Raw genomic sequence first — 144179 nt, 5'->3', positions numbered from 1 at the left:
GAGCACATGGGCTCCTACATTTTTAAAGGCACTACATGTATGTACCATTGGGAGCAGTGATTTAAAAAATGTGTGAATTATCACATTTGATGTATATGTGTCTGTCAGTTGTATCACAAATCATCCTACCATGTAAAATTTTTGCAATCAAGGCTAAAATATCAGGAGATATCACTGTTTTTCTCAGTAAACCATGGCTGCATATGGTTTATTCTAGAAACAATTTTATCATAACTATTGTTCACATTTTGTATTTGATTATTACCTAACATCGATTATTCTGATTAACATTCTGACATTGGTTGTTTCCACCTTCACATTTTAGAACTATTTTGAAGCACTAAAGCTGGGTTTTTATTTCATGTGCAAATGGTAAATGATGCCTTTAATAATTGCCATCAAACTTGACACTTCTACTACATGACAGGCAAAAATGCTGCCTTTATTCCTCTGTTCTCATTGTCAAGTAAGCCACACAAGACAACTTGGCCCGAATTCACGAAGGTGGTACAAATGAAACCATGGTTTAAACCATGGACAAAATCCATGGATCGCCAAGTGTCGCACGGAATGTTTCGTTACGAAATTGGTCATTTCGTCGACAAAATGACCGTTTCGTTAACGAAATTATCATTTCGTGGACGAAATGTTCATTTAGTTACAAAATGTTGTCATTTCGTGACAAAATAACCATTTCATCGACGAAATGACTGATTTCGTAACGAAATATTTCATGCGACACTTGGCGCTCCATGATTTTTGTCCATGGTTTAAACCATGGTTTCATTTGTACCACCTTCGTGAATTCGGGCCCTTGTGTTCAAAACACACCAAGACTACTGTGGCTGTTGCTGCCCTCTGGTGTTAGGACTAAACAGTGTTGACACTCCTCTCTTTGCCCCAACTCCTGCACCGTGTCATCTTACAGCTGCTATGAATAGCAAAAATGGGACACAAGATTGGACTTTCCCTTGAACTTCATCCGACCCCCAGGCACTCATATATCACCTAATTGACAGTTCAGCTAGAAGAGTTCTTTGGCATCTTGGTGTAAAGGTCACAAGGTCTTGAAGGAAACGAGAAGCAGCTTTTAATGACAGCGAAACTTTAAAATGGAGTCTAATTGTCTTTCCTCCCTGCACTTGTCAGAGAGCCAATTGAGACTCTGAACATTTCCTTTTAGAGGCATCAACATTTCCTTCCTTATCCTATACCGTGTGTATTGTTATGTGGCACCATACGGTCTGGTAAATCCCCCAGCATGGTCAAAGTCCTGCACAAGTCTTACTCTTAGGCACAATTCCAGCTCTCAGATTGACAATATGATATCTATTGTTAAATGTTTCTTGATAACATATGTGGGATTTGAAAATATTTTTGCTGCACTAGGCTTCTGTGCTTTATTCTCCTAACTCATAAAATTTTCTTCTGGGATTAGAGAGGTCAGAATAGCCATACTCAACCTATTGTGGATGGTTGAAGGAGAATGACTTTTATCAACTCAGAGTTGGCATTAAAGTTGTGAGAAATGTGTGGTATATGCAAGTAATAACATAATGATATGTCCCAGCTGTTAATTTACCTTTAGCAGCAGTTCATGCAAACATGTTACTCTGAGTACAGAGCATGCATCATTTGGTGTGTGTATTTTTTTTTTTTATATAGATTGATAATTTAGTTTATGCCAATCTGGCTCAAATACTTTAATGCCTATAAAGATAGCTCAGACTTAATTGGTATTCGTTAATCCTGTGATATGACGGCCTTCTTCCTTTGTGGTATAGATTTTTTGCTGGCACACAAAGAAAACTTCTAAAACAGATTTGTTACTGTTGTTTAGCTTTTTTTCTTGTTTGGTGTTAAATGTTTTTAGAATGATAATAATGAATGATGATTGTGATGTTAATGTTGTTGATGATGATGATGATGATATATAATAATGATAATAATAATAATAATGAAGATTATAATGATAATGATAATAATAATAATAATAATAATGATAATAATAACAATGATAATAATAATAATAATGAAGATTATAATGATAATGATAATGATAATAATGATAATAATAATAGTAATAATAATGATAATGATAATAATAATAATAATGATAATAATAATAGTAAGGCAGCAGTAGCAGTAGCATAATTGTTATTGTTATTATTGTTGTGATGTTATTGCTGTTGTAATCATGATTTGTGTCATTAATGCCAATTATATATTCCTCCTCCCCTTCTATTTTCAGTATCAAGGAGATTCCATCTTCACTATTCATGAACCTGACTGACCTGATCTACATCAATTTCAGTGACAACAAACTAGGTAGGAATCTGCTAAGAATTACATCTGACCAAACATCCAGTATTTTGTGAAATAAGAGTATAAAACTTAGTATAGATTAACTTTTTGCAATGTCCTTTTAGCTCCCCTTATATATGTCAGTAAGTTTTGGGCAAGAGGTGCACATAATTGGTTCTAAGGAAGACTTATACATTGTGCAGAGTATGGCATCTCCTTTTTCGTTGATGAATGGACATCTTATTTTAGAATATAAAGGTTTACATGCCCTTCATGTAATGGAAGAGATACAGCTGTTATATCATGGTGCCCTTTCTATTTTGAGTACTCCCTATGACAATAATGTTCTTTAAAAAAGATACTTGAGGATGAGTGCTTGAAGAAATATTTGGATATATACCAGGTACATGTAGTTTATTATAGATGCCACTGCCCAGGATGAGTGGTAGACTAGTTAGGTCCTTTTTGCCAGTTTTTGTGACAAAGTCATATGGTTTAGTTTAGGGCTGCCATATCTAGGAAAAGTGACTACCCCACCGGCAATACCATCACTGACTAGTCAGTGTTTATAGCACTGATATTTTCATTCGATTTTCTGCGGAAGAATGGTGGTTATGTGAAAACTGTCAATGATCATGTTTTTTATTTCAACCCATTTTCCAGAAATGATGTCATGTTTTGTGTGAAACTTAGTGTGGTTTGAAAAAAAGCACATGCTCTAATATGAAAGAAAAGCAAGTTGTGTTAAAGTTTCAGTGGCAAGGTATCTTCACCTGTTTAAGACTAGTCCCGAGTGTACTCGGGCAGGTGTCTATGGGAAATGGGATTATTGCAATATCAGCCTGTCCTCAACAGGTTAAAATTGAGAATGGGGACCAGGGGGTGTTTCATCAATCTAGTCAGTGCTAACAAAGTGTGATTCTCTGACAATTTCAGCAAAATCCTTGATTTTGATTGGCTGAGATGCTCCAGATGGTCACTGACTGTTACTATGGTGATTGTCAGAGACTGACAACTTGTCAGGGCTGACAACTTTCATGAAAAGGTCCCCAGATGAATAAGTAATTTCTTTTTCTTTTTCTTAAAAAAAAAAGAAGAGAGTATAGTTGTAAAGGTTTTCATTTTGCTGTTGCTCTCCATAAGTAAGAGAGTGTGTCGATATGTGTTATCTGTAAAGATCATTGTGTCACTACCATGAACTGACTTCAGCTCAGTGGTATTGTCGCTGCGTGGTAATCATTAGGTGAGGGGGTTCAAATCCTAGGCTAGTTCCTTCTTATTCATTTTGTGTTTATGATGATTTAGATTAAAAACAAGATCTCACTTACAGAGGGTAATAGCAAAAGAGGGAACCAGATGAATACTTATTTGGAAACAAGATTTCAATATCTAGATTTATAATTTTATGATGTGATACTCCTGGTATTAGGATGCAGTGATGTATTCATCAATTTTGACTTCTAGGCAATCTATAAAGGGTTATATGCCTTCATGGTGAAATTTAAGAGAACCGGACGAATTTGTTATTTTGAGCATCAAAAATTGTGATATATTTCCGACAAAAATCTAACACAGACCACTGCCGATAGCACTTGTCATACATTATGAACTGATGAGAAGATGATTGATAAGGGGGCTCCATAGAATGTCATAACCTTTTGAATGACAACAACGACAAAAAAAAAAAACCAACATATTTCTGCTTCAAGTGCAATTTGAGCTTTCTATTTACTCTCTGCTGTTTTCATGATTCTTCACAATCTTTAAAGCTTAAATCACATGTTCGCAGTACTTGTAAGAGCTCTTTATCGTAGATGTTATATGCTTCCTGATTTCCTCTTATGTCATTTTAAGATAGCACTTGATCACATTACATAAACAAATGTCCAATTATAGCTGACATGAAGTTCAAATTTACTTTCAGTTTCGATTTTACATTATGTTGTAACACATTAAGAAGAGTTTTGTAGTTTAGATGAATGATAATGACACTTTTTTATTTTAAACAGACAGATCTCACAAGACTGCTGTGGTTGAAACTGTTGATATATAATATACTATTCCAATGCTTGCCATCTTGCAGGACTGTGAGCGTGTGTCTGGGTGTTGCCCCCTGTGATACTTTGCAAAATATGCTCGTGTCACGACCCTTTCTTTAGTAACAAAGAAAATGAGAGTAGATTTCAATGCACCCTTTAATAGTTGGAGAGTGAAATTTAACTTTCAGTGAGGAAATTGTTTGGGAAAATCTGTTGGCTGCTTGCCAAGAACCGCTGAGAGCCAGTGGGAAGTGCATCTTGTTTTGTTTGTTTCTTTTTCTGTGTTTTTGTTTTTGGTGGTCTGATCCAAATGATATTTCAACAAGGAAGTCCATGTCACTTCCAGCACATGTGTAGTTCACATTGCACATAACCGGTCAGTCGAATGTATGTTGCCGTGCTCCGTGTGTCAGTGGTGCCAAGTGTGCGTGTTATGTGCACCGGTAGGAGCATTGCTCTAGCCATAAAGTTCATACAGTGCATACCTGGGGTCATTTAAGGTAAAGGGTCATGCTTGTGCTACTTTGAGGATAGCAACGGTGTGTTCACTTTCACTCCCCAATTCTCTTGTATTGTTTCACAAAGTAGTTTTTCTCTTTTCTTGCTCTCTTGTTATTGTATCTGAGGTGAGAGTGGATGTCTTAAATATGACAATATTTGTATTTCCTTTTTTTTTAGCTGCTGAAATCTTGATTTCTTGTAAATGTTGCATATTGGTATATTATAAATAAGAATTGAATAGTGTAAGACATGTATCTTATTTACCAATGATAAGGATTTTAAGCTGAAATGGTTTTTTCTTTCAGATGTGTACATTGCATTTGAACAAGTGCTACAACATTTGTAACAGTTTGTATTGGTTATAATCTGTATGTTCTTTTTGTACTACTAAAGACTTGAAAGTACACTTCTCTTTCATGCAGAATGTTTAAATGGGAAAACAAAACAACAATGACATCATTGTTGCATATTAGTAATACTTGCTGTATGACATCTTATTTTTTGTTTCAATGTCATGCATTCATTCATTTTGTTTTTCCCACTCCCCAGAAATAATTCCTCCCCAGCTCCGCAGGCTGACTAACATTCAGACTCTCATTTTGAACAATAACCCGCTTCTCCATGCTCAGCTGAGGTGAGTGTCTTGCATTGACTTTAACTTTGCGGCTGTTGAGCAAAATGATAAGATACAGTGTAAAATAATCTAAAATTTGAAGCTGGGCCATGATATTACAAATGAAGGCGTCATAAAACATTAATGAAAGTCAAGTGTCTTTACCCCACCCACCCCTCTGGATTAAAAAAGCAAACGAACACATGGGTTTTGATACCAAGAAGCCAAATTAGAACAAAGGGGAATATAATCTCGTCTCTTACTTGTGAAGTGATATGTCACAAGGAAGCAAATTGCTGCAATCTTCAGGCTATACAAATGATCACAAGAAAATAAATTGCTTTGATTTGAATGCTCTCAAGCCATCTTCACTCCTCAAATGATCTTTAAGAATACAATGCTTTGATTGTACTGTCAACTGATCTACCTGGTACTTTGCCTCTCAAAGAATCTTTACGGATGCAATGCATTGATTGAACTGCCATCTAACTTTACGTCATTTCTCAAATGACTTGTAGGCAGCTGACCTCGATGACCCAACTCCAAACCCTGCATCTCCGCAACACACAGCGCACCCTGAGCAACATCCCGCCGCAGCTTGACGCCCTGGTCAACCTCGCCGACGTCGATCTCTCCTACAACGACCTGACCAGTGTGCCCGACGCCTTCTACACGCTGTCGTCGCTGAAGCGACTGAATCTGAGCAACAATGCTGTTACGGAGCTGTCAGTTCTTGGTATGGCATCACTTTTGATGATGTAACGTTGGATTACCCAAACATTACGTAGAAAAACATTGGGTTGGTTTTCATTGTTGCATTGCATTGAGCGGTTTAGGGGAACTAGAACTTGTTTTTGAATCTTCTTGTTATTGATCCATGTACAGTCGTGGGGCTGGTAGAATAACAAATCTGTCACTCTACTTGGGAAAATGCCGTGATATGGAAGTTCAATTGATTTCATCAGTCTTATCAGAAGGCGTATTTGAGAGCGATAGGTTCCTTGTAATGTTGAAATGTTATGCAGCAGTAACCAAGGCCCTAATCTGACATACTAACGTCTAGTAAGCATGAAAATCCACCATCAAAGCTAATGGCCAATTTCCTACGCCTTTACGACTTATTCTGCACCAGACTCCTGGACGCGTCTTGAGACGCTGAATTTGGCGCGCAACAAGCTGACCGCTCTGCCGCCCTCGCTCTGTAAACTCATCAGCCTCAAGCGCCTCATCATCAGCGGCAACACCATCAACTTTGACGGCCTCCCCACGGGGATCAGCAAGCTCGTTTGCCTGGAGCAGTTCATTGCTGCCGACAACCACTTGGAGTCGGTGCCGGAGGGCCTGTGCCGCTGCCCAAAGATCAAGAAATTGATCCTGGTCAAGAATCGGCTGGTCACCCTGCCCGAGGCCATCCACTTCATCACAGATCTTGAGGTAGGCTAAACTTGTGTTCCCTTTTACTTGACTTACCGTATCACATCTTAAACATTGTTTAGGGATCCAGAGCAGGAGTTTGCTCATAGTAGCTTGCCATTGATTAATTGATTAATTAATTAATTAATTCATTCATTCATTCATTCATTCATTCAGTCAGTCAGTCAGTCAGTCAGTCAGTCAGTCAGTCAGTCAGTCAGTCAGTCAGTCAGTCAGTCAGTCAGTCAGTCAGTCAGTCAGTCAGTCAGTCAGTCAGTCAGTCAGTCAGTCAGTCAGTCAGTCAGTCAGTCAGTCAGTCAGTCAGTCAGTTGTTCATTCATTCAATCAATCATATAGTATGGCAGCTTGTCATGGCAAATCATGAAGGAAACTTATAAATGCAGCATGTACATTATTGTTGGCGTACGTCTTAGGTGGGTCCATGTTGCCTTGCAGATCCCATTGCAACAATGGATATTCTTTTTCTTGCCTTGTTTAGAAAGTCTCAGTTAGAGTATCTACTATCATCAGTATATAATGCCATTTTGTGCTGCTAATAGCTCCATGAAAATCATTTGAGGAAGAGTCACTGCAGTTGAAAGAAATGAGTCTGCTGGGACAACATTTTGAATGCTATAAAATAACGTCACATATGGTGAATGCACTCTGATGTTTTTTTTTTTTTTTAGGCATGGCAATGCTATTATGCATATCTACTCTTAAGGACATAAGGTTAATAACATAACCTGTCCTTCACAACAGAAATAGCAGTGTGTTGTGTTGTGCTTACCGGTATGTCTGTCCTCTGTGTGATACTGTGACTGAGGCATGGATTTTCAGTTTGCAGCCTATATGTTGCAATTCTGGATTTTGTTTGGCACAGCACTTCAGCTCCCATCAATGATGTATAATAATTGCTTTATTTGCTAGTTCCTTAGCTACATTCTTGTATTGACCATGCCACCAAAATCTGGCCAGTTTATTGATAGATAAAAGACCAAGTTGGTACTCTTATAATTCCATCTGAAGGTCTAGTTTGTGATACAGTAGGATTTTCAGTATTAGCTACGTTTGTAGATATTGGTTATTACAACTGTGAGCAAGTACACCGTGCAATGCATGTTAGGAGTGACTTTAAAACCGACTTGACATTCTACTAACTACAACTAATAGATTTCACTTGATATGTGTATGCCACCTACCCTGCTCTAGAATTCTACAAAATATTGTTTACATTTCTTCTTTCAAAACATATTGTTATGACAGTCTCCTAGATACAGTGTACATATTAAACTGTTTTTGTTGGCACATTTTGTTTTTTCACGGTTGCTATGCATTAACCACACTCCCTATATTAGCGGCCTTCCTGTTGGCAAAAAAAGTGCAGATACTACACCAGTGCCTACGGTACGTCGGTAAACAGAAACGAGTTAGCTAGTTTATCCTCTTGCCATGGTAACACTATCATTATCAAGGTGAAAGTGATGATAACTTGGCCACGGCAGGCATTGACAGCATCCACTTTTCATGCGATTGCACAAATGCAACCTTGATGTTTGAAATGTGGGAGGAAATGGCACTTTGTGTTTACAATACATGCGGCAAACTCTGTACCCATTAAATTCATTATTTACCATTTGCAGATGAAACAAAATACAGCTTTAGTACTTCAAAATAGTTCTGAAATGTGAGTTAGGGATAGAAACAATCAATGTAAAGATGTTAATCAGTATAATCAATGTTAAGTATTATTAAATATACAAAATGCGAACAATACTTACAATAAAATTGTTTCTAGAATAAACTATTATGGTTTATTTAGAAAAACACTGATACCTCTTTAAATTCTAGGCTTTATTGCAAAATATTTATATGGTAGGATGTTTTGTGATAAACTGACCTACATGTACACATATGCATCAAATGTGGAAACTTAGCATTTTGTAAGTCACTGCTCCAAATGGTAAATGGTACCTTTAATGCATGCCTAGAGGGAATTTCTATCCACGAGAAAAGGAGGATATTGCAATGTAGATCACTTCCTTCCCTTAGGAAATCACTCTTCTGATCAAATCCCGTCTAGATACTTGTCAGAGCTCTGCTAACCATAGAAATCATATAATTCTTGTTTGTTTGATTTTTTTCTGAAACCAACGTAAGAAAAAATATGATGTATGACAATTATGTCACAAGGAGAATGTAACTATTGTAAAGATCTTCAAGTAGATTTCCTTGACAGAAAATAGTAAAACTGAGGGTCTGTTTTCTTTTCTATTTACTATGCTGTAATTAGTGTGACCTTGATATTTGTATAAAATGAGTGGAATGCTTTGTTGTTTAAACTGTGATTCCAAGATTGATTGCCTTCAGAGAAATTGATAATTGTGCTGAAACATCCCATGAACAATCTTGAATAAAAGAAATTTGCCTTTTCTGGATTTCTTCATTTCATAGAATGTTGCAACAAACTTTGACATAGTTTATGTGGAAAATAATGTAAGGTAATAGAAAAACAAATCCAATTGCTGTCACATAAAAACAGTTATTTCATCCATACGGGGTGCAAGATGCTGGCCTTCACTGCACGTCAGTGAATATGAGAGTTTTCATGCAATGTCGACGACACAAAATATGTTTCTTGTTGTAGTATTTCTGAATGAAATTTTGCCACATGCCACAACAGGATATCCATTGGTCAGTAACTAGCTGCCAATAGGTTTTGAAACCATTGTCCGAAAAAGCTGTATAGCCAAATGTGCTCGAGCCCGTTCAAAATATTTCTGTCTTATTTTGTAGTGTGGTCAGTATTCCTCCATTTGTGGTTGAAAGTAATGTCAGACAGATATCACTTCCTGTGTAGCACTGTCGAAAGAATTCTTTTTTTTTTCTGCTTTATTTGGAAGCGTTTTTAGAAGTTTTCATGCCTGTTTGGTGGGGTTTCCCCCTTTTGCACCATATCGATGCCAATGTGTGGAAATGCCCGACACAGACCGAAACACTTGTTTTGTTGATGCTGCAATGTTGCTTATGACGTGTTGCCATTTGGGATGTATTGTCAGTTGGTGATGCTTGTGAAGCCATTCTGTGCATGTTTGCTGAAGAGCTCATAACTCCCCTTTGGTGCTAGTCGTGTAAATGCTTGGCTGTTGCTCTATTCTGCCCCAAAAGCAAGAAGAATACCAGGTAAGGCAAGAGAGATGTCAAGTGTTTCTTACATGTAGAAATGTTGTCTTCCTGCCTGCAATGTTATTACATAGGGAGTTGTTTTCCGGGTATCGCATTAGAATGTGCGTTGCATTTTTGACATGGATGTATGAGGGGTATCTTGTGTAGCTGTGTGCTGCAGAGAACTATTCATAATTTTCTACAAAACATTTATGCACTGCCTGAAATGTTTATTTCTAGTCAAAAACATGTAAGTACTTTTTTCGTATGACCATTTAAATTTCAGTATAAGTTCATAAAAACCATGTTTGCAAGTGTTTTAATTGAGTAGTAGTATTACTAGTGACACAGTGAAAATGATGATGATGATGATGGTGATGATAATGGTGATATCATCAAAAATTATTGCAGTGGTCATAATGATAATGATTACTGCTTTCCACATGGGAAAGCAATTTTTTGGCATTGTTGTTGCAAGTATTGCTACTGTATAGTTGTAGGTTGTGTTTGTGGTGATGATGTTGTCACCATCTTCATCACTGTTATCATCATCTTCATTGTCATCGTTATCACCATCATCATCATCAGCATCATCATTATCAGCATTATGAGCATCAGCATCATCAGCATCAGCATTATCACCATCATCATTATGATCATCATCACCATCATCATCACCATCATCAGAATCAGCATCATCATTGTCAGCATCATCATCACCATCATCCTTATCATCATCATCAGCAGCAGCAGCATCATCATAATCAGCATCATCATTGTCAGCATCATCATTGTCACCATCATCCTTATCATCATCATCATCACCACCATCATTATCACCATCATCGTTACCATTGCTATTGCAATCATATTTTGATGTTTTTCCTCTTCCCTTGACGTCCACAGACCCTTGACGTCAGGGATAACCCTGACCTTGTTATGCCCCCAAAGCCCATCCCTCAGCAGAGAGGAAGCGGGGCTGAGTACTACAACATCGACTTCTCCCTCAGCCACCAGCTGAGACTAGTGGGCGTGGTTCCCCCCTCCCAGGCTGGTAGCTCCTCAGGTGAGACTTGCATCATCCATTTGGAACTTCAGCTAGAAATGTTCAGTGATGATGTGAGGTTGTGGATGAGATTAAAAATCAATTGACAGGTATTGGCATGAACATAATGGTTGTGGTATATCAAAGGGCAAAGTCAAAGGTTTATGTATTATTGAATATACAAAATGTGAACAATGGTGATGATGAATGTGTTTCTAGACTAAACCATCCACAGTTATGGTTTGTTAAAAAAAAAAAATAGTTATATATCCTTATATTTTAGACTTTATTGAGAAATTTTTATATGGTAGGATATTTTGTGATACAACTGACATACACATACATCAAATGTGATAACTCGAACATTTTTACAATCACTGCTCCCAATGGTAAACAATACCTTTAAGGGGTACACTGTGTACACAAACATTTTCCAAGTTTATTCAACATTATCCAACATTATTTTAAGTATCTATCATATATGCCAATACAATGAGAACTTTATGTGTATAGTTTATCACAACATTCTTGTACATGTTTAGACTATCTCATTGTGTGCATTCACAATTGTAAAAGTGGCATGATGAGGAGCACCTCACACAATGCAACCTCTGTGTACCGAGAGTGCACTCGAGCCATTGTCGTGAGCATGCAACTCTCATAGAACGGTATCACTTTCCATTTGGCATTGTCTCATAGCATGCCCCATGGCAATTTTTGAAGCTGAAATCCGCTCCATGTTGCAAGTCATCTTTTGATAAGTGAAGCCAAATCCTAGCACACAATTTTTATCAGTGTTCGGATGAAGAAGAGGAAAGGTATACAAATTTACAGTGTCACATGTTTCCAGTGATATCAGTCACAGTGACATGTATGCAAATTAGGTGAGTTGATGATGTCATGACCTCCAAAATCTCCCATTCGCTTGCATCCATATCTTAATAAATTCCCTTTTCTGTGCGATGTTGAGAAGAAATAATGTCTTTCACAAGTAACTGTTTTTGAGATGTAACGATGTAGTGATAATGACTTTGTGAATGGGAATGATGATGTAATTTGTTGACTTACTGACAAAAAGAATCATGTGTCAACATTTCTATGTACACATCACGGGATGCTGTGAGTCAATGATGTCATTTCCTTGTCTAACGTTTGTATACATACGGAATTGTCACCAATATTATTGTTTTGCCAAAATCTATCATGATTCTGATACATTCTCATTTCTTTCATAAGTTTAGTGAAAACATGAACTTTTTCACGCTGCCAACTTTAACATTATAATCACACTGACCACTGCTTGGAGTTCTCCCTTTAAGGTATTGACTTCTCTACACAATGATCCTTGCAGACTATAAAAAAGCCAATGTATACCTAGTTGTATATTGTGATATGGAGCCATTGAAACTAACTAACTATTCTAGGTTGCCTGATCCCGGCACTAGTTGAGTACCGGCATACATATTTCTTATGGCTTATGTTCACAAAGAGTATACGACCATTCACTGCAAGTTGTGGCCGTTGGTACTCTGGGAGCATGTCCTCCATCTTTCAATGTTTTCTGTCCCTCTCTTCATATTATCCAGCATCAGGCCTGTCAAATCATTGATGTCTTCTTGTTTCGTTACTTGGCCACAAAATGTAGGTGTGTTTTGCCCCTTAATCTGTTGTGTGCTTTGAGTGCTGACTGGCACGGAAACCCCCAGAGCATTGTACACACTGTCCAAAGTCAGTGGCACCGAAAGGGTTAAATGAGCTTATATCTTGCTCTAGTGAGCCCGTGTTGGACAACATTATGAAGTATCAGTGCACCCGTTACAGAGCAAGCATGGAAGGATTACTCAGTAATTGATTTAAGCTCGGATTCATCCAGGTAATAGCATCAAGGATCGCATGTGAAACTGTTCACAGAATTCAACAGTTAAATCTAGATGCAGTGATTTAATTTTTGTGCCTTCATTGAAGGATTACCAAACTTTTTTTTGACTTTTTTTTTGCTACCCTTGCAGCAAGCAAGGACCCATTGGCACGCAAGAAGCGCATCAGGCAGAAGAGAATCGAGATGCAGTCGGCCAAGGCGGAGGCCGCCAAGGCTGAACAGGCCAAGCAGGAGAAAGTCTTAAAGGTAAGTCCGACCAGAGAGAGGCATGGTAATCCTTTGTTGGAGCTCATTTAGGAGGTGGGACAGTTTTGTGGTGAAGCTTGGGGTAGTGTTTTGGTCTTTGCTTGAGCATCAGGAGATGTGATGGTCTGTGGATGGAAGCTTATGAGGTGTGGTTGTATGTATAGATGCAACATCTTGAGGTGTGGTTACTAGGGGGCAAGCGTCTAGGGGTGTGATGGTTTAGTGATGCAGCAAAGGGAAATGTGGGGGTCTGGGGTTGAAAAGTGTGGAAAATGTGGTAGTTGCAAAATTATTCTGTTAGGGGAACAAATATGACCCCATACTCCTTCTACCTGAACCTGTTGCAGACTAGTACCAAGTATACTCTGGGAGATGTCTTTAGGAAATGGGTGTTTGAGCAAAATCAGCTTGTCCTCACTGAGTTTAAGGATTTGTAGAACCAAAGGAAGAGAATCTGAGAGGAAAGTGCAAGCTATGGTTGAACAGAAAATTCCAAAGGTGACTGTTTGTGCCATGGTGAATGGACATGGGATTTTCCTTCATTTATTATTTTTTTCCTCAGGGAATGAGTGACCTGGCCAAAGAGAAGAGTGAGGGTGTTTCAGCAGATGGAGAGGATTCAGAAGTCAAGTTAGTATGATATTCTATTCTTTCCAACAAATATTCCCCATATCTCTTTCATTTCCATATTCTGTCTTCAGGTGAAAATGCAGTCTCTTCTTCAGGACTATATCATCTTTCTTCTTCTCTGTTCTGTCTGTGTGTGTCTATCTATCCAATGTTCTACCTATATATCCCATCTATTCTATCAGTCTATGGCTTTATCTATCCATATATCTATCTATACATCTGTCTTTCCATACATGCACACACATGCATACACATTAATTTATGTCTGAAGATAAACTGCTATTTTCATCCTTGAACATAGTATTGCACTGTTCTAAAGATCTTTCATGTTACAGTATTATTATGTAGAATATTTCAAGAGATTTTATTTGCTCAGATTTTGTGAGTGAGGTAAAAAATCAACTCTGACCCTGACATGAATGTGACGAGCACGCGTACATTTTTCCATTCAGTTCTGTACTCCGCAATCACAAATTCAAAGGGATGGTACAGTATTGGTGGAGATGAGAATTGGGCTTTTAACTTTTTGCGAGATACCAAGAAAACACTTATGAAAGAGTATAGAGCGTATCATTTTACGGGGAATTCAAAGTTTATTTGATGAAAATCGGGTTTGGAATGACTGAAACATTGAAAAACAAAGTAAAACAAAGCGATCGTAATGAACGGTGGGTCCCACACTTTATTAGAATTGCTCTGTTTTTGGATATCTCAGCCATTTCAAAACCAATTTTCATCAAATAAACGTTGAATTTCTCATGGAATTACATGCTCTTTCATATTTCATAAGAGGTTTCTCATTATCTCACAAAAAAATGTTAGAAACCTGAAATTAGGTCTCAACCAAGACTATACGATCCCTTTAACAACTCACGAAATTGTTAAGAAGTCCTGATTCGCAAAAAGTTAGACTCGCTAAATATATGGCATATACAGTATCTGTTTATAATTATGTGTGTTACAACCATTCTCTTTCACACTCTATGCTTCCTTTCTCCCCTCACTCTCCATCACTAACACATACATCAAGATTCCTCTATCTCCCTTTTCTTGTTCTCTCTGTCTTTCCCTCTCTCTCTCTCACTTTCTGTCCTCATAATGTGGAGTTTTCAATTTGCTTTCATGCAACCTCACTTATAACGCAGTCCGCCATTATTTCATTCATCTCCAACATCAATGAGTCCAGTGTGTGAAAGTCCAAACCATATACCTGGTAATCAATAATTATCAACACTAGGCTATAGAAACCAAGATATAAACACATGTGAAACCTACCAGGATATCATAATCTCAGTGTGAGAGAAACACTTGAGAAGAAGTGAATAGCTATAAAATAGTTTTTATCTTTCAGCTGTACATGTAGACACAGGAGAGAATGCAAGTGACTGTCATACAGTAATTGGAGAACAATATGTAACTCAACCATTTTGATGAGTGACATGTCACATTAAACAGATCCATGACCAAGGGTATTCACAAAATGATCATCCTTAAGTTTGGCCTTGAGGTATCCAAAAATTGGATAGTCTCTGAGTGGTTTTACATCTACAAGACTGCCAAATCTCTCACCTAAAAATCAGGCAGATTCCAAAAAGCCGTCAGAGAGGTGCATGTATGTTACAAGCATTTTAATGGGTAAATGATGTGATCCGAAAATTACGGAGGCTTTGTATGTCAGGACATGAAAATGTGTTTAATTGTGTCAGGGAGCCTCTTGCAGATGTTGTAGATTCACAGAGCTTTGGCAACTGTATCTATTTTTCAAGTTAAAGGAGACCTTTGGATGATTTGCAAATTTTTACATTTGAACAACTATAGATCAGTTATACTGAGGACAGAGTTTCAGAATTTATGATAATTGGGATGAAGAATAAAAATATTTTCGAAATTTATAACAAAGTGCAACAAACAAGGATGATGACATGGCAGGGTCGTCATAAGAATGCACGAGTTGGGGATCGAGGAAGCAGAACAAAAGAAGAAGGCATGCATAGATTATACACAGGTGAACCCCCAAGCAAGCGGTATTGTAATGGAATTACACTGCTACATTTCTGAAATATGTGAGCCTCATACAATGTATGTCATCATCCTTGTTCAGTGTAATTTATTTAAGGTTTTTCAAAGTATTGCTTCTCTGCTCAAGAACCACAATAAATTCCACAAATCTATACATGGTGCTGTTGATATATGTACTACATTATATGAAATTATGAAAATCGTCTGGAATGCCCCTTTAACTTGTCCACATGTGGTAGAGACTGGGTGTATGACCCCGTTTACAGTGCGAGGCTCGGCCGCGGCTCGGCCGCGGCCGAGCCCAGCCCCGCTTCAGTGTAAACGCGCAAAAGGCCAAATGCGAGGCCAAAATTGGCCTTGCATTTGGCCTCGCTCTGGAGGTGGTCTCGGCCGCGGCCGAGCCCGGCCATTTCTCAGTGCAAACGCAAACTAGGCCAAATGCGCGGCCAGTTTTAGTCTGGCTTCCAAATCCTCTGCCTGTGCTATTTTGCTGTTCAGGATATAACCCCCTCAACGTCGAAACCTAGTATAGTATAAGGTGGTTTTGTCCTGCAAAGGATTTTTTTCCTTCGGCAAAGGCCTTTGCCCGAAAGTCGACTTCGTTGCCACGGAATTCATTTGGCAAAGGGTCTGAAAACCAGACAATACCAGATTGCGTATGCTCACAAGCAGAGCGCCACTACAACAAAATATTGAAAGGTTTGAATCAAAAGCGCGGCCGAGCCCAGCAGTGTAAACGGACAAAATTGCGAGGCTCGGCCGCGGCCGAGCCGCGGCCGAGCCCGACCCTGCACTGTAAACGGGGTCTAAGAATGACTTTGCCAAATTGTTATTCCAAATCAACATCAATCAAATCACATTGGTACTGCGTTCATTCGTCATGTCTGATATCACCCATATTCTCCTTCATTGCTTTGCCACTCTTCAATCTCTAACCAATTGATATGCCTGCAAATGTTCAGGCTGCGAAGGAAGAGTGTAAACTACGTCCCGTTCCGAAGGTAAATGTGTTGTCAACTGTGTTCGGTGTCGCTTCTGGTCGTTTAAGATTAGAGAGTGTTCATGCCAAGCTAGAGATTGGCATTTAACACTCATCTGATTCTAGACTGATGATAGCTGTTTTTATGGTATCTGCACAGTGGAATTACGTATGTGTACTTAAATGCTCTCTGCAATGCTGTCGTTTTTCCGTTGAATATATTTTCTTTTATGTTTTTGCATGTTTTCTCTACAGTTTCAAATTTAATGCTGTTGCAAAAATTTGAGGGATCAGTAATGGCTAGAAGATCTTCACTGAGTGGGATGCCAAAAAAATTTAGTAGCGATTGCTACTTTCTTCAGAAGTGGGAGTGTACTTCATTGACTTCTTGTGCAACTGTTTTCATTGATCTGTACGAGTTAAATGTCATTTAAAAGTGACAGAATTTCTAAATACTGTAAAAAGATACTCTGAATGACGTAATAGCTCTACTCTGCCATGGGGTTCCATTGTGAAGCAGGTGTGTGTTGGTTATCAGAGAGAAAAAAAAATAGGAAAGTCTCATCAAGTATTCATGGGTGTGAAATATTAAGTTGGTGAAGTTTTTAAAGGTGTTAATGACACAAACCAGCAGCACGCCAGCCAGTCAAAATAGTTTTAATTGTATAGTTATGTAGGTATCTATGTTAAATAGTCCAACATGATACCTCTATGATCCCTCGCATTTGTGATTGTCTTGTTCGTGTTCATGGCCCAGCATTTGTGAAAGTGAAAGAGCAGCACATGTAAACAGTGTTTGCTGTCAATGGTTCACTCAACATTTGTTATTGCCACTTAAGGCGATGGTATTTATGGTGGAAAGAATGAGAGGTTGTGTTAATTTGAAATGTAAATGAAACCTGTCTATCAATTATATCAGTGACTGTATGAAATGTTGCACATAGTTTGTTCATTGCAATGTTTAGTCTAGTTGTAATTTCCTTTCCTGCCCTCCCTACACACCTGCCTAATCCCCCACCCAACCCCTAACTTTGCACCCCACCCCATCCCCATTCTACAGAGAGCCAGTACTCTCCAAAATAAGCCATTTGCCTCTCTGCAATGGCACTAATTCACACCCAAATGACATAAAAAGTTTGTGCTTTCATAATGTGGCATTTTTAATTTAATTATGTTTGCAGCATACATGAAATGCAGTTTTAAGTGGATACATGTTGATGTGACATGTTAATAAATGGCCAGTGATGCAGATTTCAATACATGCTTCTTTATGTTCAAGTCATACTATGGTGTACTCATGTGCATTTCATGTCTTTATCTTGTATATTGGAATGTCCTGCTTACCTCAAAATGTACCTCCCTAATTGCTTGTTTGTGTGCTAGTGCCAAATGAGTTATTATCGTTTGAAAATTTTAAAGCACAGCTTGTTTACCTGTGTGGGAAACAGTTATAGTATCAAACTGGAGCTTCTTTTTTAATCAGAAGAGTGAGGGAGTGTGGGTACTTGTTTTCAAATTCAAAATAAAAAAGTCTGGATTTTGTGGGAATTGTACCTTTAGGTGGCAGCTCTCAAATCCATTAATACCGATTCCCCTTACGTTACATAGCATGGCCAGCAGGCTTTTGCTTTGATTATTCACTCTCTATTTTTGCGCTGACTGGTTCAGACGTCCTGTGATGTTTGATTAATTCAGTCAAACTTTGCTCAAGGTAGCACAGATAGTTAACGACCTCACAAGTTTCTGAAGTCAAGAGTTCTCACTGATGTCATAAAATGATGATATGACAGGTCGTCAAAGTACTCACTACTGTCTTACCTGTACACTTCCCTTGAACCATGAAACTAAACTTTAGCTTTCTGGAACTCCACCCAGCCTGTAAATGCAGGGGTAAAATTGGGTTGAACAGCGTAGTGACGGCACAGATGTTTGTAATATTCAGTGTCGTTTTACCATTAAGATTTTGTCACAACTTTCTTACAGACCAAAGAGTTGGATGGATGCGTTAGAGCGCCCGCAGTTGGACTACACAGACTTCTTCACCAGCGAGTGTGGGACGGAGCCGGGGCTCATCATCTGGCAAATAGAGAACTTCATCCCGATTCAGGTGGAGGAAGGTCTGTATCACATCTTGATAGCAGAGAAGCAGGACTACTTACATAAAGATGTCACCTAAATAAAGATGTCACCTAATTGCAGATGTCTCTTAAATAAAGATGTCACTTGAATAAAGATGTCACCTAAATAAAGATGTCACTTAGATGAAGATGTCACCTAAATAAAGATGTCACCTTAATAAAGATGTCACCTAAATAAAGATGTCACCTACATATGTAGATAAAGATGTCACTTAAATAAAGATGTCACCTTAATAAAGATGTCACCTAAATAAAGATGTCACCTACATATGTAGATAAAGATGTCACCTAAATAAAGATGTCACCTTAATAAAGATGTCACCTAAATAAAGATGTCACCTACATATGTAGATAAAGATGTCACCTAAATAAAGATGTCACCTTAATAAAGATGTCACCTAAATAAAGATGTCACCTACATATGTAGATAAAGATGTCACCTAAATAAAGATGTCACCTGAATAAAGATGTCACATAAATACAGCTGTAAATATGTCAATTAAAGATCCAGTAGTGTGGGGCTACCATGGAGTGAGAATGCTGGCCTGGCTTTAATGTAGTAGAGAATCCCCATAAGGAATTGTGTACAGCTTTATCTCTGCTCTCTATAAAGTACACACAACAGCTGAAGAATCTCAGCTGGAGTTCACCGTTACTGATGAGTGTAGGATTTGATGCATATATTTGCTGCCAGGAGCTACATGTATTCATGGTTTTTTCAAATGTACCCCAGTGGGCAGGGAATGAAGATCAATTCAAATGGGCCATCCATGCTTCCCTGCACTATTGGGTCTTTCAATACAGGTGTTGCCTTAACCCGTTGAAGATGAGTCCCGAGTATACTCGGGCAGGTGTCTATGGGAAATGCGTGTGGTAGCAATATCAGCCCGTCCTCAATAGTTCAATAAAGATAGTGGAGTGAAACACATTGGCAACATGGTGGCAAATTTTTGCTGAAGGTTTTATGTTTTCTGTGTACATGTTTGTGTGTGTTTTTAAGGGGAAAAAATTTTTGTCTCAGTTCATGTGTTCTTATGAACAGGAACATAAGAATCGTAACTCAATTGAAGTTGATATAGTGCATGTTATATGTATGAGGTAACATATATTTAGATATATGTTTGTTTTGCTGTTTGATCCACATAACCAGAAAATGGAGATGTTTCAGTTATGATTTTTGTGGTCTGATATTTCTCATTTGCCTCACTTTTTGTTCTGTTTGCCAACTCAGCTCTGTATGGCAAGTTCTATGAGGCGGATTGCTACATCATTCTCCAAACGTATCTGGATTCTTCCCAGAACCTTAACTGGCAGATATACTACTGGATAGGGCAGTCGTCTTCGGTGAGTTATGCCACCGTATATTGCAGTGTTGTCATTGTTTTTGTAGTCCTAATCTTACACATTCTCGTAAACTAGGCATCTAACTTTAACTTCAGAACAGACATGAATACTGTGAGCAAAGTAACATCCTTTCGGCAATCATCAATTATTTGTAAGCATAATACATAACAAAACAACTTCTGTACCTTTTTTTTCTGTTCTACTGTATGTCACTTGAAGCATTATTATCACAAGTTTGTTTGAGACATTTTTTTTTTTTTTTGCACTATGGTTTAATGCTGTTTAGGTCATGTTTATAGACATTGAACCAATATTCTCAGAGTCCTTCCTCCTATAGAGCAAATGATGGGTAAATGTCTGTCTAGTTTGTGTCATTGAGGGAATAGTTTGGTCTTTTTTTCATGTCTAAATGAATCGTCCTAAAAAACATTTATGATAAAGAGTGCTAACTGAGTAGTGTGATGCACCACATTTACAGTGTGATATCAGTGATTATTAATTCAAATGAAAAATCATTGCTGGTCACATGGTAAAATCACTGATCACAAACTCCTCAAATTGGCAGCTTGACAAGAAGGCCTGCTCGGCCATGCACGCTGTCAACCTGCGCAACATGCTCGGCGCCAGGACCCGCACGATACGCGAGGAGATGAGCGATGAGAGTGATGAGTTCATGGAACTGTTTGACCATGATGTTGCCTACATTGAAGGTGGCACCGCCAGTGGTTTCTATACGGTGGAGGAGAACCAATATACGGCGCGAATGTACCGGGCGTCGGGCACACAGAACATGCACCTTGAAGCTGTGAGTATCTTGTTCTTATTTTTGCATCTTTCTATTTTTATCTTACTTTGTTGTGAAATTGTCTGTTTTCTCTTCAGTGATAGTCATGATGATGATGATGATGATGATGATGATGATGATGATGATGGTAATTAGGATGATAATGACATGGTGGTGGTGGATGAATTTGCTTTTTTGTTTGTAGTAGTGATAGTAGTTATCAGAAGTATCATTATCATTAGAGTCTCTGTGAAGTTTTCTGACTGAAGCTGGTAAATACAATTTGCTCCAGATTTGGAGACCACCATAATCTCAATTACTTCTCTGCTTATTCCTTATTTGGTATTCTGACCATCGTTATTGTTACCTTCCCCATCCCCTGATCCGTCCCCCTTTCTGATGGCAGGTCACAATGGAGCCACAGTCACTGGATCCAAAGTTCGTCTTCGTGCTGGACCTCGGGATGGAGATCTACGTGTGGTACGGGGCGAGGTCAAATCCCATCACAAGGTCAAAAGCAAGGTCAGTGCAGGTCATGTGACAGATCCCACTGGAACCACTGGGATATCATTGACATCATACACCAGCAGGTCGCCAGGTGCAGTGGATGAGCTATGTACCACCTTCCACATCTATAACACATCCTTATGTGTGACGTGTGATTACTTTGCTTTTATGCATTTCTGTACATATCTCTGATAAGCAAGTGTCCAGTCTATTTCCTATATTTCTTAAAGCGAAAGTTACTTAAACTGAAGGTTTTTGACTAGCTATTATATATATTTCATTCTAAAGGCATATCAACAGGTTGGTATAGTAATGACAACTGATGGTAGTGAGCATTAATTTACATGGCATACATCACTGCCAAAGTCCCTGTGTACTGATGTGGGATATAAAAGTGACAGAATGTGAGTACTTATTACATTTAGGAATCTCAGAGAAAGATACAAGCTCAAATCTCTGACATAATTTATGTAACCAAGTGACTAGAGAACATGAAGTTATATTTGTTAAGAACTTCCTTGAAATACTATGTGTTTGTTTTTTTTCTAAATTCCTTTTTATTCTATGTGGTACATGTTTTGTTGGCTTTGTTTGGACAGACTGATGTGTGAGAAAATCAACAAGATGGAGCGAAAGAACAACGCTAAGATCTTCATGATGCACCAGGGCAGTGAGTTGGAGAAATTCTGGGATCCACTCGGGGGTTACCAAGAGGACTTCACCCCACAGGTAAGAAAGATTCTCCATAAGTAGCATCACCTATACGCACTCATCCTCTTCCCTCTACCTCTTGTTTTTCCTCTTCCCTTTTCTTTCCTTGTCCTATCTTTCCTCCTCCTCCTCCTCTTCTACTTCTTCTTTTTCCTCCCCCTCCTCCTCCTCCTCCTCCTCCTCTTCCTCCTCCTCCTCTTCCTCCGCCTCCTCCTTCTCCTCCTCTTCTTCTTTCTCTTCCTCCTCTTTTCTCTCCTCCTCCTCCTCTTCCTCCTCTTTCTGTGTGTTGTCTCTTTCCCTGTTTCCTCTTCCTTTTTTTCTGCCTCTGCCTCTTGTTCCCCATTGTCCTCTTTTTCCTTCTTTTCCTTTTCTTCCCTTCTCACTCCTTTCCTACATCCTCTGACTTTCTCATCATTATTCTCCCATACGCTTTCTCCTCCTCCCCTTTTATTTTCACTTTCCTTCCATTCTTCCTCCTCAGAATGTTCTATTCTTTGTCTCTTTCTCTTCGTTCTCTTTACTTCTGTTTGCCTCCTCTCCCTACCCCTCTTTCTTTTCATCTTTCTTCTCTTCCTTCCTTGTCATTATGTCATTATTTTCCATGACATGTCCCTATTTTACCTCCTTCAAAATACCCTTATCTTATCTTTGCGGTAATTACCATTGTACTGACTTGTTTACATCACTCAATGCACCACTGTAGCATAGTTTACTGTAAAGCAAGATATTTTCGCGGCATGAAATTTTTATGAATTGGAGCCTATGACCTTTCTCACAGCATGAAATGTTCATGAATTGCCACTGGCATTCAATGCATGTACATGTAGTATACTAGTAGACAAGAACTTTTGCGTGCATTTTAATTTTGTGAATCTTGGCTCTCGCGAAATTTGCACAATTAAACATTTCTGGTTTTACAGTACTTCATGTCTGTAAATAGACAAATGGGTAGATATATAGTTATGAGAGAAAATGAAAGAGATAGAGAAAGATAGAGAAAGACTGGTGTGTAGAGAGAGTGGAGCAGAATGTTAAACAAAAATGAAATGTTTGCATGTTACTTTCCATCTTTTCTGATTTGCTAGGATTGGCTGACTTCCTTTGTGCCTGATAAGCCAAGGCTATACAGAGTCGGTCTGGGCACGGGATATCTGGAACTCCCACAAGGTGAGATCACCATACAGAAATTAGTTCTATTCATAGTACAATGCTATTTGCTTACTTGGAAGGGGTTGGATGGCAAATTTTTGTTTGCTGATTTCTTTTCTATTATGAGTACTTTGTTAAACCTTTTATTCTGAAAGTCTTTTTGCTTGCAGTCATACCAAGAGCTGCTTTTTTTTCTTTTACTTTTCCATTGGCAGAACAGTTTGAATCTTTTGCAACCTTTTTAATTCAAAGATATTTTTGATCTGTTCATCTTTCAACAAGAATGAAAAATGATTTAAGAATGTGATCAGTGATCAGAAGATAGGAGACTCTGTATATGGGAGGGTTCTCAGTTCGTAGAGCCTCCTCCAAAAGTTCAAAAACTTTTTATTTCTTACCAATTTCCTTGAAAATCTGACCATGGGTTTTCAAGGAGAAGATGAGTACATACAGAAAGCTTGCAGAAGAGGAATGAAAGAAGATAAGCAAATAATCTGCCTCCCCCCCCCCCCCCCAAAAAAAAAAAAAAGAAGAAGAAGAAAATATCAAGAATTTGAAGAGTTTCAAAGGCTTAATTAATGTAAGTAATTACAACAAAGCTTCAGAAAGACTATAATTACAAAAAGGCACTGCCAAATGGAATGGTAAAAAAAAACAGGGGCTCTGAAAAAAATGGGAGGAAGATGAATTTTGTCAAAAGGAAAGCTTATTCATTTTTATTTTTTTGCTATCAAGGCTGAATCTCTGAATGTGTGCTTTTGTAATAAAATAGCTCACTGTATTTGATGTATGCATTTTCTATCCATTTAGTTGAACTCCCCAAGGGCAAGCTGACTCAGACGCTCCTTGAGACAAAGAATGTCTACATCCTGGACTGCAATGCAGACGTCTTTATATGGTAAGGGGACAAGACCAAGTTTGGGTGATTGCATGATCGCTGTGTGGACTCTACGGAGAAGAAATCCTTGTGAAATAATAAATAACTGACATTCAATAATGTCTCATCAGGATGTAAGAAGAAAATACTGTTTAAGATCTGTGCTTGATACACTGCCGTGGTCATTATTGTTTTTTGTCAAGCATGGTTGTCACACAAAATAAAATTGTGACTGTATTGTGTGATCACAGTGAACGAAATGTCACCAATAGGTGTATGTGTGTGCTACAGTGGACTCCCGTTATAACGAAGTTCTCGGGACCAGCAGTATTCTTTTGTTATATCGAAATTTTGTTGTATGCGAAAAAATAGATAATAAAAAACATCTATCCGATAATATTGTAACCTGCATTTTTATTTTGTTGTAACTGGAGTTTGTTATAACCGTGTTTGTTATAACAGGAGTGCACTGTATTAGTTTTGTCCCCAGAGAAGGTTAAGTCATTGCTGATATTTCAGGTGCAAGGACACTTCATGCGCAAATTGATGAAATGAAGTGAAATAAAGCAGAATTGTCATATTTCCATCCCATACAGGTGTTTCTTCCACACCATCTGGGTAGAAAATGGAAGAAAAAAGAAATAAATTGAACCCCCAAATTTGTGTTTCATAAAAAAAGGACTGTGAAAAAAAGAAACAACACCTGGTGATTTTAACATTCAAATACTGATCGGGGTAGGCTTACTCTTTAAAAAAGATATTGAAACTTGGAAGCAGCACATGTTGATTAAAATGCAGCTTTTTAGATCTTCTGGAAGATACAAGCTCCATGATATTCAATTGGTTTCGTAAACCATTGTCATAGTTATACTTTTAAAGGTGTTCAGTCTCCTCTAACTTGCACACATTGCTTCTTGTCCACAGGATCGGGCGCAAGTCGAGTCGCTTGTGGCGAGCAGCTGCGCTGAAGTTGTCCCAAGAGCTATGCTCCATGCTGATGAGACCGGATAATGCTACCGTCATACGGGTGCTAGAAGGGTAGGTCTTTCCTCTTGGTGCAATTTTACATCAGAACAGGGTGCATTATTTGGTATTGCTAGCTTGTCTTCCTCAACATTGAGAAAGAAGATGATTGATACTTTGTTGGCTATGATATCCACGGATCCACTTTCATTTTTTCCCCTCAAACATTCTCTGTGTTTCATTTTGTTTTGTTGTTTTTTTTCTCCACAGTGTTTACACCAAGGAGTGGTTAATTAACATGCTTTCTATGCATACTAATGATGTTAGTACACTGCACACTTGTCTGTCCGCCTTTGTTGCTATTTATTTACATATATTTAGGTGAGGAGCTGAATCAGTGTTTCATTGAATATGTTGTTCAATGTCTTGCATTCCCTGAAGTGCTTACAGTGTACCACAGCCATCCCTGGAAACTGGATTGATCCTGGAAGATCTTGTTTTGTGTGCTCACATGATAGATGTTCCACTACATCACTTTTGGCTCATGTGTTGCAGTAGCCAACATAGTAAAAAAAAAAAATATATATATATATATATCATGCTCATTCACTTCAGTTTTCTCATTCCTTTGCTATTTAGTGTGCTACCTCTGCTATCATTTATTTTGATCACATCTTTCCCTCTTCTTGACTTTTCCTGAATCACCTTTTCATTTGTCAATCCTCCTCTTCCCCTTGTTCATTTTGTATATCCATCTGTCTGTCATTTGTCTTTCTGTCTGTCTGTCTGTCTGTCTGTCTGTCTGGCTCAATTTCTTTCCCTCACTATCTTTCTCTTACCTCAAACACTTTCTTATGTGTGTGCGATCTCATTTTGATATGTTTGCTCTGTTTCTGAAAGGACTATTAAATATTTCTAGCGTGCAGAAAAACAGGATTATGAATAAGATGGGCTCTATTAATTGCCACTTAAATTGGTTGCCAACACTATATTCATTCAGTGTACTAGTATGTATTATCCTGTTTTTTTATTGTTTTTTTTTAATAGTTCTGTGGTTAATTCATTACTTTTCGTGGTTGCTTTTTATTTTGTTATGCGATGCAGATATCAGTAGGTACTGCATGAATGTTTGAAAAACATATAAAGTACTTAACCCTAATCCCACCGGGTTTTTTTGAGGGACTTGAAACCACGGGGGGGCCTTCAGATCTCGGTCTTGGATCGCACGATCTTCACGAAATTTTGCACTAAGGTAGAGGCCAATGTAATCTACTAGAGTGTATAGTTAGATTTTTCAAATTTTATTTAATGTATTTTATATCAATTAATTTATGCTAATTTATGCAAAAATAATTTTTTGCCTATAAATAAAAAGATAAAGCTCCAAGACTTCTAATTTTTGGTGAACATATTCTTTTCAATATCCTCAGCAATAATATTGAAGCAAAAATTTGGCTTCATAACTATTTCTTATGTATTTCATTGTTTATTGAATTTCTTATGTATTTCCTTGTTTTTTACTTTTTGTTTTTGTTGTTTTTTTCGTCAAAATTTTTCACAGAAACTTTTTAAAGCATAATCCGGCTAAAATAAATCATTTTCAGCCGTTGAAAGTATAAATATTTATTTTTATATGAATTAATTGCAAAAACACAATTTACATTGGATTTTTACACAAAATCATGTTTTTGAGCAATTTTTGGGTCAACAAATTTTTTTCAAAGGGGCGTGGCTTCAAAACGGTATGCCCGAGACCGACAAATTTGGTCTCAAAAGTTGCACGTTACTTGAAAGAAAAAAGTCACAAAATGTTGCGGCGAGAGCATCACGCGTTGCGGAATAATCATATGAAACGTCGAGAGGGAGGGGCCAAAATGGCCCCCCCCCCGCCCCGGTGGGAATAGGCTTAACTACCCTATGTCCTGATATTTCAAATTTTAGGACTTATGAAACAGCTCATGAGTGGTCAAATTTATGGGAATGAGAAGTACTATCTCTCTCCATGAAACAAAGTTACTTATGACCATTTACAACTGTGGAATCGATATGTGTAGAATTTCTGTCACGGGAGACAATTTTGTTGGTTTTGTAAATTTCATGGAAATCAGTCAACTCGTGATACATGTATCATCACAAATAAAAGTTATTGTTAAATATTACAGTATCATGCTCAAAATGATTGTGAGTTGGAGATTTTGTGACAGGTATTTCAAGCTGAGAGTGATGTCGAATGATCAGAAAAAAAGTGGTATAGGATCATACCATAAATCAAGTAGATTGTTTGTAATAATGACTCTTGGTCAAAAGGGAGAGTTATTAAAATTAACTTTTGCACTGGGAGCTTCAGAATCATAAAGGCATTAAATAACAAATTAAATGTAGAAATTTTAAGCAAACTATGCATTAATGTATAGTTTGTTATATTTAATTTGTTAACACCTTTAATTTTGCTAGATTTCTCTCAGACACTATTTGCAAGGTGTTTTGCACATTTCACTTTCTGTGCTGAAGACTTGGAACGAAATGAGTGTCGTGCTGTGAAGCTTAAACTCCTGTTTTAAATCAAATGGCCTGCCTTTGTTTTGATATCAGCTTGTCTGAATAATAAGTCTTGAATATAATCTGATTTACAATGTCTTGCACTTTCTCTTCAAGTATGCTGTATTTCACAAGTTGAAGTTCACCAAATACACATTGATGACCGAGTGTCGTTGTATTTGTGTCACACTGCTTTGCTATAAGATTTAGAAGAGAACATCTATGAAAGAAAATTGCAAATTACTTTGTTTGATTAGGCCAATACTTTTTGTATGTCACCATGTGTCTCCTTGATATTGTATGTGAAGAGATGCAGTGTTTGATTAAGAAGGGTGACACAATATTCATTGTTCTAGGTATCAGTTTATGAGGGCTTTTCTGAGGGGAAGGAAAGTGTTAAGAGATTTATAACAAGTTCTATAGTGATTGACGCTTACACTTTATTTTTCTTTCTCTTTGCAAGAAAACCCTTTTTTTTCATTACAGTCTCATTTCCTCATGAAACCTGTATTTTTCCCTAACGAATGTCGTCTCACTGACAAATAACCATAACTAGTTACGAGCCCCAGATGTTCAAGCAGCATTTTGAGTCGTGGGACGAGATTCTCGCCGTGGACTACACGCGGACAGCTGAAGTGGTCATCAGCCGTATGATCAAGCAGTACGGTCAGCAGGGTCCGGGATCACGCCACGGGTCTCGACAGGGCTCGCCCTGCAGGGCGGGTGGTGCGGGGTAAGGCGGGGCCACGGACAGTCACAAGATTATAAGGGTTTGGGGTTGGGAAGTGGAGGGGTGAAGGGTGCCTGAGCCCTTCCCAGAGATGCATCCATTGTGTGACAGGTTGCCTTGGAGATGCGTCTGCTGCCCCCCTGGTCAGTGCCTGAAATCATCTGCCTGAGCTTCTCGCATGTGTCAAAGTTTATCTCTGACTACTTCTGCATCTTTCTCTTGTCAGAGGTCGTCATCTTGTCTTTGTGTGTTTATGTGGTCTTTTGAAGTAAAAAAAAAGGAAAGAGGATATGTTGTAAAGCTGATTATTTTCACAGATCTCAGGCTTCAAATTCTCTTGCTATTTTTGGGTATGCTTTTATACTAGTTGCAGAATTCCAATATCCTTAACTTGTATTTTCGTTTTCGATAGATGCTTATAGACTTTGGATCCATTAAAATCAAACAAGTATGTTGGCAGTGGTTCCGTGTATTCAAATTTATGGTGGATGTTGTTAAATCAAACTGAGTGACTTAATACTTCACAAAGGTGAAATTTTGTACGTGTCATAGAAATTGAGATAATGAAAGTCTCCATTTTGACATGCTTGCCAATCAGCAAACTGCTCTCCCCTTTGTGGCTGTAATGTTTACTGGCCAGTTTACTGTCCATTCTAGTTTATTGTCCTGTACAGCATATCGTTTGTCCTGGTTTGTTTGTCCGTTTTGGTATTGTGATATAAGTATTTCATATTCTCTTCATCTCTCTTTTAGTGTTTATCTGTCTATCTTCAATGAATCTTACATAACACACATACGATGTGTATTATATTTATAGGTCTTTGCACCTTCCTCCCTTTGTGTCTACCTGTGTTCATATGTTTTTTCTGTCAATAACCCTATCTCCCCCTTTCTACTTCCTTCTACTTCCTGTTCATTTGATGTGTCTCTTTTTTTAATCCATCTCTCTCTGTCTGTCATTTTGTTCATCTGTCTTCCCCCGGCTCATTTTGTCAATGTTAATCCTCTAATTGTATGGCATCTGTCAAAGGAATTGTGATTAAATCTATTCATCTTGTAGATATTGGGTAATAAACAAATTGAGGAATCATATATTATCACTCCATCATTCCTTTCATAGTTAATTATGAATAGTTGTTCTTCTATTCCCATGGCTGTGGTATCTTAAAATCACATCAAACCAAGCTCAACTGTTTCCTTTGCATTCTCTATTCTACTGTTCAAATTTCTGTGTGAGACACTTAGTATTAAAAGAATAACAACTTAAGATGAATAAATTGCTGTCATGTTGGTAAACAAATGACTGGCAATATACACTGTATCTATCTACAATGTATCTATCTGTCTGTCTATCTATCTATCTATCTATCTATCTTATCTATTTGTCTGTTTATCTGTGTATATACATTTATGTATCTATTCATTCATTTATTTATCCTTTTCTCTCTCACGATATGTATCTTAATGTTAGTTCTTATATCACAATATCCTCAGATATATGAGACTTTTCGTTGTAAATCTTAGAGAAAAAAAATGGCGTTCTAACTAACCTGAATCATATCTGCTTATAGAATATAGCAGTGTGATATAGTGTATTGAAACAGGAAAAGAGAATATCATTTCATCATTCATGTATGTATCATGCATTATCTAATGGTCAGTGTTGTGTTGTGATTCATCTAACCCAGTAACTGGAGTGTGCATACATTATTGTCGAAAGTCATTTGCAAGAATTCTTGGTGATGCGAACATTGTCAAACAACTGTAAAAGAGCACACATTTGAGAAGTGTTGTAAATCTGTAAGTCGAAACTTGATTCTATCAGGGACTTTACTTCACTGTCACAAAGCACGTCAGAGATGTGTTCATGTTTACCTGGTGATCCATTTTTTGTCAGAGAATGAGATTATATAGCAATGAAAATGTAGTGTAACTGTAAAAGTGGATATTTTTGGGCTCAGCCGGGTTAGAAGAGTTTTGCATGTTTTTAAATCCACAGAATCAAGACATCAAATACTGGAATTTATGGCAAGCAAAAATATTTGTGTGCTTTTGTTTTCGCGTAGTTTGTGATCGCGAAAATTTCAACACCGTGAAAATTTCCACTTTTACAGTATTCCAATAGATTGATCTCAGCCAGTAGATCTCTCGCTCTGGCCACCAATCATGTTTTTGCAGCTTTTACAGTTGGTTGCTTCTCATTTGATCTTGTAAACATTGAATGTATTGCTGTGGTTTTTGTCCCATTCTTTGCCTCCAGTGCGCTGACCACCAAACCTTTAGATGGATCTTAACATGATTGGAAATATCTATGAATGTACTCATGATCAAATGTATAACAACTGTGTGCGTGTGTGTGTGTGTGTATGCTGTAACTAACATTGAATGCATTTGTTTCTGTTGTGCCATAGGTGATTTGGTCTCCATTGCATCAGACGTGTGTTCACACTAGCATTCACATGTCACCTGATCACCTGTAGAATTATTCTCCTGCCAGTGCAGTGCAAAATGTCAATAGAAATGTGCTCATCAGTGTTGGAATTTCAAATGGATTGATAACTTGCCATGCAGGCTTCCAGATGTATATACATTTATGTATTTTTTTTTCTTTCTTTTTTCCAATTTGAATTATGTAAATTGGCTTGTTTTATTCTGGGCAGATTCAGTTCTTACTCCTCCCAGCAGAAAGTATGAATGTCTGTAAGAGTGGTTACAGCCACAATTGGCATTACTGTTCTAAGTTTATATGCCATCTACAGATTATTATGTAATGGATATTGGGAAACCCGTATAGAAGTGAAAAACATGGATAGGTTTAGTTAATTATGTAACATATGGTGTGATTCAACTCATTTAATCTTCTGTAAATATTGTTGCAGCTGTTTAATAATTACCTGTTATTTGTTACACCCATTCACTGGTCAGGCTAGAATGTGATGAATGATAGTGAGCTGAAATTTTGCTCAGAGTGTGTGTACATAGAAAAATTCAAAGTAAAGTCAAAAGGACTACCATATCCATCATGGTTACACAGAAGAACTAAACCAAACTATAGGAGATGCAAAGGATTCCTCCCATCATCGTGTAAGGGTTATAAATTTTCACTGAAATCAATGTTACACATGTTTTTTCAGACAAAATTCAGTCATTTTTACCCTTAACTCTTTGCATGTTCCTTAATTCTCTATTGTCTTCAGGAATGAGAGCCAAGTATTCAAGTCCAAATTCCCCGGCTGGGATGACGTACTGGCGGTGGACTACACCCGCAGTGCGGATCAAGTTCTAAGGAAGCCTGTAGTGCAAAAGGTAGGATGTTGTTACTACTGTAGTTGTGACCATAAAATGTACTGCTGTTTGTGTGTAATTCACCTGACTCTATTGAGAACTTGGAGAACTGAATATTATCTTTCTTTTTTTTTTCTCTGTGAAAGAAAACATGATATAAAACATTGCATAGATCTTTGTTGCTTACATATTGACATTAATCAAGAAATAGTGTATAATATTAATGTAGGATATTGGTGAGAAAAGAAAAGCACAATTGTGCTGCATAAGTAAAGACAGAAATCTTATGCAAGTCCCATGTGCACATATCTGTGATTGAATATGTTACTTCACGTAGAGTATACACAATCTGCATGTTGTTGTAAGTTTGGTACAAAGTCGCTCATGAATTACATGTAACTCCATCACAAAATGTGCATAATGGCATATAATACTGGACAAACTATAGCCTGGCTCTCTTGGAAAAAAAGCTTTTGGGTTTTTTTCCCCCCTATTTGTAGACAGAGCATTACTATGACCTTACCCTGCCAGTATGATTTAGTTATCAGTCTGGTTTTATCATTGCTGTATATTTGTGTCCGATGCCAAATTTATTCACTTAACTCCATTATTGCTTTTCATAGTGCAAAATATTGGATTTTGTTTTTTTCATCCTTTCTGGTTCATTAGGAACATGCAAATTGACTTATGATATAATGTGTACTAGGAACTGATTATCATTATTATTGAAACATTTGAAAATAATCATCACATGTAGACATGTCTAATCTAAGCTCTAGGGTGTGTGTTTCATCTTGTGTGTAATCACACACTGGTACTACACTTCGTCGCTGAAAATGTTGTTCCATTTGCTCTTCATTGCAGGACGCTCAAGAAAAAGATGAGTTGAAGACTGATCTCTCAGCTCTCTTCATGCCACGCCAGCCTGCCATGTCACTGAATGAAGCTGTAAGTACACCTTCTGGATTCTGTTTTTTTTTTTCCCTTTTTAAATGAGATCTCATTAGCTGCCAAGTCAATGTGGAAGAGAAATGAACTGCCGAGTGTGTGCAAACCAAAGAGGTTACAAGCTAGTTAGTACTAGAGTGCTGACTTGCAACACACCTTGTACAATTGATCTGTGAGTGAGGGGAGCAAGGTCTGCCATTACTATAGAGGGCACAGTCCCAGAAAATTTAGTACATATTATTTGCTAGAGGGTGGAGTATTTTCACTGCAGTATTCAGTATTCTCTGCTTATACAGCTGGCAATCTCTAGTACGTGAAGGAGGTTATGGGTACTTTGCGTCACATCAATCTTGCCCAATTATCATGCCTCTTCTGGTAATGGTGGACAGCGCTTACTCCTTGTGATCACAGAAGTTTCATTTTCCCTTTATGCATGACAGCAATATACGGTTTAAACGAAACGTAATTCAATTGTATTAAGAAAGTTGTGTGTTTCAAAGATACTACGATGTACAAAGATATTACAGCTCATTCAAGAGAGCTGTTTGCATTAACTCTTTAATCGCCACAGTGTAAGGGCCCTGAGTGCCACATTATTCTGAGACAGCAAAGTACACCGTGTAGGCATGCTTACGGGCAAAAAAACATTTTTTTCAAATCTATGTAACTTTTATAGATTTTTGTAACCCTGGACATGTAATAAGCAATAATACAGAGAAAATGAACTGAAATGATGTGTTTCACACAATACTGAACGATCCTGACCCCAAGAAGTTTGGAACTGGACACTTGTAATACTAGTGGCAGTGAGCAAACATGATCAGCCAGAAATCTATGTACCATGCCAGAAAAAGAAAAAGCCTATAAGTTATGTAGATGTATGTACTGTCGATATCTTTACAATCAACTTCTGTAGACACTGAGATTTTTGTTGTGCTTTTATTTAGCTAATTTCATGAATAGGCTGTGTATTTAAAAAATAACAGTGTGGCACCATATATGGATAAAAATTGAAACAAAAATTTGCGTGCACACACTGTCCAAGGCCGGCACATTAGCATTGCAACATCGAGTGCCCAGAGACTCCAACCCAAAGCACCTTCTGATCTGGAGATTCTCCCGCCTGAAACCCCTAGCAAACGGGAGACTCCAAGTTGATGTGTGCGAGGCACAAAGTTCCTAGGGTTCTAGATGCTTTCTGGTGCTATCTAAGGCTTTTTTTTTCCCAACATACAATAGCAATAAGTAAGAAATCTTTTCCAACAGGAGACACAGCGCCAGGGCGGGAGAAATTAAATCTCAAGCGGGAGAACGGGAGATTTTGCGAAAGTTGGTTTTCAGCGGGAGATCTCCTGGCGAAAACGTGAGATCTCCCGAGTCTCTGAGTGCCTACTATTACCATTACATTTTCTGAGAGATGTGGTCTCATTTCAAGCAATGTTTTCACAGAACATTTCTTTTTCTTTTTAATGAATGCTTGTCTTATTTTTTTTCAGTTATGATAATGAGGAAACTGCAAAGCTTGGAACCAATAACTTACAAAAATATTTGATCAACTACCATATGCTTAAATATCAATACTCTAAAATATCAGTGTTTACAATCTGAATATGTTACCCAGTCACGTCATTAGTTTATGCAAGATATTGTAGGGGATGGTTCCATGACATTTGCTCCTGCGACAATTGATTACATGAAATATCTGTATGTTAAGCCAAACATAAATTCTACCCCCAAGCATAACCATAATCCTAGCCCTAATCCTCACATCAAACTAAACCTAAAACCCTATCACAACCCCAACCCTTCGACCTTAGAGAAAAATATGACCGGAGCAATTGTCACAGGAGCAAATGTCATGTTACCTTGGAGAATATTATAAGTCATCCTTGCATTTGTTTGTCTTCTCAGGACCAACTGATGGAGGAGTGGAATGAGGATCTGGATGGGATGGAGGCGTTTGTCTTGGAGGGGCGGAAGTTTGCCCGTCTGCCTGATTCGGAGACCGGTAGGCTGAAAATACATAGATACATAGATAAATCACGCTTTGTGCAAGCACCTCTTTAACAATCTCCCAACCCTCTTCCTCTCTCTGTGAATGAGGTTTTTTGTAAGATTTCTTTTTTTTTAATGTCTTTTTTTGGGGATGGTGTCTCAAGCTTTTACGAACCAGTGGGAGAAGTATATGCATGGTAGATTTCACTTGCCCTTTGAAGGTGACTCCTGTTCACACAATTGGTGTTGCACTGCTTTTTTGAATGTCTCTCGTATGATTGCCACGAACATGTGAAACTATGTGTAGCTGCACTGCTCATATCCTGTCTGTATGTAGGTTGGGAAAAGATAAAGAAGGGTAAGGAATTTGGTACCGTATTCATTATTAGTGACCGACTTGCAGGCTTTTTTCTTGAAAACTGATATATCTCCTGTCTCAAGACAATACAAATTCATCCCTGATATTGGAAATATACAGCATACTGGTATGCATGTATCTCACACAAGTTTATGTCAGACTGCTTTCTTGAACGTTCCTGATTTTGACTTTGAATGCTGCCAGCCCTGAGTGTTTTTGAGAACTGCTACTGTGATATAGTGCAAACAAACATTGGGAGTTAACCTTGATCAAGAATACCGTAAAAGCAGGTGTTTTGCCTTCGAGCAATTTTTCGTGCTTGGCAGGGTAAGATGAATTTCTCATGTTTGGATTTGGCGAATAGTCAGAGCACTTCAGACAGCTCACTACTGCAGCAGCAGTTCAGGGCTTTGGCAGCACAATCCATACTACTGTAGAAGCTTTTATTTTCGGGTAAAGATATTTTCACGAATGAGGTCACAGACATTTTTGCGAGATGTTGATTTCGCAAATTTGACACAGACGCTATCATACGTGTACTAATGCCTGTCAGTTCGAGATATATTCATGTGTTGTTAACTTCGTGGTCCAACGGTGATTTGCAAAATTTGCAAATATAATAGCTTATACAGTATTGTATAGGGTATGTGGTCAGTATAGCAACAGAACATTCACTCATGCTACAGGATATTCCGTTAGACAAGCAAAAATTCAGTGCACTTTTATTTTTGTGCAAGTTTCATGTTCCACAAAATATTTCCACTTTTACTATAGACAGCATGAAAATGTTAATCCATGCTCTTTATCCTTCTTTGCCCGCACCCTGCCCCAGGTCACTTCTACAGTGGGGACTGCTACGTCTTCCTCTGCCGCTACTGGGTGCCCCGGGATCTCCCGGAGGACGGGGATGGGGAGGAGAACGGGAAGGAGGGAGCGGAGGAGGAGAAGGATGATGAGGATGAGGACGACGAGGTGGCGGCCGAGGAGGACTTCCAGTGCACCGTCTACTTCTGGCAGGGCCGCGAGGCCAGCAACATGGGATGGCTCACCTTCACCTTCAGCCTGCAGAAGAAGTTTGAGTCGCTCTTCGGCGACAAGTTGGAGGTCGTCCGACTCTGCCAGGTACGTGTGTGTAGCAGGAAAAGAAATCACTCCAATTCATGATTTTACTATAGACCAAGGCACATATGTAACTATGTGTGCAGCTTCAGCAGGGATAGAAATTAGTACAATTCATTTCACTGTAGTCCTAAGGACACAAATGTATACATGTGTGCAGTCTTGAGCAAAGATGGCAATTTATGATTTTGCTATAGACCCCTACTCGACCCCATTTTCAAAACATGCCAGCAAGATGAGGGGGTCTCAACAAACAAACAAAAAGTAGCATGATATGAAAGGATGTATTTTTAAAAATGTTACATCATGAGATATTTCAGTAATCATGGTTATTGGTTCTTCTTATCAATTCAGCAAGATTATAGACAAGCAGTGATGTTGATGTTGATAATGTCAGGACAAAAATTTTTGTAACAGATACTGGTATATGTTGTCATTTGTAAAAAAAAAAATAGATGACACTGTTAGCATTTGTCAGAAGTGTTGATAATATGTAGAAAAAAGGGAATGCTGAAAATCTATTAGAGAACTACAACGCTATATGACAAATATGACAGATATGTAGCAGAAAAATTTGATATAAAACTTTGTACAGCATGAAACATAGCATAAACCATCACAAACACATTCAATTGTGTTTTTTTTTTCTCTCTCCTTCCCTACAGCAACAAGAGAACCTCAAGTTCCTCTCACACTTCAAGAAGAAGTTTGTCATCCATCGCGGCAGACGCCCGCTCCCCAACGCTCAGTCAGAGGACACGCCCAAGGACCTTAACCCCAAGCTGTACCACATCAGGGCCAACGGAGGACCCCTGTGCACCCGCTGCATCCAAGTCCACCCCACGGCCCAGTGGCTCAACCCTGAGTTCTGGTGAGGAGATGGTGTCATTACAGAGTTCTGCTCTTGAAGTTTGCGTCAAATGTCCAACCCAGATTTATGACATAATCTTTTTTATAATGAATCGTCACATAATTTGTGTATGAATTATAGTATCACTTTACTTTGTCAGAGTAAAAGTATCCAATCATGAAATGAAATTCAGTACTACCTGTGACAATATCACTCTATGCTCTAAACAAGGATTCATCTTTTTTGACAAGATGATTGCTGACTATAGCTCTAGACATAGAGATAACATAACATAACTATGTTATGTTATAACATAATATAACATAACATAGAGATAACATAACATAACTATAGCTCTAGACATAGACATAACTATTGTTAGACATACTAGAGCCCCCAGTTATGGCTGAAATGGACATCAATATAAAACAAAAGCACCCAAACTGAACAGGTCTATATTGCAAGCCTGTGGTGCAGAAAGAAGAATTCTCAATGATATATCATGCAGCATTGCTTGAAGGCATGTATATCTCTGCATGCTAGAGTATCTCTTCAACGCAGTGTAGTTTGGTATGATATGCTCTTACATGAAATCACTCGACTTCATATGAGATTGATGTGGCAACTGTGCATGGCCTCATTTTAAAAAAAAAAGTCATTTCATTGTTACTCATTTACAATTTGTGTTTCCTTTTCAGCTACATCCTCGAAGTTCCATTTGACAGTCAAGACAGTAAAGGAATTGTCTACACATGGATTGGATCCAAGGCTAATCAAGACATGTCACGGATAGCAGAAGAGATGGCATACGAGATGTTTGATGTAAGTCTTCGGCTCAGACACCCCGCAGTTATAGTGCTTCTGTTGTGTCTAGACATGATAGTGCATTCACTGTTATGTAACCTCATACCACATGCCTGTTGATGTAGATACCATGCACTAGTTCATTGTCGTGAGGCATATGCTTTCAAGAATTTGTACAGAACAGGTTGGGAAAATTCTGCAATGCGATTTGTCGAGAGCTGTGCATTGATTTTACTGGCCTTGTGTTCGATATCAAATGATAATTACAATCTCTGACTTCATTACTATCACTCTGTCTACCTATCTTTCTGTCTATCTATCTATCTATCTATCAATCAGTCTATCCATCCATATATCTATTTATATATCTATCTATCCATCTTTCAACTTAGCATCTGAGTATAACTGTCAAATATCAAATAATTGCGATCATTCCCTTCATAAATCATCTGTCTACTTATCTTTTTGTCTATTTATCTATCTATGTACCTATCTTTCTATCTGTCTGTCTATCTATCTATGTATATTTCTATCTTTCAACTTAGCATCTGAGTATAACTGTCAAATATCAATTGATAATTACGATCATTGACTTCACAAACTATCAATATGCCTATTATCTATGTGTTGTATCTACCTATCGATCTATCTATCTATCTATCTATCTATCTATCTGTCTATCTGTCCTTCTGTCCGTCCGTCCATCCATTCCATTTATCCATACATACGCCTATCTATGTATCTATCAACGTTAATAGCATTTGAGTATAACTGTCAAGTAATGTTGCCTGTTTCCAGGACATGTACAGCCACCAGCTCCTGGCTGAAGGAGAGGAGCCGGAGAACTTCTGGTGGGTCGCCCTCGGCAGCAGGCGAAACTATGACAAGGATGCCGAGTACATGAGGAAATCACGCCTCTTCCGCTGCTCCAACGAGAAGGGCTTCTTCACCGTGTCTGAGAAGTGCTCCGATTTCTGTCAGGTATAGCAGAGTGTGACATTTCTGTTGTATTGGATGGCTATGAATGGGATACCAGGGACTATTGGCCCTAACGAGTGCAATATTCCTTGATATTCCATGAATTAAAGCCATCCAATATAATTATCATCATCTGTAATCATTATGTAGAGAAGGCATAAACTGTACTGTACTGTACTTCTACTCGTCTTTTAAGTTAACTCGGCAGTGAAAGAGGAGTAGGCCTATGAAGCAACTAGAAAGATGTTTATGCGCTTGTAAATTGTATCAAGAGTTCACGCACTAGTAGCAAGCGTTCACGCAGTCAGCAAGCACTCGCGCATCAGACGAGACAAAATATGGTGTATTATTGCACTGCCACTAACAATGTTAGCCTATGGGGGGATTAATACATTGGCCTATGTGTTTCGTTCAATACGCTCTCTTATTGCACAATGAAAATCGAATGGTTGAGAATACGCATTTACAATGAGCCGCTAAAACATCCTGTATAGATGATGATGACCTGCATTGTTTACTAATACAGAAAAATACTATTAGTGCTATAACAAGGTCGCTGGGACTACCAGTTTTACCTTGTTATGACCAATACTGTAAAAGTTTAATATCTTTGCCTGAGTAATTTTTTTCACACTCAGGTAAAATTAATTTCATGTTTGTACTTTCATGGAATCAAAGAGATAATATATCTTACTATTACAAGCAGGAGCAGTCGCTTTCTCTTATTTTTGACCCTGTTTCATATTGCACAAAATGTGTCAAAATTTCCACACTGCAAAAGTTTCCACTTTCATTATTTTATTATTTCATTAAATTATTGTTGATAATCTTTTTATACTGCATTGTTCGTCCATTATGAAATTATGATATAACGAAAGAGAACTGCTAGTCTTTAGATTTTTGTTATAATGGGAGCTAACTGCATTGTTAACTATTCCCCCCCCCCCCCCCCCCCCCACCCACCCCAGGATGACCTGGCTGATGATGATGTAATGATTCTGGACACGGGTAATGAGGTCTACCTGTGGCTGGGACCGGACAGCAGCGATGTGGAGAAGAAGCTGGCCTACAAGAGTTCTCAGGTCAGTTGGAGGTTTTACTTCCTGTAGAATCTCATTCTCCTGGTATCACCTGATGCATCTAAGTCTCATAGTACTGCTGAGTCATTTTAATTTGCCACTTAAAGACATGAAGAACAGTATCGTGATGATGTCATATAAATCTATGTTGTTGTTTTTTCAAGTTTCAAGTTTTCAAGTTTCAAGTTTATTTCATATTTCCACTTTCTCAGTGATGGGATTACTAAATGATTGACAATAAAACAAAAGTACAAAATATATACAACCATATCTCATGTTTGAAAAAAAAAAGACAAACCAACATTAAACACAAATATAAATGGTCATTATCATCTGAGGATATCACAAATCAATGTCAGAAATATGATGGGGCCTACATAAAAGTAATGATGCTTGTAGAAACTGTAGGTTCCCGAATTTGTAGGCGTGAAATTATACAGAGAACGGACATGAGACAGGCAATAATTTGAACTGAAACAAGGTGTAAAGTATGAGACCTGATAAAATAACTGCATTCAAATAAAGTAAGGTTTGTGTATGTTGTTAAGAATCAAAGAAAATAATTGTTTTTTTTTTTAAGTCAGCATGATAATGTCACTTGGGTATTTCATTTGGAATGCTTAAAGCAATGCAACCAATTAGAAATATTGTGCTGTAGGGAAGAACTTTATTTCATGGAATAAAAAAAAAGGCGACTGTCTCTTCCTAGAGAAGGAAGAGCAAAATGGAGGAAAGTGACGCAGACAGTAACTTCTGTCATTACTGTTTCTCTGACCATCTGACCACAGGTCTACGTGCAACACATGAAGAACAAGGAGCCGGACAACCCGAGGAAGTTTGCCGTGGTTAAAAAGGGCAAGGAGACGTGGAAGTTCATCCGCTGCTTCCACGGCTGGGGGCTCTTCAAGTCAGCACCCAAGTAGACTAGATGGAGTCAAAGGGTTAAGGTCTATTTTTCAGACCATGCAAAAATAGTGTAAAGGAGACAGTGGAACAACACATTTATGGAGTGATTGTGAAGGGACGCCATCATTTGACGAGAACAACAGGGCAAGGATGTGTGGATTGGGATCAGAAAGAGTCCTGAGAAGGGTTAGTGCACTGGTCTCCCAGATGGAGCTTGGCACGTGTGAGCTGTTCACCAGTCTCCATTGAGACGCCTTCAGCCTTTATACGATCTTAGCCGATCCCATCCCTATAGATTATCCCGCAGCAGGAGCAAGTGGTACAGTATTGGGACACGTTTGGCCTGTTTTGGCTTAAGCAACACCAAACATATGTACATCTCAACAACATGCGACCCTGAAAGGTTTTCTGTGAGAAACTTGGAAACGAAAAATAGAATATCTCCTGTGACCCTAGTGATGTATGATGTCAGAATGTTGCAACAGGTTTAAGATGGGTCAATATTACTCTGCATTCATGCCTGTATCACCATGGAAAGGTGGAGATCATACAGAGTTGCCAAACTGTTACTTTCTTGCAGTATTTTGTGCTGTTTTGTTTTTTTGCCAAAAATACAGCATGTTTCATGGAAAATGCTGTTTTTCCCAAATTGTTCCTACTCATATTTATTGCAGGAAAGGTGAAAATACTGTTTTCCTTAAAAGATATGCCTTTTCAGCCCTCCGAATAATGCAATGATATGTACAAGGTTGGCATCCCAGATCATACTGTGCATGATGCCAAATGAGTTGACCACTTGAGTACCATGTTCAAAGAACTCCAAGTTCCTCCTTTCATTGTATATTGCTGAAGATTGCTGATTGCAGAAGAATGCAGATTGGAGAGTTCATCCTTGAGCTAATGAACTCAGAGAGTCTAAGGTTGACCAGAGAGATGTCCACGACGTAATGAGTGTTTTATGCACTAACATGACGAATAAGCAGATGTAGTCAGTCCCGCATTGGGGATTACCTGTCTGCAAAGAACCACCTCTCTGTGAGACCACTCTTTCCGTGTCCTTTATAAACAGATAGTCCTTATAGACAGGTTGACTTTATAAACAGTTTTCTCTGTCATGTAATGTACTATGACTATAGTTGGGTATGAAAGCTCGGACATTGATTTACTCTGTAAGGGATGACAGTGTGATTTTATTTCTGTATTACTCCCTGTATGATGGTCAGAAAATGATTATGTACATGTATGCCTGTGATTACAAAGGTATAAAACTCCTTAGCACTTCCTGAACAGCCTGTACGGCAAGCATTCATGGTTTGCTACAAGTTTATACCATGTAAACCTCCCCCTCCCCCTTTTCCCAGAGGAAAAAAATACCCGAGGCTTTTGACTCATCTAGACTGCAAAAGACAGTTTACACCACTAATACTACACTCTGTACTTTTTTGACATACGTTGCAATACCAAAATTACTTTTACTGAAAATTTCACATAGATATGTAGCAAACAAATTCCTTCTCTCTAAAAATGTGCATGTGTGACCCATACCTACGAGGTGTATCAAGTATACCGTTACGCTTATTATTTAGAATGAACTGGTACTGAGACATGCAGCCACATAGATATCATATGAAATTAATGATATCAATCATGATATAGACATATGCTCAGTGAAAGTGTGGTGATAATCAGTGCAGTTTTGAAACAGGATATACTGTGCAGGAATTAGCCAGTTGCATGAGATATCTAATCCCCTTGAGTACAGACTAAGAGCTTACTGTAAAGAGCAGAAATATAGTGAATGTATGTGTAACATGCACCAAGTAATACTTTCAAATTCATAAACAAGAAACATAAGGAAAGTGGCTGTGTACAACAGGACCATGTTATGTAGAACATTATTTTAATAATAGACCTTATGAGGTTTCTAAACTAGTATATGAATATCATAAAATCTGTATTTTGCTGAAATAGGCTAATTGATTTTTACATGAATCGACTTTGTCAGAGGAATTAACCTAGCATGTAATCACTCAATGAAAGGTTTGTTTAATTCTTTATTTGAATGCCCCTACATTTTTCAGTTTTAGTCAAGGATGAGGCCAAACTTCTGTTCGTGTTCAGCTATTTTAGTAAACTGAATGTACCAATATCATATAATTTCTGTGAGTTACTGTAGACGCCACATATTTCCCCAGAGGTTTGATTTTGCAAAGTTTGCAAATTAACTGATACCATGTATCTGGGCTATTAACAGCACACCAAAATGTTGCTTCTCATATCAGAAACGTAAATTATTTGTTCCTTATTGTGGGAAATTTGCCAGCTTAGCTTCTCAAAAAGGAATAATGGAACTCACTTCTCATTCCATTGAGTCTGTTTTTTTATCGCAAATATAACTACGGTACTTGTGAAATAGGCCTACAAGTCCCATTTCACATACTTTGTGGCACCTGCAGTAACCTAATCACATCAACCCAAGTGGGGAAATGTGGGAGTCTGTGTTCATGGTGGATGTGTGAAAGGAAACTGGGTTCTGGATGGGGCCAGATACTCACAAAAAATGGCAGCTAGAGTCTTGAGGTTTGCCAGTCGATATTCAAACCTTGTTTCTACTTCTGCTGATAACAGTACCTTTTTTGTGTGTGTGGGTAGATGTTAAAAAGAAAAAAAGTGACATATATTTATTGTTGGCTTGTATAGCCAGGGCTAGACATTGGTGGTGGCCCGAGGCCACTAAAAATTGATGTCGTGCCACCAAACTTTCAAAAAGTACATCTTCTTGTGGCCTGATCAGACAACTGAGATTCAAAATAGATTACTATGTTTCCTGTAATTTAGCGCCACTACACTTCTATTTCGGGCCACAAACTTTTGCAAATTTAATGATTTTAGTTGTCTAAATGGGCCGCCAGAGGAAAAAACATCAATGTCTAGCCCTGGTAGCTGTGTATGGAGTCACTGAAGGAGTGAAGTAAGGACTACAGTCAATCTTGCTTAAAGGGAATCTCTCCCCTAAAATTTAAATTTGAGAGGTGGGAGAGCATGTCCTAAGAACTGTAGAGAAAATTCTATCCCATCACAAAAAAAAAAATGCCCAAAACTGTGAAATATTAATTTTAATAAATCAGCACGCACTAGTGCGGGCTGCAATAGTAGCCAGATCTGAAAGTAGTAGCTGCGCGTAGACAGTCGGTGTGTGCACGTTTCCTTCGTTTGCCTCCGTCTGCACACAGCTATATCGAATACTGTCTATCGGTATCGCCTCATTGAGCCATATACATTCATGAGTAGATGCTGCCGCGGCTGCCTAGTCAGTGGCCCGGCACGGTGCAGCGTGGCAGTTCATCCTAGCTGCGTACGTGGACATTTGCGTGCGTTTGCGTGTTTTGAGAGTATCGTAGTACACTGATCGTACAGAAAATTATCGAACTACGCAATCGAATGCAGTCGATAAGGCCAGAAGACTACTCTTAAATCAAGGCGCATGTAATTTTTGGCATTTTAGAGATTGCTCTATGTCTCTTTATATATTGCTATATCTCTGTATGTGAGTAACATTGCACTCTTATATTTCATAGGGATATTGCCAATACAATAACCTACAATGTCAGAAAACTTAATTTCTGTGTACAGATACACTTTAAGTCGACCTCGCATAAGTGGAATAATTCCCTACGTCAAAGGTCTATTGAAGTCCTCTTCTCTGTATATTCTATTGACTTTAATTCCTCATAAGTCAAATTTTTTCTAAGTTGAAGTTATTTCTCCAGTCCAAATGGATTCGACTTAGGCAAGGTTGACTGTATATGATGTAGATGCAATGAGGAATTTGCATCTGAGGAATTGAGTAGTTCTAATAATGTGTTGTTCACTAACTTGTATAGGTGCAATAAGACTTTAAATAGAAACATTTCTATACTTATAGAATTAGTGAGAATGATTTTTTTAAAACAATAAATTAGCCTCTTCCAGTACTTTTCATTGCTTACTTCTAGAGCTTTATCCCAAAGCCTGTGGCTCGCAACAGTGGAGTTTCCTGCACAAAATCCAGGAGATTTAGTCAAATTGAATATATACGTAAGTTGTTATTGCAATCTTGTTTGGACAAGTCAGTATTCTTGTATGCAATGTTTTTTTTTTTTATTCTTTTATTTTTCACCTCCACCAAAGCATTTTTAAAAACTTTTCAGTATGCTAAAACTATGATCATGTTTGCTACTATGTCTGAACTGCTAATTTTGCTGTGATTCTCAGATTCACAGCACTTGTCATGATGAGTTGTTTTCATCTACCCTTTGTATTCTCCTTCTCTTTGCTGTGTTTCTGGGATTATTCAAGCCAAGTATTTATTTTCAGCAACTCATTTCCAGTTTTGCATTGACTGTGAAACGTGATATGGCTTCTTGGGTGCTCCAGAATCATTATTATTGTTGTTATTATTGCCATTTTCTTCCGTTCCCATCTTGAGTCACAATATTAAAGTATACAAGACATTCTGGAACTTCCATATGCTTCTTTTCTTGTCATTATGTATGAATAAAATGTCTCGCATTGACAAATATGGGTTGTATTATCTATTTGTCATGTGGAATGAAAATTGTGTGTGTGTGCGCGCATGTGAGGTTGAATAATCTGAACTTTTGTAGCATCAAACAAGTTTGTTGATACATTCATTCCTCTTGGATGAGGCTAAACCAAACACAAGGAGAGAATTGTTTTGAAGTAAGAGTGAAGCTTAGCAGCAGAAGATAACAGCAGCAAGTGGATATCTTCTAAGTGATAAGAAAGTAATGGATTGTATTGTTAGTAAATTTGTTAACATTAAACAAGGTTTATAAAACAAAAACCCCAAAATCTCTGTACTTCTAGGTTCAAAGTTAATTTGTCATCATTTACCAGTAATTGAGATGTTAGATAAAAAGAGATAATCTAACTTTTCAATTAATTGACTGACATCCAATACAGATTATAAAGCTAATGGTTCAATATTTATGTAAATGTGTTTGTATGAATATGTTCTTATAAATTCATGATACATCATTATGATATTCCACTCTTGAAGTATTTATTCACTTGTGCCCATTCATGTCAGTAGAAGAAAGAAATTGCAAGATTACAGATAACATTCATTTATATATATATATATATATATATATATATATATATATATATATATATACATACATACATATGTATATATATATATATATATATATATATATATATATATATATATATATATATATATATACTGTATATATGTATATATATATATATGAATTAGCGAAAATATCCTTGCAGTATGGATTGATTGTTCGGGTCATGTGAGATTTATATTAATTAGTTGAGCAATCAATCCATTGATCACCATAAGGTTAATTAAATGTGTGGACGATTCACTTGATTGAATATAATTTCAAGTGATTATGAAGTCATAAATATATGTTATGGATCGATCAAAGACGAATGGGTGGATTGATTAATTGCGTAGTTGTACTCGAGTATAAATGGTATTAGAATGAATGATGGACACAAGATGCCTACAACAAGCAAATGGAACAGAGCAATAATGTTCCACATCTCACTGAAGCGGCGCCCCTGCACACTTAACTTTGGCCCATTATCCCTTTGCACAGATATCAGCACTTGTGTGATACAACCACAACAGGAGGAAGTGATGCAACTAAAAAAGGGCATGTAGTTGTCTTTGTTTTATTTTATGTGGAAGCAAAAGGCATGAGAGGAGAAGGAAGGAAATATTACTCACTTCATTGTTTATATTAGGGCCTAAGGTAGGAGTGATGGTACATTTTTAGCAATTTCACAAATGTAGAGAATATAATGTACCGGTACCGGTAGGCATCTCAGGTGAAGTTTAAAAAAAAAAAAAAAAAAAAAAAAAAAAAAAAAAAAAACCTGCTTGCAGTCAATATTTCCTTGGCGTGGTGGATAATCAATCTGGAAATTGATTCTCGAGTACAAGACTATTTACAACGTTAGCCTTATCAGATATCATTATAGCTTTTATAGATACTATTCTAGGCCCATACACACAGCGAGCTACATATCCAGGGAGCAGGTGGCCACCTCCAACTCCCTACGATCGTAGCCTGCACCGATACCAATGCTGCGCTTCCGTGTATTGTGTGCACGCCGCTCTTCGGTTTCCGCGAAACAACACGGCGAGCGGTACTGAAGCTGCGCGCTATAGGGCGTAGTAGCGGCGCGCGCGCAGGGCGTTGTGTGTGTAAAAAAAAATAGATCTCACCGGGAAAAATTCGTGTAGACTGACCAGAGTCCACGAATTTAACGCTTAGTAATTTCTTTCATCGAAGAAATTGCCATCATCCGTAAGTAAATCTGAGAAATTTATTTCCATCAGTTGAATTTTACCTCTGTATTAACCATCCACAGGTTAGGTTAAATGTGAATTTCAGTGATACTTCCGGGTGCATCTTCAAGGGTTGGGTTGTCTCATGGTCCCATTCGTTGCATATTCTGTATGGTGGATGATCAGTATTGTTGAACAAACTGAAAAAAGGAAGCGGTTGACTGTTAGACTTTTACAGTTATTTGTTGCAAAATCAGTTTATTTTGATGCATCTCTTGCCACTGGAAGTACGTCATCAGCGCTTTTGTTAGGTATTTCATATGACCATCTGTAATTTATTCTAATTTAAGTTTACTCCTAACCGTGGAAGGCGTTAGCTCCTGAATGGGGAAGATATTTCGACGCTTGCCTTGAGTTAAAGGGAAGGTAAACCCAAAGAACAATGTGGAGTGAGTGAAAGCAGCAACATTAGTAGAACACATCAGTGAAAGTTTGAGGAAAATCGGACAATCGATGCAAAAGTTATGAATTTTTAAAGTTTTGGTGTTGGAACCGCTGGATGAGGAGACTACTAGAGGATATGACGTATGAGTGGACAACAATACATAGAAAATATAAAGGAAATTCAACAAAAATTCACTTTTCTAGAATTATGAAAGAGCAATGGACCAACCGCTTTCAGAAAGCAGGAAGAATAATTGCTACCCTTAACATATGTCAATATCAAGTTGATGGAATTTGTAATTTTCATGAAAAATGGATTTTAAATGCAGAATTTTCTTTATATTTTCTTGGTATTGTTGTCCACTCATACGTCATAACCTCTGGTAGTCTCCTCATCCAGCAGTTCCAACATCAAAACTTTAAAAATTCATAACTTTTGCATCGATTGTCCGATTTTCCTCAAACTTTCACTGATGTGTTCTACTAATGCTGCTGCTTTCACTCAATCCACATTGCTCTTGGGGTTTACCTTCCCTTTAACTATACACAGCCCAGTCGCTGTACGTAGGTACGTCGCGACAGTATTCGCTCGGCGTAATTACAGCGTCTGGTCGGGCTAGCCTTGAGTATGACTAGACTAGCTAGAGTAACTGCGACAGTATGCAGCCGTTCGCGGCAGGTACAACATACTCAGTAATATACCGCTAAACACAGCATTGCACTGTTACATGCACACTACACATATAGGGTGGCACATCCTATTACCGGACGCTTTTCTTTGTGGCTTTGAATTCCGTACTCATAGAATGAAATTTCGGCTAAAAATAACACCACTTATTCACAGACTCATGGAAATTACGAATTCAGCCAACTTATGTCAATTCTTCGTTCCAGTTTTTAGAAAATATGCTTCAAACATACCCCTCTAAAAATAGTGGTTTTTTGCGCGGATCAAAATCGCATTGTATTACTGGACGCGATTTTGGAGGTCTTTCGCACCTAATCCTGGCACCAGAATCACAATTCATCCCACAAATCACCGTACACATTCTCACCGAGCGGATGAAAAAAAAAATCGGCAAATGAGGCTCAAATCTAGTATTTTACAGTAAAATGTCTGTCTTGACCATTTCGAACAGTTCACGCAATAAAGCCTTGTGAGAAATCGACAACTGGTTAGAGTATACGTGCTTTGTCTATGGGAGCTGCACGCGCGGGTGATGAGTTGCGTGCCCCAGCGCACAACTATTCCGCATCGTTCGCGTTTGAGGACGATAGCTACAAATTTCCGATATTGATCAGTGAACTTTTGGTTCTAATTATAGAATCTTCAGCATTTTTCCTGTATGTGAGTGGGATTTCATAGAATTTCAGTCGCGAAATGTGATTCAAACATGCATGAATATTAACTATGACGAGGTGCGGGTCACTCAACTATAAATTTGAGGTAAAATGTGAATTTTTTCGTGTTTTTACATTTTTATGTGGCGTTTTTTGCGATTTCGTTCCACACAAAGTTCTGTGAGGCTAATCTACGAAGTCTCGCGCGTACAGAATGTCATTAGTACGCAAAAATGTGCGTGTCCGGTAATACCATGCGTCCGGTAATACCATGCTTGCCCCTACTTACACACTACCAATCAACAAAAACCAAACGATAAAATGGGCACAATCTCTGACAAAAGTGAAATGTTCTCACCTAAATGACAACATATCGCATCCAAAAAAAAATTTTCAGTACTTCTTAACAATTATAACATAACAGATAAGAAACAATGGTCCAAGAAACTGGATTTTTTGTCATTTTCCCAATGTTCATGGATTTTGAAAACATATCCTCATATCCCTCATGTAAAATAGAACTTTCGTGAGCCGATGTGGGCTGCCATTTTTGTTCAGTAAGTGGATGTAACCATCGAAAAAAATGAGAAAAACACGAGAAAGACATCAACAACACCGCCAGAATTGCGATCCTGTTTGCAGCCAGTGCATGTGCGCCCGCTATTTTCACGTGCTTTCGCAATGGGAATTGGCGCTTATGCAATGTTCGCGAGACACGTGAAAGCGTTCAGCTGAAGATCGCGGAGCACGCGCATATTGCATAGGGATTGTACATCGTGCCACAAGCAGAGTTACTATGGCGCATATCGCCCTTATCGGCGAAAATTGTGCCGGGTTTTGCCCTGGTAAATCATGAAAACTGCGTTTGTCAGTGGTAAACAATTTTTATGAAAACAATTGCATTAATGAATAATCTTGTCTATGATACATGAAATGGTTGAAAATGATTTGCCTGATTTGTTTACAAGGTAGAAAAACCCATAACAATGCTTAAACTGCCGCAAACAGGATATTCTACTCTATGTCATGACTATGAGTATCTCTAACGTTACCACTAATCATTATGTGAAAACCTTTGTCCGTCTCTGTCTGGACTTGACATCACTTAAAATGAAAAATTGTGAAGTTTTATTTTGTAGGCATAATTTGCTCGTGAAATAGGACCCACCGCGTGCGTGTTTATACTAATACGGCGCCGTACCTGTTTATACTCGTGAATTCAGCTCCACCGTGTGGCATTCAATGGTGTATTGGTACATAAGCATGGCTGTGGGGCTTTCTTCCACAGTATAATACTTGTGAATACGGCCCCGCCATAATGGCGTTTACATGAGACTGATAAAGCGGCAGGGCCGATTTCCACAGCATAGCATCTTTCGTCCTTCCTGTCTCTTGTTTTTTCCTTTTTTCTTTCTTTTCTTTCTCCCTATCATTTTCAGAAGGACTTCCTAATGTCCCTCGACTAATTTAACCATAAATACAACCCTATATACCTAAATCTAAACCTAACCTTAAACCTAACCTAACCTTGCTTGCGCTTGCTGGCGCAAGGATGCACGCGCACTGCGGTGAGGCAGGTTTCACAATTTTACCACTTTTTGCATCAAAATCAACAGGACCACATTCTTACGATCTAAAAATAGGAAGGAAAGAGAAAGATGTACTTACTACTTGTAAATCTATTTGAAAAATGTCTGAAAGAGGATAGAAAGATATGAGAATGCACACCCACACTTTGTAATTACCGGGTATGTTTTTTATTTGAATGTCATTTGATATCAACATACATACTACACGTGCAAACACACACACAAATAGTACATGAAACAACAGAGGCTCATTGCCCAACAGCAACTGCTGTGGAATCCTGTGGAACCCTTTTTGCGACGGGCAGTTTCATTCGTTGATGAAAAGGCCCAATCAGGTGGGAGAGTACCCTCACTTCCCATAACACATGGGAGGAACTCCTGCTTTTGTTCTGAAGTGGGACTCAGCACACTTTGACTTGTCACTCTTTAGCTGTTTCATCAAAGAATAAAACTGCCCCTGCCGCAAATAGGTGCCCTGCTGCAAACAGGGAAAATTACTAAATGATATAGCATAGGCTTTAGCTGCTTGAGCTTTGCTATATTTGGTATGCAGAAAATTAGTAGTCTATACTGCATAGTATTCTGGTTAGAACTTTTTCTGCTTGATCTAATTTTTGTTTGTTTTGTGTTCTTACTATTTTTGTGTCAGATCAAGACATCATCATCAGTAACTTCAAGAGTTTAGACTGTACTTCAATCTCTTCGATCTCTCAAAATGGAGAAGCACAATTTTGGAGTAGAACCACTGACTTGCCATGCCTGGAACAAGGACAGGAGTCGTAAGAATGATACCAGTCTTCATGTAGTTCTAGTAAACTTTACCTGTGCCTGTTGCAACCCTGTACTCACCCAGGCTAAGTATTTGATGGATCACATCTCAGAGTGGGCTTCTAATGCTTGCACTGACAGTTTTTAGCTAGGGTCAAACTTCCTGGCACATGGCGAGATAAAGTTGGCCATGCAGGCCTTGTTGCATAACTGACACATTATTTGTCATACATGTTCAGGTCGCAAAGAATGCATGACCATAGAGGTAGAGTTCTGAGGAGTCCATATTCACAGTTTATGCACCAAATCACTTGATGCAGTGCCCATACTTTATCTTCAGACAAAATTTACCTCACATCTTGTGAGCTGTGAACAAACACACACTGGTATGCAAATGTGGGATTATGTTGTAATTAGTCACAAGATGCAGTCATATAGACCTGTTCTTTTGGACCTTCCCATCATGGAAGCACGTCTGAAAGTATAAAAATAAAACATGTCCCTAATGGATTTTACATTTTAAGCAGGGGCGTATCCAGGAATTCCGTAAAGGGGGGGGGGGGGGCGCCTTTGCAAAATCAAAGGGGGGCACGTGAACCCCCATTTTTTTCTCTTTATTTCTTATGTTTTAACAAGAAAGAAAGGGGGGCGCATGCCTGGTGTGCTCCCCCTGGATCTGCCACTTTTAGGCAACTGGTAGACTCTATTTTGTTGGTACAGGGATTGAGTGTGTAGTGTATAGAACCTACTGTATATCAGATACACACTAATCTTTACCTGGCTGCCTGCCACTGACTAGTTGTGTTGGTTCATGAAGTACATAGGCCTACTATTGTATAAGTCTTAACATCCATCAGGTAATCAAACAAGAAGACTTCTTTCATTGCACCGTGCCATATTGATTATCATGGACAGGGTATATGTTGACATTACAAGTACTATGAGACTTATAAGTTTATACAGTAAAAGCCAGTTTAGGAAATAATCTCTTTTAGTACCAAGGCTAGATGAAGAAGTAAATATCTGAGGCATATGATATTTTCTGCTGATATCTGTGTGTTTACAGAAGTGGCAATTTCGCCCAACAGCCAAATGGTTGACATCTATGAGAAGAAAGGCAGTGGCTGGAATAAGATTTACACCCTGAATGAGGTAAGAGAGAATAAAAATCCAAACAAATACTGTTTTGTTATTTTGTAATGAAAGTCCACCTGAAGATCAAACCTGATTATGTACAGGATTCTTGTGACCAGAGAGTTACTGGAAGGACATTAAACCACTATCAAAGTTAGGCTGTATGAATACAACTGTATTATAAAACTTTCACAGCATTTGTTTGCATTATCCATGAAAAGCTGGATTATCATATTTTCATTGTGTGAGGGATATATGCCATAACAAAGGTCCTCTTAACAAGAATGTGCAAAAATGACAGATTCTGACCAATGTTACTTCAGTGAACATGACTTATAGCATGCTGGAGTAGTGATCATAAATGTGAAAGATTTTTGCAGACTTCTTAGAAGTTCAGGTATGGAAAATTTGTGCTGTGCAGATGACAAAGCAAGTGTACTCTGGAAGGAATACATTCCACCACATGCACAAAATCACAAAACTGGATGTGCAATCAATTCAACTTCATGCAGTTCAGTTTACTACCTGAGTCAGTATTCCTCAGACATCCATATTTCTTGTGTACTCTGTATCTACAAGGATATCATAAAAGGCAGCTTTCCTACACCATGTTGAAGTACGTGTAAATGAATCATATCAAATTTAATCCAGAATGTATAAAATCAGACATGACTCTGTTGTGCTGGTGATCTGCATCATACATAGTGTGTGACCAGCATAGACTGAAATTAAACTCAAAATCGAAATGTAGTGGAATGAGTGAAATGATGTGATTCTATGCTGTGATTGCATATTTTTTTTTATTTTTATTTTTTTGCAGCACACCCAGCGTGTGACAAGCATCGACTGGGCCCCAAATAGCAACAGGATTGTGACATGTGGATCTGTGAGTAAACAATACAGAAACAAGACACATAATTTAAAGCAAAACAAATTGAGCTCAAGAGGACTGGAAAAAACAAACAAACAAACTTACAAACAAATTGTTCTACCCTCATAAGCTTCTCCTGTAGGTTTGGTATTGAAACTGAAACAAATGGTTTGAAAGACTTTGATTAGCTGGTTCCAAAAGGTACATTATTTAATATACAGCATGAACCTTAATGAAATAGAATGGATATTAAGTCTGCGGTAATTAACCAGCAGGAGATGAAGAAAATATGTGAAAGGAGAAATACTTGCCAGGGGCCTTTTATGTAGGACAGCGTGAAACAACAAATGAGTGAATATCTTATTTACCGACTTCAGATTGAGTTACATTGGAAACACATTTGTCTTAGAGAAAATTTTCTCCAAAACATACTTTCACACAGTGTGCCGTAGGTGACATCTTTTCCCAGTAACTGCTATAATGCCAAAGGGGCATTTTACTATGTTCGACACATCATATGACTTTCATTGTTCCTTTCATTCCCTGTGTATTTCCTCCATTCTTTGCTTTCTTCAAGGATCGTAATGCGTACGTGTGGAGCCAGAATGGCAATGGTGAATGGAAGCCGTCTCTCGTTATCCTGCGTATCAACCGTGCGGCCACCTGTGTGCGCTGGTCTCCTGAAGGTAAGAAATCTTTCTCCTCCTCCTCCATAGTGTCAATGAGGTCAGTATTCTCTTGGCCTTTTTTTATGGCTGTTTGGTCATTTGTGTCTGACATTTTGTGAGTAGCTCACCTTTACAAATACACTGTTCTGTCTCAAATATGTCAATATCCTTCAAACATGATTTTTAACACCTTGTCAAATTTGGTTAAATGATATCCAGTTTTGATGCCATTGCTTGGGGGGGGGGATGTCTATCCGTGATCAGCATTAACAGTAGCCCCATGACTCAGGGCCACTAAAAGTATATGTCCAGCCACCAAATTTCCAAAAAGTGTAGTAAAAAAGTGTAGTAAAAAAGTTCCAGTGTAATACATGTACATCAGAAGGAGTGATTGCCACAGTGTGTCGTTACTTAGTCGTCTTTGGTGTGGTACAAAGCATTGTGCATCACAAGGTCTTGTTATTAGGACACTCGGTGTGAATATCCTTTGTACACTTTGCTCATTGCAGTACATCTGCACAAACTGACACATGTATGAAAACACCAGTAATAAGGGGCAACCTTCATTTTGAAATTCAGTGAATGAAATACCCTGAGCGATACAGGACAGTTTCTCACAATGATGAATGATATGTCTTGCAAGTCTCCCAAGGGCTATGATGCTCTCATTTGGCATTTTGTTTGATTGAATGTTCTTCTGTGCTGCAGAGAACAAGTTTGCTGTGGGCAGCGGCGCAAGGCTTGTGTCCATCTGCTACTTTGAGCAAGATAATGACTGGTGAGTAAGACAAATCTCTGTGACTATGATAAAATGCCGACCTACAAGAGGCAGTCTATAGAAGACCTTCTCTTCTGTCATAAAAATTTGTTTTCTATTTGTGTACAGAATACACTTCACTGAGAGAGAAGCTTTTGTCTTCAAACTTATCTGAATAACCAGCATCGTTATTAGCTGAAAAAGAGCATCGAGGTTTCTTTAATTTTGAGGAATACAAAATAAAAGGAAAGCAAATTTCACATATCTTTTGCAAATAGTGATAAAGCTCATAATCTCATTTTTAAGATAGGTGATGGGGTAGTATCGTTGGCTCTTAACCTGTTGAGGACAAGTCTCGAGTACACTCGGACAAGTGTCTACGGGAAATGTGTATTGTAGCAAAATCAGTCTGTCCTCAACTGGTTAAGTCTCTCTTTGCTTGCATACTGGTTTTTCTCTTGTAGAATGTAATTAAACTTTGTCATAACTGTACGCAAATGCATACAAAATTAATGTCGCCCTGCCAAAGAAAAAAACATAAACAAAAGAGTCTGGAGAAAATGTTCACTTTTGTAATGATATAAGTATGTATATCACTGTACATATAGGTGGGTGAGCAAGCACATCAAGAAGCCAATCCGCTCAACCGTGACCACAGTGGACTGGCATCCAAACAATTACCTGCTGGCTTGCGGGTCGACGGACTTCAAAGTCAGGTCAGTGTCTGCTGTAAATCAGCCTCCGTGGACTTGCTCAAAGGGGATTTACTTCCCAAGTGGTAGACAGAATTTGTGAAAAAAAAAAACGTTGCATTGTCAGAGAGAAATCTATAGCAGGGTTGATGGAATGTTGAAGTATAAGTGTTGCAGAGTTCAGGAGCTTTTCACATATGTACACAGATTTTCTGGAATGAATGTATTCTTAAAATCCTTCGTCATGGTTGACTGAAGCTTTAAAAGTCATATTATTTGATTTTTTTTTTGTCTCACATTCTTTGTGGTCAGAGATGAGCATACTCTGTATCAAGAGACTGATGGTCATAAGCTTCTGTCATGTGATATGAAACTTACTACTTCTAATGTAGCATGTTCATTGTTTTTTGTCATAATACCTGTTGTTATTTTAATTCCTTGAGGTGTGTGCCTGAATAATTGAATTCATCGAAAAAGTTATTTAAGTTATTTTCGATAGTCTAATGCATCTGAAGAAAGCTTGCAGTTAACACTTGTCACAGAATTTAAGTGAGGCTTCCTCTCCTTCAGTGTTCACACATTGGAATTGAATATGAATTACTCAAACTGCACTGGTCGTACACTTGAGACACAGTGAAAAGTTCCAGCACATTTATTTCCATATTTCCCTTGACATCTATGTTATACATATACTTCGCAAACAAAAATAAAAATACAAACAAGGAAGATACAAAATACAAATAATGTAGGATATCAAGTGGATCGTGACTAGAAAGTATGTCAGCACAGGGAGGTGGGAAGCCCCCTCCCTGGTCAGCATATGAACGTAAAAGACAATTTTCAGTAACGTGAATCAAATATGAAGGAACTGCAAAAGCAAAGCTTCTAACTGCAGGTTCTAGGAATGAAATTGGAGGAGAACCATTCCATTCAGAGATCTTCACCTACACTTGGAAGCTGGTGAGAATGCATTGAGGGACTAAATTTCATTTGTTATTTGGATTACGCCTGTATTTGTTTGTCTAACCCCCCCCCCCCCCCCCACCACAGAGTTTTCTCTGCCTACGTGAAGGAGATAGAGGCAAAGCCAAGTGGGAATGCATGGGGCACCAAACTGCCATTTGGAGTGTGCCTCAAAGAGTTTTCATCAGGCGGTAAGTCACTCATGTGGCACATTTTATCAATAAAATTCTGTCGTCTTGTCTATTGCTCTACTGTATAGCATTAGTGGCAGATACATTATGCCACGCTTCACACTGGCACCGGTCCGACAGTCCCTGACCAGTCAAAAAAAAAGACAAACTGGGTGCCTACTGGTCCGACAGAAAGGTTGGACCAGTAGAAAAAAAATGGTCAGTGGTGAAGGTCAAAGGTCAAATCCAAATATCCAAAAATTTACAAGTTTAAATATAATTCTTGGAATGTTTGCTGACACTGGATTAAAGTTTTATAGGCTTTAAATATGACAGTAGAAGTACAGTGGACTCCCGTTATAACGAAGTCCTCGGGACCGGCAGTTTTCTTTCGTAATAACGAAATTTCATTATAACCGGATGAATAAACAATAAAAATACATAGAGTTGATAATGTTGCGGCCCTAAATTTTATTTCGTTGTGACCGGAATTTCGTTATAACCGTGTTCGTTATAACGGGAGTGCACTGTAATCATAATCACGCTGTGTTTCACTTTATGCTGTGCATTATTTGTGATTATGCAGTCTATGTGTCGGAGTGGTAAATCCAAAACTGACACTTCGTCAGCACCTTATTCAGACAAAGCTTCCATCAGGGTAGCATGGAGATAAGGAGCAAGCCTAGATTTGTTGTGATCATGACACAATAGTTACAACAATGAGTGCTATATGTCACGGTGTTGACAATGCTCGTGATTTCTTCTTTTTTTTTCTTTTTTTTTTGTAGGTGGCTGGATCCACAGCGTGTGTTTTGATGCAAGCGGCAACCGACTGGCCTTCACTGGCCACGACAGCACCATGAGTGTTGTCAATGCTGCAGCTGACTTCGCCCTCGGGCAGTCCAAGCTGAAGGGACTGCCCCTGCTCAGTCTCCAATGGGTGGGACCAAGCAGCATCATTGCTGGCGTGAGTCAATCCATCCATTATTTTGATACGTTTATCAACAATGAACCATGTAATCATATAACATGATACCATGATGCACTTATGTTATGTTGTTAATCCTTCATTATTCAGAAACTTTTTTATAAAGTCTTACTCTGAGTCTTGACCTTTTTTATTCTCAGTCATTTGCTTAGCCTTCCATTCTCAAGGCCTTTTGTTATTCTGCCCTCCTCCCCCCCCCCCCACCCCACCGTATCTAAAGATTGGTTAACTTCTCCAAAGCTCAGAATGTTTTTCTCTTAATGTGCCATGTGATATAAGATCTTTGATATTTTGAATGCAGATCATTCAAAAAAACATAAATCTTATGAGGCATTGTAATATATATTTTTTCAATTTCAATATTTGTAAAAGTACCATCATTAAAAAGGAAAAAAAAAACCCAAAATGTATCTAAGAATATATGTTATAATCACAGGGCCATGACTGTGAGCTGATGCGCTTCCGGGTCGATGACAATACCAACGTGACCTTTGAAGGGAAAGCTGGTGTTGCTCAGAAGAAGGCCCAAGCCAAAGTCAGGTGAGTTTATCACAGTAAAGTGACTGACTGAATATACTGATTCTCATGACTCTATCACCTCCTTTATCTCATCCAGACACAGTTTCCTGGAATGCTTGTGTGCTCCATTGCCACTTTGTGTATCCTATGGTTCTCGTTGTGCTTATGATCTGTGAAAATTGCAGGAAGAGAATACAGTCAAAGTCAAAGTTATAAACCACAGCATCTATTAGTTACATTTCACTATGTTGATAGGACACTATGACTTGTTGAATGTTCAGTGATCATATGACTTTTGTTGATTGAAGGAGATACTGTGTTAACCTGTCAATCAGAAATTGCATATGAGTGTTTGCCGGAAATAAAATTGAACTAGACAGTGTCCATTCGAGTAGATCTGCATGGCTGTATCCCACTGTAACAAAAAAAAAAAATCAGACAAAAAAAACAAACAAAACAAAACAAAACAAAACAAAAACAAACTAAAAAACTGCTTGAACAGGACAACAGTTTTCCTTGTGATCCCTCCCTTTAAACTCAAGAGGTCACTGTACTCTGTGTCTTGTCCTTTCCACACAGCGCCATGGCCATGTTCAAGAATCTGGACAAGAAGGCCACCACTGAGGATGACTCCAAGAAGGCGTCCGTCCACCAGAACTCCATCACGTAAGTCTCTTCCGAGAGCCTCCCATTTGAATTTTAATGTGGTCGAAAGCAGGTCGTCATAAACATGACTATGCAGCAAGCTCAACTTGATGGCTGTAGTCAATAAGTGATCCATCCACCTTGTGGCTGTTTCTGGACTTCACTCCAAGGGCAGCAAAAATTATTCTGTTGAATTAATTGTTAGTGTGGTGGTAACCTTTTAAAGACAAGCTGATTTTGCTACAACACACATTTCCCACAGACCCCTGCCCGAGTATACTTGGGACTCGTCCTCAACGGGTTAAGATTTATTTAACCCTTTGTGTGCATTGACTACCATTTGGCACAGAGAGCCTCATAACATTTTACACACTGCCCAAAGTCCCTGGCACAGAAGTGGTCAAAGAGTAGTCAGCTCCTTGGTCAAAGAGTAGTCAGCTCCTTCGTCAGAGTAGTCAGCTCCTTGTTCAAGTTAACATCTCTGACAAAAGAAGAAACAAACAATAGAGTACATTTAGAGTGTCATCATCATGAAAACCTTCCAAAAAAGGGACATTTAGTAAAGACTGTGTGCAAGCTGGTGGGAGGCTTTTGATGCCATGACATCACCCGTCCCCCTCACCTACTTTGCATATGTTACTGTCATTGACAGCTTTGTTTTATTAAAGGATACATAGGAAACAAAGAAATTTAATAACTTTTCATATACTTTTTCAAATTCTGCTGAAACTTTCACTGTTACGGGATGTAAAATTTTGCACACTCCGTGTTTGTTGTTGTTTGTATTATGTCCCAGGTCTCTGTTATAGGCTCTTATTCTGTGATTTAGAGAGATATTCAAATTATATGGCATTTCAGCGCAATTTAATGATTTCCTTCTAATGGGGTCATGACCTGTAAGTCTCACATCTTTACACTCTTTGTGTCTCTTCCTCCCAGTCAACTGGTCATCCATACTGGGGCCAAGGAGGCAGTGACCAAGCTGTCGTCCATCGGCATGGACGGCCTTGTGGTCATCTGGAACCAGTCTTCCCTGGAGGCCAGCGTGGGGGGCATGTCAATCTAAATGTCACCCACTCCCCAACTATCTTATCGCCGCCTAGATACCCCAAGTCACAATGAGGAAATTGATTCTTCCCTTTATGTATATCTTCTCTTTTTCATATTGTTCTTATTAAAGCAGCAATGACAGATGCTAGGGATTTTCTTAAATGAAATTATCAAGTAGCACACCATATTTGACAGGTCATAAAATGTTCTGATTTGGACAAGACTGCACTGACAGTAGTTCTTAATTGGAAGATATGCGTATGCCAATTGTATATTTTTGGCACAGAATGTATTTGGGAAGTTGTATGTAATAAGTAGACTTACTAAAATGACATTTGTCAAGGTATGCATACATGTGAGAATACCTACTTAACCAAATAATTCCACCGAGAAATGGTGGAAAGGAATTCGGCATTGGAGTCCTTGACACCTGTGGACTTTTTTTTTTTTTTTTTTTTTTTTGGGGGGGGGGGGTACTTTCTCTCTTCAACTTATTTGATGCAAAAAGATGCCATTCCAGATGTAAGTGCAACTTTGAAATTTAGAATTGAAATAGGAACATGACCAAACCCCAGAAATTTGTACCCCCAGGAATGCTGATTCAAATTTCATTTTCTATCTTATCATGCTAACAGCATTCCTATCAATATGCCTGTGGTACTTGTGTAGCATTGTCCAGTAATAATGCATCTCCTTTTGTTGTATGCATACTTGTATTTCATGCTCTCTCCAGAAGTTATTGACAAAATCTATTTGCTGTGGATATTTTGTACAATCACCAGATTAAAAAAGTGTAAATCAGGTCTTTATGATAAGTATAAGTGTGTCAAATTTTGTACCTCTTTCAAAAAGCACGATGACTGTTGTAGTTATTATCATGAACCGCTTGTTAACACACACCGATTGTCATGTGTTAAAGTGATGAGGAGAGTGTTAGTAAATGCACAAACTTGTTGGAACAAAGGATGTTATGTGGTACCTACTGTGTTAATAAATGTGTGCTTTGTTTTACTGTGTGTGTGTGTGTGTGTGTGTGTGTGTGTATGTGTGTAGTGTATGTGTGTGTGGGCACATTCTTCGACAAGGAGAATAGAAATGAGATTCTCTTAGTAACGAATGAGGCAAGAATAATTTTGAAGCAGATCGGTCAGAAATGTTTAGATTTATGGTGCGTAAGCTTTTTTCAATAAATCGCCTTTGCACTCCATGTATGGAAGTGGAGAGCCAAAAGGAAAAAAAAGTGTGTGTGTGTGTATGTGTGTGTGCATATTTGTAGTGAGTCACTGCTTTTGCCAACCTACTGTCATGTCAAGTTGGTTTCAAGAAGAAATTTGTGAGCACACCTCAGACACCAGTTATAGAGATACAATGAATTCTTGTCATTAGTTACGTATTTGTAACATTAGGATACAAACAGTTTTTCTCTGTTGCTGTGTGTAAGTCATGTTAGAGAAAAGAAAAGACAGGGACTAGCAATGTATCTCCCAAATTTATGGATAAAATGAAAAGTTCTGTTGGGCCCCGTTTCATAAAAAGTTGATATGATAGCAACTCTTGCTGGAATGGCAATTGTCATAGTAACGACAATAATCCAGCTTCCTGATTGGCTGTTGCTATTGGAAGTTGCCATTCCAGCAAGAGTTGCCATCTTAACATCTTTTATGAAATGGAACATGTCTTTATACTTTGCATGAAAGCAAAGTGTGTTTACTTTGATGATTTACAGTCCTGCTTTGCAATATATGTTTGCTAATTACATATGCAGTTCTCCAACCACTTGTTAGTTCATTCATTCGTTCGTTCGTTCGTTCGTTCATTCATTCGTTCGTTCGTTCGTTCATTCATTCATATAGTTTTTCTATTTCCAGCAGAAATATAGAATATTTTACAAAAGTTGGATGCATAAATTACATTGCAATGTTATAATAAAGGAAATGTATAAGTTTGCAAAATTTTTGAAGTATATGGAAATGCTAGAAATGGGGAGGAATGCTAAAAAACAGTGCTTGTAGGGTGCATTCCACCCATATGTAATAAAACAAATCATGTGATTGATATACTGATATACATAAAAAGTGGAATTGCAAAACAAACTAAGACTTGGCTAGGAAACCTAACTAACCCAAAATAATTACCCTAAACAAATCCCTACATTTAGTCACTGTCATGCAGTAGAGAAGGAAGAGAGAGAGAAAGAAAGAGAGGGAGAGAGAGAGAGAGGGAGGGAGAGAGGGAGAGAGAAACTAATGTGGTGTAAAGAAAAAAAGGGAGAGGACTATAAACAAAACGAGAATTAATGGATGGTTAGAGGTGGTCAGCAACAATTCAGAAAACTGTGAGAGACATTATACATGTATGTATATATGTGTGTGTGTGTGTGTGTATATATATATATATATATATATATATATGTATATATATATATATATATATATATATATATATATATATATATATATATATATATAGGAGAGTTTATATCTTACATATAACAGATTTTATCAGGAATCTTTCATATAAATATGGATGAGTAATCAAAAATCTATAGGCCTATCAGCCTTATAAGGCCTATTCATTATTTCCCAGCTCAACTATAGTACATGCATTATGAGTCCTCCCAAATGTTCATTTTATTTACAAAATTCTAAGTGTAGTCTCACATACCATGATACTGTGATGAAATTATTCAATATTATTCCAATCCTAGCACACAAATCCGTAAGACATACTGGCCCAGATATTTGGAATAGACGTCCACTTGAATTACGTAACATTAAGTCTATTCATTCATTTAAAAAAGCGGTAAAGAAAATGTTGATTTCACAGCACCGGTGATACTTTCTGTAGAAACACTTGATGACTCATTCTTTGTTCATTGTTGTATCTATTATGTTTTTTTCTTTCTGAGTCTCTGCACATGCGGATGCACCTGCAGTATACTGTGCTCCTCTGATCCACTGGGATTCATTCCTTCTCTGTTGTTCATTATTCATGTTATGTCGGGGAAATCATGGTTCACCTTAACGTCATGCCCTGAAAGGGCACATAGAAATTTATGCTGCATGTGTATATATAGATGATTGCTTTTTGTCTTCTTCTTCTCCTTCTCTCTCCTTCTCATTCAATGTAAGTTTTACATGACAAAAGCAACACTTATTATGTGAATACATCACTGTAATTTATTAGTATAAATACAGTATGTGCATGTATGTATGTGTCTATGGTATAGAGGTATGTCGAGTTGATCTGGCGAGTCTAGTATCGGGAGGTTCTATCATCCCCTCCCCTTCCATTCTCTTCTCTCTCTCTCTCTCTCTCTCTCTCTCTCTCTCTCTCTCTCTCTCTCTCTCTCTCTCTCTTTCTAACCCTTATTCCACGAGCATCATGTTGGACCCTCTTCTTTTTCTTCATTGTAATGTTATTTGTTATCGGTTGCCAAACAGTCAAGCTTTGTGCTTATTATTGGCAATCGTTCTGTATGCAAATTATTAACATGTTACTCATGTACTACAGATGAATTGTATAATTGATGAAAATGATGAAAATTGTTGAAAGTATACTACCGGTATTTTGTACTTTGTTAATGAAATTGCAGAAAGTTGATGTATTTGGAAAAAAAATGGCATACAGAGAATAAATAAATCAAATCAAAATCAAATCAAATCTATCACCTCCCCCCCCCCCCCCAAAAAAAAGTCACTCTATATAAGTTTAATGCTCACATTTATTTTAGCAATGCCACTTGAGATACAAGATCAAATACGTCGCATCAAAATATGGTAATGTAAATTGGGTTTATGATTGTCGGCATTAAAAAGTTAGTACACTGTAGAACAATGTAGTTGAAGAGTGCATACAAACATACTGGCACTAATCCCGCCAACCACCGCGCCCTAACCACCACTAACCACCAGCATCGATCCAGGGCTCCGCCGGGCCGCGTGTTTTTTTAGACGGCACAGATTGGGGAAACTAAAAATCTATCGGGGACCCTATCCCTAAACCTAACCCTAATCCTAATCCTAACCCTAACCATCAAACCCTAACCCTAACCCTAACCCTAACCCTAACCCTAACCCCAACCCTAACCCTAACCATAACCATAACCAACGCCGCCGGGCCAGTGCCGTAATTTAAGAGAGTCTGGCCAACTGCTAATTTGGACGCCATGTCGTTATCGCGCGTATTACGCGTCACATGATTAGCGTGTACGCTCAGACGTAACAAAATAACCAAGCCAAATAAGGGGCAGTTAACAATGGGCATTGCGTATAAGCGCACTTCAGTAACGACATGGCGCCTGTAGATCACGGGACCAGCTTTTGACCAATCACAGGCTTCAAAACAAGTTTCGTGAAATTGACATGGGTTTTGAATGTACAACATGAGATTTATGAACCCACCCTGTCAGGGCGACCCTTATGTTCCTGACCAGATTTGGGGGTCTTACGTTGGTATATGTCGCATGGGGGCGCTGCTAGCACAAAAACGAGCACATGAACCCCCACTTTTCATGATTTTTCTGGAATGATTAAGCCTTTTTCTACAATTTGGTGCAGTTTCGTGAAAATGACATGGGTTTTGAATGTACAGCATGAGATTTATGAACCCACCCTGTTAGGGCGACTTTGGATAGGTTCCTGACCAGATTTTGGGGTCGTACTATAGTATATGTCGCATGGGGGCGCTGCTAGCACAAAAACGAGCACATGGACCCTCACTTTTGATTGTTTTTCTGGTATTAGTGAGCCTTTTTCTACAATTTGGTCAATTTTCATGAATTTGACATGGGTTTTGAATGTACAGCATAAGTTTTATGAACCCACCCTGTCAGGGCATCCCTGCATAGGTTCCTGACCAGATTTTGGGGACTTACGATGATATTATGTCGCATAGGGGCGCTGCTAGCACAAAAACGAGCACATGAACCCCCACTTTTGATTGTTTTTCTGGAATAAGTAAGCCTCTGTCTACAATTTGGTAAAGTTTCGTGAAATTGACATGGGTTTTGAATGTACAGCATAAGTTTTATGAACGTTGTCCTTTTGCTCACCCCTAACAGAAAACGTCGATGAGAAGGATTTGAGAGATTTCGGTGTTTTCTGCCGCGTGAGGGCGCTGCTTGCTGAAGAATGAGAGTGTAAACCCTAAATTTAAAACCTTTTCCTCGTTTTGGGTACCCTTTTCTGCAATTCTTGCAAATTTGGAGAAAATAACATGGATTTTGAAAGAATTATGGGGATTTACGTTTGTCATTGCACATTTTGTTGCCAATCATGGTCTTGATCATGTAACGCTATCATTTTGGTACAGGACGGCAGATTAGTCATATTCTTCAAAGTCCCGTAGAAGAAAAACAAGCACATGAACCTATGGTTTTATTTACATATTTGGGCTTCGGATGAGTCAAAGTTACGGTATGGAAAGTTTCAAGAAAATGACATGGGTTTCACTTTAACTGAGGAACGTCCTTAATATACGGCACTGCGCCGGGCTAGCGCCAGCATACACAGCGCGCAGCATCGCGCTGCGGCGCACAGCTGGAATCGTGAAGCGCATCAAGCGGGAAATACAATCGTGAAGACCTGTGAGTCAGAAAGGTGATTATGAAGCAATTGAATAATGAAAAATGATTGAAGAATCTTGATAGTTTTTTGAAAGTCTGTTTTTCAGTGTAAAAACTGTGCAAAGTATAAATTTTGTTTGAGTATTCGCTATTTCTAATGCGTTATTGTTTGGCCCAGTTTCAATTGCCTCGTCCTGTAGTCCCACCTACTGCTTAACATGTCTCCTTTATCCGGAAACCAACGAGATGACTGCAACATTGAAGAAATTGAGTGCAATAGCAAGCTAACTCAGACCTGTGAGTGAATCATATGACCTCGATGCACACGTATATATTAACTGAACAGACAACAAACTATAAATTTAAGGAAATTCACATAATTCATTGAATTTCATCGTATCTGTTTAGAGTCCTTTGTAGGGTGCCCGAACATCAAGGACACTCGTTCAGAACACAGTTCCCCTTTTTAAAATACGTGTTAATCAATGTGAAAAATCTTCGCACCATCGCGTACGCACACGTACGTCAAAATGAATGACCTATTTAGAACTGGATCCTCCAGTCCAGAAAGAATGGCGCTAATGACATGTAATGATCAATAGATTTACTTTGAATGCACTTTTTTTTTACTCCATCATGCACATACTGTGGTGTCTTGACTGACAGCCAGGCCAGACTAGGCTGGCGACCACACACAAGTAATTTAGATGAACTAATGAAGCACGCTCAAGCAAGACCAGGTAGTCCAGGCAGACCGTCTAAGATGACCACTGGATAATTGGATATAAGATCATATGTCGACCTAGCTACACGCAGCCGCTGTAGGGACAGCGGCTGCACCTCTATTCCTTCGCAGACGTTGTCATTTTTCAGTGTGGTTGTGCGACTCCTTCATGAATATCTTTATTAATCGTGGAAAACTAAAATACAAGGAATTATCGTAATCTATGATAATCATTCAATAATCGGTATACGATTTTTTGTTTAATCATGTCAAAAACTCACCGAAATCTGTGGCTGAAATGAGGTCTGTAAACGTCCTTATTGCTTCACTCCTCATCTGCGTGTTATTTGAATGGCATTCACTCTCGTATTACAACGTACAACGTAGGTAGTCGGAGAGGCGCCCTCTAGCTCTCCGACTACCAACTTTGTACGTTGTAGTATACGAGAGTGAATGCCATTCAAATAACACGCAGATGAGGAGTGAAGCAATAAGGACGTTTACAGACCTCATTTCAGCCACAGATTTCGGTGAGTTTTTGACATGATTAAACAAAAAATCGTATACCGATTATTGAATGATTATCATAGATTACGATAATTCCTTGTATTTTAGTTTTCCACGATTAATAAAGATATTCATGAAGGAGTTGCACAACCACACTGAAAAATGACAACGTCTGCGAGGGAATAGAGGTGCAGCCGCGTCGCTTCGCGACAGCGGCTGCGTGTAGTTAATGTCGACCCATCGTTTGTATACAATGTCCATCAACTATACCCACCTGTAAATAGGTTGTACAATACCAGCCAAAAGTACAGCTGGCTGCCAGACATCAATAAAGTTAGACCCACTGCAAACCTGCTCTGTGTGCATATAGTCATTCTTCGTGTGAGAGAAGAATACTACACATACATACAGTGTACACCTACTCCTCAGTCCTATGATTAGTCTTCTTCTTCTTCTTCATCATGATGGTTAGTTTAGTCTCAGGGTTTGTTGTGGCAAAAAAAGAATGGCAGTGGAGTACAAAACTGCTTCCTCTAGCCGGGCTCTATCTGTTCCTTCTTACCACTGTACCAGATCTGTCCCCAGTCATGGCTGGCACGGTAAAGGCCATTGACAGGCGGTCAGTCCATCAGATCTGTTCTGGCCAGGTTGTCCTCAATCTGGCCACGGCCATCAAGGAGCTGGTAGAAAATAGTTTGGATGCAGGAGCAACCAACATTGGTGAGTCCACTGAAGTTAAAACAAGCAGACGATTTAAGTTCATTTGTGGTCCAAATCTACCCTATCAACATCAATCACTGGTATAATTAGTGCAATTTTTTATAAGTGATGGAAATGCATTGTTTAAATGTTAAACATTTTACCATATGATATTTGTTGTTAACTCTGACTAATGGATTTAGCCATTGTTACTTTATCATTTAATATTCTTTACTTTGTCTGAAATTGAAAAATAGTCTTATGCTGATTTGTGACATCACAGATATGTACATAAACAGAGGACAGTAGAGTTTTGATTTCTGCACAGAGACAAATGAGACTAATTGTTTCTAAGCTAGATTTTATCATTTTTCAGTAATTATGATACACAGAGAAAGTTGACCAGCACTGCTGTCGCCATTTACTGTTCTATCATGTAAGCACAAGTATGCACACCAGAGCACAGGGAATAATAATGATAAGAATTAAATCACTTTCACTTGCCTGGTCAGCAGAGAGATGCAATATTTTTGTTTGTCATATGTCATTATGGTATGTTTTGAGAAATTAAGCATTTTTTTCATTTATTATTGTTAAATTCATTTCTCTACACTGCTCACTCGCCAGAAATCAAGCTGAAGGAGTATGGCAGCGAATCTCTTGAAGTCTCTGACAATGGATCAGGAGTGGAGGAGAGTAACTTCCAGGGGCTCAGTAAGAAATGATATTGTTACGGTCAAGTTCACACAAATGAATGCAAGGCGGTCTAAGTGAATTGAAATAGATAAATCTTCCAAAGCTTTATTAGGAGTTTTGCTTTACAATCAGTTTCCAACCGTAATAATCATTCTTGCTTAGAGCATCTCAATGAAATTAAGCATAACAATTCAAGGTTCCATGGGATCGTTTCAATGAAAGGTAACTTAAATGTACAGATAATGTAAAACCTGGCCAGGGTTTTACCCTAAGAGAACCAACGTCGGGGCCAAACTCGTCTGCCACGTGGCGGGGAGGCGATGCTAGACGCTATCACATGGAGAACGCGTCAATGAATGGGGTTGTCAACGAATCAGTGGGCGATGCTATCCCTGGTTGGTTTGCAGTTCCGCAGCTGTGCCGGACAGAAGGGCGTTGGCCACTGGGTGCTGGACGCCTTTCACACTGTCTTAAAGCCCTGGATCTACGTTGGCGTGGCTCCCACTGGTTGCCGTGTAGCTTAGCATTGCCTCCTGACCGCATGGTGGTTCGCCTGGCCAAGTCGACAGAATTATCGTTGTCGTCGAGGGAAAACAAGCTAGCAGGATGGCATCTCCCGGATTGCTCTGCATTTTAATTCAGTTTGATAGCAGAATAATTGTTTTAAGGAAAGCACTTTCTCTCAAGACCATGGACGAGAACGTTGAGAAGGCTATAGCGGTCCTATTGAACCGGCATCTGATTGTAGACTACTCTGTCTTAAATGGACATACTTTTAAGCAGAGCCTACGAGAAATGAATATCCCACATTTCCACATCTGTGAGGAATCATAAACATTTCAGAAGCAGCAGGTGAAGGTGTGATAATGAGCCAATCCAGTTTTTATACCAGTTGATGATTGCCTACTCTGACAGCAGTTTCAAACATGAATATGATTAATCATAGATTGTCATCAGGCAGATTAAACCTCAGTGAAAAGCAAGCCTGTAACAAAGTAAATCACCCATACATGCATGAATTGGCATGTGATGTTTGACATATTTTCAACAAGTTATCTTCACTTTCCCAGGCTACCCTGGAGTAAAAAAACAAAAACAAAAAGCAAAAAAATGAATAGATAGATACTATATGCAAGTGATAGAATCAAGGACAATGGTTTTTGTTTATTTACATGCTTGTGTCTTTGGTTGTTATGGTGTTGGTATGAATATTGTAGATTATGGATTCACCTGTTTGTTTATGTTTGTAGCTCTCAAGCACCACACGTCCAAGCTGAGCGACTTCTCAGACCTGAGCACAGTGGCCACGTTTGGGTTCCGGGGAGAAGCTCTTAGTTCATTGTGTGCCCTCAGGTATGATCTTTCGCATTTTGGTCAGTCCAAGTAACATACGTTCACCACCAAGTCTAGAAATTGCATAAAACACAATGTTCAGTAGAATTTTAGGACTATCATGATCTTTTTTATCATTAGCAGGCCATTCAGTTAAAAAACAACAAATTTTCAATAAACATTTATTATTTTACCTTCATATGTTCAAACATTGATATCAGTCTGGCGTTACATACATTTGCCCCCAAATTGTCATTTTGACACGTCATTTTGACAAAAATTCTAATAGACTGCTTGTTCGAAGCAATTTTGGGGCAAAGTTTTCTCTAATTACAGAAATTGTGCTCTGTATGGGGGGGGGGGGGGGGGGAATAACGCACATTGGAAACAGAAATTAACCCGGCATCCCTGAAATGTACCCTTTTACTATGGAAATACCCTCCAATTCTGCCCTCACATTCTGCTACAGTGATCTCATAATTGTGACATGTCACCAGTCTGCTGCTGTTGGAACCAAGTTGACCTATGACCACGATGGATGGATCCTCCACCAAGCTCCCTGCCCAAGACAGGTACAGACTGTATTACAATAGGGAGCTTTAGATTTTAGATGCGCGGACGTTCAAAGGAAAAAAACATGTTCTGAGCGTGCGCAGAAGCGCGCGTAAAGTCAATCTATTTTTAGCTTGCGTCGCCTGAGTTTTTCACTACGCGTACTGGGCTATTTTCACGTCCGCACAGTTTGCGACGTAGAGAGCTTCTTCACGCATATTATATGGGGGCACGATTTTATTTTTTATACGTTGCGTCCCAGCGTAATCTAAAGCTACTTTTCCACACGACGCAGGGAGAGGAGAACGTCCAGCGCACTCGTCTCAAACGTCTGCGCGTCAAATCTAAAGATCCCTAATGGCTGAGTCACTTGCGCCCGTATTTTGTTTGAGAAGACCTGGTCCCTGTTTCAGAAAAGATGTTAGGATAACAACTCTTGCTAGAAGAGCAACTTCACGCAGCAACAACCAATCAGGAAGCTTGATTCTTGTTACTATGACAATTGCCATTCCAGCAAGAGTTGCTGTCCTAGCTACTTTTTATGAAATGGAGCCCTGTTCTATAGAGACAATTGTGGACATAGAGAGAGTTTTTTTTTTTTCACTTGTGCAATGAAATGCATGAGTTTATCTCATGTGTTGTTACAAAATCACATGATAGTCTGCATGATGTTTGTAATTTCCAATCCACCTTTATCCATTGGTTGGTTTAATCATTCAGGATTGTAGTAATCCAGAACAAAGCTAACAATGATATCATGTCATGTCAAGAGTAATTTAGTAACTAATGATGATAGCTTACTAACTAGTTAGAATGCAGGCCTTTCTGAGAAAATATGAATGTTACTTGTTAGTTCTCAAGTAATGATTGTATAAAGCTAGAATTTTCAGTGAATTTTGGTTGCACACTGACCCAGCCATAACTTCTTTCAGTGTGAGTCTTAGCTTGTGTTGTCCAATTCATTTTGTATTTTGCAGCAAGGTACCACTGTCATGCTCCAGAACCTGTTCTCGACTCTACCCGTCAGACACAAAGAATTCCTTAGGAACTTAAAGAAGGTACAAATAAGTGTGAACACATTTTCTTTAAATGATGACAAATAAAGCTACAATATAGCAAAAATAATGTCTCTCGTCTGAGGAAGGGTGGCTCAAAGCTTTCTCTTGTATTTCAAGCAGGTACTGAAAAGGGTTCTTTTTATTATGGAAAATGACATGAAATGCATGATCATCTATGTTGTTTTGTTTTTTGTAAAGGACAAGTTCACCTTCATAAACATAAGGATTGAGAAAATGCAACAATATTAGTAGAACACATCAGTGAAAGTTTGAGGAAAATTGGACAATCGATGCAAAAGTTATGATTTTTTTTTATTTTTGTGTTGGAACCGCTGGATGAGGAGACTACTACAGCTTGTGAGTCATATGCATACAACAGTATAAAGAAAATGTAAAAGAAAATTCAACATATTTTCGCTTTTTCGCATAATAAAAGAGCACTTGACTTGCCTCTTTCTAAAGGCAGGGGGAATAATATTACCCATAACATTTGTCGGAAACGAGTCAGGGGAATGTGTACTTTTTTCAAAAGATGGAATTTTGTGAAATTCTCTTTATATTTTCCTTATATTGTTGTACGCATGTGACATCTAAGTTATTCATACACTGCAGTAGTCTTCTGATCCAGCGGGTACTGCAAAAAAACTTCAAAAATTCATAACTTTTGAACGGATTGTCTGATTTTCCTCAAACTTTCAATTATGTGTTCTACTAATATTGCTACATTCTCTCAATCCTTATGTTTATGAAGGTGAACTTGTCCTTTAAATCATCTCTCACCAGTCCTAATGTGATTGATACAATTTTCTCAGTACACTGTTCAGTAAAAGTTGCAAAATCAATTTCTTCAATCTGCTACCAGCATTTATGAATTCTGTCAAGTAATTATTAACATCACAAATCATTGGAAGATACATTTTTGGCACACTGAAAGTCCCTTAACTCTTTATGTGCCACGTTCGCACGCCTGACTCAGTCGACGGCGTGCCAACTTTACATATTCTGCTCAAACGCACAAATCCACCCAAACAGATTGATAAATCGTCAAATACCACAGTACAATGAAAGTGTTTGTCTCGATTGAGTTCCTCTCACATATAGCTGGCACTTTATGTAATGATTGACCAGCAAGAAGTGTTCCCTACTGGATTAGCGTGTAAATTATGAGTTTCTGTTGCTGCTTTGTGTGCAAAAGTCATGCATTTACAGTCATGTAGCTATCGGTCATTTGAAAGCAAAACAATCATGTATTTGCCATACAATTTACGTCAAAGCAGGGCTTGGCACTTTCTCTACAACTTTGCTAACTAAATGTCAAGGTTTTAACGGAAATGTATAAAAGTTACATAGATTTGGAAAGCAGAATGCTTTCTCAAAGCATAACTGTTTTGGTGTCTCAGAATTATGTGGCACACAGGGGGTTTCCACCATGGCACATAAAGAGTTAAATATATCTTTTTATTGTTACTTTATGACAAAATCATATACAGTGATTGAAGACATGCCAGCACAGAGCACTTATCTACATTATCCAAGCCATCTGTACGGCAGTGATATAATTTGTATTTTTATGTTTTGTTTCAGGAATTCACCAAGATGGTCCAAGTCCTTCAAGCATACTGCATTATTGCATCAGGAGTGAAGCTGACGTGCACCAACCAGACTGGAAACGGGTGACAATAATGCACATTTTGATAATGAATAATAATGAATATTGATAGTGGAGTCTTATAAAGCGCTCGGTCCACCTATAAATTGCTACCAATTACTGCTCTTCCTTTTAATGTCTTCTTTAGTACTCCACCAGGAAGGTTATGTTTATGCTGTCACCGGCTTGTTTGCATGCTTTTTCATCACTATTGTTGCAGGGCGGTTTCAGAATTTAACTATGTATTCCACAGAGGATGCCCAGGATATTTTGGCAAGAAACAAAAACCAAAAGCAAAATATAAAGTAACCGTGTGACAGCTCTTAATATAACAAATGTGCCATTGTCTCTGATTCTCGCAATCAGGAAGAAATCTATTGTGGTATCAACTAATGGGACAGCAACGATGAAGGACAGTATCACCAATGTGTTTGGCTCTAAGCAGGTGAGTATCAATGCCTTCCATCTTACCTCTTTGCTTCTTTTCTTTGTTTGGAAATTGTTCGAGTGTCCTTGTCTCTACAATCTATGATGCCCATATTTTTTTTTTAAAGTTTTTGTTTGTATACATTATATTCATTTCAGATTCAGAGTCCAAAGTGGGGCACAAATCGTACATTTTCATCTTCTTCTGGCAAAATGCATGCTCAGATTTGCTGGAGTGTTAGAATACACATTTGTACAAATTTTTTTATAACCCTTTCATTACCACCTATTTCAAATTGCAGTACCCTTTTGATAACCCTTTAGTTCTCAGAGACTATACACCCTTTTATTTTGCAGACCACTATAATCCTTTCATTGCCAGCTCTTTCAAATTGCCGTACCCTTTTGATAAACCTTTCATTCTCAAAGTCCATACACCCTTTCATTTTGCAGTACAGTTTCTATAACCCTTTCATTGCCAGCCCTTTCAAATTGCAGTACCCTTTTGATAACCCTTTCATTCTCAGAGTCTATACACCCTTTCATTTTGCAGTACAGTTTTTAAAACCCTTTCATCGCCATCTCTTTCAAATTGCAGTACCCTTTAAATAACCCTTTCATTCTCAAAGTCTATACACCCTTTCATTTTGGAGTACAATTTCTATAACCCTTTCATTGCCATCCCTTTCAAATTTCAGCACTCTTTTGATAACCCTTTCATTCTCAAAGTCTATACACCGTTTCATTTTGCAGAACAGTTTCTATAACCCTATCATTGCCAGCATTTCAAATAGCAGTACCCTTTAAATAACCCTTTCATTCTCAGAGTCTATAAACCCTTTCATTTTGCAGTACAGTTTCTGTAACCCTTTCATTGCCATCTCTTTCAAACTGCAGTACCCTTTCAATAACCCTTTTATTCTTGGAGTCTATACACCCTTTCATTTTGGAGTACAATTTCTATAACCCTTTCATTGCCATCCCTTTCAAATTTCAGCACTCTTTTGATAACCCTTTCATTCTCAAAGTCTATACACCGTTTCATTTTGCAGAACAGTTTCTATAACCCTATCATTGCCAGCATTTCAAATAGCAGTACCCTTTAAATAACCCTTTCATTCTCAGAGTCTATACACCGTTTCATTTTGCAGAACAGTTTCTATAACCCTTTCATTGCCAGCTCTTTCAAATTGCCGTACCCTTTTGATAAACCTTTCATTCTCAGAGTCTATACACCCTTCATTTTGCAGAACAGTTTCTATAACCCTTTCATTGCCAGCCCTTTCAAATTGCAACACTCTTTTGGTAACCCTTTCATTCTCAAAGTCTGTACACCCTTCATTTTGCAGAACAGTTTCTATAACCCTATCATTGCCAGCATTTCAAATAACAGTACCCTTTTGATAACCCTTCAATTCTCAGTACCTCTTTATACCCTTTCATTTGACAGAACAGTTTCTATAACCCTTTCATTCCCAGCCCTTTCAAATTGCAGTACTCTTTTGATAATCCTTTCATTCTCAGAGTCTATACACCCTTTCATTTGCAGAGCAGTTTCTATGACCCTTTCATTGCCAGCTCTTTCAAATTGCAGTACCCTTTCAATGACCCTTTTATTCTCCGTCTATACACCCTTTCATTTTGCAGTACCCTTTAAATAACCCTTTCATTCTCAAAGTCTATACGCCCTTTCATTTTGCAGAACAGTTTCTATAACCCTTTCATTGCCAGCATTTTCAAATTGCAGTACCCTTTTGATAACCCTTTTATTCTCAGAGTCTATACACCCTTTCATTTTGCAGTACAGTTTATAAAACCCTTTCATTGCCAGCCCTTTCAAATTGCAACACTTTTTTGATAACCCTTTCATTCTCAAAGTCTATACACCCTTTCATTTTGCAGTACAGTTTCTATAACCCTTTCATTGCCAGCCCTTTCAAATTGCAGCACTCTTTTCATAACCCTTTCATTCTCGAAGTCTATACACCCTTTCACTTTGCAGTACAGTTTCTATAACCCTTTCATTGCCAGCCCTTTCAAATTGCAGTACCCTTTGAATAACCCTTTCATTCTCAGAATCTATACACCCTTTCATTTTGCAGTACAGTTTTTATAACCCTTTCATCGCCATCTCTTTCAAATTGCAGTAGCCTTTCAATAACCCTTTCATTCTCAGAATCTATACACCCTTTCATTTTGCAGTACAGTTTTTATAACCCTTTCATCGCCATCTCTTTCAAATTGCAGTAGCCTTTCAATAACCCTTTTATTCTCAGAGTCTATACACCCTTTCATTTTGCAGTACAGTTTCTATAACCCTTTCATTGCCAGCCCTTTCAAATTGCAACACTTTTTTGATAACCCTTTCATTCTCAAAGTCTATACACCCTTTCATTTTGCAGTACAGTTTCTATAACCCTTTCATTGCCAGCCCTTTCAAATTGCAGCACTCTTTTGATAACCCTTTAATTCTCAAAGTCTATACACCCTTTCACTTTGCAGTACAGTTTCTATAACCCTTTCATTGCCAGCCCTTTCAAATTGCAGTACCCTTTGAATAACCCTTTCATTCTCAGAATCTATACACCCTTTCATTTTGCAGTACAGTTTTTATAACCCTTTCATCGCCATCTCTTTCAAATTGCAGTAGCCTTTCAATAACCCTTTTATTCTCAGAGTCTATACACCCTTTCATTTTGCAGTACAGTTTCTATAACCCTTTCATTGCCAGCCCTTTCAAATTGCAACACTCTTTTGGTAACCCTTTCATTCTCAAAGTCTGTACACCCTTCATTTTGCAGAACAGTTTCTATAACCCTTTCATTGTCAGCATTTCAAATAACAGTACCCTTTAAGTAACCCTTTCATTCTCAGAGTCTATACACCCTTCATTTTGCAGAATAGTTTCTATAACCCTATCATTGCCAGCATTTCAAATAACAGTACCCTTTTGATAACCCTTCAATTCTCAGTACCTCTTTACACCCTTTCATTTGGCAGAACAGTTTCTATAACCCTTTCATTCCCAGCCCTTTCAAATTGCAGTACCATTTTGATAATTCTTTCATTCTCAGAGTCTATACACCCTTTCATTTGCAGAGCAGTTTCTATGACCCTTTCATTGCCAGCTCTTTCAAATTGCAGTACCCTTTCAATGACCCTTTCATTCTCCATCTATACACCCTTTCATTTTGCAGTACCCTTTAAATAACCCTTTCATTCTCAAAGTCTATACACCCTTTCATTTTGCAGAACAGTTTCTATAACCCTTTCATTGCCAGCATTTTCAAATTGCAGTACCCTTTTGATATCCCTTTTATTCTCAGAGTCTATACACCCTTTCACTTTGCAGTACAGTTTCTATACCCCTTTCATTGCCATCTCTTTCAAATTGCAGTACCCTTTCAATAACCCTTTTATTCTCAGAGTCTATACACCCTTTCATTTTGCAGTACAGTTTCTATAACCCTTTCATTGCCAGCCCTTTCAAATTGCAACACTCTTTTGGTAACCCTTTCATTCTCAAAGTCCATACACCCTTTCATTTTGCAGTACAGTTTCTATAATCCTTTCATTGCCAGCCCTTTCAAATTGCAGCACTCTTTTGATAACCCTTTCATTCTCAAAGTCTATACACCCTTTCACTTTGCAGTACAGTTTCTATAACCCTTTCATTGCCAGCGCTTTCAAATTGCAGTACCCTTTAAATAACCCTTTCATTCTCAAAGTCTATACACCCTTTCATTTTGGAGTACAATTTCTATAACCCTTTCATTGCCATCCCTTTCAAATTTCAGCACTCTTTTGATAACCCTTTCATTCTCAAAGTCTATACACCGTTTCATTTTGCAGAACAGTTTCTATAACCCTATCATTGCCAGCATTTCAAATAGCAGTACCCTTTAAATAACCCTTTCATTCTCAGAGTCTATACACCGTTTCATTTTGCAGAACAGTTTCTATAACCCTTTCATTGCCAGCTCTTTCAAATTGCCGTACCCTTTCAATAACCCTTTTATTCTCAGAGTCTATACACCCTTTCATTTTGCAGTACAGTTTCTATAATCCTTTCATTGCCAGCCCTTTCAAATTGCAGCACTCTTTTGATAACCCTTTCATTCTCAAAGTCTATACACCCTTTCACTTTGCAGTACAGTTTCTATAACCCTTTCATTGCCAGCGCTTTCAAATTGCAGTACCCTTTAAATAACCCTTTCATTCTCAAAGTCTATACACCCTTTCATTTTGGAGTACAATTTCTATAACCCTTTCATTGCCAGCCCTTTCAAATTGCAACACTCTTTTGGTAACCCTTTCATTCTCAAAGTCTGTACACCCTTCATTTTGCAGAACAGTTTCTATAACCCTATCATTGCCAGCATTTCAAATAACAGTACCCTTTTGATAACCCTTCAATTCTCAGTACCTCTTTATACCCTTTCATTTCACAGAACAGTTTCTATAACCCTTTCATTCCCAGCCCTTTCAAATTGCAGTACTCTTTTGATAATCCTTTCATTCTCAGAGTCTATACACCCTTTCATTTGCAGAGCAGTTTCTATGACCCTTTCATTGCCAGCTCTTTCAAATTGCAGTACCCTTTCAATGACCCTTTTATTCTCCGTCTATACACCCTTTCATTTTGCAGTACCCTTTAAATAACCCTTTCATTCTCAAAGTCTATACACCCTTTCATTTTGCAGAACAGTTTCTATAACCCTTTCATTGCCAGCATTTTCAAATTGCATTACCCTTTTGATAACCCTTTTATTCTCAGAGTCTATACACCCTTTCATTTTGCAGTACAGTTTATATAACCCTTTCATTGCCAGCCCTTTCAAATTGCAACACTTTTTTGATAACCCTTTCATTCTCAAAGTCTATACACCCTTTCATTTTGCAGTACAGTTTCTATAACCCTTTCATTGCCAGCCCTTTCAAATTGCAGCACTCTTTTGATAACCCTTTCATTCTCGAAGTCTATACACCCTTTCACTTTGCAGTACAGTTTCTATAACCCTTTCATTGCCAGCCCTTTCAAATTGCAGTACCCTTTGAATAACCCTTTCATTCTCAGAATCTATACACCCTTTCATTTTGCAGTACAGTTTTTATAACCCTTTCATCGCCATCTCTTTCAAATTGCAGTAGCCTTTCAATAACCCTTTCATTCTCAGAATCTATACACCCTTTCATTTTGCAGTACAGTTTTTATAACCCTTTCATCGCCATCTCTTTCAAATTGCAGTACCCTTTCAATAACCCTTTTATTCTCAGAGTCTATACACCCTTTCATTTTGCAGTACAGTTTCTATAACCCTTTCATTGCCAGCCCTTTCAAATTGCAACACTTTTTTGATAACCCTTTCATTCTCAAAGTCTATACACCCTTTCATTTTGCAGTACAGTTTCTATAACCCTTTCATTGCCAGCCCTTTCAAATTGCAGCACTCTTTTGATAACCCTTTAATTCTCAAAGTCTATACACCCTTTCACCTTGCAGTACAGTTTCTATAACCCTTTCATTGCCAGCCCTTTCAAATTGCAGTACCCTTTGAATAACCCTTTCATTCTCAGAATCTATACACCCTTTTATTTTGCAGTACAGTTTTTATAACCCTTTCATCGCCATCTCTTTCAAATTGCAGTAGCCTTTCAATAACCCTTTTATTCTCAGAGTCTATACACCCTTTCATTTTGCAGTACAGTTTCTATAACCCTTTCATTGCCAGCCCTTTCAAATTGCAACACTCTTTTGGTAACCCTTTCATTCTCAAAGTCTGTACACCCTTCATTTTGCAGAACAGTTTCTATAACCCTATCATTGTCACCATTTCAAATAACAGTACCCTTTAAGTAACCCTTTCATTCTCAGAGTCTATACACCCTTCATTTTGCAGAATAGTTTCTATAACCCTATCATTGCCAGCATTTCAAATAACAGTACCCTTTTGATAACCCTTCAATTCTCAGTACCTCTTTACACCCTTTCATTTGGCAGGACAGTTTCTATAACCCTTTCATTCCCAGCCCTTTCAAATTGCAGTACCATTTTGATAATTCTTTCATTCTCAGAGTCTATACACCCTTTCATTTGCAGAGCAGTTTCTATGACCCTTTCATTGCCAGCTCTTTCAAATTGCAGTACCCTTTCAATGACCCTTTCATTCTCCATCTATACACCCTTTCATTTTGCAGTACCCTTTAAATAACCCTTTCATTCTCAAAGTCTATACGACCTTTCATTTTGCAGAACAGTTTCTATAACCCTTTCATTGCCAGCATTTTCAAATTGCAGTACCCTTTTGATATCCCTTTTATTCTCAGAGTCTATACACCCTTTCACTTTGCAGTACAGTTTCTATACCCCTTTCATTGCCATCTCTTTCAAATTGCAGTACCCTTTCAATAACCCTTTTATTCTCAGAGTCTATACACCCTTTCATTTTGCAGTACAGTTTCTATAACCCTTTCATTGCCAGCCCTTTCAAATTGGAACACTCTTTTGGTAACCCCTTCATTCTCAAAGTCTATACACCCTTCATTTTGCAGTACAGTTTCTATAACCCTATCAGTGCCAGCCCTTTCAAATAACAGTACCCTTTAAATAACCCTTTCATTCTCAGAGTCTATACACCCTTCATTTTGCAGAATAGTTTCTATAACCCTATCATTGCCAGCATTTCAAATAACAGTACCCTTTTGATAACCCTTCAATTCTCAGTACCTCTTTACACCCTTTCATTTGGCGGAACAGTTTCTATATCCCTTTCATTCCCAGCCCTTTCAAATTGCAGTACCATTTTGATAATCCTTTCATTCTCAGAGTCTATACACCCTTTCATTTGCAGAGCAGTTTCTATGTCCCTTTCATTGCCAGCTCTTTCAAATTGCAGTACCCTTTCAATGACCCTTTTATTCTCAAAGTCTATACACCCTTTCACTTTGCAGTACAGTTTCTATAACCCTTTCATTGCCAGCCCTTTCAAATTGCAGTACCCTTTCAATAACCCTTTTATTCTCAGAGTCTATACACCCTTTCATTTTGCAGTACAGTTTCTATAACCCTTTCATTGCCAGCCCTTTCAAGTTGCAACACTCTTTTGGTAACCATTTCATTCTCAAAGTCTATACACCCTTTCATTTTGCAGTACAGTTTCTATAATCATTTCATTGCCAGCCCTTTCAAATTGCAGCACTCTTTTGATAACCCTTTCATTCTCAAAGTCCATACACCCTTTCATTTTGCAGTACAGTTTTTAAAACCCTTTCATCGCCATCTCTTTCAAATTGCAGTACCCTTTCAATAACCCTTTTATTCTCAGAGTCTGTACACCCTTTCATTTTGCAGTACAGTTTCTATAATCCTTTCATTGCCAGCCCTTTCAAGTTGCAACACTCTTTTGGTAACCATTTCATTCTCAAAGTCTATACACCCTTTCATTTTGCAGTACAGTTTCTATAATCCTTTCATTGCCAGCCCTTTCAAATTGCAGCACTCTTTTGATAACCCTTTCATTCTCAAAGTCTATACACCCTTTCATTTTGCAGTACAGTTTCTATAATCCTTTCATTGCCAGCCCTTTCAAATTGCAGCACTCTTTTGATAACCCTTTCATTCTCAAAGTCCATACACCCTTTCATTTTGCAGTACAGTTTTTAAAACCCTTTCATCGCCATCTCTTTCAAATTTCAGTACCCTTTCAATAACCCTTTTATTCTCAGAGTCTATACACCCTTTCATTTTGCAGTACAGTTTCTATAACCCTTTCATTGCCAGCCCTTTCAAGTTGCAACACTCTTTTGGTAACCATTTCATTCTCAAAGTCTATACACCCTTTCATTTTGCAGTACAGTTTCTATAATCCTTTCATTGCCAGCCCTTTCAAATTGCAGCACTCTTTTGATAACCCTTTCATTCTCAAAGTCCATACACCCTTTCATTTTGCAGTACAGTTTTTAAAACCCTTTCATCGCCATCTCTTTCAAATTGCAGTACCCTTTCAATAACCCTTTTATTCTCAGAGTCTATACACCCTTTCATTTGGCAGAACAGTTTCTATAACCCTTTCATTCCCAGCCCTTTCAAATTGCAGTACCATTTTGATAATCCTTTCATTCTCAGAGTCTATACACCCTTTCATTTGCAGAGCAGTTTCTATGACCCTTTCATTGCCAGCCCTTTCAAATTGCAGCACTCTTTTGATAACCCTTTCATTCTCAAAGTCTATACACCCTTTCACTTTGCAGTACAGTTTTTATAACCCTTTCATTGCCAGCCCTTTCAAATTGCAGTACCCTTCAAATAACCCTTTCATTCTCAGAATCTATACACCCTTTCACTTTGCAGTACAGTTTCTATACCGCTTTCATTGCCATCTCTTTCAAATTGCAGTAGCCTTTCAATAACCCTTTTATTCTCAGAGTCTATACACCCTTTCATTTTGCAGTACAGTTTCTATAACCCTTTCATTGCCAGCCCTTTCAAATTGCAACACTTTTTTGATAACCCTTTCATTCTCAAAGTCTATACACCCTTTCATTTTGCAGTACAGTTTCTATAACCCTTTCATTGCCAGCCCTTTCAAATTGCAGCACTCTTTTGATAACCCTTTCATTCTCAAAGTCTATACACCCTTTCACTTTGCAGTACAGTTTCTATAACCCTTTCATTGCCAGCCCTTTCAAATTGCAGTACCCTTTGAATAACCCTTTCATTCTCAGAATTTATACACCCTTTCATTTTGCAGTACAGTTTTTATAACCCTTTCATCGCCATCTCTTTCAAATTGCAGTAGCCTTTCAATAACCCTTTTATTCTCAGAGTCTATACACCCTTTCATTTTGCAGTACAGTTTCTATAACCCTTTCATTGCCAGCCCTTTCAAATTGCAACACTCTTTTGGTAACCCTTTCATTCTCAAAGTCTGTACACCCTTCATTTTGCAGAACAGTTTCTATAACCCTATCATTGTCAGCATTTCAAATAACAGTACCCTTTAAGTAACCCTTTTATTCTCAGAGTCTATACACCCTTTCATTTGGCAGAACAGTTTCTATTACCCTTTCATTCCCAGCCCTTTCAAATTGCAGTACCATTTTGATAATCCTTTCATTCTCAGAGTCTATACACCCTTTCATTTGCAGAGCAGTTTCTATGACCCTTTCATTGCCAGCCCTTTCAAATTGCAGCACTCTTTTGATAACCCTTTCATTCTCAAAGTCTATACACCCTTTCACTATGCAGTACAGTTTCTATAACCCTTTCATTGCCAGCCCTTTCAAATTGCAGTACCCTTCAAATAATCCTTTCATTCTCAGAATCTATACACCCTTTCACTTTGCAGTACAGTTTCTATACCCCTTTCATTGCCATCTCTTTCAAATTGCAGTACCCTTTCAATAACCCTTTTATTCTCAGAGTCTATACACCCTTTCATTTTGCAGTACAGTTTCTATAACCCTTTCATTGCCATCCCTTTCAAGTTGCAACACTCTTTTGGTAACCATTTCATTCTCAAAGTCTATACACCCTTTCATTTTGCAGTACAGTTTCTATAATCCTTTCATTGCCAGCCCTTTCAAATTGCAGCACTCTTTTGATAACCCTTTCATTCTCAAAGTCCATACACCCTTTCATTTTCCAGTACAGTTTTTAAAACCCTTTCATCGCCATCTCTTTCAAATTTCAGTACCCTTTCAATAACCCTTTTATTCTCAGAGTCTATACACCCTTTCATTTTGCAGTACCCTTTAAATAACCCTTTCATTCTCAAAGTCTATACAGCCTTTCATTTTGCAGTACAGTTTCTATAACCCATTCATTGTCAGCCCTTTCAAATTGCAGTACCCTTTTGATAACCCTTTCATTCTCAGAGTCTATACACCTTTTCATTTTGCAGAGCAGTTTCTATACTCCTTTCATTGTCAGCCCTTTCAAATTGCAGTACCCTTTTCATAACCCTTTCATTCTCAGAGTCTTTAAACCCTTTCATTTTGTAGTACAGTTTCTGTAACCCTTTCATTGCCATCTCTTTCAAACTGCAGTACCCTTTCAATAACCCTTTTATTCTTGGAGTCTATACACCCTTTCATTTTGCAGTACAATTTCTATAACCCTTTCATTGCCAGCCCTTTCAAATTGCAGCACTCTTTTGATAACCCTTTCACTCTCAAAGTCTATACACCCTTTCATTTGCAGAACAGTTTCTATAACTTTATCATTGCCAGCATTTCAAATAACAGTACCCTTTAAATAACCCTTTCATTCTCAGAGTCTATACACCCTTCATTTTGCAGAACAGTTTCTATAACCCTTTCATTGCCAGCATTTCAAATAACAGTACCCTTTTGATAACCCTTAAATTCTCAGAGTCTATACACCCTTTCATTTTGCAGAGCAGTTTCTATACTCTTTTCATTGTCAGCCCTTTCAAATTGCAGTACCCTTTTCATAACCCTTTCATTCTCAGAGTCTTTAAACCCTTTCATTTTGTAGTACAGTTTCTGTAACCCTTTCATTGCCATCTCTTTCAAACTGCAGTACCCTTTCAATAACCCTTTTATTCTTGGAGTCTATACACCCTTTCATTTTGCAGTACAATTTCTATAACCCTTTCATTGCCAGCCCTTTCAAATTGCAGCACTCTTTTGATAACCCTTTCACTCTCAAAGTCTATACACCCTTTCATTTGCAGAACAGTTTCTATAACTTTATCATTGCCAGCATTTCAAATAACAGTACCCTTTAAATAACCCTTTCATTCTCAGAGTCTATACACCCTTCATTTTGCAGAACAGTTTCTATAACCCTTTCATTGCCAGCATTTCAAATAACAGTACCCTTTTGATAACCCTTAAATTCTCAGAGTCTATACACCCTTTCATTTGCGGAGCAGTTTCTATAACCCTTTCATTGCCAGCTCTTTCAAATTGCAGTACCCTTTCAATGACCCTTTTATTCTCAGTCTATACACCCTTTCATTTTGAAGTACCCTTTAAATAACCCTTTCATTCTCAAAGTCTATACACCCTTTCATTTTGCAGTACATTTTCTATAACCCTTTCATTGCCAGCATATTTAAATTGCAGTACCGTTTTGATAACCCTTTTATTCTCAGAGTCTATACACCCTTTCATTTTGCAGTACAGTTTATATAACCCTTTCATTCGCAGCCCTTTCAAATTGCCACACTCTTTTGATAACCCATTCATTGCCAGCCCTTTTAAATTGCAGCACTCTTTTGATAACCCTTTCATTCTCAGAGTCTATACACCCTTTCATTTTGCAGTACAGTTTCTATAACCCTTTCATTGCCAGCCCTTTCAAATTGCAGTACCCTTTCAATAAGCCTTTTATTCTCTGAGTCTATACACCCTTCATTTTGCAGAACAGTTTCTATAACCCTTTCATTGCCAGCATTTCAAATAACAGTACCCTTTTGATAACCCTTCAATTCTCAGAGTCTATACACCCTTTCATTTGCGGAGCAGTTTCTATAACCCGTTCATTGCCAGCTCTTTCAAATTGCAGTACCCTTTCAATGACCCTTTTATTCTCAGTCTATACACCCTTTCATTTTGAAGTACCCTTTAAATAACCCTTTCATTCTCAAAGTCTATACACCCTTTCATTTTGCAGTACATTTTCTATAACCCTTTCATTGCCAGCATATTTAAATTGCAGTACCCTTTTGATAACCCTTTTATTTTCAGAGTCTATACACCCTTTCATTTTGCAGTACAGTTTATATAACCCTTTCTTTGGCAGCCCTTTCAAATTGCAACACTCTTTTGATAACCCTTTCATTGCCAGCCCTTTTAAATTGCAGTACCCTTTCAATAACCCTTTCATTCTCAGAGTCTATACACCCTTTCATTTTGCAGTACAATTTCTATAACCCTTTCATTCCCAGCCCTTTCAAATTGCAGTACCCTTTCAATATCCCTTTCATTCTCAGAGTCTATACACCTTTTCATTTTGCAGAGCAGTTTCTGTACCCCTTTCATTCCCAGCCCTTTCATATTGCAGTGCTCTTTTCATAACCCTTTCAGTTTTAAAGTCTATAAATCCTTTCATTTTGCAGTACAGTTTCTATAACCCTTTCGTTCCCAGCCCTTTCAAATTGCAGTACTCTTTTGATATCCCTTTCATTCTCAAAGTCTATACACCCTTTCATTTTGCAGTGTAGTTTCTATAACCCTTTCATTGCCAGCTCTTTCAAATTTCAGTACCCTTTCAATGACCCTTTTATTCTCAGTCTATACACCCTGTCATTTTGAAGTACCCTTTAAATAACCCTTTCATTCTCAAAGTCTATACACCCTTTCATTTTGCAGTACATTTTCTATAACCCTTTCATTGCCAGCATATTTAAATTGCAGTACCCTTTTGATAACCCTTTTATTCTCAGAGTCTATACACCCTTTCATTTTGCAGTACAATTTATATAATCCTTTCATTGGCAGCCCTTTCAAATTGCAACACTCTTTTGATAACCCTTTCATTGCCAGCCCTTTTAAATTGCAGCACGCTTTTGATAACCCTTTCATTCTCAGAGTCTATACACCCTTTCATTTTGCAGTACAGTTTCTATAACCCTTTCATTGCCAGCCCTTTCAAATTGCAGTACCCTTTCAATAAGCGTTTTATTCTCAAAGTCTATACACCCTTTCACTTTGCAGTACAGTTTCTGTAACCCTTTCATTGCCATCTCTTTCAAACTGCAGTACCCTTTCAATAACCCTTTCATTCTCAGAGTCTATACACCCTTTCATTTTGCAGTACAATTTCTATAACCCTTTCATTGCCAGCCCTTTCAAATTGCAATACCCTTTCATTATCCCTTTCATTCTCAGAGTCTATACACCCTTTCATTTTGCGGTACAGTTTCTATAACCCTTTCATTGCCAGCCCTTTCAAATTGCAGTACCCTTTCAATATCCCTTTCATTCTCAGAGTCTATACACCTTTTCATTTTGCAGAGCAGTTTCTGTACCCCTTTCATTCCCAGCCCTTTCATATTGCAGTACTCTTTTCATAACCCTTTCAGTTTTAAAGTCTATAAATCCTTTCATTTTGCAGTACAGTTTCTATAACCCTTTCGTTCCCAGCCCTTTCAAATTGCAGTACTCTTTTGATATCCCTTTCATTCTCAAAGTCTATACACCCTTTCATTTTGCAGTGTAGTTTCTATAACCCTTTCATTGCCAGCTCTTTCAAATTGCAGTACCCTTTCAATGACCCTTTTATTCTCAGTCTATACACCCTGTCATTTTGAAGTACCCTTTAAATAACCCTTTCATTCTCAAATTCTATACACCCTTTCATTTTGCAGTACATTTTCTATAACCCTTTCATTGCCAGCATATTTAAATTGCAGTACCCTTTTGATAACCCTTTTATTCTCAGAGTCTATACACCCTTTCATTTTGCAGTACAATTTATATAACCCTTTCATTGGCAGCCCTTTCAAATTGCAACACTCTTTTGATAACCCTTTCATTGGCAGCCCTTTTAAATTGCAGCACGCTTTTGATAATCCTTTCATTCTCAGAGTCTATACACCCTTTCATTTTGCAGTACAGTTTCTATAACCCTTTCATTGCCAGCCCTTTCAAATTGCAGTACCCTTTCAATAAGCGTTTTATTCTCAAAGTCTATACACCCTTTCACTTTGCAGTACAGTTTATGTAACCCTTTCATTGCCATCTCTTTCAAACTGCAGTACCCTTTCAATAACCCTTTCATTCTCAGAGTCTATACACCCTTTCATTTTGCAGTACAATTTATATAACCCTTTCATTGGCAGCCCTTTCAAATTGCAACACTCTTTTGATAACCCTTTCATTGCCAGCCCTTTTAAATTGCAGCACGCTTTTGATAACCCTTTCATTCTCAGAGTCTATACACCCTTTCATTTTGCAGTACAGTTTCTATAACCCTTTCATTGCCAGCCCTTTCAAATTGCAGTACCCTTTCATTATCCCTTTCATTCTCAGAGTCTATACACCTTTTCATTTTGCAGAGCAGTTTCTGTACCCCTTTCGTTCCCAGCCCTTTCAAATTGCAGTACTCTTTTGATATCCCTTTCATTCTCAAAATCTATACACCCTTTCATTTTGCAGTGTAGTTTCTATAACCCTTTCATTGCCAGCCCTTTCAAATTGCAGTACTCTTTTGATAACCCTTTTATTCTCAGAGTCTATACACCCTTTCATTTTGCAGAGCAGTTTCGGTACCCCTTTAATTCCCAGCCCTTTCAAACTGCAGTACCCTTTCAATAACCCTTTTATTCTTGGAGTCTATACACCCTTTCATTTTGGAGTACAATTTCTATAACCCTATCATTGCCAGCCCTTTCAAATTGCAGCACTCTTTTGATAACCCTTTCATTCTCAAAGTCTATACACCCTTTCATTTGCAGAACAGTTTCTGTAACCCTATCATTGCCAGCATTTCAAATAACAGTACCCTTTAAATAACCCTTTCATTCTCAGAGTCTATACACCCTTCATTTTGGAGAACAGTTTCTATAACCCTTTCATTGCCAGCATTTCAAAGAACAGTACCCTTTCGATAACCCTTCAATTCTCAGAGTCTATACACCCTTTCATTTGCGGAGCAGTTTCTATAACCCTTTCATTGCCAGCTCTTTCAAAGTGCAGTACCCTTTCAGTGACCCTTTTATTCTCAGTCTATACACCCTTTCATTTTGAAGTACCCTTTAAATAACCCTTTCATTTTCAAAGTCTATACACTCTTTCATTTTGCAGTACATTTTCTATAACCCTTTCATTGCCAGCAGATTAAAATTGCAGTACCCTTTTGATAACCCTTTTATTCTCAGAGTCTATACACCCTTTCATTTCGCAGTACAGTTTATGTAACCATTTCATCGCAGCCCTTTCAAATTGCAACACTCTTTTGATAACCCTTTCATTCTCAAAGTCTATACACCCTTTCATTTTGCAGTACAGTTTCTATAATCCTTTCATTACCAGCCCTTTGAAATTGCAACACTCTTTTGGTAACCCTTTCATTCTCAAAGTCTATACACCCTTCATTTTGCAGAACAGTTTCTATAACCCTTTCATTGCCAGCATTTCAAATAACAGTACCCTTTTGATAACCCTTCAATTCTCAGAGTCTATACACCCTTTCATTTGCGGAGCAGTTTCTATAACCCGTTCATTGCCAGCTCTTTCAAATTGCAGTACCCTTTCAATGACCCTTTTATTCTCAGTCTATACACCCTTTCATTTTGAAGTACCCTTTAAATAACCCTTTCATTCTCAAAGTCTATACACCCTTTCATTTTGCAGTACATTTTCTATAACCCTTTCATTGCCAGCATATTTAAATTGCAGTACCCTTTTGATAACCCTTTTATTTTCAGAGTCTATACACTCTTTCATTTTGCAGTACAGTTTATATAACCCTTTCATTGGCAGCCCTTTCAAATTGCAGCACTCTTTTGATAATCCTTTCATTCTCAAAGTCTATACACCCTTTCATTTTGCAGTACAGTTTCTATAACCCTTTCATTGCCAGCCCTTTCAAATTGCAGTACCCTTTGAATAACCCTTCCATTCTCAGAATCTATACACCCTTTCATTTTGCAGTACAGTTTTTATAACCCTTTCATCACCATCTCTTTCAAATTGCAGTACGCTTTCAATAACCCTTTTATTCTCAAAGTCTATACACCCTTTCATTTTGCAGTACAGTTTCTATAACCCTTTCATTTCCAGCCCTTTCAAATTGCAACACTCTTTTGGTAACCCTTTCATTCTCAAAGTCTATACACCCTTTCATTTTGCAGTACAGTTTCTGTAACCCTTTCATTGCCATCTCTTTCAAACTGCAGTACCCTTTCAATAACCCTTTCATTCTTGGAGTCTATACACCCTTTCATTTTGCAGTACAATTTCTATAATCCTTTCATTGCCAGCCCTTTCAAATTGCAGCACTCTTTTGATAACCATTTCATTCTCAAAGTCTATACACCCTTTCATTTGCAGAACAGTTTCTATAACCCTATCATTGCCAGCATTTCAAATAACAGTACCCTTTAAATAACCCTTTCATTCTCAGAGTCTATACACCCTTCATTTTGCAGAACAGTTTCTATAACCCTATCATTGCCAGCATTTCAAATAACAGTACCCTTTAAATAACCCTTTCATTCTCAGAGTCTATACACCCTTCATTTTGCAGAACAGTTTCTATAACCCTTTCATTGGCAGCATTTCAAATAACAGTACCCTTTTGATAACCCTTCAATTCTCAGAGTCTATACACCCTTTCATTTGCGGAGTAGTTTCTATAACCCGTTCATTGCCAGCTCTTTCAAATTGCAGTACCCTTTCAATGACCCTTTTATTCTCAGTCTATACACCCTTTCATTTTGAAGTACCCTTTAAATAACCCTTTCATTCTCAAAGTCTATACACCCTTTCATTTTGCAGTACATTTTCTATAACCCTTTCATTGCCAGCATATTTAAATTGCAGTACCCTTTTGATAATCCTTTTATTCTCAGAGTCTATACACCCTTTCATTTTGCAGCACAGTTTCTTTAACCCTTTCATTGCCATCTCTTTCAAACTGCACTACCCTTTCAATAACCCTTTTATTCTTGGAGTCTATACACCCTTTCATTTTGCAGTACAATTTCTATAACCCTTTCATTGCCAGCCCTTTCAAATTGCAGCACTCTTTTGATAAGCCTTTCATTCTCGAAGTCTATACACCCTTTCATTTTGCAGAACAGTTTCTATAACCCTATCATTGCTAGCATTTTAAATAGCAGTACCCTTTAAATAACCCTTTCATTCTCAGAGTCTATACACCGTTTCATTTTGCAGTGTAGTTTCTATAACCCTTTCATTGTCAGCCCTTTCAAATTGCAGTACCCTTTTGATAACCCTTTTATTCTCAGAATCTATACACCCTTTAAATAACCCTTTCATTTGTCAAAGTCTATACACCCTTTCATTTTGCAGTGTAGTTTCTATAACCCTTTCATTGTCAGCCCTTTCAAATTGCAGTACCCTTTTGATAACCCTTTCCTTCTTAGTCTATACACCCTTTCATTTTGCAGAACAGTTTCTATAACCCTTTCATTGCCAGCCCTTTCAAATTGTAGTACCCTTTCAACAACCCTTTCATTCTCAGAGTCTATACACCCTTTTATTTGCAGAACAGTTTCTACAACCCTTTCATTGCCAGCTCTTTCAAATTACAGTACCCTTTAATTATCCCTTTCATTCTCAGAGTCTATACACCTTTTAACTAACCTTTTCATTCTCAAAGTCTATACACCCTTTCATTTTGCAGTGTACTTTCTATAACCCTTTCATTGCCAGCCCTTTCAAATTACAGTACCCTTTAAATAACCCTTTCATTCTCAGAGTCTATACACCCTTTCATTTTGCAGTACAGTTTCTGTAACCCTTTCATTGCCACCTCTTTCAAACTGCAGTACCCTTTAAATAACCCTTTCATTCTCAAAGTCTATACACCCTTTCATTTTGCAGTACAGTTTCTATAACCCTTTCATTTCCAGCCCTTTCAAATTGCAACACTCTTTTGGTAACTCTTTCATTCTCAAAGTCTATACACCCTTTCATTTTGCAGTACATTTTCTACAACCTGTTCATTGTCAGCCCTTTCAAATTGCAGTACCCTTTTGATAATCCTTTCATTCTCAGAGTCTATACACCTTTTCATTTTGCAGAGCAGTTTCTATATCCCTTTCATTGCCAGCATTTCAAATAGTAGTACCCTTTAAATAACCCTTTCATTCTCGAGAGTCTATAAACCCTTTCATTTTGCAGTACAGTTTCTGTAACCCTTTCATTGCCATCTCTTTCAAACTGCAGTACCCTTTTAATAACCCTTTTATTCTTGGAGTCTATACACCCTTTCATTTTGCAGTACAATTTCTATAATCCTTTCATTGCCAGCCCTTTCAAATTGCAGCACTCTTTTGATAACCATTTCATTCTCAAAGTCTATACACCCTTTCATTTGCAGAACAGTTTCTATAACCCTATCATTGCCAGCATTTCAAATAACAGTACCCTTTAAATAACCCTTTCATTCTCAGAGTCTATACACCCTTCATTTTGCAGAACAGTTTCTATAACCCTATCATTGCCAGCATTTCAAATAACAGTACCCTTTAAATAACCCTTTCATTCTCAGAGTCTATACACCCTTCATTTTGCAGAACAGTTTCTATAACCCTTTCATTGGCAGCATTTCAAATAACAGTACCCTTTTGATAACCCTTCAATTCTCAGAGTCTATACACCCTTTCATTTGCGGAGTAGTTTCTATAACCCGTTCATTGCCAGCTCTTTCAAATTGCAGTACCCTTTCAATGACCCTTTTATTCTCAGTCTATACACCCTTTCATTTTGAAGTACCCTTTAAATAACCCTTTCATTCTCAAAGTCTATACACCCTTTCATTTTGCAGTACATTTTCTATAACCCTTTCATTGCCAGCATATTTAAATTGCAGTACCCTTTTGATAATCCTTTTATTCTCAGAGTCTATACACCCTTTCATTTTGCAGCACAGTTTCTTTAACCCTTTCATTGCCATCTCTTTCAAACTGCAGTACCCTTTCAATAACCCTTTTATTCTTGGAGTCTATACACCCTTTCATTTTGCAGTACAATTTCTATAACCCTTTCATTGCCAGCCCTTTCAAATTGCAGCACTCTTTTGATAAGCCTTTCATTCTCGAAGTCTATACACCCTTTCATTTTGCAGAACAGTTTCTATAACCCTATCATTGCTAGCATTTTAAATAGCAGTACCCTTTAAATAACCCTTTCATTCTCAGAGTCTATACACCGTTTCATTTTGCAGTGTAGTTTCTATAACCCTTTCATTGTCAGCCCTTTCAAATTGCAGTACCCTTTTGATAACCCTTTTATTCTCAGAATCTATACACCCTTTAAATAACCCTTTCATTTGTCAAAGTCTATACACCCTTTCATTTTGCAGTGTAGTTTCTATAACCCTTTCATTGTCAGCCCTTTCAAATTGCAGTACCCTTTTGATAACCCTTTCCTTCTTAGTCTATACACCCTTTCATTTTGCAGAACAGTTTCTATAACCCTTTCATTGCCAGCCCTTTCAAATTGTAGTACCCTTTCAACAACCCTTTCATTCTCAGAGTCTATACACCCTTTTATTTGCAGAACAGTTTCTACAACCCTTTCCTTGCCAGCTCTTTCAAATTACAGTACCCTTTAATTATCCCTTTCATTCTCAGAGTCTATACACCTTTTAACTAACCTTTTCATTCTCAAAGTCTATACACCCTTTCATTTTGCAGTGTACTTTCTATAACCCTTTCATTGCCAGCTCTTTCAAATTACAGTACCCTTTAAATAACCCTTTCATTCTCAGAGTCTATACACCCTTTCATTTTGCAGTACAGTTTCTGTAACCCTTTCATTGCCACCTCTTTCAAACTGCAGTACCCTTTAAATAACCCTTTCATTCTCAAAGTCTATACACCCTTTCATTTTGCAGTACAGTTTCTATAACCCTTTCATTTCCAGCCCTTTCAAATTGCAACACTCTTTTGGTAACTCTTTCATTCTCAAAGTCTATACACCCTTTCATTTTGCAGTACATTTTCTACAACCTGTTCATTGTCAGCCCTTTCAAATTGCAGTACCCTTTTGATAATCCTTTCATTCTCAGAGTCTATACACCCTTTCATTTTGCAGTGTACTTTCTATAACCCTTTCATTGCCAGCTCTTTCAAATTACAGTACCCTTTAAATAACCCTTTCATTCTCAGAGTCTATACACCCTTTCATTTTGCAGTACAGTTTCTGTAACCCTTTCATTGCCACCTCTTTCAAACTGCAGTACCCTTTAAATAACCCTTTCATTCTCAAAGTCTATACACCCTTTCATTTTGCAGTACAGTTTCTATAACCCTTTCATTTCCAGCCCTTTCAAATTGCAACACTCTTTTGGTAACTCTTTCATTCTCAAAGTCTATACACCCTTTCATTTTGCAGTACATTTTCTACAACCTGTTCATTGTCAGCCCTTTCAAATTGCAGTACCCTTTTGATAATCCTTTCATTCTCAGAGTCTATACACCTTTTCATTTTGCAGAGCAGTTTCTATATCCCTTTCATTGCCAGCATTTCAAATAGTAGTACCCTTTAAATAACCCTTTCATTCTCGAGAGTCTATAAACCCTTTCATTTTGCAGTACAGTTTCTGTAACCCTTTCATTGCCATCTCTTTCAAACTGCAGTACCCTTTCAATAACCCTTTTATTCTTGGAGTCTATACACCCTTTCATTTTGCAGTACAATTTCTATAACCCTTTCATTTCCAGCCCTTTCAAATTGCAGCACTCTTTTGATAACCCTTTCATTCTCAGAGTCTATACACCCTTTCATTTTGCAGAACAGTTTCTATAACCCTATCATTGCCAGCATTTCAAATAGCAGTACCCTTTAAATAACCCTTTCATTCTCAGAGTCTATACACCGTTTCATTTTGCAGAACAGTTTCTATAACCCTTTCATTGCCAGCCCTTTCAAATTGCAGTACCCTTTTGATAGCCCTTTTATTCTCAGAATCTATACACCCTTTCAATAAGCCTTTCATTCTCAAAGTCTATACACCCTTTCATTTTGTAGTGTAGTTTCTATAACCCTTTCAATGTCAGCCCTTTCAAATTGCAGTACCCTTTTGATAACCCTTTCCTTCTTAGTCTACACACCTTTTCATTTTGCAGAGCAGTTTCTATAACCCTTTCATTGCCAGCCCATTCAAATTGCAGTTCTCTTTTGATAACCCTTTTATTGTCAGAGTCTATACATCCTTTCATTTGCAGAACAGTTTCTATAACCCTTTCATTGCCAGCCCTTTCAAATTGCAGTACCCTTTCAACAACCCTTTCATTCTCAGAGTCTATACACCCTTTTAATTGCAGAACAGTTTCTACAACCCTTTCATTGCCAGCTATTTCAAATTACAGTTCCCTTTTGATATCCCTTTAATTTTCAGAGTCTATACACCGTTTCATTTTGCAGAACAGTTTCTATAACCCTTTCATTGCCAGCTATTTCAAATTACAGTTCCCTTTTGATATCCCTTTCATTTTCAGAGTCTATACACCGTTTCATTTTGCAGAACAGTTTCTATAACCCTTTCATTGCCAGCCCTTTCAAATTGCAGTACTCTTTTGATAACCCTTTCATTCTCTGAGTATATACACCCTTTCATTTGCAGAACAGTTTCTATAACCCTTTTATTGCCAGCTATTTCAAATTACAGTTCCCTTTTGATATCCCTTCCATTTTCAGAGTCTATACACTGTTTCATTTTGCAGAACAGTTTCTACAACCCTTTCAATCCCAGCTATTTCAAATTACAGTTCCCTTTTGATATCCCTTTCATTTTCAGAGTCTATACACCGTTTCATTTTGCAGAACAGTTTCTATAACCCTTTCATTGCCAGCCCTTTCAAATTGCAGTACTCTTTTGATAACCCTTTCATTCTCTGAGTATATACACCCTTTCATTTGCAGAACAGTTTCTATAACCCTTTTATTGCCAGCTCTTTCAAATTACAGTACCCTTTAAATAACCCTTTCATTCTCAGAGTCTATACACCCTTTCATTTTGCAGTACAGTTTCTATAACCCTTTCGTTCCCAGCCCTTTCAAATTGCAGTACTCTTTTGATATCCCTTTCATTCTCAAAGTCTATACACCCTTTTATTTTGCAGTATAGTTTTTATAACCCTTTCATCACCATCTCTTTCAAATTGCAGTACCCTTTCAATAACCCTTTTATTCTCAAAGTCTATACACCCTTTCATTTTGCAGTACAGTTTCTATAACCCTTTCATTCCCAGCCCTTTCAAATTGCAGTACTCTTTTCATAACCCTTTCAGTCTCAAAGTCTATACACCCTTTCATTTTGCAGTACAGTTTCTATAACCCTTTCATTGCCAGCGCTTTCAAATTGCAGTACCCTTTAAATTACCCTTTCATTCTCGAGAGTCTATAAACCCTTTCATTTTGCAGTACAGTTTCTGTAACACTTTCATTGCCATCTCTTTCAAACTGCAGTACCCTTTCAATAACCCGTTTATTCTTGGAGTCTATACACCCTTTCATTTTGCAGTACAATTTCTATAACCCTTTCATTGCCAGCGCTTTCAAATTGCAGTACCCTTTAAATAACCCTTTCATTCTCGAGAGTCTATAAACCCTTTCATTTTGCAGTACAGTTTCTGTAACCCTTTCATTGCCATCTCTTTCAAACTGCAGTACCCTTTCAATAACCCTTTTATTCTTGGAGTCTATACACCCTTTCATTTTGCAGTACAATTTCTATAACCCTTTCATTGCCAGCCCTTTCAAATTGCAGCACTCTTTTGATAATCCTTTCATTCTTGAAGTCTATACACCCTTTCATTTTGCAGAACAATTTCTATAACCCTTTCATTGCCAGCCCTTTCAAATTGCAGTACCCTTTTGATAACCCTTTTATTCTCAGAATCTATACACCCTTTAAATAACCCTTTCATTCTCAAAGTCTATACACCCTTTCATTTTGCAGTGTAGTTTCTATAACCCTTTCATTGTCAGCCCTTTCAAATTGCAGTACCCTTTTGATAACCCTTTCCTTCTTAGTCTATACACCCTTTCATTTTGCAGAACAGTTTCTATAACCCTTTCATTGCCAGCCCTTTCAAATTGTACAAACTGTAGTACCCTTTCAACAACCCTTTCATTCTCAGAGTCTATACACCCTTTTATTTGCAGAACAGTTTCTACAACCCTTTCCTTGCCAGCTCTTTCAAATTACAGTACCCTTTAATTATCCCTTTCATTCTCAGAGTCTATACACCTTTTAACTAACCTTTTCATTCTCAAAGTCTATACACCCTTTCATTTTGCAGTGTACTTTCTATAACCCTTTCATTGCCAGCCCTTTCAAATTACAGTACCCTTTAAATAACCCTTTCATTCTCAGAGTCTATACACCCTTTCATTTTGCAGTACAGTTTCTGTAACCCTTTCATTGCCACCTCTTTCAAACTGCAGTACCCTTTAAATAACCCTTTCATTCTCAAAGTCTATACACCCTTTCATTTTGCAGTACAGTTTCTATAACCCTTTCATTTCCAGCCCTTTCAAATTGCAACACTCTTTTGGTAACTCTTTCATTCTCAAAGTCTATACACCCTTTCATTTTGCAGTACATTTTCTACAACCTGTTCATTGTCAGCCCTTTCAAATTGCAGTACCCTTTTGATAATCCTTTCATTCTCAGAGTCTATACACCTTTTCATTTTGCAGAGCAGTTTCTATATCCCTTTCATTGCCAGCATTTCAAATAGTAGTACCCTTTAAATAACCCTTTCATTCTCGAGAGTCTATAAACCCTTTCATTTTGCAGTACAGTTTCTGTAACCCTTTCATTGCCATCTCTTTCAAACTGCAGTACCCTTTCAATAACCCTTTTATTCTTGGAGTCTATACACCCTTTCATTTTGCAGTACAATTTCTATAACCCTTTCATTTCCAGCCCTTTCAAATTGCAGCACTCTTTTGATAACCCTTTCATTCTCAGAGTCTATACACCCTTTCATTTTGCAGAACAGTTTCTATAACCCTATCATTGCCAGCATTTCAAATAGCAGTACCCTTTAAATAACCCTTTCATTCTCAGAGTCTATACACCGTTTCATTTTGCAGAACAGTTTCTATAACCCTTTCATTGCCAGCCCTTTCAAATTGCAGTACCCTTTTGATAGCCCTTTTATTCTCAGAATCTATACACCCTTTCAATAAGCCTTTCATTCTCAAAGTCTATACACCCTTTCATTTTGCAGTGTAGTTTCTATAACCCTTTCAATGTCAGCCCTTTCAAATTGCAGTACCCTTTTGATAACCCTTTCCTTCTTAGTCTACACACCTTTTCATTTTGCAGAGCAGTTTCTATAACCCTTTCATTGCCAGCCCATTCAAATTGCAGTTCTCTTTTGATAACCCTTTTATTGTCAGAGTCTATACATCCTTTCATTTGCAGAACAGTTTCTATAACCCTTTCATTGCCAGCCCTTTCAAATTGCAGTACCCTTTCAACAACCCTTTCATTCTCAGAGTCTATACACCCTTTTAATTGCAGAACAGTTTCTACAACCCTTTCATTGCCAGCTATTTCAAATTACAGTTCCCTTTTGATATCCCTTTCATTTTCAGAGTCTATACACCGTTTCATTTTGCAGAACAGTTTCTATAACCCTTTCATTGCCAGCTATTTCAAATTACAGTTCCCTTTTGATATCCCTTTCATTTTCAGAGTCTATACACCGTTTCATTTTGCAGAACAGTTTCTATAACCCTTTCATTGCCAGCCCTTTCAAATTGCAGTACTCTTTTGATAACCCTTTCATTCTCTGAGTATATACACCCTTTCATTTGCAGAACAGTTTCTATAACCCTTTTATTGCCAGCTATTTCAAATTACAGTTCCCTTTTGATATCCCTTCCATTTTCAGAGTCTATACACTGTTTCATTTTGCAGAACAGTTTCTACAACCCTTTCAATCCCAGCTATTTCAAATTACAGTTCCCTTTTGATATCCCTTTCATTTTCAGAGTCTATACACCGTTTCATTTTGCAGAACAGTTTCTATAACCCTTTCATTGCCAGCCCTTTCAAATTGCAGTACTCTTTTGATAACCCTTTCATTCTCTGAGTATATACACCCTTTCATTTGCAGAACAGTTTCTATAACCCTTTTATTGCCAGCTCTTTCAAATTACAGTACCCTTTAAATAACCCTTTCATTCTCAGAGTCTATACACCCTTTCATTTTGCAGTACAGTTTCTATAACCCTTTCGTTCCCAGCCCTTTCAAATTGCAGTACTCTTTTGATATCCCTTTCATTCTCAAAGTCTATACACCCTTTTATTTTGCAGTATAGTTTTTATAACCCTTTCATCACCATCTCTTTCAAATTGCAGTACCCTTTCAATAACCCTTTTATTCTCAAAGTCTATACACCCTTTCATTTTGCAGTACAGTTTCTATAACCCTTTCATTCCCAGCCCTTTCAAATTGCAGTACTCTTTTCATAACCCTTTCAGTCTCAAAGTCTATACACCCTTTCATTTTGCAGTACAGTTTCTATAACCCTTTCATTGCCAGCGCTTTCAAATTGCAGTACCCTTTAAATTACCCTTTCATTCTCGAGAGTCTATAAACCCTTTCATTTTGCAGTACAGTTTCTGTAACACTTTCATTGCCATCTCTTTCAAACTGCAGTACCCTTTCAATAACCCATTTATTCTTGGAGTCTATATACCCTTTCATTTTGCAGTACAATTTCTATAACCCTTTCATTGCCAGCGCTTTCAAATTGCAGTACCCTTTAAATAACCCTTTCATTCTCGAGAGTCTATAAACCCTTTCATTTTGCAGTACAGTTTCTGTAACCCTTTCATTGCCATCTCTTTCAAACTGCAGTACCCTTTCAATAACCCTTTTATTCTTGGAGTCTATACACCCTTTCATTTTGCAGTACAATTTCTATAACCCTTTCATTGCCAGCCCTTTCAAATTGCAGCACTCTTTTGATAACCCTTTCATTCTTGAAGTCTATACACCCTTTCATTTTGCAGAACAATTTCTATAACCCTTTCATTGCCAGCCCTTTCAAATTGCAGTACCCTTTTGATAACCCTTTTATTCTCAGAATCTATACACCCTTTAAATAACCCTTTCATTCTCAAAGTCTATACACCCTTTCATTTTGCAGTGTAGTTTCTATAACCCTTTCATTGTCAGCCCTTTCAAATTGCAGTACCCTTTTGATAACCCTTTCCTTCTTAGTCTACACACCTTTTCATTTTGCAGAACAGTTGTTATAACCCTTTCATTGCCAGCTCTTTCAAATTAAAGTACCCTTTAAATAACCCTTTCATTCTCAGAGTCTATACACCCTTTCATTTTGCAGAGCAGTTTCAGTACCCCTTTCATTCCCAGCCCTTTCAAACTGCAGTACCCTTCAAATAACCCTTTCATTCTCAGAATCTATACACCCTTTCATTTTGCAGTACAGTTTCTATACCGCTTTCATTGGCAGCCCTTTCAAATTGCAGTACCCTTTCAACAACCCTTTTTTTCTCTGAGTCTATACACCCTTTCATTTTGCAGTGCAATTTCTATAACCCTTTCATTGCCAGCCCTTTCAAATTGCAGCACTCTTTTGATAACCCTTTCATTCTCAAAGTCTATACACCCTTTCATTTGCAGAACAGTTTCTATAACCCTATCATTGCCAGCATTTCAAATAACAGTACCATTTTGATAACCCTTCAATTCTCAGAGTCTATACACCCTTGCATTTGCGGAGCAGTTTCTATAACCCTTTCATTGCCAGCTCTTTCAAATTGCAGTACCCTTTCAATGACCCTTTTATTCTCAGTCTATACACCCTTTCATTTTGAAATACCCTTTAAATAACCCTTTCATTCTCAAAGTCTATACACCCTTTCATTTTGCAGTACAGTTTCTATAACCCCTTCATTGCCAGCATATTTAAATTGCAGTACCCTTTTGATAACCCTTTTATTCTCAGAGTCTATACACCCTTTCATTTGCAGTACAGTTTCTATAACCCTTTCATTGCCAGCCCTTTTAAATTGCAGCACTCTTTTGATAACCCTTTTATTCTCAGAGTCTATACACACTTTCATTTTGCAGTACATTTTCTATAACCCTTTCATTGCCAGCCCTTTCAAATTGCAGTACCCTTTAAAAAGCCCTTTCATTCTCAGAATCTATACACCCTTTCATTGTGCAGTACAGTTTTTATAACCCTTTCATCGCCATCTCTTTCAAATTGCAACACTCTTTTGGTAACCCTTTCATTCTGAAAGTCTATACACCCTTTCATCTTGCAGTACAGTTTCTATAACCCGTTCATTGTCAGGCCTTTCAAATTGCAGTACTCTTTTGATAATCCTTTCATTCTCAGAGTCTATAATACACCTTTTCATTTTGCAGAGCAGTCTCTATACCCCTTTCATTGTCAACCCTTTCAAATTGCAGTACCCTTTTCATAACCCTTTCATTCTCAGAGTCTATAAACCCTTTCATTTGGCAGTGCAGTTTCTGTAACCCTTTCATTGCCATCTCTTTCAAACTGCAGTACCCTTTCAATAACCCTTTTATTCTTGGAGTCTATACACCCTTTCATTTTGCAGTACAATTTCTATAACCCTTTCATTGCCAGCCCTTTCAAATTGCAGCACTCTTTTGATAACCCTTTAATTCTCAAAGTCTATACACCCTTTCATTTGCAGAACAGTTTCTATAACCCTATCATTGCCAGCATGTCAAATAACAGTACCCTTTAAATAACCCTTTCATTCTCAGAGTCTATACACCCTTCATTTTGCAGAACAGTTTCTATAACCCTTTCATTGCCAGCATTTCAAATAACAGTACCCTTTCAATAACCCTTCAATTCTCAGAGTCTATACACCCTTTCATTTGCGGAGCAGTTTCTATAACCCTTTCATTGCCAGCTCTTTCAAATTGCAGTACCCTTTCAATGACCCTTTTATTCTCAGTCTATACACCTTTTCATTTTGAAGTACCCTTTAAATAACCCTTTCATTCTCAAAGTCTATACACCCTTTCATTTTGCAGTACATTTTCTATAACCCTTTCATTGCCAGCATATTTAAATTGCAGTGCCCTTTTGATAACCCTTTTATTCTCAGAGTCTATACACCCTTTCATTTTGCAGTACAGTTTATATAACCCTTTCATTGCCAGCTCTTTCAAATTACAGTTCCCTTTTGATATCCCTTTCATTTTCAGAGTCTATACACCGTTTCATTTTGCAGAACAGTTTCTATAACCCTTTCATTGCCAGCCCTTTCAAATTGCAGTACTCTTTTGATAACCCTTTCATTCTCAGAGTCTATACACCCTTTCATTTGCAGAACAGTTTCTATAACCCTTTCATTGCCAGCTCTTTCAAATTACAGTTCCCTTTTGATATCCCTTTCTTTTTCAGAGTCTATGCACCGTTTCATTTTGCAGAACAGTTTCTGTACCCCTTTCATTCCCAGCCCTTTCAAATTACAGTTCCCTTTTGATATCCCTTTCATTTTTAGAGTCTATACACCGTTTCATTTTGCAGAACAGTTTCTGTACCCCTTTCATTCCCAGCCCTTTCAAATTGCAGTGCTCTTTTCATAACCCTTTCATTCTCAAAGTCTATAAACCCTTTCATTTTGCAGTACAGTTTCTATAAACCTTTCGTTCCCAGCCCTTTCAAATTGCAGTACTCTTTTCATAACCCTTTCATTCTCAAAGTCTATAAACCCTTTCATTTTGCAGTACAGTTTCTATAAACCTTTCATTCCCAGCCCTTTCAAATTGCAGTACCCTTTTGATAACACTTTCATTCTCAGTATCTTAATACACCCTTACATTTTTCAGGACAGTTTCTTTAACCCTTTCATTACCATCTCTTTCAAATTGCAGTACCCTTGTAATAACCCTTTAATTTTGAAGAATGCTATAACCCTTGATCTTGATTTTGATGCGCGACTGTTCTAAGCCCTGGTAGAATAAAAGAATTGTTTCATGCTTTCTGAACTTATCAGATGCAGAGTCTCCTTGAGTTCAATCAGTGTGAGCCCACGGCCGAGATGTGTGAGGAGTTTGGCATCAAACCCGAGAAACTCGACAAAATCCCATTCAGGTACAGTGCGTCAAGAATTACTCCCATTTTTTGCTACTCATTGCCCTGTTCCTCAGTAGTTCAGGAGGAATTGATTAGTGCTAATTCCAGTCATATGAGACCTGCATGTATCTGTGTGTTTAGATATACTTTTTTTTTCTCAAAAAGACTCATGTATCTATCCTTATCCAAGCATTCTTGGATGATTGCAGTAACACTTGCCGTCGTGTACACAAACCCATCATTTGAAAGCAGTGGTGTCCCCATTCTGAGTGTGTGAATGTTTGTGTATCTGTGTGATGTGTTCTCAGTCAATGCTCTTTGTTGAATGTTAGTAGTAAAGTTCCTTTCCCATCTGAGATACTGTGTCAAATGTGTTCTCAAAACTTTGTGTTTGTTTCTGACAATGGTTGCATCCCAGGGGGTGTTTCACATAGATGCACTTAAATCTAAGTTTGACTTAAATCACACTCAAGCTATGGATGGCCATCACTTCCCCCATGTGAAAATGGAATTCCCCCTGAAGTACAAAGGGTACTAATTGGCATGCACAAGGGGCATGAATGGGAAGCTATAAACCAATTCCAACTAAAGTTGAAATTAGTCTAAAGGTTGTGAAACACCCCCTGGACTCATGAAATACTGCCTCACCACAGTATGACAGGCTTCATCTCAAAGTCTGACCACGGACAGGGGAGGAGTGCCGCAGACAGACAATATTACTTCATCAACAGACGACCCTGCGACTTCCCAAAGGTAACGACCACCAAGAACCTGGTTCTGACGCTAAAATTACAGTAGCGAAAGAAGATATGTGTCATTATATTGTTGTGTGTCCATTAATTGCACCAACAGTAAAAGGGCTTTGAAATCAAATATATTATGCCTCTTCATTTACATATGTTTAATTTTATAAGGATCATCATTTTATATTACAAAGTGGACAAATACTGCTTAGAAGGCCTAGCAAGAAAAAGTGTTTGACAAATTGAATAAAGTTATATGATTATTTTATTTGGAAAATAATAATATTTATAAATGATGTATTTATCACCAATTTTCTGTCTTTCAGCTTCAATCAGTAACAGTTGAAAGTGATAGACCGAAATCTTGACACCTGTTCGATTTGAGTTTTAGTGCTCGTATTATATTACAACAATTTGCTTGTAGTTTTATTTTATAGTTCTAGATTATGATGTTTCTACTTTCTCGTCTATTCGAGATCAGTGAAAATATGCTGAGTGTGAATCTGTCAAAGACATTGCATGACCTTTTCCTCACTTTCATGACGTAGACACCTTAAGAAAACATTCCTTCAAATGAAATTATCAGTTACCAAAGTAATCTTACATGAATAGCAAGGTTAATTTTCCACCTTCATCAAATTACAACATCTCAAAGGTGTAGATATTTGTTTACCTGCTCTTGACATAAGTGTGACATCAACAACTTTCAGACAGTGAATGCTGGGAAAAGATATATTTCTGCATCCACACTTTAGGGCACTGTTTCATGAAAGTTGTCAGCCCTGACAAGTTGTCAGTCTCTGACAATTTGAGTAAAATCCTTGGCCTTGATTGGCTGAGAAGCTCTGGTCACCGACTTACCACGGTAACTGTCAGAGACTGATAACTTGTCAGGGCTGACAACTTTCATGCAACGGTCCCCTGGTTTCCTTGTACAGTTGAACCTCTCTTATCCGGCCTCCCTTTATCCGGATCTCTCTATTATACGGACGCAATCTCGCCATGATTTTTTTTTTAAATAATTACGGGAGGAAAGGGGGATTCCCAACTCCTCGAGAACTCCTACACAAACACACATGAATTACATATTACTTCCAACATGATTAACATATATACATTACATCAAGTTTCCTTCCAAATTGCTTACCTTCAGACATTTTAATATCCCCAAACATCCCCAAATCATCGCATTTTGAAGCGTGATTTCGTCGACTCGTACTGTTTATTTTCAAGATCTACTTGATAATTTCTTAATAATTATTTAGGTAAATCATCCCAAGAATTTATAAAAGAAAATGATTTAATTCTTGCAAACACGAACCTCTATTTTGGGGTCTGTTACTGAGTGTAACAATGAAAAGGTTGCAGTATACACATTACTACATGTGGTACTACAATGGGCTACATCAGTACATGTGTATGTATATGTACCGGTACATGTATAAAGCATTGAGTCTCCCGTATCCGGCCAAATCCCTTATCCGGATGAGCCCCGGTCCCGACTTGTCCGGATACGAGAGGTTCAACTGTACATATTATCTCTCTTCCTTGAAACAGGTGAGCAAGCAAATCAATGAAGTGTACCACATGTACAACAGGCATCAGTATCCCTTTGTTGTGCTGGACATCTCCCTGGCAAAAGGTTTGCTATACTGTATTCCCCGTAAAAATGACCCCCTCCAAAACAAACAAACAAACAAACAAACAAAGAGGTCAAGAACATCTGCCTGGCAAAAGGTTTGCTATATTCTCTGTAAAAATGACCCCCTCTAAAACAAACAAGGAGGTCAAGAATGGAGTATATATGAGCCAGGCATGATGTATGGTGATTGGATGGAAACCACAGTCCTTGTTCACTTTCAAGATGCACTGTTGCTTCATTGTGCATTGCAACAATTATATAAATGATATATTTCGAAGTGTTTTTATTTCGCATCTTGACTGATATTAGCGAAATTTACATCTCTGGGAAAAATTGCCTCTGATAATATAACATTTCAGAAGTTGCGTGCATTTAAAGGGATCGTATAGTTTTGGCTGAGACCTGATTTCAGGTTTGTAACATTTTTGGTGAGATAATGTAAACCTCTTATGAAATATAAAAGAGCATGTAATTCTATAAGGAATTCAACGTTTATTTGATGCGAATTGGTTTTGAAATGGCTGAGATATCAAAAAAAGAGCGATTCTAATAAAGTGTGGGACCCACACTGTATTACGATCGCTTTGTTTTACTTTGTTTTTGGATGTTTCAGTCATTCCAAACCCGATTTTCATCAAATAAACTTTGAATTCCTCTTAAAATGGTATGCTCTGTACTATATCATAAGTTTTTTCTTGGTATCTCGCAAAAAGTTAAAAGCCCAATTCTCATCTCCACCATTACTGTACCATTCCTGTAAAGTTATACCTCTTTCACATTTATTCGTGCATACCTGTGTCTGGAGCAGAGTTTTGTACTGTTATTTTTTCCTCCAGCTTTTGTACCATCAGCTTTCATATTATACATTGATATAATAATTGCATTATTTTTCAATCAAAACAGATTTCAGCTATTGGAATCTAAATAATTTCTGCTTACCAAAACTTCACCTGGGCGGTATAGTTGGCAACCATTATTAACAAGCATTATTCTTTCCCTCAAATGGCGTCTCCTTATAGATGTCATATGCCGTCCAAGTTATGTATGTTAAATTCTAACGATCAGTTGCATCCGAGAGAGGCAGCTAAAAATTGGGGGAAGGGGGGAGAGCTAAAGCAAAAAAATATGTCTGCTATATTTCTTGTCAGGAAAAGGCGAATAAATGGAGTGTGGTAATGCATTGTAATACATGTCATTTGTATGCCCTGTGATTTTCTCTTCATTATTGCAGATGCAGTGGATGTTAACGTGACTCCAGACAAGAGAAAAATCTTGGTGCAAGAGGAAAAGACACTCCTTGCCGTCCTGAAGGTGTGTTGAATTTTTTTTTTTCACTCTTCTCTTTTTGTTGTACAATTAACAATCCAATGCGGACTTTGGATATCTTGTGCCAGGAGCAGAATTTGTCATGCCTCATGTATGTAGTGATTTATCATGGCCTCAAGAATTTGTTGACCAGTTGCTACAAGCTATCACTGCAAACTGTGAAACTTTCTCCCACAAATTGGCTGTGTAAAGTGTTTGGATGTTTGAAAGTTTTCAGGGATTTCATGAAATATGAAATATGGCATGAGAGACAAATGCTCCAACAGCCACTCATTGAACTTTCAGCAATCTAGTTAGGGCACTGATCAAAAGGAATTTTATTCAACGTTGGAGAACAAAATACAGACTGAAGATGAGAATTCCCTTTTTCATGTTCAATATTAAATCACAAGTTATGATGTCACAATGAGAAGCATCAGTTTTCCCTCTTCCACTGTCCATTGCCATCTCCGAGAAAGCTTGTGAGGAGGAATGCGCATTCAGGAATTAGAATGCTTCTCCTATTTGGATTCATCTTTATTTGGTATAGAGCAACCTTAGTACAGTTTTAATCACTTCACAGTTGTAAGTCACTGCAATTATAGTGTTGTGCTGTCATTATCTTCAAGGCATCACTTCAGACGATGTTCGAGCCTCGGTCATCTTCGTATGAGGTCAACCAGAAGCCCATGGCATCGGTCACTCCGTCCAGCCTCTCCCTGTCCAGTATTTTTGGCCGCGGCAGCCAATCCGGCAGTGGCCCCAGCCAGCGAGGCCAGAGTCCACTCGGTCAACAGCAGACTGGACAAAATGGCAAGGCAGCATTCAAACTTAATCTGAGTTCTTTGAAAAGGTAACTCTTGCTTTTGCGGTATCATATCTTAGTAGCTAAGAAGTATGAAGCAGGTATTGAGCTGGCTAGGCCTATGACAAGCATCTTTATGTACAGGTATACCCTCCACCCCCTTGAAAAAAGGATATGTTCACCAAATTTCCCATGAAGATTCGCACTTTACTTAGATAAGCTTGCATTAAAATTTAGCAGTGGCAAATGCTGGCAGCCTATGACTTTGCCTTTATTTGTTAACATTCTCCTGGGCTGGTTGTCCCCATCCCACCCAGCCTGTGGGAAAATATAAAACTTTCAAACGCACTTACGTATTTTGATTATCAGTGAAATGTTGTGAAATGTGTCTCTCGTAAGTCATCTTTTTCGGCGACAGTCAGTCAATATCGGTTTGGTTCCCTTTGTGGTGTAAATAAAATTAAGGACTTCAGCTGTTAAGAAAAAGAAACTTGATTCAGTATTGACAGTAAAGATTATTTTAATGTATTTGAGTGTACTATTGTGACACAGTGTTCTGATTATTTGTTCTGTTCTCTCAGGTCTTTTGCTCATGCAAATCATCGCGATCAAGAGCAATCAGACAGAAAATCCAAACGTAAGTGAAAGAAAATCCCTGAACAGCTTCTCCAGTGAAGAAAATGTTCAAATAAAAGTTGATTTTCATCAGTAACTTTGTGATGTTTGTAATGTTGTCTCTCAGATTCAGATTCTTTCAGTGAACTGTGAATAAATGCAGTTACATAAAGTAGAGAAATATCAATGCAAATCTGCTTGGCCATATTTTTTTATAATCCCCCCCCCCCAAAAAAAAAGGTGTCTTTTTTTTAAGATAGTTTGTTGATAATGCTACATTTTTGCCAAATATATCCACCTTTTCAGAGCCAAAATTGGATGCCTTCTTCTCTGGCACCCCTTGCTCCAAATCTTCTGACGTTTCTCATGGTGAAGAAACATCTCGGAGTGTAGACACTAGTGATATTCCAGAGAGCAGAGCTTCCCAGTACCTACAAAAAGACGATGAAATTGAAGCAGCATCAAGCCAAAGTCATGATCACCAGCAACCGAATTGCAGAATCGTTTTTGAGAGCCATCGGGGCACTTTTGAGCCTGAGTCTGGTGAGAGAAGTCCTGGCCCCACCCAGGAATCAGGAGTGTTACATGTTACTGATCCCTCTGAGAATAGGACACCCACAGAATTTCAGCCAGATGACAGTATTAGAGACTGGAGCAATACAGACAAATGTGAGGAGAGTGTACACGGGAATGTTGCAAGCAGGCTTGATTCGTTGGAATGTGAAGGCAAGCATGTGTCAGGGATGGAGCAAACTGCCGAGGACAGCGAAAGCGGATTCTGTGAGTCAGTGTCGTCACGGACGACGGGTGTCAGTGGCAGGACGGGATCCTCCGGGTCCAGCCGACAAGCCTCTAACAATGGCAGCCAAGAGCTGAGTGAAGGAGCGACAGGTGGAGGATGGTGTGAAGGGGAAGATGAAAGGATGGACAGAGAGACGAGGGGAGTGGTCATCCACAGATCAGTGAGCAAGTTTTTCATACTGATTTCCTCTTTCAACTTAAGAAAATCTACATCAAGTTTTTTTATTTATTTATTTTTTTTTTTTTACTATTTGATGAATTGCCCTACATCAACATGAAATGGCACCAATTATTCAGTGTTTTTGTAATAACCATAAAAGAAACAAAACTCATCATCGTAAAATTCATTCATTGAATAGACATGCAGTACCTGCTGCTATAAGGGATCACAATCAGCACTGGCTGTTGGGCGGAAGCTCGGTAGCCTTGAAGTTGTTGCAACATCTGTCTAGTAATCAGGAGACCATTGGTTGAAGTCCAACCTGAGTAGTTTCCTCCTATTTGGTCTGATACTTTTCAGACTTTTGGAGATATAGAGAACAGTGTTGCAAGGGAACCTTGCTTTCAACAAAGAGAGTTTTGTCTTCTCCTCTTTTTTTTTTTGGAACAACTCTGATAAAACCAGTGTGAAATGTAAAGATGACTTGAATGATCACCTTGTTTGAACTTCATCCAATGCTTGGTTGTCATATTCTTTCACTCTGTCAAATATATAATAATGATGGACTCATGTTTTGGAGTATTCTGTGTATTGCCTTGTTACAAGGTGTTTTTTTTTTCACACCCCTCATGCCTTTGACAGCATAAGGAGAGGGGAATTGAATCAATGAAAGAAAAGGTTTCATGTTAGGGGAAAGTCTTTTATTTTTCTTGCTCTTGAATAGAATTTCATTCAAATCAAATTCTTTAGATAGTGGTTATATGTCAATGATTGTATGGAGTAGAATTCCACTTGCAGTAGATGTTATATGGATTTGGAGTAGCTGCTGAAATGTAGAAGTACAAGTATAAAAAAAAATATTTATATTCAATTGTGGAATATTGCTGTTTCATTCCAGGATGAGGGCGCTCCATCGTTATCGTCATTTGAGAGGAAAGAGGTCGCCCTTCCCATGTCCGTTGCTGCCTTGAGGAAAACCATTGAGAAAGAAGGTAAACAAATCAGAGCAGTTTGCTCAGCATTGCTCACCCCCCCCCCTTTAATCTAGAATCTGTAGCAAAGATTTTGTAACAAAAATCTGTTTACAGAAAAAAAAGAATGGTTACACATGGTTACTCTTCCTGATTAATTGTGTCAATTTTCATGTAATCTTTTGTCCAAGTGGATAAGTAAACTGTAACTAGAAAACAAAGAGTGACTTCGAATAAAGTAGGATAAAATGTTCATCTATGGAAATAGGAAAAAGAGGAACTGTTACAACTATTTTCCTGTGCTTTTGATACATTGGATATCTTGTTATCAAGACTGTGCTTCCTGTAGTGATATGCTTACATGAATCCTTGCATGTGCATATTCCAAAATATCTCCTTTTTCATAAAATGATAATAGGAGAAGGAAACAATTTAAAGGTTAATTACTCAATGATTTCTCCAAACTATACATTGAAGAAAAGACTAGTATGCAGTTTACCAAAGAAGAAGAGCAAGTTATTTTAAACTGCTGGCCAATCCTCACTTTCCACTTTATGTGATTGTAAGTGTACAGTATGTCCCCCCAAAAAATTACAATCGGATTTTCACATTGATAACACTTAATATGATTAAACTGTCTAAATGCTACTTCAGGGTCTTAAAGTATAACATCTTAGCTCTATTTTGCCGAAAACCCCATTCAATTTGGTTAAGCTGTCACAGAGAAATATGGATTGTTGTAAAGCATGTCATGAGTCAGATTCTTCCAACTTTAGCACTTGATGCTCTTAGAACTGCATATTAATGTGTGAACACAATAGACAGAACTTGGAGGGAAGATTCCTGACATGCTCTACAAAATTCCTCATTTCTCTTTGACCACTGAAGCAAATCGAATGGGGTTTTCTGTAAGATGTGGGCAATGAGTTATAGTTTCATACCCTGAAATTGTATTTGGATTGGTTCACTAGTTTTAAAGTTATCGTTGCGGAGGGTACCATTGTAATTTTTTTTGGGACATATGGTATACTATGTGGCTTATCTTGTAGCAGTAGATCATATTCACTGTGATGGAATGTGTGGTTTCTTGTGTAAGACTGAATACATGTCTCCTCTCTCCAAGAATCTGGAGAAACGAGCCAGGCTAAGTTTGGCCGAGCCTTTCGGGCCAAGATCGCTCCGTCGGACAATGCGTCTGCAGAGGAAGAATTGACACGAGAGATCAGGTGAGATAGCTTTTTAGCTCACCTGAGCCAAAGGCTCAAGTGAGCTATTGCGATCGCCCTTCGTCCGGCGTCCGTCGTGCGTCGTGCGTCGTGCGTCGTGCGTCGTCCGTCGTCCGTCGTGCGTCGTGCGTAAACTTTTTACATTTTCATCTTCTTCTTGAAAACCCCAAGACCGATTTTCATCAAACTTGGCAGGTAGCATCCCTAGGGGGTTAGGAACTCAATTTGTTAAAATGGGCACCATGCCCCACCCAGGGGGCCCCCAGGGGGGCCCAAACCCCCCAAAATTAAGGAATCTGTAAAAATCTTCTTCTCTAGAACCAGAAGTGATAGAGCTAAGTTAATACTATGAGTTAGTACATTGATGACTGTAGTTTCAAGTTTGTTCATGGCAAAATTAGGGGTGCCCCCCTTGGGACCCAGGGGAGGGGGGTGGGGAGGGGTTCTAATGGGGCCTAAATTGTACATTTTCATCTTCTTCTTGAGAACCCCATTACCCATTTTCACCAAACTTGGCAGGTAGCATCCCTAGGGGGTTAGGAACTCAATTTGTTAAAATGGGCACCATGCCCCACCCAGGGGGCCCCCAGGGGGCCCAAACGCCCCAAACTTAAGGAATCTGTAAAAATCTTCTTCTCCAGAACCAGAAGTGATAGAGCTAAGTTAATACTATGAGTTTGTACATTGATGACTGTAGTTTCAAGTTTGTTCATGGCAGAATCAGGGGTGCCCCCCTTGGGACCCAGGGGAGGGGGGTGAGGAGGGGTCCTAATGGGGCCTAAATTGTAAATTTTTATATTCTTCTTGAGAACCCCATGACCCATTTTCACCAAACTTGGCAGGTAGCATCCCTAGGGAGTTAGGATTTCAATTTCTTAAAATGGGCACCATTCCCCACCCAGGGGGCCCCCAGGGGGGCCCCAAACCCCAAAAATGAAGGAATCTTTAAAAATCTTCTCTAGAATCAGAAGTTATAGAGGTAAGATAATACTATGAGTGAGTACATTAATGACTGTATTTTCAAGTTTGTTCATAGGAGATCAAGGGGTGCCCCTCTTGGGGGCAGGGGGGGGGGGGGGCGGTGGGGGTTGGTTGGGAAGGTCCAAATGGGGACCTGAATTGTACATTTTCATCTTCTTCCTGAAAACCTCATGATGTATTTTCATCAAACTTGGCAGGTAGCATCCCTAGGGGGTCAGGATCTCAATTTATAAAAATGGGCACCATGCCCCACCCAGAGGGCCCCAGGGGGCCCCAATCCCCCCCCCCCCAAATTAAGGAATCTTAAAAAATTTGGGCCCTTATTGTACAGTTTCATCTTCTACTTGAGAATGCCTGGTCAAATTTTGGTAGAGCTGTGAATAATTTAGATTAGTGACTGCGTGAAAGGTGAACTTGCGATACTCAGGTGAGCGCTAGACCCGCGGGTCTCTTGTTTTTTTTAATTTGGGGGGCGGGGAATATAGCAATTATTTTGCTGATGGCTGTGTGGTTTTTAAAACACACCAAATACCAGCCAACTTGCTATTTTATGCATCAAGTGCAGTTAAGTATTACAGTATCACTTGTCAGGGAAAAGTAATTGTTGAAAGACAAGAATTTGAACTGTTTCGTCTTCCTTTTATATCATCTTACAAAGGGCAATGTGATAATGATAATTTTGCTGCTTCTGCATCCCTGTCAGAAGCGGTATCACTGTATCATATCGCAAAGATTTATGAATTCCCATTGCAATATGCTAGGGTTACATTCTCTGCTACCACCTACTATATCCATGCAATTTTTAACACAAAATTACATGAATCACTTTATGAAATTTAGGACAGACTCCCATTCTCCCACTTGTGTTTGTGTTTCCATGCTTAGTTTCACAAGATCGAAGTGGTGATAATTAAGCTATAACTTGTTGCATGAAACCTCACTGCAGGCCACCAAATGATGTTAGTAAATTTATTATTTGAATTACTGCACATGATTAACAAAACAACTAGCATGTTCAATCTGTATTAAATGTCACAAGTGCTCTGTAACTCTTTTGCCTCCTCACTTTAACCAAACCTAATCACAAGTTAGTTTCATTTGAGTGCCAACAAAGTACATTTCATTTTAATCACACAAGATTTTTGACTTTTTAAAGGGAAGGTAAACCAAAAGAACAATGTGGATTGAGTGAAAGCAGCAACATTAGTAGAACACATCAGTGAAAGTTTGAGGAAAATTGGACAATCGATGCAAAAGTTATGAATTTTTAAAGTTTTGGTGTTGGAACCGCTGGATGAGGAGACTACTAGAGGATATGACGTATGAGTGGACAACGATACAAAGAAAATATAAAGGAAATTCAACAAAAATTCACTTTTCTAGAATTATGAAAGAGCAATGGACCAACCGCTTTCAGAAAGCAGGGGGAATAATTGCTACCCTATGTATGTAAATATCAAGTTGATGGAATTTGTAATTTTCATGAAAAATTTATTTTTGTAGTATTTTCTTTATATTTTCTTGGTATTGTTGTCCACTCATACGTCATAACCTCTAGTAGTCTCCACATCCAGCGGTTCCAACACCAAAACTTTAAAAATTCATAACTTTTGCATCGATTGTCCGATTTTGTTCAAACTTTCACTGATGTGTTCTACTATTAAATGCTGCTGCTTTCACTCAATCCACATTGCTCTTGGGGTTTATCTTCCCTTTAAGTCCTGCTTTTCACATGCTAATGATATTTTTTCCTTAGTAGATATTTTGTTTGTTTCATGTCTTTGTCAATATGTCTGTCTATAGCAAAGACATGTTTGCCAAGATGGAGATTCTGGGTCAGTTCAATCTTGGTTTCATCATCGCCAAACTGGGACAAGATCTCTTCATCATTGATCAGGTGAAGATTATTGCTGTTCATTCACTCATTCGTTCATGCAATCATTTATTTATATATTCATTCACTCACACATTCATTTATTCATTCGCTCACCCATTCAGTCAATCATTCATTCATTCATTCATTCATTGTCATTCCATTTATCAATCCAATTCTCATCCATCCATTTATATCTTTTTCAATCCACTGAACCATTCTTTTCTCTCCTAACTGAATTTGATACTGAAGTATAAATTGACTCAACAAATATGTAGATGTGAATTAATAGGGGCAACAGACTTTGTGAAAAATGTCAAAGATGTTTATTTGATTTTGTTCTCTGGAATGTAGTCTGCCAATGTAGCATGGAATGCAGAATCAGGTTAGGCACAGTTTGGTTTGTTATGAACCATTTCCTCTCTTTTTGTCTGATTACCAGCCAGCTTTGCTGAAATTAGATGCCGTTGCCAATTGCTTTTTTCCTGGTATACAAGGTAGCATGCCATCCTTGCAACATTCTCACAGTGACAACTGATTGAAGCCTAGTTTCGTATTAAAAGTAGCTTGAACCCATCATATATGACCATTTGTTAAGTTAATAGTCTTTGAAAGTACCAGAAAAGGAAGTTTATTATGCAGAATAAGCTTGTAATGTGGAATTTTGTAATATGCGTTTCAGGATGAAAGAACAGTAATAACTGTCAAGACCAGGTGATTTAATCAATATGTCAATAAAAGGAAAGGCTTTGAGTGAAATAATTCAGTCGAGTGATTATTTCATGTTTTGTTTTGTTTTTGTTTTTTTTCTATTTGTCCCCTCTCCAACTCCCAACAACTAGCATGCCACTGATGAGAAGTTCAACTTTGAGACATTGCAGAAACACACTGTTCTGCAGGGACAGAAACTCATCCAGTGAGTATACAGACAGATAGAACTGTTGATGCTGTTTTGTTTTTTCCATCAAATATGTTTGTTCATGACATGTAAGAGAAGTTGAATATAACATATTCAGTTGAACTCAATTCTGGACGATATCATAAATGATATTACATTCAAGTTTGATAGTAGAGCAGCATTTGTTCTTAGAGATGGTGAGAAAATTATTTCCACAATAGTCATTCTCCAAAACAAGTTTTGATGTGCTCAATTGTCTTATAGAATTTAAAGAATCTGATTCCCAAGTATCCCATACCTCTCAGGAGTGATTGATACCATGTGATTTCACTAAATGGGTATATCTTAAAGGATTTTGTTACAAAGGCTCAACTCGCCAGATTGCGGGAAGTTTTTCATTCACTTCTTACTGTGGTGCATTATACTGTATACATACATACCAGCACCAGGAGTCTTGTCTTTGCAGCATTGTACTCGGTTCCGTCGTTCAGTGCATGGTGCAATTATGTGTACCTGGTATGTCTATGTGTGTGGGGGTGCAGTGAGATCTCTAAAGGTGTGCAGCTCCCTTCCTTCATTGTTCTCTTATTGCCATCATTCCTTAGACCCTTACAGCTGGAGCTGACTGCTGTGAATGAATCCATCCTAATGGACAACCTAGACATTTTCAAGAAGAATGGATTCGATTTCATCATCGATGAAGATGGTGAGATTGATATGTGCTTGATTTGCTTTTCACATGGGTTATGTAGTTCAACTTATTTAGGGTTTTGTTTTTTTGTTTTTCCTGTAGCTCTTGTAAGCTTTTGACTCATATCTTAGCAACTTCAACCATTTTATACAATACCTACAAAGATTCTTGCTTTCCTCTTGGTCAAGTGCTCATCATGTGCCATTGCACTCATGACCATGCATTATCTATATACTGTAAAAGCAGAAATTTGTGCACATTTCTTGTGACATGAAAATAATGCAAAAATTAAAGCATATGAATGTTTTTGCTTGTTACATGTTCTAATATTTTATATCTAGATTCTGTGGTACTGTAAACGTGGACATTTTCGCGGTACATTAATTTTTGCGGATTTCGCGCTACGTTCGGCTAGCGCGAATTAAAAAACGCGCGAATATATCTTCGCAATTTTCTATGCACATTTTGAACGGCCTGAATTGCGTGCGCTTCGTTGATGATACTGCTACGTAGTACAGACATGTTTACGCATATAGCAGTATCATCGCACGCACTGCACGCACCGAGCCCACGGCCGATTGGTGTGCTACATCTCCCCGACTACAGTACTAGTACTACATGTATCGAGTAAAATACATGTACAGTGTACTACGTAGTTGAGCGCTTGTACTCACACTCGCGCCGCTCGCTACGTCGCTTTTCATACGCTGGCATCGCTGGATGAAAACAGCGACTGTGTATTAACCCACTGCGGAGCGCGAATTTAAGAACCCGCGAATATGTTTTCGAGCCGCTCAGCGCGAAAAATTAATCGCGCGAAAATATTGACGTTTACAGTATTAAAAACACATGAAATTCATCTTACCAGGCACAGTGTAAACAAAAATTACTCGCACAAAAGAGGAAGTTTCCTGCACAGGTCTGTACCATACCTCAGAGTGACAGCAAGACAAAACGTGCCAGATTCTTGCTGTAAAATATTTCCAATGTTTCCTCTTTATCAGGGACCCCCACCCAGAGGATCAAACTGGTCTCCCAGCCGACCAGCAGAAACTGGACGTTTGGTAAAGATGACATCGATGAGCTCATCTTCATGCTCAGTGATGCTCCTGTGAGTCATCTTTTGTCTCTCCTGTTATATCCGCTCTTTTACCCCCCCCCCCCCCCCCCACCTAAACCCCCTCATTTCTTCCTTGTACTGGAGAGATAGAATGATATTCTTTTTTCATGAAGTGATATTTCCTGAAGTCTGGAGAAAGTATAGAGATGACAACATTCTCATGGTAGTATAATCCATATTTCTTTACGATTTGTGGTGATCTACACGTAGCTGCAGTGTCCTGTAAGAACAACTTTGTAAACCTGTTTGCTTTGGGTGCCAGTTTATATGTTGATGTCTATTTCAGCTGTAACTGGGGGGCTTCAGAATACCTAACTGTTATAGTTACTTTATGCACTCACATAGCAATGGCATGCATGCAACTCATAGCATAAGCCATTAAATCATCTTCTGTTTGTTTTTTGGTTTTGTTGTTGTTGTTGTTGTTGTTGTTTTTTTTTTTGGGGGGGGGAGATTATTTTGGATGCCCACCAGTTATGGCTGACATAAGTTACGTTTTAAAGCCGAATACGTCTATAGACATGGCACAGACTGTAACCATAGCACAGACTGTAACCATAGCACAAAAACAGCAATAGATATCAATTCCTCTGTGGTAGTCACTTCATGTTATGTTTTCTTTTTTAACCCCCCGTCTGGACAGGGCGTGTCCTGCAGACCAACCAGGGTGAGGCAGATGTTTGCCTCCAGGGCATGTCGCAAGTCCATCATGATCGGCACGGCTCTCAACCAGGCGGAGATGAAGAAGGTAACGTGTTGCCTTGTGACAAGGTCTAGCGGTTTTGTCACTGTGCTGATAAGTGGGTCGTGGATTCAAGCCCTCCTAGATGTAACCTTTTATATCACTTGGGGTGATTATTCGTAGACTGAGTTTTATTTGATTGTATTCCTCTTGTTAACCAGTTGAGGACGGACTGATTTTGCTGTAACACGCATTTCCCATAGACACATGCCCGAGTATTCTCGGGACTTGTCCTCAACGGGTTAAAGTCTAGGTTTTGAGTGTTTAGGAAGTGGACGATCAAAGGTTTCCAAAATACGAAATCTAGCTCCACCCACATGCTTTGTCCCTTGGTCAAGAAACTGCTTTCACAACGCTATGGATTGCACAGGTTTGGCTGGGTACCAAGCGTATTAATGATTAGCCGTCGACGGACTGGTTTTGTATGTTGGAAGAATCACATGCTCTTCCTTCACGTTATAAAAAACTTGGATAAATGTGACACTTTAGACCTTTGCAGGGTCAAGAGAGCTTTATAATCTATAGAACTTTTTGCTTGCTTTTTTTTCTTGACTCTGTCCAGATAGGAGAGTATAAGGAGGTTTGAATTAGAATGTATATTTCAACTGTTTATGGGATCGAAGAAGATCATCATAATACCAGTAAGACCATGGAGCTACAACAGACAATATTTTGTATGGCATAATCAAAAAGGACTGGACTTGTAAAGGGAATTGAGCACAAATGAGATGACACTTTGTATTCTCACAATTTTGTTCTTTATTTTTGAAAAAAAAAGGTTGATGGAATACACATACAATTGAGAAATACAATATTTTAGGATTCAGTGTCAACTTTCCTTGATATAAGACTTATTTGTAGGACTACCTACATTCAGACATCAGAGAGATTCCTTATGGCCACTGGGAAATGTCTGTGTTACATGCACAATAAACAAAAGTTCATTGTATCCCTCAAATCTGGGGAGCTCTTTATATTCTCATGTCAGGACATGCAAGGATATCTACTGTATATGCCATAAATATTGAGTGAGTCTAATAATGTTTCGCTAATTGGGACTTCTCGACAATTTGCAAGTGGTTAAATTTGCTGTCATGGAGTATAGTAATGAACAGAGAAATGTGTGTGTAAATGTCACAAAAGCACCCAACTTGCAAAATTTGTGAAAAAAAAACTCTGCGGAATATATTTTGTTTACAGTAATTTATCAGGGAGTCTCATTTTTGTAGTTACCATAAGCAGTTTGTTTCTCCTGGTAGATTGATGAGTCTGATGATGTTGTCATGATCATGAGTTATTTCATGAGTAATCCCCCCCCCCCCCCCCCCTTCATCTTTTTGTACTCTTTGCAGCTGGTTTGTCATATGGGGGAGTTGGAGCAACCTTGGGTGAGTGTCACCAACATGCTTGTCCCAAATGCATGATTTGTGTTGCAACTCATGTTATCGATACATAGTACTAAATTGTAAGCTTTGGTTTCAGTATTTCAGGGCCATTGTATGTCACAAAAGAGATTTGTTACCAATGTCTATAATGTGTCTTGGCTAAAAAAAATTAATAAATAAAAAAAATAAAAAAAATAAAAAAATAAAAAAAATAAAAATTGTGTTAAAAAGAAATATAATTTTCCATGGTTGTATGCAATGCTGGTTTGAAAGTGCATATGAAATATTCCAATGTTTTGTAATAAGAAACTTATTAATTTGAATGATACACACACACACACACAAGCCGAGTACTACATTATGGACTTCTGTAAATTACAACATTGCTTTCAAAGTCTGCCTTCATAATGTTGTATGAGAGAATGTTCTCAGTGAGCAGCTGAACCATACAAACCAATTCGTGTATTTCTCCAGTGCCTATCTGGTGTGGCATCGAGACATTTGTCACCTACTTATCCATACCATTTGATATTATATTTATACCCCCGCCAAACGAAGTTTGAAGGGGGTATATAGGAATCAGCGGACGGTCGAGCGGTCGGTCGGGCGGTCAGTCGGTCAGGCGGTCGGTCGGGCGGTCGGTCCGTTGCAAATCTTGCGGCACGAACTACTTCCTCAGTTTTCAACCGATTCCCATAAAACTTGGCACAGATGTGTGCCTTGGGTTGTAGATGTGCAAGACGTATTTTTTGACAGTACCCAAAAGTATGTTGCCATGGTAACGGCATATTATGGGCAAAAATGGGTACAAATCTTGCGTCGCAAACTCCTCCCACAGTTTTTGATCAATTTTTATGAAATTAGGTACAGATGTTCATCTGAATATGTTAATGTGCAAGACACATATTTCCGCAGTGGCAAAAAGTGCGTTGCCATGGTAACGGCATGTTATTGGTAAAATATAGGGCAAAATGCTTCATTGCAAAACTGCTTCATCAGTGTTCTTCCAATTCTCATGGAATTCATATTGAATGTTTGTCTTAGGATATAGGTCAGCATGACACATTTCTTGACAGTGACAAAAAGTATGTTGCCATGGTAACAGCTCACATATTATGAGCCAAAATGATGGAAAATTTTGTGTTGCAAACTACTTCCTCAGTTTTTGCCCAATTTCCATGAAACTTGGTACAGATGCATGCCTTTGGTTGTAGATGTGCAAGACGCATTTTTTGACAGTACCCGAAAGTACGTTGCCATGGTAACGGCATATTAATGGCAGAAGATCAAGGAAAGATCTTGCGGATTTAACTACTTCCTCAGTTTTTTGACCAAAGCTTATGAAATGTGGCACACACCTTGATCTTGGTGGGAAGATGTGGAAGACATATTTTTCGGACGTGTCGGAAGCTGCGTTGCCATGGTAACGGCATATAAATGGCAGAAGATCAAGGAAAGATCTTGCGGATTGAACTACTTCCTCTGTATTCGACTGAAGCTCATGAAATGTGGCACACACATTGGTCTTGGTGGGAAGATGTGCAAGACATATTTTTTGGACGTGTCGGAAGCTGCGTTGCCATGGTAACGGCATATTAATGGCGGAAGATCAAGGAAAGATCTTGTGGATTGAACTACTTGTACTTCCTCAGTTTTTGACAAAAGCTTATGAAATGTGGCACACACAATAGTCTTGGTGGGAAGATGTGCAAGACATATTTTTCGGACGTGTCGGAAGCTGCGTTGCCATGGTAACGGCATTTAAATGGCAGAAGATCAAGGAAAGATCATTCCTTGGGTAAGACTGTCGTCACGGGGCGGGGGTATTAATCACCTTCAGTGATATTTCTAGTTTTTGCAATCACAGAATGGACATGATATCATAACCTTCCAGGTCTTTCATTGAATAAAATTCTTTTGTGATTACAAGCCTCTCTCAGTCTTGTTTATACACCGATGATTTGTCTCAATGTATTAGTAAATTGCATGTGTCGTATAGACATCTAACAATGTCAGGTGAATGTCCCATACGCCTTTATCAGTCTGACCTGTAGTGGCAAGATTATGCAGATTCCCTGCTGCTCCCTGCAGGATAAAACTAAACAAATCAAATTCTCTTTCCCACTCTTATGGTTCATCTCTGCAGAACTGTCCCCATGGACGACCAACAATGCGCCACCTCTTTAACCTCAACATGATGCCCGACTGAGGGCACTGTTTACAGATCAGAAGTCAGAAGTGGCAGAGAGGAGGGAACTAGCCGGACTGTAATGGCATAGGAAAAACTCATCTACCAGAAGAGAGCTAGGGAGAGTGATCAGCCATTGATCAGAACTTATTGAAGAGCATCACGCAGACATTTTTGGGAGGCAAAGCTGCCCACATTTTGCATCCAACTAATTGTTTGTGTAAATTAATAAATTTCAAATGGATAAAGTTGCATTTTAAAATTTTATATGGTGCTCGTTTTGCAGCTGATGAAAGAAATGGACATTTTCCTTTTTTTCTTTATGCGACAAACACCGATGTATACATAAGCCGTCCTTATTCATAGCAGTGGAATACTGTACGAGCTGAAATTTTCGCGGTGGTTTTATTTTCGTGAATTTCGCGAATCACCTTTGAACCGCGAAAATAACAACACGTGATTAACTACGTTCAGTTAGAACCATGAAATTAAGAACATGCGAAAATGTCCTCCATGTAGCAATTCGCGAAAACATCTGTACGCAAAAATTTCAGCTCGTACAATAGCAGGCATCCACTGAATCTTAATCATGTCAAACTCATGGTCAAGTGTCGCAAGTTTAAACCTTCCAAATCATTTTGTGAGATTCATGCTAATACATATACATTGTAAACTGAGCCTGTGCTGCAATGTATCCACGTGATAGCAGAGTGACAGAAGAAAAATGATGTAAATGCTTGAAATTTATTGCACCTTGAAGAAACATCATCATGTTGTATTTTAAACTAGCAGTGCCAAAGTAGTCATCATTCAGTACTCAAAGACATTGTAGTAGCAGTTCTTTTCATGGAATTAATAATCATGAAGTTGAGAAAGAACAGTGTCATATGAGTGTTATATGAGTGTCATATTTTTTCATGTATGTGTACTTATTTTGGTGCTGTATAAAAAATGGGTGAAAGTAATTTTTAGTACTTTATGCAACAAGATTTTGTGTCATTGATCGTACCACAATACTTTAAATGAAAGCTAATACTATATATCATGCACTATGTAATGTACCAAGGGTTGAGAGAGTAATATAAATTGTCAATGACCCATGATGAAGTAGGACAACACATAAAGCACCCACCTGTCAATCTCAAGCATCACATCATACCTGAATGCTGCAACAATCTGAGTAAACACGATGTCAATATCAAGTTCTCTATAATCTGTCATTTTATTTACAATTCAATTTCTATAAAATATATTGCATAATACAGATTGTACTACACTGCCCAAAATCAGTGATTGTGAATCAACATATACATGTACAACTTTATTTTCAAAAAGATCTCGTCTTATCACTGGGCACCATGGAAAGAATAACAAATGTGTGTACAGATGAATTGCTTAGATACTAAGTTTCATCCTCCTTCATCTGCATTGCCAGTATGAATACAGTCAGGAAAAAAAAATTATGATGATAAAAACATTTGTAACTAGAGAAGCACTCTGAGAGCGCAGACCTCCGCCAAGCATGCAGCTCATTTACACCACTGATCTTGTTCTTCCATAGAAATATCAGTGATTTCCACCCATACGTACTTATAGCAGTGTGTGCTGAAAGTCGCCCAATTTCCCAATATAGAAACCTTTGTTACGTCATAAACCCTCAGCTGCATGGCGCGCCTTGCCCTAGCAGAAACTAGAGTACGCACTTTAGTGCGTGCATGCAAACCTCAAATACGTGCAGCCTGAACAGCCTGAACTCCCAAGTTCATTGGCCCTACCTGCCAAAATATCAAAAATCCTTCATAAATTCCCCTAAAATTGTTGGATCACTACCAAAGTTTAATCATCTGTTACTTGTACAATGTATCATTCAAAACCTTTTCTGCAAGTTTCATCCAAATCTGTTAACTACTTTTTGAGTTATTTTGCACACAGACAAACTAACTAACAAATTAACAAACCAACAGTAACGAAAACATAACCTCCTCCCTTGGTGGAGATAAGAACAATATGGAGCATCTCCTTCACAAGAGTGACAATGCAGTGTAACCATAAATTTAATGTGGTGTATAATATTGCATTAAGTGTCATGTAAATACTGTGAGTCAATTTTTTTCTTCAAATGATGAGGATGACTGGAGAATAAATGGAACACTATACACCAAAAGTGTATGGACAAAAAGAACTATTAAATACCTAAACGTTGCATTAAGTCATCTGGTTGTAAAGGAAAAGAGTTTGCAAAGTTTAAATATGAAAATACATTATGATAAATGTTAAGTGTAGAAATATAAAAAATATAAAACAATTTAACATGATCCCAAACTAGAAGGTTTTGACACATTGTACATTACTGTCGCAGTAGTATTTCTCTTATATTTCTCACTGCATACATGCGCCAACTAAACCTTTGCTGAAGTTTAGCTGTAATGTGTACCCTAAATATAACACACTTCAAAATACCTAAGGTACTTTAGTAGTTAAAATTTGATAATGTCATGGAAGTTGTGAAATTAATAAAGTGAATTGCAGTATTCAAATCTCATTCACCTTGTCTGATAAAGTGACTCATTTATAATTCATTAGTTATATGGTATGGTGCTAATGAGTTCAAATGTGAACCACAGTTCAACTCTTCATGCAAAACTTTGGAAAACTGGGGTTGCTGCACGTAACCTGTGAAGAAACTTCACTCATTTGAAGGTTCTATATGAAGTACATTTTTGAAGAGCTCACATGATTACGCCATATTCAGACTTTAAGGCAGGAAAACATACAATCAACCTCCCATAAGTTGACCTCGCACAAGTCCAAATTTTGACTTAGTCAAAGAAAAATTATACTCCTGATGGATATAAACATGTTAATTCTACATGTACTATGTAAGTCAAGGTTTATATAAGCTGACCCATTTTCTCCCGTCTATTTGGATTCCACTTAAAAAAGGTTGACTGTATTTGGATGTCTTTTTGCACTGTCCCGTTTAGCTACCAGTAATCCTTTTTCATACATTTCAATCAAACACCAAGAATGTGCATGCAGAACAATGAGTGGTATTCCTGTTGGTCATTATGATTGATGGTACATGGAAAGCAGATGAGAACATCCATAAGTTAGTTGCAAGAAGTTATGAAGCAAATAAATACATGCATGAGCTGATAATTGGAGTACATGTACCTGTAACACTATCTCCCAATGCCCAGGAGAACCATCATATTGCAAAACACATGATTTACATCCTTTCTATTACAGTAGCCTCCCGTTATAACGAAGTCCTCGGGACCGGCAGTGTTATTTTGTTATACAATTTGTATCAAAATTTCGTTATAACCAAACAAACAATAAAAATACATAGTGTGGGTAACAGTGCAGCCTGAATTTTTATTTCGTTGTAACCGGAATTTCGTTATAACCTTTCATTATAACGGGAGTGCACTGTATAAAAAAGAGTTGGTTCAAAGTTCATCACCCCCTCCACCCTCGGGCCCTTCGTCACCAATCACATGACCCATCCTTCCAGCCATCCAGCCATCTCTCGTCCACCCTGGAGCAGTCAAACTCTGGCTTCCCTAACCTCCGACTGACGTCATTGTGGAGATTGCAGAACCATTGGGACAAACGATGTCTGCTGCTGGTGTCTGGTCGGTTTGACTTTAACCTGGTCAAAAAATTATGGGGCACAAGTTAGTTAGCTCGTTAGATACATATTGCTAGTTTAGTTACTTAGTAAATCAAGTACTCATTTTCCTCCAGATCATTACGATGATTGCAGTCTGTAATCTATCCTTTATCTTGACAAATTTAGAGGGCTTTTTGCCAGAAAAAAAAAAAAGATTTCTTGAAATAGTGAGCAAACCCATTTAAATGGTCACGAGGACTGTAAAATGTATGCAGCAAATGAATCAGTCAGTAGATTAGTCAGTAGAGTTGATGAAGTGTTAGCTGATGAAACTCGTAACTGGCAACAGGAAGTTGCGCTGAAGGCTCTTTTTTTTTCTTCATTTTTGCTTATTAGCCGATGAAACTTGGAAGTGGCACCAGAAATATAAACTTCATGCGCCCCTCCCATATTTAGTGACCAAACCTTCATACTACAGTGGACTCCCGTTATAACAAAGTCCTTGGGACCAGCAGTTTTCTTTCGTTACTATCAAAATTTCGTTATAACCAAACAAATAAACAATAAAAATATGTGGATAATGTTGCGGCCTGAAATTTTACTTTGTTATAACCGGGTTTGTTATAACGGGAGTGCACTGTACCACCATGTCACTAAGACTCTGTCTAATATCCCTATCAAAGATGATGTCATCAACCTACTTATCTCTGAGGTCCTCCGCACAGTCCTCGCACGGGTAGAACTTGGCGAAGAGGTTGATGAACTGCGTCATCTCAGATTGCTGTGACTGGGAGGGTTGGTCTGGGTAGTAGGCTGCCATTGTGTGCAGGAAGGACCAGGTGTTCCGGCCCAGCTCCTCCCGGTCTAGGGGGCACTCTGGGTCCGGCTTGGTAGACTCGGCTGGAGCTGCTTGGGCACCAGACCCCTGTCATTGTTTGTGTGTTGTGAGAGAGTGCATTAATTGGATAGCAGGTGTATTGGATAATATCAGTAAACCACACTCAACAAAAATGTACCCCCCCCCCCTTTTTATCAAAACAGTATGGCTATAACTTTTTAAGGAAAATGTTTTGAATAAAATAATTCAGCAGGTATTTCAACACTAACATCTGTTTAAAACTGAGAATGATCAGTTAAATCATGCATGAGTGAGCATGCACATGTATAATATAATTTATCATTTCAAAAATCAAGAATGGGAGAACCTGTTTAACAGTCTGTTTCCGATAGAATGTTTAAATGCTCTTGGTGCTTTATCATCCATCATTTGACCTTCTCACAACTATCCACACACTTAACTCATATTTTGTCTTTTTCTTGTTTTTAAACTGTTGGGAGAGCACAATTTAAGGGGAAATGGTTTATGGTTACCCCCCACCCCTGCTGCAAAATATGTGCATTTATCAGAAACTGCTACTAACATTAACACTTCAGGTATGAACAAAAGAGGGAGTTGATGTGTCATGGTTGAGTAAGCATATAGATGGAGCAAGAAATGCTCAAATGTGCTCTTAATATTGCATGACGGGGTCAAACTAGTGAAAAAGGACTACTAGTAGCTAAACTGGACAGTGCAAAAAGACATCCAAATACAGTCGACCTTAACTCAGCAGATAATTCTCATTTGTTTCCACACAGAAGTTAGTCAATAAGTGGAGAAATACTTCTGCCAAATTATTCTGCTCAAAACCCTTTCCTTTAAAACTTATGCTGTTTTGATCAAGGGAGCTAGTTACTTCTTTTGTTGGGAGTAGATTAATTGTCCAAACATTATACAGTGGGCTCCCGTTATAATGAAGTCCTCTGGACCAGCAGTTTTTTTTTTCTGTTTTTTTTTTATATCAAAATTTTGTTATAACCAAACAAATAAACAATTAAAAAAAAAATAGAGCCAATTATGTTGCTGCCTGAATTTTTACTCCGTTGTAAGAACCTGAAATTTTGTTATACTGTGTTCATTATAACGGGAGTGCACTGCAGGCCCTACATGTATCAATTATCATATCTCTTACCGCAAATGACAACTGTCTACTTGATAGGATTCCCATCTGTTACAAGCTTCACAAAATTCTTCGCCAGTCTTTATGAAGATGTACAATTTCATATGGTGCCAGTAATTCTATATCTATCCGACTCACAGCGAGCTCTCCATTTTCTTTGTCAGTGTTTCAAGGGAATGAATTTCATTGTGCATGGTGCGAGGAATTCCCCTGTTCTTTGAATCATGAGAAATTAGTTGAAAGGATATCATATATGTAGTATATACAGCTATTTCTAAAAGTATAAGCAATTCTTGAGGATTTGTGTGAACATCCGTAATCTCTTTAATACATATTTTAAAGGTCATTTTATACGACCAGACTATTGCAAATGTAGCCCGACCAGGCCAGACGCCGTGCGGAGCTATAGTGACTGGGCTGTGTATAGCATACAAATAATGCACAGGACAGTGTGGATCCGTTAGAATTGGATGCGCGAATTTAACTTGGGAACTTTTAGACTGTTCCAAAGTTAAACGAGAGCATCCAATTCTTACTATCCACGAAATAGGCCTGTGTTGTGTGCATTATTTGTGCTATAAAATGGGCCATAAATTAATGAAATACAACCAGTTTCCCCATCGTGTGTCCGGTACACCTATCCTCTAACACTGTACAAACCTTGAGCCATGCATTCAGATTTTATCGGACACCATGGCTCAGTGTGGATCAGTACAAATCAATGCATGTCAATTGACCTATCAGATTGCAGAGATTCTATTCAAGCCCATTTTATAATTATTGCAAATGATACACATTTCATACGGCACTAACAGACCAAAGCTTCTAATCTTAATTGTAATTTGTATATGGAAACCCCTTGTAATCGGACGACCAAGTGTGGGAGTTGGCATGCACACACACAGTAAATCAAACTACTGGTACCGGTACTTCACTTGTGGTTTTTACGCAGTGATTTACGAAGGAAATGGCAAAAGCTTGAATGAAAACAGTGCGATTCTTCGTGAGCATGGCGCAATTCAGTGAATTGCACTGCAACCTCGGCCTCAAGAAACTGACCAACTACTCGGTCGCTGTCGCGGCCGCCGCCGCCGCCGCCGCTTTTTCTCCGATACGCACTGCACCCGGCCTGGCCGGCTAGGCCTGCCTGCCCTGCCCTGCCTGCGACTTGTTTCTTATGCATGTGTTCAGCTACGATGCCAGTGATCGTGAATGACACAGAATTACACTAATATAAGAAAAATTAAACGGTAACTCACATTAGGAACAGGAAATCCAGGTGGAAGCACAACTCCTTTTTGTTTAGCAAAGCTCCGAAAATCAGTGCATGCTCTACATGGCTTCTTCGGAGCCGGATTCTTCTTCGCATTTTCATTGCTCGTGTGAACAATGGGCGCTGCCATTTTGGTACAGCTGATGTAAGACTGACCTGCTGTTGCGCCAGCTACGATGGGGCACTGGAGATTGCACCAAAGGCGCTATCCACAGAACTCGCTATCTTTGGTTTGCACTTTAACTGACAAGATAATGGTGTTGACTGAGATAAGTGGGTCCATTACTACTAGCACACGCAAAATTGTTATTCACTTCAATTCAATAAATGTATTGAAAACCAGACATGGTCACAGTAAAGAATGAACATGAAGCAAATATTATGAGTCCCCAAGAAGCAGAGCTTGTGAGTGGGGCCCATCAGGCCTATTGATGGACTTCTCGATAGCAGCTGATCAGCAAAGAGACCCAACGGCGTAGCCAGGATTTCATCTGGGGGGGGGGGGGGCGGTTAGTCTGCGAGGGAGCGAAGCGAGCGAGGGAGGGGGGAGGGTGTGGGAGGGGGGTTTCCCCCCCTCCCACGGTAAGAACTTTTTGCATTTTGATGTCGTAAATGGTGCAATTTGATGCATGCTTTTGCGCGTTTTATCGACGTGAAACAGTCCCACTTGTTTAAGGTAGCAGTTTATTTTGATGTAGATTATTATTGAACAATTTGCCTATAAAATGGTATAATTTAAATACACTTCTTGTATTAATTCTTTTCACTGAATATCATGAACGCGACTGAACCCGAGCAAGCGGAGCGAGCGAGGGGGGAGGGGAGGGTGTGGGAGGGGGTGTCCCCCCTCCCATGGTGAGAACTTTTTGCATTTTGATGTTGCAAATGGTGCAATTTCATGCATGTTTTTGCGCGTTTTATCGACGTGAAACAGTAACATTAGTGTAAGGTAGCAGTATATTTTGATGTAGATTATTATTGAACAATTTGCCTATAAAATGGTATCATTAAAATAATCTTCTTGTATTAATTCTTTTCACTGAATATCATGAACGCGACTGAACCCGAGCGAGAGGAGCCGGCAGCGAGCGAAGAAGGAGGGGGAGGGTGTGGGAGGGGGTGTACCCCCTCCCACGGTGAGAACTTTTTGCATTTTGATGTTGCAAATGGTGCAACTTGATGCATGTTTTTGCGTGTTTTAACGAGTTGAAACAGTCCCACTTGTTTAAGGTTGCAGTATATTTTGATATAGATTATCATTGAACAATTTGCCTATAATATGGTATGATTTAAATACACTTCTTGTATTAATTCTTTTCACTGAATATCATGAACGCGACTGAACCCGAGCAAGCGGAGCGAGCGAAGGGAGAGGGGAGGGTGTGGGAGGGGGTGTCCCCCCTCCCACGGTGAGAACTTTTTGCATTTTGATGTTGCAAATGATGCAATTTGATGCATGTTTTTGCGCGTTTTATCGACGTGAAACAGTAACATTAGTGTAAGGTAGCAGTATATTTTGATGTAGATTATTATTGAACAATTTGCATATAAAATGGTATCAATTTGAATAATCTTCTTGTATTAATTCTTTTCACTGAATATCATGAACGCGACTGAACCCGAGCGAGCGGAGCGAGCGAAGGGGGAGGGGGAGGGTGTGGGAGGGGGTGTCCCCCCTCCCGCTGTGAGAACTTTTTGCATTTTGATGTTGCAATTGTGCAGTTTGATGCATGTTTTTGCGCGTTTTATCGACGTGAAACAGTAACATTAGTGTAAGGTAGCAGTATATTTTGATGTAGATTATTATTGAACAATTTGCATATAAAATGGTATCAATTTGAATAATCTTCTTGTATTAATTCTTTTCACTGAATATCATGAACGCGACTGAACCCGAGCGAGCGGAGCGAGCGAACGTGGAGGGGGAGGGTGTGGGAGGGGGTGTCCCCCCTCCCACGGTGAGAACTTTTTGCATTTTGATGTTGCAATGGTGCAATTTGATGCATGTTTTTGCGCGTTTTATCGACGTGAAACAGTAACATTAGTGTAAGGCAGCAGTATATTTTGATGTAGATTATCATTGAACAATTTGCCTATATTATGGTATGATTTAAATACACTTCTTGTATTAATTCTTTTCACTGAATATCATGAACGCGACTGAACCCGAGCAAGCGGAGCGAGCGAAGGGAGAGAGAAAGGTGTGGGAGGGGGTGTCCCCCCTCCCACGGTGAGAACTTTTTGCATTTTGATGTTGCAAATGATGCAGTTTGATGCATGTTTTTGCGCGTTTTATCGACGTGAAACAGTAACATTAGTGTAAGGTAGCAGTATATTTTGATGTAGATTATTATTGAACAATTTGCATATAAAATGGTATCATTTTGTATTAATTCTTTTCACTGAATATCATGAAAGCGACTGAACCCGAGCGAGCGGAGCGAGCGAAGGGGGAGGGGGAGGGTGTGGGAGGGGGGTGTCCCCCCTCCCACGGTGAGAACTTTTTGCATATTGATGTTGCAAAATAGTGCAATTTGATGCTTGTTTTTGCGTGTTTTAACGAGTTGAAGCAGTCCCACTTGTTTGAGGTTGCAGTATATTTTAGTGTAGATTATTATTGAACAATTTGCCTATATTTGAATACACTTCTTGTATTAATTCTTACACTGAATATCATGAACGCTGTCTGTTCAGCAATCAAACAGAAAAAGCATGCACACGAGGTTGTAGATAGGGGCATATCCCCTCCCACACGAAGGGGATTTTGCGTTTTCAGACCTGAAATTCAGCGATCTGGTGCAAATTTTTGGTGCAATACTTTTTCATCGAAGTGTTAAAATCACGGAATTTAGTTCTTATTCCGAATGTGCATCATCTGTGTGTCAGTGTATAAAGTCTAGTGAGGTAGAGCTTAGGGGAAGGGGAATTCCGCCTCCCGCTCGCGGAGCTTTTGCGTTTTTAGAATTAAAATAAAGCGATCTGGGTATAGCCACAGTCTACTTATATGCATGGCGGAAGGGGGGGGGGGGAGGGGCGGGTGAGCAGGGAGAAGGCGTGGGCGAGTGTTATCTCCACCTTTCCCTTCCGATGGAGCTTTTTATCAACATTTGGGAAATCAAAAAAAAAAAAAACTGATGGGGGGAGGGGACTGAGGGAGGAAAGGGTCGATTAAAAGGGGAAATTCCCCTTAAACATGAGGGAACCTTGAGTTTTTGGAAGGTATGTGATAAGTCTTGTGCACTGAGAATTATTCATAATTTTTTTGTAAATCTAAAAAGTGTACTAAGCTAGGGAAAGAGGCACAGAGGGGGAGGGTTTGGGAGGGGGATACCCCCTCCCAAGCACGAGAGATTTTGCATATTTTGAATTGAAATTCAACGATCTGGTGCACACTTTGAGTGAAATATTCAAAAAAATATCTTATTTGATGAAAGGTTGCAAAGGAGACCCGCTTCATGTGCATGCATACAGTATACACGCATTTTTTTTCCGCCTCCCAAATCCCCGGTCCAAATCTTAGGGGGGGCGACCGCCCCCATCGCCCCCCCCCCCCTGCCTACGCCAGTGAAGAGACCTACAACACGTAAACATGTAGACCTCTAATTATTAAAAAGAAATAAAAAAAAAATCATCAATCACGGCGCAGGGTCCCAAGAATATTGAAAGCAGATCACAGCGAGATCGAGAAGAACATACATGTACAACAACATGGTAATACATGTATACAAAGCTAAAAATATGGCAAGGTTAAACCGTTTTATGTGCTGTGCTACCCCAATAGAAAGGAAACTTGATTTGTTAGATGAGACATCTCCATCGCCTCTCAGGACAGAAGAAAAATCATACCCTCTATCATTAAGATCACCAGTTATTTTCCTATTCCGTCATTATGTACCAGAAATAACATTTGAACAATTTAAATCCTCCCCATTAAAGTACTACAGTACGCTAGTTCCTTGACAAGATAAATCAATGCACGAGTTTCCCTCCTCGTGGGACACACTGTATAACATACATTGCATATTCATAATATACAGATGTACGATATGTGATTATACTCAAAGGTTACAATACTAAGACGTTACCACAGATGCCAAATTTCTCAATTGGCTGGGTGAGAAACTGCGACAGCGAAGGGGGGGGGGGGGCAGATCCCCCATCGGGCTTTTTCATTTTGAAATTAGAAGTAATGCGATTTGGTGCTCAGCCAGAGTATAGCAAAATCATATTTTACCTATTATTAGACCTACCTCACTCATCATCTTAGCAAATGAAGCGAGCTTCTCGTACACAGTATTTACTATCAATCTAACTGTCACGTTTCATTATTTTCTTCTTTTCTTTTTCTTTCTCGTAAACGTGAGAAAAGGACTAGCACTGTGTGCGGGTGAGCGTGAGTTGGGTTGCTGGGGAGTGGTATGTCTGCATTGCATTAACAGGCCTACGTCTCTAATACTGTATTACATTGTCTCTAGCTGTGGTTTGCCAGAACAAGGGTTTCTGAAAGGCGCCAGCTTGCATTACAAAACTCTACTGTAATCGCGAATAAGAAAAAAAAAACACAAAGCAAAATACCAATACATTCCTCGTACAATGGGACACAATAATCTCTTTGGTATCCAATAACGGCAGGTACAAATTAGCAGGAATGAAAAATCACTGATTCATGAACAGAGTGTTGACCAAAAGTACATTACATTAATTAAGTGCACATTTTATTCTAAGAGCATTATATACCATTTGCAAATGAAACAAAAACCCAGCTTTAGTGCTTCAAATTAGTTCTAAAAATATGTGAGTTAGAGCTAGCAACAACTAATGTAAAAGTTTGAATCAGTATGATCAATGTTAAGTATTGTTAAAAAAAGAAATAGAAATGTGAACAAATGTTTCTATAGACTTACAGGACAAGTCCACCTTCATATACATAAGGATTGAGAGAATGCAGCAATATTAGTAGAACACATCAGTGAAAGTTTGAGGAAAATTGGACAATCCGTTCAAAAGTTACGAATATTTTAAGTATCTGCGCAGTCACTGCTGGAAGAGAAGACTACTATGTACAGTGTATGATGTCACATGCGTACAACTATATAAGGAAAATAAAAAGAGAATTTCACAAAACTTTACTTTTTGAATAAAGTGCACAGTTCTTCGACTTGCTACTGACGTATATGCTAAGGGTAATATTATTCCCCCTGCCTTCTGAAAGAGAGAAGTCAAGTGTTCTTTTGTTATGGGAGAAAAATAGAAATATGTTGAATTTTCTTTATTCTTTCTTAATATCGTTGTACTCATGTGACATCACAAGCTATAGTAGTCTTTTCATCCAGCCGTGACTGAGCAGAAACTTCAAAAATTCATAACTTTTTAACGGATTGTCCGATTTTGCTCAAACTCTCACTGATGTGTTCTACTAATATTGCTGCATTCACTCAACCCACATGTCTATGAAGGTGAACTTGTCCTTTAACCGTGTAAGAGTTATGGTTTATTGAGAAAAACATTGATATCTCCTTGTATTTTAGGTTTTATTGCGAAATGTTTATATGGTAGGATTTTTTTTTATTCATTCAACTGACCTACACACATGCATCGAATGTGATATCTCGAACATTTTTAAGTCACTGCTCCCAATGGTAAACAGTACCTTTAAGCGACTTTCAAAATACGCCACTTTACAAGGGAAATAACACAGTGAAGAGAAATTTATCCAAATGATAATGATTGTATTATAAATGAATTCTGACTGTTCATGAGTCTTGTATAGGGGTAATGATTTCGTTTATTCTCTGTGACTTAAAGGTAATCTATTAGAGCCTAATAGGGTTTTACTTGTATAAAGAGCCTGCAAATTTGTTTTGCTTCTGAGAAATCATACACTCGTCTAGAGTGAGCAATCCAGTGACAGCTGATAGTATCCAGGTATACCAAAAAAAAAAAAAAAAAAAAAAAAAACCAAAGGAAAAAAAAAAAAACCAGCCCTTGATTACTGAGATATGTCACTTAATAATTGCGTATGAGACTCGACATGTTAGTTCCAGAAATGGACGTTCACATCGTTATCATGGTGGACGTTGGAGATGATGATTTGATTTGTATTTCTATGGTTAGGCCCAATATCCTCCAACAACCTACAAACCAGTACTGACTCAAAGTGACTTTCACATATCTGTATCATGCCTATGTACGAGTCTGTCAACAAGTCGTTCCTAAAGACGCCAATATCCTCGTACATGTATTTTACCATCTTTACAAGGCGGTCTGATAGCTAGGCACCTTTTCATGAAAGTTGTCAGCCCTGAAAAGTTGTCAGTCTCTTACAAATTATCATAATAAGTCCAAAGTCAGTGACAAGAGCTTCTAAGCAAATCAAAACCAATGATTTGGCGAAATAATGTTGAAAGAAAGTAAAAGGGGAATATGAAATTTGAATTTTATACAATCTCTGATGATTTATCCTTTGATAATTTGTCTCGTCCAGAGTAAGTAGAAAATGATCACTTTATTCATTATTCAGTTTATGTCGTCATTTTCTTTTTCAAGCGAAAAATACCATATAGAAACTACCAATGGCGCATCGTTTAAACATCAGGCAGCTCGTTCATACTTTATGCTTCCATTTATACATGGTCATTTTCAACAGCAAAGAATATAAAGCGTACAAAATATGCATAAAAATTAGCAATATGCATTATACATTATGTCGAAATGCAATACAAACATGAAGTTAATTGTGAAGCCTGTATATGCATGTTATTTACTCACTAATGTTGGAATTGTTGAAAATGGAGAGGAAGGTAGAAAGCAGAGCTTTTAACATGCACGAATTCCCCTCAAAACCATTATTAATGAGGTACATTGTACGGGCAGAGAAACGTAATAATAATGTAGGCCCATACGGTGACAATTAACAGCACATCGGACATCGACAACAAGAGTATAAGAACTCTATATACAAAGCCCTTTGCTTTTAACTATTGGAGTACATTGTATTGCTAAATTCATATTTTACTGTAACCGTTCTAAATTTGTGATGGTTATTAGAAACTGAAAGCTATTGCTTGAACATATTTATGCATCATGAAAAGGAGCAGCAGGGTCATGTATGGTTTGTTTTTTCCCCTTGGCAACAGAAAAAAAAAATAGATGAAATAATGTAGTAACCGTAACATAATTATGATAACAAACAAAGCAAAGGCAAAAACGAAAGCAATGACATCCTTGAAACAATAAGAACAAAAACAATGATTATAAAAATACGATGAACACGATGACGGTGACAACGCGCATAAACAGCAACAAAAAGCAACTCATACTACCTCAATAAACAAATTGATTATAAAAAAGGAGATCAGCGGCAGCAAAATGTGGCAGCAAACTGAGTTCACCTTGTTTACGTTTCCTTTTGACCCAACAATCCTTACCAGTCTCACGGAGATAACAAAGCTCATACCAGTAGGCGTGTCTTGAAAAGGTTTCTCCATCTCCTGGGACAAACAGCGTGCATCAATTTGCATGTAACGTTGACCCGTTATATAGACCTTACACGCCAAAACAAATAGAACTCTAAGGTTTCACAAAACAGCCCTCGGGTCCATTCTTGACAGTGTCTTTGGAACACACCACCACTTGTGGAAAGATTCTTCCTTTCTCCTTTTTCTTCTTCTTCTTCTTCTCTATGCACCCTTCTTTCTCTCTCGTCTCTCTCCTTTCTTTCTTTTTTTTTTATTTGAGAACTTCAATGCAGCTGCTTCTTCTGTATCTACAATTTAATCTTGTTCCTCTCACTATGTTAAGAGCAATTCTTGTATGCACACACCCATTGATAAATCCCGTCATTCAAGACTTTTCCATCTCTTCGGTAATAGGTGAGGCAAGTTGGAAAAGGAAAAGAAAAGAATAGAAAAGAAAGAAGGTACATGCAGATAACAGTCTTCAGTTTAATTTGGAAAACGGTCTTATCCTGATCCTATTTGAGAATATTATTTGCTCTCTGGAGGTCGACCCCTTCTTGACGTGAATGAATGCACTATAAAAAGATCGGATGGAGTAGCTCTGTCTATGTTTGAGGGAAGGATTACCCCGCGAGGTAAATAACAAAACTAAACCTACCAACACTGTTCGGGCACCGTTGAAACGTTTAGCTCTGATTTCTGTGACCGAGTTCCAGTTGTATGTTAGGTGAACAAATATAAAATACCCGTTTGTAGTTTTCAAGTGGACTCCTGTGTACCTCATGTCCTTCCACCTTTTGAAGCAATTTCCATATCATTTTATAATTATTTTCATTAATATTTTCGCCTGCATCATATCTCTATCTCATATACTCCTCTTTACCATGCAGTAATACTCAAGAATACATAAATCAAAAGTTACTCTTGGTGATAGGCCATTCTTGTATGCTGCACCAAAATTATGAAATAATCTCCCTTTGTTTATAAGGCAAGCAGCTACAATCAATGAGGTTAAAATCAGGTTAAAAATGTATCTTCTGAAGAAATTGTTATGTTTATTATGTATGTTATTTTGTAATGCGCAGTAGAGTATTGTTATAGTAGCTGCGCGATATAAATGTATTTTGTTATTATTATTGTCATTATCATTTATCGTTATTCATAATAAGCGCTTTCGTCTGTTTCGGTTAGTCATCATCAAGCTCTGCATACATTTTGTTTCATTTCATTCATTTCCCATTTTCACAAATATACCAAATCAAAAGCCCTACGTACTTGTCTGACTACAGAGTATTTCAAATATCGTTACAAGCAAGTGAATTGTTACATGATAAGGTGAAAAACGTTTTCTATCATTTCATATTTTCCTGCTTTGAGAAGAATTAATGTGTATTATGATCATATTCATTTAGCAGGGAAATTATGTAACTGTTTTATTTTCTTTTTACATTTTTTCATTAGATGACGAAAACTATTGCAAATAAGTCGAGATGGAAAAATAAACTGCTTTGTAATTTAGTTATATCAAACGATGTCAAAATGTGTATCAAATCATCAATATCAAATGTGTAAGTTATAAAAAATCCAGTTACCGTGTATAACATATATACATATTATTGTATTTAACCCACTTACAGCCCACGAAATCAAAATGCAATTGACATTACACGTAAACAACTTGCCAAAGATGTTGGCAGAATCAAATAGAGTTGAATGTATGAAGTAACGTCCAAAGGAGACCTCCTGCGCAGATTCTTAAGATAGGACAAGAAATAAGACCGCCGCAGAATTTCACTTGTTTTCTCGCAACGATGATATAATTTGAAATGAAATAAACTGAAATTGAAATTGAATTACAATATCATAATGGGAAAATCAGGTACCACAATGATATCATTGCCGTACTACCCCCTGATGGATTACAAACAAAGATTTTGTATTTCGCATTTCAGTGAAACAAAAAGATACCTTTTGCTACTACAGTGTGGTAGGGTATATTTTGCATCAATCATTCTCCGGAATTGCGACGATAAATCTTCGGTTCCTCTCTGACAAAGAATACTTACAGTTGTATAAATCGAAGACTTTTATCAATAATAACATGAAGCCTTTCAATGTGCAAATCAATGCAAGAGCTATTGAGGTGATGACTGTGTAAGTGCTGTCTGAGATTATGAAGAAATGCATGTGAATCAGGAGAACGCCATACTGAAATGATAATTATATAGGAGACTGCCCTCTTGAGGTGTGAGCTGGTAAGCAGATGACAAATAGCGAGCGAACGCTCTTCCATATGGACATGTATTATTGATTGTCCTATATCACATTGACATGCGAGAGTGACATGAAATATTCACATAATTAGATAAGTGACCTTGCAGTGATGGGGAGAATACTCTATCGTCATTGAACTTAATATGGTAGCATAATGCACATGCACATTTACTCATTTATATCCCTTTAAAATCTATTACTCCAGTAAAGAAACATATTAACATCACGATTATAACCTCTCCCCCATCTATAGAAGTATTGTTGCAATGCGTCAGACAAGAAGAAAAAAGAATTGGATTTTGATGATACTCATTTAGCAACTCGATCATGATTACATTGCAACCAATTTTGAAGGCACGATAAGACATTTTTGATGGCGAAGCGTCCCTTCTCGTTTTTGGACCGTACAGTGGAAATATAATGGGTGAAAACTAATGGCAGTCGATCTCGAGTGTAATGTGCTTGTATAATGTATATGTTTTATTTTTAGCGTGTCTTTTATGGTAGTGGTAAGCACATCGTATTTTCTGTAGTACATATGATCTGAAGTGTATAATGTTTATATCGACAGAAGGATTAGGCGTATTGATGTATGAATGACGATGGTAATTTTTGTTGGTTTTTGTTATTATAGATAGTACACTCATCATAAGTTTGTTATTTTCTGTTTTAGATTATATCATTATCATTAGTGTATAATGTTTACGGAGCTGATGAGATATTCATTATAATGTATATAATAATATTCATAATCAATTCTTTGAAATAATGTTAAAAAGATGTAAAAGTGTATATAAGGGAGAAATTGATTCGGAAATGAAAGTCTGAATATTGCAAACTGGAACGGTAAAAGTGAAAGATTCTTGATTGGAGGGCAGTAGATATGCATTTGCATTCTGATCCATCCATCCCATCCATCAAATTTAGAGCAGTACGTAAGCCACTGATGGTGCTTTTCTGTTACTTCCTTCTGTTGTGATCCTTCTCGAAACTCTCAAAGCTTTCTCTCATTATATTATTTCTTTCTCGCCCCTCCGCTATCTTTTTTTTTGTTTTCAGTGATCTTTTTATTAATTCTATTTCCTTTGAGAATATAACAATTCAAAAAAAAAATTACACACATTCCACATAACATCTGTCATAAATCATGTAGATATTCCTACAGTTATGAGACATAATCCATAATCCATAAAACAAGAATAATCATTCAATTCATTTTAAGGCAGAAATCAAACAGAAGAGAGGAAATAGAATGAATTATCCGATCATTCCTTTTTAACTACAAAACAAACAAGCAGAATTCATATATGCAATTGTGAGCAATTTAGCCAAACACTGAAAAAACAGGAAATGAAATTTCTATTATATCAAAAGAACAATGACAACAACAACAACAACACAAACCACCCTCATTCCCACCATACCCAACCCTCAACTACTCTTAACTTTAAACTTTAACCCCCCCCCCCCCCCAAAAAAAAAAAACCGTCCTTCTCATCTCTAAACCACCTCCCCACCCTCTACACCACATCCACCTCCTTACCCGAGACAGACACACTCCCTCTCATCCACCTCTCATCTCATCCACCTTTCATCCACCCACCCATTTACACACCCACCCTGCACACACATCCACTTAACACACACACACAAACACACACACACACACACACACACACACACACACACACACACACACACACCCACACACACACACACACATATATACACACACAAAAAACACGCACAAACACACACACACACACACAAACACACACACACACACATCCACACGTACGCACACACACACACACACACACACATATGCACCCTCACACCCACAGAGACGAATACACACACAACTTGTGTATGGCGTACTCACCTTCACCCTACACACCACTTTCACTCATAATACACACTATTATACTCCTCCTGTGAAGAGCCAGTACTCTCACCACTGCGACCCTCAGGCTCCGATCTATTGTCCTTGAGATCATCTGGTTCCTATTGTTGCTATTGTTTGCTAAGCTCGCGGAGCTCGAACCCCTTATTCCATTTCGAACTTATTCTGTCTCTTTCTGTTTTCTGTCTATCAATATCCATCTATCCCTCCATCTCTTCATCTCCCACCCCCTCTCTCTTTCTCTATTTCTATCATAGCCACATATACACACATAATATGTGTGTGTGTGTGTGTGTGTGTGTGTGTGTGTGTGTGTGTGTGTGTGTGTGTGAGTGTGAGTGTGTGAATGTGTGGTGTGTATGTGTGCCTCTCTCTGTCTGTTTGTTAGTGTGTGTAAATGGATGGATACACACATCGTTGGTAGATAGGTGACAGACATTTAGATTTCATCGAATTGCAATTAGATAAGTGGAAGCATAAAGGTCCTGGACGAATAGGCCTTTCTATTCCTCCATCAATTATGAATTGTGGTTCCATCAGCAACCTAAGTTTAAAATTTGCTTTATTTTATTTATTTATTGCGGTACTGCGAGCTGTGGTGTGATATTGAATAGAAATCACGAGGTTCACTAGTTACGATTGAAGAAAAAAATGGTGCAAAATTTATAGCGTATTTTGGTGAAAACTCGATGGCACGAGTTCTTTCCAAAACCGAGTGCCGTTCAAAGAGAGTGCGGTGAATTGAATTGCCTAAGGCAAATCGACAAGTCGTTGCATTACAAAGTCATACATAGAAAATAAAGATGTGAGGTCAAGGTTTTTCTCTCACCATCATCAACATCATCGTTAAAGGACAAGTCCACCTTCATACACATAAGGATTGAAAGAATGCAGCAATATTAGTAGAACACATCAGTGAAAGTTTGAGGAAAATTGGACAATCCGTTCAAAAGTTACAGATATTTTAAGCATCTGCGCAGTCACTGCTGGAAGAGAAGACTACTACAGTGTATAATGTCACATGCGTACAACTATAAAGGAAAATAAAAAGAGAATTTAAGAAAACTTTACTTTTTGAATAAAGTGCACAGTTCTTCGACTTGCTACTGACGTACGTTGAATGTAATATTATTGCCCCTGCCTTCTGAAAGAGAGAAGTCGAGTGTTCTTTTGTTATGGGAGAAAAATGGAAATATGTTGTATTTTCTTTATTCTTTCTTTATAACGTTGTACTCATGTGACATCACAAGCTATAATAGTCTTTTCATCCAGCCGTGACTGAGCAGAAACTTCAAAAATTCATAACTTTTTAACGGATTGTCCGATTTTGCTCAAACTCTCACTGATGTGTTCTACTAATATTGCTGCATTCACTCAACCCACATGTCTATGAAGGTGAACTTGTCCTTTAACCTGGAACTCGCTAAGAGTGGCCGATACAGTTCATTATACTTATTAAACTAATGTGTGCATAATATTCAACCATAATCATTCTATTTTTGAGATAAGAGCATGATTAGAATTTAATCTCAAAGTAATAAACAAGATATCGCGTTCAAGAAAATTATCACATTTTGCCATTTCCCATATTTTCATGCATCTTCCATAATATTGCTTCGGGAATCTTCGAGTCGAGTTTTAGATACAAAGACAGTAAAGAGATTGATGTTACATTTCTTACGAAGATACATCAAGGTACTATTGCCGAGGAGGTAGTAGGCGAGCTCGCCTATAAGTACTCCCTCACTGAAAACAGTTTTTCGCAGTGTGCCCTTTCGTGAGTTTTGGTAACGACTTTCGTTGTATAGTTGATTGGCATTTTTGTGTTTATTTTGTTTTGGTCGGCATGGGCCTAAATGTAAGGAACCTGCAGCATTGGCAATCGGCAATGAAAATTATGGCAAGGAATTGCACAGATTTTTTATATCTGTGAAATTGAAATAGGACCTAATTTATACTAGACTGTGTCAATATAGGAGGTCCAGAATCAGCTGTGTATACTTACGCAATGTGTATGTAAGTCTCCCATATACAGGGTGTATTGATTTCATAGTCTCTTTTCAAGGCGCAAAGGCGGGACAGCGTCAACCAGGTTGCAGGGCCTTTCGGGGAGAATTGATTCTTGATCTGACCTGGTTTACAGATGACCGAAGAAATTTCCTCAGCACTAAACACATTAACTGGTAGAATATTGATGTGGGAGAGTGAAAGAGATCAATTCATAATACAGGGAGTTCAAGTTCATCTTTTTAAATTCTCATATCTTTGTAAGATGAATAGATGTGCATGCCTTTATAGCTTTTTACAGTGTTTTATTCTCATGCTTGCTTTAGAATAATCATTGAAGAGAGAAAAGAAGTAATTGTCTTTAGGATGATAAAAAGTACTCATTTACTTGCGAATCAAACTGTGTCGTGTATCTGTAGAGGTATAGAGGATGAGATATAGTGCAGGTTCGACGATTGTTGCAGGATGTGAAGTGATGTACGTGAGTTGGGTAAGCAAAAAAAAAAAGCAACAAAGAACAAATAAAAACACAAAACAGAAAACGTAAAGAACAAAGTCAGGCAGGTGCATCCAAACACTATGGTGGCAAAATTATCAATCAAAAAGGTCATTTGTGATGCCCAGCAGGTGCAAGTAAAATTCATAAATCCTTCGGTCAAGATAACGAGGATATGCTACGATGCCGCTAACTGATGTAGACAAGCCTGTATGCATTGTTGCGTGTGCAGACGTGATATATGCATGTATTCAGGAAGCTGTAAATCAAGACTTGCAGATTGGACTTAAGACATTAAAGCACGTGAATAATAAAGAGGGAAAAAAGAAAATTAACGCTGAAACGTTTCTGTCATGTATGTTGGGAATAAAGCCCCAATATAAAAATGTATGCATTCTATATGTACAACTATACAAAGAAAACATACCGAGTATTCCACATTAAAAAAAAGAAGTACAGATTCCCTCGACTTAATTGTTACTGACATGATGTTAAGGGTAATTATTCCCTCTGCTTACTGAAATAGACCAGTCAAGTACAGTGTTTGTTCATTATGCTAAAGAAATAATGAAAATAGTGAAAATATGTTATAGTTTCTATATATTTTCCCTATGTCGTTGTCAATTAATGATGAGTCATTTAAAGTATTGCGGTCTTCTCTACCAGAGATGACTGCACCAAACTTGAAAGATTAATAACTTTTTAACAAATTTCCTAATTTTCTTCAACTTTCACTGATGTGGTTTTCTAATATTGCTTTATTTCCGCAATTTTACAAATGTAATTATATGAGTTTTGCTCTCATTTAACTTCTTCGTTTTCCCCTCACAAAGGGCGACATTAACATTATGAGTGAAACTACATTGGGGAAATGCATCGATCGGCCAACATTCTAGGAACTTTTTTTATTGGTTGCGTGGACGAAACAATCCCTATCCTCGACCAGTCGACCTACATAATCATAAGAATCATGATCAATAAATGGTGTGTTTGTGTGCGTGGGTATGTGTTGTGCATGTAGGACCAAGAGATAGCTGTACGTGGGATGCGTACATTATAGCATTGACTCCATCTCAAATCTTCAAGCATTAACATCACTGGCTAATACTTGTCCTCATTTCCACCACAATGATATTATGCGAGTGACGGACGAAGGCCTACAATGTCCCTCCATACCACAAAAATTAAAACAAAGTAAAATTTAAGTGATGGAACGACTGATAGCAAAGGCTACATGGCCGATCAATTAGAGTCGAACGGGAAAATAATGATCGATCGATATGGCTTTGTATCGGCTGGGGGTGACCGATGCTAGAATACTTCAAGTTTCCGGCCTCATTGGCGAAGAACTTTGACCCGTATTTTGTGATGGCATCCGCAAATTATTACTTTCCGATGAGATGTGATCGACAATGATATCATGAGCTTCGAAATGTCAAACGTCGAAGCTTTTGTTTGAATATCGCTGCTGGATAATCGGAAACAATACCTATTATAGGGACTCTTGATGTAGGCTACGAGCATGAATTCTTGCATGTCTGTGTACTGTGGATTCTCGTGTTGTGCATATTATGAATATTACTGTACATTTGTGTGAGTGTGTGTGTGTGTGTGTGTGTGTGTGTGTGTGTGTGTGTGTGTGCGTGTGTGTGTGTGTGTGTGTGTGTGTGTGTGTCTGGCTGTCTGTCTGTCTGTCTGTCTGTCTGTCTGTCTGTCTGTCTGTCTGTCTGTATTAATTTTGTGCACGTACTTACATATTGCGCCTCACGTGCACCATGCAGTCATTGTAGCAAGTATCATTTCGAGCATGGAGGTAGAAAAGAGATACCTCCATGTTTCGAGCGAGAACAATGGTGAGTTTACGATCTTCCACAAAACATGAAACCAAATCACCACCCTGGTAAAGATGGAGAAAGAGGGTGCGAGGCAGTTTGTTGATGTATTTTTTAGTTAACTATGAAAATATGAAAAGCAGTTCTTAATATTATACGATATTATATCGTTCTTCATACATCATGATGTCGAAGTGCTGATATGATATCACAGAATTACAAATAAATCTCAAGCAGTCTACGTATGTAGACCTATGTATGAATCAATATCAATCAATTAATAAATCTATCTATCTATCTATCTATCTATCTATCTATCTATCTATCTATCTATCTATCTTTCTATCTATTTACCTATCTATTCATCTCTATCTCTCTGTCCTATACCTAGAAGTATCTATATATATATATATCAATCTGCCTCTCTATATCCATTTTATCTTTCTTTACATCTATCTTCATAACATATCTGCTGTTCTATACATTCTTTCCACCTCTGTCTTTTCGCTTGTTATTACTCTCATTCTCAGCCAATAATAACGAGTATATATTTACACACCTTGCGGATGGAGCAAACAACAACACCCCACCACGTATACCCTGGAAAAATAACGCACAACCTACTTTGGAGGGCAATTCGTTTGCGTAAGAGGTACTATAGGCTTCGATCAATTGTCCTTGATATCATCTGGTTATTTGTCTTTGCCACTGTTCACGGGTTTGTAGAGAACATAGTACGTCCCACTCCTTCTTTTTCCCTCCCTCTTCACTCTATCTCCTTCCTTCACACGCAACAGGGAGGTGACCTCTCACCTCCCTGCACACACACATGCGCGCACACATGGACACTTCACTCCAGAATGAATACAATCCTCTTCTTCCCTTCTCTTCCCTCTCTCTGTCTGTCTATATAGGCCTATAAATATCTGTTTATCTCTATCTATCTATCTATCTATCTATCTATCTATCTGTCTATCTATCTATTTATTTATCTATCTATCTATATCTATCTATCTATCTATCTATCTATCTATCTATCTATCTATCTATATCTATATACTCTTGTATATCTCCATATTATCATATTGTTTTATTATTCACTTGATCTCAAACTATCGTGGCGCACTGAACACAGCGGACGACAAAGACATCAGATTGTAAAGTAAGAACAGGGTCTTCCCACCTCCCTGGTAAGAACATCCCAGTCTCCCATTGCTCTGCTAAGGAACGTATATCCCCTGGGGTCTCCCCGTATAACCAGGGAAGGTAGAATACCACCTCCCTGGTCTAACCCACTGAACTCGCTTGACCAATCACACGGAACAGTGATTCAGCCTTCTTCGGACACCAGATCGC

At 38.2% G+C, this 144179-nt stretch overlaps 4 protein-coding genes across 4 annotated transcripts in view; 3 read left to right on the top strand and 1 right to left on the bottom strand.

The window, feature by feature from the left end:
- LOC139738613 (protein flightless-1 homolog) overlaps positions 1–41315 on the top strand; it is a 46536-nt gene extending 5221 nt beyond the window's left edge. The window contains exons 5-28 of the mRNA XM_071649228.1: positions 2252–2328; positions 5394–5478; positions 5976–6193; positions 6590–6891; positions 10942–11101; positions 13090–13205; positions 13768–13835; positions 18817–18950; positions 20203–20315; positions 20881–21120; positions 21506–21621; positions 22206–22335; positions 23403–23484; positions 24277–24364; positions 25268–25381; positions 31772–31880; positions 32724–32807; positions 34719–34815; positions 35993–36282; positions 36945–37150; positions 37828–37951; positions 38732–38914; positions 39880–39993; positions 40779–41315. Of these exons, the coding sequence (XP_071505329.1) occupies positions 2252–2328; positions 5394–5478; positions 5976–6193; positions 6590–6891; positions 10942–11101; positions 13090–13205; positions 13768–13835; positions 18817–18950; positions 20203–20315; positions 20881–21120; positions 21506–21621; positions 22206–22335; positions 23403–23484; positions 24277–24364; positions 25268–25381; positions 31772–31880; positions 32724–32807; positions 34719–34815; positions 35993–36282; positions 36945–37150; positions 37828–37951; positions 38732–38914; positions 39880–39993; positions 40779–40913 (3385 nt within the window). The 3' untranslated portion in view covers positions 40914–41315. The remainder of the gene's footprint in view (positions 1–2251; positions 2329–5393; positions 5479–5975; positions 6194–6589; positions 6892–10941; positions 11102–13089; positions 13206–13767; positions 13836–18816; positions 18951–20202; positions 20316–20880; positions 21121–21505; positions 21622–22205; positions 22336–23402; positions 23485–24276; positions 24365–25267; positions 25382–31771; positions 31881–32723; positions 32808–34718; positions 34816–35992; positions 36283–36944; positions 37151–37827; positions 37952–38731; positions 38915–39879; positions 39994–40778) is intronic.
- A 5819-nt stretch (positions 41316–47134) lies between these two features.
- Positions 47135–60300, top strand: LOC139738611 (actin-related protein 2/3 complex subunit 1A-A-like). The gene is made up of 12 exons (XM_071649227.1): positions 47135–47246; positions 51251–51380; positions 52436–52521; positions 53324–53389; positions 53952–54060; positions 54751–54820; positions 55408–55515; positions 56542–56645; positions 57413–57591; positions 58049–58152; positions 58711–58797; positions 59716–60300. Exons 2-12 carry the CDS (start codon positions 51317–51319, stop codon positions 59840–59842), a joined length of 1104 nt encoding a protein of 367 aa, XP_071505328.1. The 5' UTR covers positions 47135–47246; positions 51251–51316; the 3' UTR covers positions 59843–60300.
- A 6910-nt stretch (positions 60301–67210) lies between these two features.
- LOC139738602 (mismatch repair endonuclease PMS2-like) lies at positions 67211–120199 on the top strand. The gene is made up of 23 exons (XM_071649217.1): positions 67211–67343; positions 67950–68036; positions 69269–69371; positions 69820–69922; positions 70880–70960; positions 72545–72633; positions 72975–73053; positions 101740–101837; positions 102473–102572; positions 104120–104204; positions 105436–105515; positions 106139–106362; positions 106896–106951; positions 107236–107891; positions 108789–108882; positions 109985–110087; positions 112872–112965; positions 113784–113857; positions 114445–114545; positions 115535–115641; positions 116294–116398; positions 117745–117780; positions 119924–120199. The coding sequence occupies exons 1-23, from the start codon at positions 67211–67213 to the stop codon at positions 119984–119986; spliced, it is 2751 nt and encodes a 916-aa protein (XP_071505318.1). The 3' UTR covers positions 119987–120199.
- Positions 120200–123454: 3255 nt separating this feature from the next.
- Positions 123455–126984, bottom strand: LOC139738626 (FAD-linked sulfhydryl oxidase ALR-like). The gene is made up of 3 exons (XM_071649243.1): positions 126841–126984; positions 124283–124506; positions 123455–123620 (listed from the first exon to the last, which is right to left on the bottom strand). The coding sequence occupies exons 1-3, from the start codon at positions 126982–126984 to the stop codon at positions 123455–123457; spliced, it is 534 nt and encodes a 177-aa protein (XP_071505344.1).
- Positions 126985–144179: the final 17195 nt, after the last annotated feature.

The sequence above is a fragment of the Diadema antillarum genome, unplaced genomic scaffold, assembly GCF_040938485.1.
Source record: "Diadema antillarum isolate AM-2024a unplaced genomic scaffold, OU_Dant_1.0 seq00000759_RagTag, whole genome shotgun sequence".
NCBI classification, from domain to species: domain Eukaryota; kingdom Metazoa; phylum Echinodermata; class Echinoidea; order Diadematoida; family Diadematidae; genus Diadema; species Diadema antillarum.
This window is presented reverse-complemented; position numbering and strand designations above follow the sequence as displayed.

Coding starts and splice junctions, on each gene's coding strand:
- LOC139738626 (XM_071649243.1), bottom strand. CDS start 126,984: ATGGCAGCGCCCATTGTTCACACGAGCAATGAAAATGCGAAGAAGAAT. Junction 124,507..126,840: donor CTGGATTTCCTGTTCCTAAT/GTGAGTTACCGT, acceptor AAACAATGACAG/GGGTCTGGTGCCCAAGCAGC. Junction 123,621..124,282: donor GCGGAGGACCTCAGAGATAA/GTAGGTTGATGA, acceptor TTTTTTGACCAG/GTTAAAGTCAAACCGACCAG.
- LOC139738611 (XM_071649227.1), top strand. CDS start 51,317: ATGGAGAAGCACAATTTTGGAGTAGAACCACTGACTTGCCATGCCTGG. Junction 55,516..56,541: donor TCGACGGACTTCAAAGTCAG/GTCAGTGTCTGC, acceptor CCCCCACCACAG/AGTTTTCTCTGCCTACGTGA. Junction 58,798..59,715: donor GTCCACCAGAACTCCATCAC/GTAAGTCTCTTC, acceptor TCTTCCTCCCAG/TCAACTGGTCATCCATACTG.
- LOC139738602 (XM_071649217.1), top strand. CDS start 67,211: ATGGCTGGCACGGTAAAGGCCATTGACAGGCGGTCAGTCCATCAGATC. Junction 73,054..101,739: donor ATGTGTTTGGCTCTAAGCAG/GTGAGTATCAAT, acceptor TGAACTTATCAG/ATGCAGAGTCTCCTTGAGTT. Junction 112,966..113,783: donor ATCTCTTCATCATTGATCAG/GTGAAGATTATT, acceptor CCCAACAACTAG/CATGCCACTGATGAGAAGTT.